We start from the raw sequence: 144179 nt of genomic DNA, 5'->3' as shown, positions 1-144179 counted from the left end.
CGGATCTTGGAGAACTTTGTGGCACAGGATAAAAGCCAGGGAGCTGCATCTCGAGGAATTTGCCACCCTCCCTATCATCCAGATGATCCTGAATGTCAATTACCCTCCCCAGCTCTGCAGGGAGTGGCCTGTCACTCAGGATGCGGCTCGTGTGTGTCGGGCATTGAGGAGGTGCTAAGAGTTTGCCACTTGGAGGAGTGAAAAGATACAATACAGTATTGTTCACATTTGGACATCAGTGGGACAATCTACTACCAGCATGCACATACACTGCACACACACACACACACACACACAAAGCCACACATACGCTGCCTACCATGAGCGGGCTGATGTATCAAATGAGTCCAGCTTCAGCTGTAACATCTACAAAAATGTTTCTTTACAACAGAGTCAATATATCTGGACAAACCCATTTTTATTTTTCCATTTTTTTAGGGACACCAGAAAAAGAAAGCAAAGTCATAGCTGGAAATGGAAAAAAGACTCAAAATACTCGAGGTTGAGACACAGAATATTACAATTTTTTATAGAATTTAATTGAAGCAAATATGAAATATTATTGATGTTGACACATAAATAAATGTAAATAAATGATAAAAAATGCCATATCAATAAAATGTTACTAGAAAATGCTTGACGTTCCTGCCAAAGCACCACATCTTTACAAACAGCATCAGATAATCATTTTTGTAAACTGCAAAACATTTGATTGTGTTTGCAGTTTAGTTGCATAGACTTATCTCTATTACTATATACATTTTTTATGGGACATGGGTGACCCATTTATACTTATGGGGACCAAGAAAGAGCAGTTTAAGTGGAGTTAAATTGTTTACAGTATGTGTTAACTTCTAATTATTAACACTCTTTGCTCCAAATCTGCAACCATGTGCCAAAACATTTGCCATGTCAACTTTATAACTTTTTTCACCGATAATTAATAACCATATAACCTTGCAAGGTCTGCACTTATTTAACTAGCTTATCTTGAATGGCAAAGGCCAGAGCTTGAAATGTCAGCCTCAGGCTAATTACTGTATCTCACCTATGTACGGTCATATAGTAAATAGATATTTATCAGTTTTAGCAAAGGGCGGCTTTCGTTATATTATCTTTCTTCTCTTAGGCCTTTCTCCACTCGATGTCAATGTACCATTACCTGATGCTTTGTCCTAACCAATCAGGTTAAATGTGTGCACAGACCTTTTGAAAGAAATTCAGTGCATATGTGCTGTATATATAACATACTATAAAATGTCATAAGCAGTTTAAAAGAATGAAAAAATTTGAATCGAAAAATCAAAAGGAATCCCCATCGAACAACAATTAATGCTCCCTCACATGACTGAGATTTATACCGCTGACATTTCCTTCCTGAGCCTATGTTAATGTGGCCTGTATTATCTCTCCCTCATGATTTTTTCAAACACTTTTTCATGATTCAAACAGCACCACACTATTGGTCATTCTTGTGAGCAGATGCTGCCCAGATCCCTCGATGTATTGCCATTTCGTCTTTATTGCCAGCCGGCTTATCCGCCACTGATGGAATTGTTAAAAAGCAGATATGAGCAGAATCGAGGAGGACCGGCCTTTGTCAGAGCATGCGTTCCCATCAGATGAGAGCATGGCGATAAGAATCTGAGCAACGCCTGCAGGTCGTGTCACTCTATGCATAACAATCTAGGACTGTGTGGCTGAAAGAAAAACACTGTGAGACAGGAGAGAAGGGTGCTGAAAAGGGGTGTTTTGCTGATAAATATGTATAAGGTATCTTGAGTCTCCTTTTTTGGCAAACCTGAATGATCAATATTGCACAGCACTCTGTTTCAAACAAAGAGACAAATCAAGGTCTTGTTTGTACTGTCAGGCACTATTTACAGGTTGATAAGGCGTCGATGTCTCTGTGTGTGGATCCCGTTTTCAGGTCAGAAAATACATATGCAAAGCTCAAAGCGGAAAATGTAGATGATGTTTAATTCCCTGTGATGACCAAGGACAATAAAAATAAAATACGATCACAGGCCTTCAAAAGGTACAAAAAAATAAAAAAATAATTTAATCCATCTGTCTTGTATTCAGTGGTGCAACCACCACTAAATCCTGGCTGAATATGCCTTTATAGACGCTCGCGTGTATCAGCCATATACTCAAAATAAGTGAATAAAGCCAAATGGTTCATATACAATTGCTACCAAACATTTTCAGGATTAGCACACATTTATAAGCATTAGATGCAAAAATTATTAAGTTTCTATCAGTAACAAAATCACAGCTTAAAATGTTTTTCTGCAATGATTCTGCATCGGCTGTCCGTGGCCCCTAAGTAGAGCGGGAGCAGGCCAGACGTCCATATCTGAATTGAATTGGAGCCAAAATTGTTTATCTCATGTGATTGACACTATTAGCACTTTTCAGTACAGCAGCCATTAGATTTTCGAGGAGTAAATGCTGAGCCCACCTGCAGAGGACAACACAAGGCCACGGTTCTTTGATAACGTGGAAATGTCTTAATCGGCTTTAAGTTTTGTTTCTAACAATGTCAACAACAAAGTATCCAAAGCTGCTGCTTTGCCTCAAGAAACTACGTGCAGTGCTCCCGGTGTTTTGTGTTGCTTATCGATGGCAACGTTACTGCCTGCACCAACTGGTTTCTGGCCATGTCTTTAACCACGCAATAATATGTTATCATTTTTTAGAGCTGATGATTAAGTTACTGGGCATTTGTTGCGTATAAAAACTTGTTGGGTTTGGTTCACCGAGCAAATGTCGCTTTTATTCTTTACTTTATTTCCTGTTTCTTCTCCACCAACTTCATACGGTGTAAAAGTTCAGCACACGCCACCACAATCGTGGGGTTGACTGCTGACTTGACAGTTGTCCACAAGACGATAATCGACAGCCTCTAAAAGGAAGGTCAACATAGAAAGGCCACCGCTGGCTGTTTGCAAAGATCCGTGTCAAAGCATATTCATGGAAAGTTGGTGCACAAGCAAAACAATGACCGCGGCCTCAGGAATAGTGTCAACCAAAAGCAATTCAAGAACTTTGTGCAGCTTCACCAGGTGGAGGAATGGGCCACAACTATTGCATTAATAGGAATAAGCCACTGAAACAGAGACATTGTCCAAAGGTTAAAATACAGAAAGAAAGAAAGAAAGAAAGATAGAAAGAACTGGACCTCGGCCCAGAAGTCCAAAGGGTTCGTTTTCAATCAAAGTAAACTGTGCATTCGTCTGGTGACAAATTTTATGGAGATATAGATTTTCCTTTTCCAGCAGCACATATCAACTGCCCACAGTACCAAAACTACCAGTAACTGGTTTGCTGACTATAATATTACTGCGCTCCATTTTTAATTGATCATAGGTAATATACTAATATCTGAGATACTGGATTTTCAATCTTCATGAACTCTAAGCCTGTAGTCATTAAAAGTAAAATGTATTATTTCACATTAGATGTAATGAATCTAGAATATAAGAGTTTTAGTGTTTTTAATTAAATAACAAAGACATAAAAAAAATAAAATAACTTTTATGATAATCTTATTATCTCAGATGCACTAATGTAGTCGGATTTATGTGTAACACACTGCCAGTGGTAATAATTTTCAGCCAGTGACAAAGTGACAATTGAATTTGCATAAGAAGCAAAGAATATCTCGTCGTTTAAGCTTCCCATATATCAATACAGATCTTTTATTCACGGAGAAACAAAGAATACTAAATAGCGCTGCCTAAAACCTCTATGGCTTTTGGATTCCACTCCACACGCCTTTTGCTGTTGCACATTTTAAAACAGCAGTAATGTTATTCTGACCTTTGGCTCGAGTCGCCTCACCATCCTCCTTCACAGGCATGCAGGGCTCCTTCTTAGAGGGGAATACAAGCTGGCATGCTGAACACCCCCCCCAAACAAAACAGGGCTTTAACGGTGCTACAGGACAAATGCATGTAATCAATGGAGACAGTTAACTGTAAAGGTCAGGAAGAGCTAATGGTAAACACTAAAGTAAAAGTTGAGATGAGCCTTGACTTTGCTTGTTGATCACCACCCAAACACTTGCCTAGTGCATTGTGCCTTGGGAGGAGTGTTGCAGCGTTACTGGTTGGTCTTTGTCTCTTCTTGTTTCGCATGGTTGGAGCATGAGTGCAGGACAGACAGAGGCAATGCTAAGAGAAAAAAAAAAAGGACAAATTGATTAGCTTTACTTAGACACGGTTCCAACAACCCTCTCAACACCACCCAAACCTTCGCTGCCCAACAACCAACGGACCTGAGTGTCCAAACACATCAGAGCTGTCTGTCTGCTGGACAAGACCGCTCTGTCTAAAAGAGAGAAGATGGATTCGAGAGGTTTGCTGCCACCATTACCAAAACTAATAAAAATAATCAGTATGATGATGATTCCCAACATAAAGACATCTATGTCAAAGAATCAACATTGTTGTTTTTTGCCTTTTACGGTGTAATTATTAGTTTACTTGGTCAGGGCCAGTGGGAGATTCAGATTTTCATAAGGGTAAAAATAACTAAATCATGAAAAATCTTTTTTTTTTTAAGTTATGATAATAAGTTGGTTATTATCTTTTTTGTTGAAAAGCAGGGATTTTTTTTTTTTTAAATCAAAGTAGCTTTAACAAAATAGAGACTTGGGTTCCCATCAGACAGAGCCTACACAATTAAAAGTCAGCGGCTTGCTGCTTCTTTTTTCTTGTTACTAGACAACCACCGAATCACTGTGCTTAACAAAACAATGCTAAGCATCTTTTAAAATTTATATAAACATTCGTCATTTGTTTAAACCTCTGCATAGAAATCTGATTCATTTGGCTACATGAGACCCCCAGAAAGAGGTGAGATTGGAGGAAGTAATATCCAGGTGCTACTGATCCAGGAGATTTGATTGGATGATTTGTTTGATGATTTGTGGTATTTGTGAGGGAATTATTGACAGTGTCAGGCCTCTAAATCCATCTGGTTGGACAATGTTGATTTCAATTGATTAGTCTGTGGAGGAACATTTTACATAGATTTTAAGTTTTGTAAATAGTTACCTTAACCTACTGTACATACTGTAGATTACTGACCAACTGAAAATTGTCAAATTTGAGTCTAGATTTTGAGTGAAGTGAACACCATTTATGTTGGATTAATCCTGTTTTGAATGAGAACCAGTTCAACTTTTCTCTGTACCCACTACATCACAAATGAAACTCACTGCATCCATATGAGCGTCATTTGGAAAGAGGCTCATATGGATGAGCCTCTTTCAAAATGGTGCTTTTTTTTGGGCTGATGGTATCGAGCCATCATGGTTTGGTTTTGTGGAGGCACAAAAACAACCTGGTTTGGTTTATTAAAAAATATTTGCCTTGAAATAATCACTACCATGACATTACAGGTCATCCCTTGTCACGGTTAGAATCACGGATTTAAAGAAGAAAAACACAACAACAACATGGACATTAAAAGTCAGTCTCTATGGAAAAAGTCTGAATTTTCTGACCCATTATCCACCCCAACTTTTTCCTCACTGAGACTTTTTCGCTCATGTCCACTACAGACACGTAACAATGTAACAAATGTAGATATGGGTCAAATTAGTTGGTTTGTACAAATGAACTACTGTATGTATCAGGAACACGTCATAGCTCACAGTAGTCACTGTGCACAACCTACTCCCTCTGAAACACACACCCAGAGTCTGGAATATTTATAATCTACAAATGAACAGCAACTTGGGATTTTCACTAACAGGCCTAAGAACTATGCCATGAGCAACACTTTGAGGGGTACTACACAGACCACATATTTCACACTCAAATAAAAAAACAGGAAATATAGAGCACTATATAGAAAATTGGGAGCACCACCTGTCGCTAGGATGCACCAGTTATTTTCAATGTGCCACTTTCTTTTGTGACCAGCTACAGTACTCATACAAGAGTCACCTATCTCCAAGTGCACTGTTACTTGTACAGTATAAAGCATTATCTTTTATGAGTCTCTGCATTTGTCTCTGCAGACTGACATAACAGAAGAGTGTCTAGTACACAATACGAGTCAACAGCACATCCTTAGATTTGATTCAGTTTACATCACACACGGAACCAAAGGGCCTAATGGCATCGAAGCATAGCACACATATTTGTTGGACACTAACACCTAACCTGTCCATGTAAACCCAAGAATGCAATGTGTCAATGAGCATTTTATCAAGCTGTTTATTCTTTCCTTTCCTTGAACAAGTGCTGTTGGGTGACTTGTAGGCAAGGAAGATGTGCCCCGGGTACATCCTATGTGCTTTTCAACATGGCAGCGCTGCACACAGGTTAATAAGATAGTCCCCCTGGCTTATCTAATGTGACGAGGAGCCTTTCTTGGCCGTGCCACAAAGCTGCTTTGAAGCATCTGTCATTGCCCTCCCCTGGATAAATGTCGTTTGGAATATCTCAGGTGGCAGATGCGCCGTTACAGCAGCAACAGCAGGAATCCAGAAAACAGCCCAAAGCCTTACACTCTTCCATTTGGGACAAGGGAGGTCGTTTATTTATTTTGCAGTCCCTCTTGTTTTTTTAAGCCATCTGCAAGGTCACACATCAGCGACGTTACCAAAAATAAGGGAATAAGGATCAATTTAAATGGTTTCTCTCTGAACTAAACATGCAGGGGCTTGTTTTCCCATTTTTCACTTCTCTCCATTTTTTTTTCAACCATTTATTGCTTTTCATTATATTGATAAAAATTGTTTTGTCTGCAAAACAGGACACTGTCACTTACCCATATGCAAAAAAAAAACTTTGCGGCACAGTTTGTGAATCACATTTCTTAAAAGCCATTTTATTCACGGGGTTATTCACATACTGTAATGTCCTTTTAAATAGAGGAAAAAATTAGTCCACTCAAAACGCAATACCAATGGTTGGCAAGCATGGAAACGCTCTGAGCCTTACACGCACTCATTGTAGTCTTTGTTACCTGACATTTGTCTGACGTGAAATAATGAAGGAAGCCTTGAAATTCTAATTTGTCTATCTATCTGATTTCCCTCAGAAAACGCCTTTTTTTCTGTCATGTATATGCCTAAACAAGTTTCTAAATAACTTTATTCAACAGCACATGTGCATAACAAGAGGCTGCTGACAGCACAAGCAGCAGACTGAAAGGCCGAATTAAAGGAGGATCATTTGCAGGGCAATGCCGCGTCATTTTTTAAAAATCTAAGTCGGCCTCAAGTCCAACTGAAAATGTAAAGACAAAGTGCCTCCTAGAAGTCTACATAAGATGATTTCCACTGTGAATTTTGGATTCAGACAGTTTGCAGTGTGTATGAGCTATATGTCTCTCTCTCTCTCCGTCTTTTTATTTCTTCCCTATGGTGTCACTCTGCCTCTGAGAGAGGCCCAGAAGGGGGCTATCTTATCCAACTACTGCCTGATAACCTGCCTCTGCACAACATGGAAGCATGGCCCAGAAAGGAATTAGCAGGAACACCAGAGGAGCGGGTATTGGTAGAAGAAGCAGTCACTTGAGACTGCAACACTAGAGATACCGACCTTTGCACGGCCTGAAATTTCCAAGTCAAAGCCTATGACTCAAGGCATTACACATGGATCCTGTACAACATTAGCAGGACTTTGAGAGCCTTCATCAAGAACTCAAAAGAGCTATGAAAAACAACCCTGCAGGCCAACCTCAAACCAATTGCACAAAGCACCATTAGGTGTAGCACTTATCAAGGAGATGCAGTGTCTGCTGCTTCTCTGCATAGGGCTGAGGCTAAACCCTCTCAACCACATCGTCATCAAGAATGGTTACAGATATCTACTATGGAATCGACCGACCATTAGCCACCTTCTCTCCACGGATGGCATCAAACTGTATGTGAGGAATGAACGAGACATCAACTCACGGATCCACGCCATTTGAATCTACAGCCAAGATATCAGACTCTCATTTAGTCTGGATAAGTGCATTTGAATGGTAACAAGAAGAGGAAGGTAGTTGGAATCATAGGATTGTAATTCTACATAGCAGATGTTGAGCGCAGTTACATCAGTTACATGTACCTTGGGCATCTGCAGACAAATGGGAACCATGAAGGGGCAACAACTGCAACATACCTACAGAGAGTAGGGCAAGTGCTGAGAAGTCAGATGAATGGAAAGATCCCGGTTCAGCTTCTCAACATCAACACCCTCCCGGTCATTTGTCATAATAATCCAAAAGTGTGGATAGAGGTCACTAACATCAAGACAAAAGACGAAGAGTTTCACCCAAATCTCAGCATCCTATGATTGTACACTAAGCAGAAGAACAGGGGCCAAGGACAGGTAGGTGTCAGAGCCGTTATCCAGGATAAAACAACAAAGATCCGTAAATACATCAGAAAGGTGGCCCCAAGTGATGACAGGCGTACGGAATACCTCAGCAGAAACCCAAGGACCAAGAAAAGGAAGAGGAGAAACCATCATGAAAGTCATTGAAGGCACAAGTGGTCCCCGCGGTAATTTAAACACAGGGGACTGTGAAGAATGGCTCCAGCAGATTCCAGGAGCAACATCTAAAATCCCTGTCCAGAACTGTCGAGTCCTAGGAACAGCTAAGATACTGTGCAGAACCCTCACACTCCCAGGACCCGGGCCTATAGAAAAAAATAACACCACCAACTGGTGCATGTGGGGAATTAATACGCAAGCAAGAAAAGATTGGAAACAATGAGATGTATGAATTTGAGCTTGTTTGAAGAGTGTTTTAATCAACTACTTTATTTCGCTTTTCACTTGTCAATTTGTAATTGCTTGTAACAAAACTGTAAAAGTTTTCCACCTAGATGTCTCACCTTAGCTGGGATCTGTTGCCTCAGTGCCACAGCTGATGCTGTGTGTGTTTATGTGTGTGTGTTTAAGTATGACAGCTGTCCCACCCTCTATTAGACACAGACAGAAACAGTCAGTGCACTCTTTGAGTGCAAACAAAATGCTGAGAATTAATCAGCTTTCATAATAAGAGTCACTTGCACTGTGAAGCTCTGCAAAAGTGAGACAGCAGGTCATTTTAACAGAAGATGCATTAATGGCATCAGGATAATAGCGGCATTAGAAGGAGTTTATATTAATGGATTATTATCGCGTTAATGTTGGCAGCACTAACAAAAACCAATAACAAAACAAAAAAAGCATATTTATCATTTACTGTATCTGCAACAATCAGGTAAAACTATAAAACTTAAAATTACCATTTACAAAACAAGTACAATTCGCTACCTTCATCAATCTTTAAATGGTAAATGATCTTAATTAGTGCTTTTCTACCTATTGGCACTTAAAGCGCTTTACACTGCTTCTTATTCACCCATTCACACACACACACACACTCATACACCAATGTGGGAGCTGCTATGCAGCTGGCCACCGGAAGCAACTAAGCTGGGGTTCATTGTCATACCCAAGGACACTTCGACATGTGAGGAGGAGTCTGGGATTGAACCAACAACTGCAAGATTGGTGGACAATAGATGCATTTAAATTGATCATGCATGTCCATCCAAGATGTTAAAACATCTTAAAGTTCATGTCCAGTAAACCAAAACTATGACTTTATCGGTGCTATTCCTCCACCTGTCATTTTCAGTGTAAATTAGATATTTAAAAATGGAAAGAAAAACAACTTTCCTTAGAAACTTCCCAGTCTTCATAAAGTAAGATGTAGCCAAGAAATGTAAGATTCCATGCACTGGAAGCCCAAAGTCCAAATCTGCCCAAGAAAAAAAGTATTTAGACAAGTGTCCTTCTTGAAAAACAGATCTCTTACTACTTCTTGGCTGCATTGTTGAATAAAATAAGTGAGAAACCAGTGTGCACAGACACTGTGTGCAGCTGACTCAGGTCACCGGGCCTTATGGGCACAGATACCAAGAAAAAAACCCTGCAAGTTTTGTAAATTGACTGGAATAAACTCTTAAGTAATACCATCGGTGAAGCTTGGAAGTGGAAGTGCAATGATTTGGGGATGTTTTGTCAATAGAAGGAGCAGGTGATCTGCATCGCGTGCAACAACTAATCGGTTTTGCTGTAACTTTGTTCTGCATTAAGACAACGACCCCAAGCAGTGTTACTGGTCGTATAGGAATTATCTAAAGGAAAGAGTTGCTCCTGGAATACTCTGTCATGGCTTGAGCGGCTCAAACGTCAGATCTGAACCCCATCGAGCTGATTCAGTTCAGGAACACTGCCCGACCAGAACAGCAGACCTTCGGGAAGTTCTGTCACGGGTTTTGGATTTGGTATTTAGGGACCCATGTAAGGAGACGGCAACAGGTTAAAGGTTAAGGGATTGTATAGCTATGGATAGCAAAACCAACGCAGTAAGAGTATCAACTTAATAAAAACAGCAAGACAAAACATTACCTTAAATGTAGAGGAGAGAGAAGATAAACTAAATTGTAACAGTGCTTTGCTGTCCAGGAGTATGCAGCATAACAAAAAAGACAAGCCGGCAGGGAACAGAGGAGAAAGCAGGATTAAAAAGGACAGGAGAGCAGGTGAAAATATTCAGGGTCTGACGACACTAAAGAGAGGAAGTAGGCTGAGGAGGCTACAAAATAAAAGCTGAAGACCGGAAGTGAAGTGAAATTTGGGCAAAATAGGGAAAAACTAAACACAGGGAACAGGATTGTGACAAGTTCTGCAGAAGACCTGGGAGGGAATCACTGACCAGTAGATTGCCACAGATTTGTCAGGCAGTTAGTAAACTGGAGATTACCTGAGTGCAGTAAAGATGTTTAAAGAAGTGTAGTATATATTCATCTGAATCTGGAAGGTCCTATTTAATGGCTAATGAGAATCCTGCTCAAACTCTGCACCATGAACAATTCTGTCAACGACATCAAAACAATATTAAGTAGCAGAAGTCAGAGGGAAAAATAATGAAGTATAGATACCTACAGTACGATGTCCTTGAAGGAATAACAGCTTCAGTGACTGTACAGACAAACTGTTCTCCACTCAAAGCTTTGTGTAAAAAATAAATAAAAATTTTTACTACTTTCTAGAGTTTGGCGAGACTTTGGTAAACCAGTGCGGGTGACTGCAAAGTAAACTGGAACAAGGTTCTGTGGCATGATGAGTCCAAAAATGAGCCAGTTTCATAGAATAATGTTGACATGGGGAACACCGTGGCAACACCGCACATTTATACATTCTTGAATAAAAAGATAATGACTAAAGAGTGATTATGGGCATTTATAAAATCTGTTAATTTACCATGTTCATGTACCTTATTGGATCTGACCACATTTGTAGACTTAAATTGAAAGCAGAAAGTCCCACAGCAACGGGAAAAACAAAAGCCCTTCATATTGTGTCTTCACTGTGTAGAATGTAATATGTACTATTTCAATAAACATCTGATGAAGGTGGGACGTCTCTATGTGTGATTTATTTAATTTAAAGGGGCCTTTCATTGAGGCAGTTGGGCAGCATCGTTTATAAAGGGATAGATTTACTTCACTGTTACATGTTGGCCACAGAAATCCAAATTCACTGCAGAACAGAAGCAGGAGTCGATGTAATTTGAAATCAGTTAAACATGAATGATATGATGCTTGTGTATGAATGTCACTGGTGTTGTTCTCATCACAGTTGCAAAGAACGCAACAACACGGTGGCACAGAAATCCCACCGCTAACTGCGGCTGCTGTCATTCGGCGGCGTAATTGCTGCGTGACACAGGGACACCAATGCACAAGTATGAATCCAGCTCTCAGAACGCCCAGAAACGCATTTAGCTGCACCACATTCGAACTGTTTCCGAAGAACAAATACTTCAATAATTAGCACCAAGCTGGTCAGTTTATTGATTTTAACATTATGACTAACGTGTGCAGCTGTGCAGAGGTGCCACTGCAGTATTAAGCAAAGAAGACAGTTGCAGTGGAGCAAGTAGGGAGCAGTCAAATGATTTCAGCTCAGTGTGAATGTAGATTGGTGTTGTTCTACTTATCCAGCAAGGATGGAAAAGCCAATTCTTTCCACTCCAATAAAGACTTGGATAATTGGAGGTTTGTATTAAGATTGACACCAGATGAAAGTTGGTTATTAACACAGGGTGAAGCGTGGCAGATTGTTTATTAGAATCCTGTCACTATTTACAACCCAAAACGGCAGTGCCTTGACATTGAGAGTTCAATTGAAAGTGAGGTATCAAATTGATATTCTGGCAGAGGCGAGTTTCAGCTGCGAACTTTGTTTCCCTGCTGCTTCTGACTAACTCCAAAAGTGCACGAAAAACAATGTGATGTCCATTTTCAGCATCAAATTGCTATTATTTACCACAACAAATGCTGCTGTGTTATACTAGATAAATGGGCTTTGGAATATGTCTATTTACATTTCAGCCTTCCTTATTTTGAAATTCTGTCACAGAGGTGGAACAGAGATGGATCGTTTGCCATCACAAAGTAAAATGAAATGTAAAATATGATATGATTACTGCAGGCCAGAAACTGCAGTAAACCAATGCATAACACAAATGCAAATTTGATTTATTTACAGTATATCTTAGCGTGTGTGACTGATATAGGAAAATATAGATAATATTTTTAGAAATGTTTCAGTCGGGTAATGAATTGAAATAAAAATATTAATATTTTTACTTTTTTTTACATCTAAAACTTTTAGTTGTTGCCGTCTTTCCGCCGTTTTCTGCATGTCACACGCCGTGGAAAAGACAGAGGGGGGTATACATGCTGTTGGGATGGTGGGAGGCAGAGAAAAGGCTATTTTTATGTGTGCATGTGCATATATACCTGTGTCTGCACTGAACACAGCCACACAGTACATTGCATTTGCTGTATGTGGTGTGAGTATTTGCATGTGAGCTGTTTCTGCTTTCAGACTTTTTCCTTTTTACATCTCAGTGCTGTCTCACCCAGCTCAGGATATTTGGCAAAGCTCAGAGCCGTCCTTGGTGTGCATGTCCATGTGTGTGTGTGTGTGTGTGTGTTGGGGAGGTTCTGGAAGGAGTCGGTGGTGGTTGTGCGTATGTGTCAGTGTGTGTGGTGCGTGTGCGTAGGTGCAGCAGCTGGTGTCTGGCTTAGTGGCTGAGAGCTGCTGCTGCTTTACCCTCCCAGTAAGTCAATGCGCAGCGATCTGCCATAGGTAAGCCAAGCCTGACTCAATCTCTTTCACTTGCTCCGCTACTGACTCCTTTTTCTCATTCTTAATCGCTTTCTCTGCCTTGCTCTCAAACAGTGACAATCATAGAACAACCTTATCTGAAGCGCTCCAGCCTTCTAAAAACACCACAACGTTGCCTGAAGAATCTGCATGGGATTTCCACCGAGCAGAATCTGCCCCTGCAGTATGAAATCACTCGATGTGTTTTGTATTTGCCCTGTTAAATCTTGCAGACTTCTGATTTCAGCCCAGCAGCTTCGCTTTCTAGTAACTGATGAGGACATGAAGCTTCGGGCTTTGGTGCAGTGGATGTACCACAAAAACTGGCTTATCTACCCTGCTGTACACAAAATGACGTCAAAAAAAAAATCTAATGTTCTGCACTGCCTTCACCCTCCAAACCCCATATTTATCTTTCTCCCTTCTTCGCTATGTACATGCTGATTCCCGCTGAACGACTGGTGAATAAAAATGGGAGCAGTGCTAAATTATGCACACTGGAGATCTACTTTCCTGTTTTCTCTCAAGATACCAGCTTGTTGTTCCATCCTTTGTTATAGACGGCGTGCGCCCATGGGATGATTTGTAGAACAAAGGATGGGATGAAGCAAACCTGTTTGTAGTTCAAAACAAGTTCTCCAAGCCTTTGAAGATGCGCTTTTCAGGCAAAAGTTGGTTTGGAAGAGGAGACGTGCATGTTGCAAGGCGGCGCAAATGCGCACACATTTTTACACATATGCGGCTGCAAAGTCACAACCAAGGCCTTTGACCTTTGATGAGCTCCAATCTGCTGTCTGGTGACATGCAAGTAAGGAAGTGCTTGAAAGGGAACAGATCGTGTGCAGCCTCAAGGTGAAGGTTATGAGAGCACGGTTTAGCAAAGATATTTGATCCATTATACATTGTTTGTGTCTACAGCTGGTACAATGAGAATAATAAATATTAAATTAGCCGTGGGACCTACATCTCCGTCTCCCAGACAAGTTCATAACATTCTCGGCAGGGTAGGGCGGGACCTCCTGTGGCTTCTTTCCAAACCTCCTCTGTTCTTTTCCCTCCTGCTCACTGACATCAGTAACCAAAAAAAAAAAAAAAAGGGCTCCAAACAACATGCAACATGTGCACCCCAGCTAGGCAATCGTTGCATTTTTCAGTTGGCCGATGAGCGAGCGGAAATGCCGGCATCAGCAGCTTGTTAAAAATGGTGAACGCTTTGTCACAAATCAGACTGCTGTTGCTCCTGTTGTCTCTCTGAATTCCACTGAGGTTTCAACAATTTCCATTTAGACTGTTGTCAGGGCTGCCGCGTGAGCTATGTGCTGAATGTTGACGGTGAATTTGAAATGACAAAAAGTATTGTTTATAGCAGGAAACCCATGCACTACATTGCATTACAATGCAAAGCAGTTTGATTATTCAGTGGGTTGCACTCTCTAAGGGGGTTTTAGGTTCTGTGATATAGTATTTGCAACTGAAAGTTCTTTCTCTTCCAGGTCGCAGGTCGTTTTTTTTTTTTAAACCTGTGAGTTCAGGGTCACCACAGCGGATCATTGTCTGCATTTCGATTTGGCACAGTTTTTAGGCCGGATGCCCTCCCCAATTTTTACCGGGTTTGGGCCGGCACTGCATGGCTGGGAAGGGGAATGGGCTGTTGGGGGTTCAGTGTCTTGCCCAGAGACTCTTCGACATATAGCCGGGGCCAGGGATCAAGCCACTGAGCCTGTGGTCCGTGGACGACTGCGTTTACCAACTGAGCTACAGCCGCCCCCCTTCCAGGCTGTATTCCACAGTATTGTTCAGCAACTGGAGCTTAGTTACATGTCGTCACAGGACAGAACCATCAAATCACTGGTTAGAAAGAGCAGCAGAAGCAGGCAACCTGCCGATGATGACAAGTCCAAAACTGAGCCCAACATTAACTTGAGATGTTTTAAAAAACAAGTGGACCTGAAGTCAGTTTGTAGCTGGTGCATGATGAAGGCCATTTGTCTCTGACACCTCGAGATGACCCATTAACACAGATTGTTAGAGAAAAATTGGACTCACGACTCTAAATCCCGAGCACTAACTTACACGGATACTAACAGTGTTATTGTTTTCCTTTTACATCATTTAATAAAATTGTATGAACATTAGTCAGATTTTAGTCATTTGGTGTTTCAGTAAATAAAAAATAAGCGAAGACATTTTAGGCTGCTTTACGTAAGTGACTTTTCCCTGCATTTTGAAGCTACAGCTGTCACAATCCTTGTTACCATGGTTACAAGTCGCAAGTAATGTAAAATCTGAGTCCACTCAGATTTTGACTAAAATGGTGTTAGTCATATTTGGCAAACATCAAGAAGACATTTTATGCGGTTGACTGCCAACATTAAAACCAAGAACTTACTCATTCCTCTTGATAGTGACATAAAACTGTCAGTAATGTTATCTTTTGCATCCACATTCACAGCACTTAAATTATCTTATGTTTTTATAAATGTCAACAGCTGCATTTATGTGGTTTGTCTCAGCTGTTTGGCCTTTTCGTCTCACTCTCTGTAAATTGTAAATTAATTTCGTTCTTCAATCTGTTGCTTCCAAGAAACTGCAATGGCAGACAGAGAATCACTAAGGGTTACTAACAGCGGTGCAGCAGGTCAAGGGGCTACATCAACTTCAGAGCAACTTGTTTTAGGTTGTATAAAAGCTACGTGCAAAGCCCCTTTTCCCTTTGAACTTGTGACAAAGCCCAGGGAATCATGTCTGGACATTGTCCGCCGTTGCTCTACACATGTAGCACACAGTGGTTGGATTTAAAGAATAACTTTGTTCATTTTCTATATTAGTCATATTTAAAAAGAAATCCCCATACAGGTGCTAAAAGCTTCTACTCACGCATAATTTATCACTCTGCAACTGGGATTTGGTTAAAAATGGCTCAGATATTACCCATGAGTAGAGGAAAAGGACTGTGGATTGTTGGAAATATGATTAACCACAGTAAGAAAATTACCCAACTTACTCTTGTTTGTGTCATGAAAAATGGGTCGTCAACTCACAGTTTGAAAATTCCACTTTCGAAAAGCAAATGTTGTATTTTTCAGGAAAACCCAATTCAACACAATAGCACACATTTATAGAAGCTGTCCAATTACAAATAATAAGATCATGAACCAGTATTATCTAAACTTGCATCACTTTCCATGTCATCTTCTGTTCACAGCTTAAAAATACGTGTTATATTATTAGATACTGCATGAGCGCGATTACAGCATGTGACTGACAAACGTGATCAAATCCAGTAAAAACGTGCATAGGTATATTACTCACATACAGTAGCAGTGTCTGACTCTTCTTACACACTGACCTCTTCTTACATGCTAACATAAATGTGCATGACCTACCTTCATAGTTCATAGTTGTTTTAAGCTACTTTTTGAACATTGGATGGGAGAGTGTGAAAAAGAGAGAGAGGTTACACCTCTGCTGTCTTTCAAACTTACTTTACTGCCTGTGGCCTTGAGGGAAAATCATCAGGTAAAGCTTTTATGCATGTATAATTGATTTTTATTCATGTTCCTGTGATTCACAGTGATGATCACCACAATTTTACTGTGCTTACTACTACAGCAATTATTATACATCATTAACGCAGTAGTTGTGCATATGCTCTGCTGTCGACCTGCATCTGTTGTTAGAGGCAGCTCCTACATATGATGGAGGATATTCGCTGTGCATTGTGCAGACTGCAGTGTTTAGGGTAGACTGCAATACGCCATGACATAGGTGTTGACTTAGCGTCTGTCACCTATAAACACCTTGTCATAGAGGCAATTTCATAGCTGAGGCCCCCAAATAACTGGTCTGGTGTTATTAGGGTCAAGCCTCACAAAACTCCCAGTGGACAGCAAGAGAGAAATTCATCTCGAAACCAAAGTGTCATGAGAACAACAGGCTGGGGAACCACACAGAAGAAGAGGTGTAAATACTGTTTAAAGAAAATCGTTCCACTCTTAAAGCTCCAATGAAGAACCTTTCAGAACAACTGAAGAGGAATCTGTCAAAGTTTCAAATGAACCAAAACACAAAGTATCAACAAAATGTGTACATACACTATGTTCGTATAAAACTTTTAACAATTCATGATTCCAATTTGAATTCCTGTTGAAATATCTGACTTCTAAGCTGCTAAAAGGAGATTGTGTTAATTCTCGAGCTACAGTACATATTGGACAGTATCAAATTTATACCCCCACCCTCCCCCCCACCTACCTACTTGCATTTAGATGAAATCACACAAAAATAAAATCATGTCTCAGGACTCCTCTGGAGCGTGCAGAGTTTGGTAGCTCGGTCCACCATCGTTGCGCTAAAAAGTTTTGCTTGGTGTCTTCTATGCGGTGCTGGGACCACCAGACGTTGTTCGTTGGCAGACAGCAGGGGACGGGAAGGACTGTAGACTTGAATGAGTGAGTTGAGGTAAGAAGGAGCTGTTGAGTTAACCACCCTGTGAGCAAGAGACAGAGCTTTGAACCTGATGCGAGCAGCTACAGGAAGCCAGTGCAGAGATCTGAAGAGTGTGGTGTGACATGGGTCCTTAAAGGCTGATTAAAAATGAGATCATCTGCAAGGGTTTGATCGTGGACACCGGTAAACCCCATTAACAAAGCGTTGCAGTAATCAAGACGAGATGTGACCAGTGCCTGTACAATGAGTTGGGTTGTATATTCCGTGATGTTGTAGAGGGCAAATCTGCTGCCCTAGAGACTGAGGAGATGTGGTCCTTAAAGCTCAGTTGGTCGTCGATGATGACCCCCAGACTTTTGGTTGAAGAACAACCTAATTATTACAAAAAGGAGCTCTGCATATGAAGATATAGGGCTCTTCTTTCACTATTTTTCTCTTTCAGTGTGAGCAGTGAACCATGGGAAAATGTCTTGGGCTAAGTTCATGTTTCGGTATCCCAGGCAAAATCCAGGAACATGGTATTCACCTGTGGTCTTCAACTATATAAGATAAGTAAAATGTAATTTCCCTGTGCAAATGTGTGTGAAATTAAATACACAAAAAGGGACAGCTTTACAGGAGCTGGATTTATCCTGACTGTATTTACTTAGTATTTTTATTGCATGTTCAGTTTACGAGAGAAATATCACAAATGAGTTTATGACATTTCATGTCTGGGTGGTTCCACATTTCTGTGTGTAGGCAGCTCAGTGGAAGATATGGGGTAAGTTGTTCTCTATTGGCAGTGATATAGCACTCAACAGGCTGACGGAGAGTGGGGATCGAAACCACAAATCCCTTAAAGTACATTTTCATATCAATGATAAGTTGTAGATAAACAAGTTGGATGCACAGCATTTAAATCTCATCATAGGTCGGGGCATGGACGTGTCAGGGGAGCTCGCGGCCCCCAGTATGCATCACATGTGGAGCCACTTACACGCCAACTTCTCCCAGGTTCCAATCCATTTTAGGAGTTAGTCACATTTCCAACTCTGCATTGGCTTGTTCTTTCTTGAGCCGTTGCCAGCTACAATCCAACTGCCTTGAACTTTAACTAGTCCGACTATTTTCATAAACACCGTTTTATACACAAGGTGACAGCACCACTCATGGCTCAAACCTTCCGGGGAAGTGTTTTTCATGTTCTTAACAATGCCTTACAGCTTTCAAAGCCAAACCGACATCTTGAGTGGAACTGGCACCCGATTTCCAGCCCTCATCCTGTGGGTGGTTTAACATGAGGAAATGTAAATCACTGGCTCCAATAAACACAAGCACTCGTAGTAAATGCTGCATAAATGGCATATGGTGCTAAGCAAGCCTTCACAAGTAAATCAAACAAGTGCCTGGAGTAATAGATAAAACCAATATACTCTGAAGAATCACATTACAAGTTTTTTTTTTTTTTTTTTCCTGCCAAAGGTTGAGAGACTGCTTTTAAGGCATGTCCGTTTGTATTTCCTAAAGCCTTTCTTGTTGGGACAAATTCTTAAAGGACAAATAAGACCAAAAAAAAAAAAAAGTCTGAATGGAATTACATTAAAGGAAAAGACGGTGCTACACAGCTCCAACAGGAAGACAGCTCAATAAGTATTTTATTGGCAGCTACAGCATGTATCTCTTCTCCGGCGAAAGTAAATTTCAAAAATTGAAATCATACATCTGCACTTCCCAGATTAATGCAGTGCAATAAGCAATGATTGTAGGCCCAATTTCCTCTGGGTACCCCGTGTAGTGCAGCGAATGTACAATTCACTTGATTGATCAGTCTGAATAAAAGGAAAAACTAATCAAACAGTGAATAATGTCAAATAACTCCCTAATGGAGTCATCAATTGAATCATTTTGTGTTCTCCCTAACATGTTCTCCTAGCACATACCTCTTCGCACGTCGCTGAGTGGAGGACCTGATGCAATACAATTGCTCGGCTTCAATCTTTCCATTGCTCAAAATACACAAGAGCTGTTGGCTTTCGAAACATCACTTTCAATTAAGTTTCTTTTAAAAAGTTACATCAGAGTCGCCATAGATGGTAACTCCCCAGCATCTCAACTGAACGCCTGTAGCCCACCCACTCAATAACAACAAACAGAGCATAGGGCTCTGACTTGGGTGCAGCGAGGACTAGTCACACTGCTACTACTCTGAGGATCCAGAGAGCACACAGAATGTACATAGAGTAACAAAATCAAAACTATATATACATGTGGTCTGCTATGCTTTAAAATCATGACTTCAAAAAAATGCAAATACAAAAACACTAATGCAATGTTTCATTTACAGCAAAGTTTAGCAAAGTAGTGAACAAGACACAGCTCTTAATTTTTAAAGTAAATCTATGTGAAAATATTATTATAATATATTCTATTGTATAATTGACAGGATACTGTCAACACATAAAAACACATAATGAACACATAAAAACTAAATTATAAAAAACAATAAAACAATACAGTTACAATTACAACAAGATGGTGTAAATGTAAACCCTTTTTTTTACAGAAAGAAACGAAATTGGATTTTCCAAAAGTATTATTATACTTCACAGATAATATGAAAAAATGGGTTCCCATCTCCAGCCGACCATCCAGCCTTTCTGTGTGGTTGAGGTAATTTTAAATAAATAAGCGACATCTGCATGTAGATCTTTTCACAGCATGGTCATGTTTTCAATAGCTAAGGGCTGTTAGGTTTACAGGTTTAAAATGTTAATTTCCGTAGATTTTCAACAATTTTAAACTGTAAAATGTACAGGTCTTTCCTGTAAATGTGTTAGTGGTTCTGTTTTTTTTTTACAGAATTATACTGAGAACCACAGAAACCAGTTATTGCCCCTAAAACCAACAGTTTTTTTTTTTACAGTGTTTGTTTTATGTTGTTTTTTTAGAAACCTGCAAGTCAAGTTGTGAAACGATGGGTTTCCTGTTTACAAGCGATTTAGGATCTACACACATCAAAGTGGGAGAAAACATGTTTCCACAATATCACTTAAACAGTTGCAGTCATTTTAATTATTCATCATATAAAGCGTGTTAGCGCCACAGGTAGAAAAAATAACCTGTGTGTATCAAAATACATCAACCGACAGCACACTTTAGACCTAAAAGCATAAAGCCTCTTGCAAACTTCACATTAGTATAAAAAGCAAATCATTGTCATGCTGTTTGCTGTGCATGAGCTCAGAGCTCTGCTGCCTCTGTCGGATTTTTATATTTGTAACATCAGAATGTATGAGGATCCTGCACATGTAACTAAGGTTTTTTTTTTATTTTCTTTTAGCTTTATTGCCATACGTGATAAACAGTTGGTTGCAAAAGTTTGCAACTCTTTATTTTGAAATGTCAAGAGTAAAACTACTGTAATCCAAAAAATATTTAAGGCACATTCAGCTGGTACGTTTGTTCTTTCAACAGAAAGGAATTAGAATTAGTTTTTAGGGGGATGCAAACTTTTACACCAATGTAATTTTTAATTATTTTACTATAACTTTTTAAAAATACATTCCGTGTCTACTTTTGTTACTTTTAATGATGATGATCATTTGTATTTGCTAAATGTATGTTATTATTATGTTAAGCATGGCTTTTAAAGTAATGGAAAGCAAACTCAAACATAAATCTCATATTATATTAATATCATACTGAATACATTTCTGATGAAGGAATGCTTGCATGAAATATTTAGTTCATGTTTTTCATTAACAATCATCATTTACTTTTTTTTGCCATTTCAAAATACAGGGATGCAAACATTTGCACTCAACTAAGATGCAAATGCAAGAGTTATTACCTGAAAATGTTCTTGCATCTATGGCCTCACCTCTTTTTTTTCAATACTATATATTAGAGAATAGATTGGAGTTTCCTTTTATGTTCTCGGTAGGTTTTGGTCAGAATACTGATTTACCAGTAACTGGCCAGATACAGGTGTATGTGTACTACTACATTTACTACACTCAGGTGATCTCCATTTAGCCAATTGAGTGACTTTTAAAACCTACTGAAAGCAAATTGATGATTTGGTTGAATAACATTAACATCAACATTTGCATTGTGAGTCACTGTTTTTGTTCGAAGTCAAAGCTGCGTATCACTTAGGTTTACAGTATAGCATATAGTCTTTTGCAATGAGCAGCATTAAGTGTGTGAAGTAACATCCAAAGTAGTTATCCAAAGCAGGCAGCTGTTTTTATTTTATGAGGAGAATAAAATCTCGACAGAGCAACAGAAACACAAAGCTCTGGACTCTGTCAAAGTTGACATCCCCAATAACTGTCTGTACACTGTGGCATCAAATGCTGTAGACAAAAACCTGCTGGAGACACAGTGAAGATGTTTGGGGGCAATCGTTCTGCCACATTTTTGGTCCAAGACAATCAATGAGCCGAACTCTTATAAACTGGAAGTTGCCCTTTGAGGCAGACCCACACTTGCAAGGCCGTTAAGCAGAATCCTCCAAATCCTCCCACAACAATAACAATAAAAACCGACCTGCTTACTTTGATCGAAGAACCACATCCGATTTTCAATAAAAGGGTATCATCAACTAATGTGCTTCTATGTGTGGGTGATAGAGAGTGGGAGAGAGACGGAGTGGGAAAGGAAAGGGGAAAATGAGAAGGAACAAAAGCAATTTGTACATCTCCACCCACAGGGCTGCCAGTCCTGTGATGTGGGGGTCAGAGTGTGACTAACCTCCTAGCTCTGGTTGGGCTACCCTTTCTGTCTCGCTGCACCTGATTCACCACATTAAACACTTCACATGTTCCTGAGGGTCCCAGCCCCACACTGTTCTTTACACTCATAACCAAAGCCTTCGGAAGATTGTTCATGCACGCGATCGGCCGTGCACAAGCAGGCATTTGTAAATGCACACACACACACACACACACGCACACAGTGCGACATAGGGCTACTACAAAATGGAGTGAGAATGAAGGTCGAGAATAATAACGATGATGCATTGAGTAAAGGTTATCCTGTCTCTAAGATGCTAATTGTTCTGTCAACAGTATTCATTTGCCAGGACTCCCAAAGGGCATGCATCCATTTTGTTTGTTCCAAGCAGATGGGTTCTCGGTCTTCCTGTGTGTGTGTGTGTGTGTGTGTGTTCATCCGTGTGTGTTACTTTATGTTGAAATGTGTCTTTATTTATGCTTATGTTGTGTGTTTGTTGTTTGCACATATCAGCATGTGTCTGTGTACCAAAGAATTCATGTTCAGATTAGGAAACTCAACCCATTGAAACACCGTAGAAAGAGCCATGCTGCTCTGAGGGTCAACAAAATAAAAGTCTTATCCATCTTGACTTGGATAAGACTTTTTCAGCAGGGGCCTGATGAGGGTTTCATGGAGGTTTGTTAGTGTCTGACATCTTCATCCAATCTAAGACCGAACAATCGTGGCCTCTAAAAGGTACCAAAGAGTTAATAGCAAGCCGAAAAATGCCATTTTAGAGAAGTTAGAAACACACAAAAGAACGACTGGATGGGTTCAAAACAGCCTTCAATGCTGCGTAATCCATTTAATTGTTACTTTACGGATTGAGACCTCATTAATCCCAAGTGTGAAATTCAGAAACTACTCAGCACAGTGGGCATTCAAATCATTTCCATTCATCAATGACGGTGTTTTACTATTGAAAATCTGTAATCACTGTAGCAGTGGGCAAGGTCATTAAATTCACTGATTATTACCAGCTGGGGGGAGGGGGTGGGGGTGGGGGGGGGTTGGAGCCTATCTCGGCCATCATAAGGCAAGAGGCGGGTTCCACCCTGGACAGGTCGCCAGTCTCTCTCAGAGACAACGGCGACAGACAAATACAGGCAGACAACCATTGACACATACAGGCAATTTAGACATGAGAAGAAACCCACGCAAGCATGTGGACAACTTGCAAACTCCACACATGATCCACAACCTTCTAGCTGTGAGATGGCAGCGCTAACCGCTCCACCACCACACTGCCTATGAACACAATAATGCATCAGCGATAACGGTTTGGTCAGTATTTTCACTAAAACCTATGTAATTTTGCTTTAGAATACAGGTCTTTTACCAGCAATAGAGTATTGTATTTGTACTCGGTGGTATTGCTACTTATTGGTGGTATGATTACTTACTTACTTAAGTGAGTACTGTACTTCCTCCGCAACTGGTTAATTGCTGATATCTCTGCAGTTTCGAAAGCAGGAGGTCTTGACTGAACCCACATCAAGGAAATAACGGTGATGTATCCGTCCAGCAAATTGTGGTTTACAAATCTTTTCTTTGGACCACGGACACAGTGTAATAAGAACTGGACACTAAGTCTAATGGTGCCCATGCGTTCCTACGAAAGCAGCTTGGTGTCCATATGCTTAAAATATCCTTATCTTTCCAGATTTCAATACTTAAAACTACCAGGACGATCCTCACACTTCTGTTTGTGGGCCCAAAAGCCTGCCTGTCCAAATGGTACTGAACCGAATTAATCGCATTTTATCATACATTTTATCAATTCCCAAAGTTTGTGACAGGCAGCAAAATTATTTACCATTTTAAAGTGGCTTCTTTTGCAGGTTTGTATGGTAAAAATGCTTTTTGGGCCCGTGTTCATCCACACGGAAACACCAAAAGTGCTCCACAGCCCTGATCATGGTGGCTTGCTCTGTGCACTCTCTCTCTTCAGTGGTTTGATGATAACTGGTCATTGACCAAACTCTTACTCTTTGCCTAACTGCAGTGGCAGAAGACACAGGAATTATTTCCCTTTTCATATTTTCCTATGATTTGGTTAAAATGTGCGTTGCACCGGGTGTGAAGTTTGGCTTTCGACAGGTGTAATGACTGTGGGGGGAAGACCGACGTTTTAATATGCAAACAGGTGTTCAATGTGTCCACATCCATTTACTGCAAACTGTAGGAGGAGAAATTAAACTTGAACTTATTTTACGTTTCTTGTTTATGATTTGACAAAAACGTCTCCAAGATGTTTTAACTCATTTCTGTTTCGCAGCAGCGGGATTTTAATTCACAGCCTTTATAAATCTGATGACAAGATTTTACCCTGAGCGTCAGCTGTAATTGCTGTAAACCCACACAGACACCAACCGGCCCCTTGAGTGGTGTATTTCTGCGTGGTTATTTAGAAATACAATGGCACAGACAAACACTGTTTTGTTTAAAATATAACTGTAATAACTCTACCTTTACCATTTTATGCCTTTGCTAGAACATACGAGTTTATCTTTGAATAAATCTCTTGGGTATTTTACTGACTACTATATCAGAAACTGATTATTGACACTTCACTTATACTCTTTGTCAGCGTTGCCCAGAAGAAAAAGGGCTCAACAGTCTATATTTTCACCATGACAGCTTTTCCTTCTGTTTCTCTCTTGTTAATCCTAAGTCAGCCATCATTGCTGTGCCTTTTTACAGCACACTTCCCAAAGATCACTTGTCAATCAAACAGTTGAATGTGATGTCTTTTTTTCTTTTTTTTTTCCTTTTAATTTGCAGTTGAGTTTCTGTGGTGCTGTGTGTTTATTTATGCTATCGCTGCTCATTTGAACCCAACGGTTTCTTGTTCCTACTATTCCAAATATATCCAAATAAATGCAATTTATTTTCTGAAAGTGTTGAATTCGATTAAAATCGCTTTCATATCAAGTGAGATGACATGGGTAAGGACAAATAAATACTGCGCCAAAGCATATGCAATGTGAAGGCTGGAGGGGAAAAAAAATAAAAAATCACTTGACAACAAAAAGGTCGACAGAGTATATACAAGTGCCGCTTGTGCTCTGCGCGTATATAAATCTCATGCATACTTAAAAGAGAACTGTTGAAATGAATGACAATAAGACATCAGGTTGAGGCTTCAAAACCGTTCAGAGGCAGCGGTGGAATAAATGGCTCTCGGTGGAAACAGTAGGTTAGTCTCATGCTTTCAGTTAAAGAGAGTGTGGCTGGTAATGAGGGGGCACACAGACACTGCCACACTTACACTGTACAATCTTAAGGTTAAATGATATGACAGTTTCTAACTAAGACTTTTTCTTTTTTTTTCTTTTTTTTTTTTTGCCTTAAAGGTCAGCGGAATATTTTATTGCCAGCCAGGCCTGGCAATGTATTGAAATGGTAATATAAATACCACTACAGGACAGCTTTAGTGAAGGAGGTCCCCTGAAAGGTCAGTCAGTCTTCCCACCACTCCCTCATATTCATACACAGAAAGCAGCACACAAACAGAAACACTCTTTGTCACTACATGCAGATGTAACACAAAGGTGCAAAAGAACACACAAACACATTAACCTGTGCTTTTTTATCCATGTAGACTTTTATTAGTTTCTTCCTTTTCATTTCTGTTACAATCTGTTAAACTTCAATGTGCTGGTTCATTTCATGGCATCATTAGAGCACAAGACAATTTCCTGCCCAGTCTGGTCATGGACATGAAATGAAAATGAAAATGGCTCTGATTGGCTGCTATAAAAGATGTAAGCTTAAGGGCAATATCGGCCGTGACTGGTGAAGACCCATTTTTCTTTTAATGCTGCAGGTAGGGGGCCCAAACGTAATCTCAAAAGCTGCATTTTATCACAGTGGGAAGGTTTTCAGTGATAGGCTGAATAAATGTAAGGTAATGCAGCCCAAGACTCAAATTACCTGGCTGAAGGTGTGTTACCTCTAATTGGTGGAGCTGCTTTATCTTACTGGTGCATTCAGTCTAAGAGTTGGAAATGAAATCAAAGAAAAAAGTTGGGCTCACTTTAACGCTGAAATCGCAGACTTAAATGTACAAAAAAGGATGTATGTAATTTATTTCCTAATGTGGAAATATCCTCCAAACGTATCTTATTTTCGGGTTCCCATGACTTAGATTTGTTTTATATGCTGTCCTTTTCTAATTGTTTTGAGTTCCTGGTAACCAATCAGAGGACGGAGTCATGTTGTCAAACTAGTATTCGCTCTTGGAAGACATTTCCATGGCTAATTTCCAGGGTAAGCAAGCTTCTAATCTCTGCAAGAGCTGACAATGCAAAGTGTAAGAAAAAGAGACGGTAGGAGCCCCACGTCTTTTAGACAACAGAAACACCAATGTCCTTTAAACAACACAATAATGTCCTTAGGGGAAAAAACAACACCAATGTCCTTTTAACAGTACAAGAGCATCTTTTAGACAATACAACACCGTCCTTTAAATAATACAACAATGTTCCCTTGGACAATAAGACACCAATGCCATTAGGACAATACAACGTCCTTTACAGAATACAACAATGTCCTTAAGACAATACAAGACAACACCAGTGTCCTTTAGACAATATAAGACAACACCAATGGTAGTTATGCAAAAACAACAACATCCTTAAGACAATACAGTGCTGCCCTTTAGGCAAAAAGACCAAAGTCTTTTAGACAGTACAACAATATACTTTAGACAGTACAACAATGTCCTTAGGACAATACAACGTCCTTACAACAACAATGATCTCTACATTATCAAACAATGTCCTTAAGATGATACAAGACAACACCAGCGTCCCACATCAGCGGCAAAAAAACTGACGTGCTTTAGACAATATAAGAAAACAGCAATGTCCTTTTGGCAAAAGCACCAGTGTCCTTTAAACAATACAACAATGTCATTTGAACAATAGTTTATATTATTTTATTTTGTATTTCACCTTTATCTTACCAGGAAATCCTATTGAGATCAGGGAGACCTGGCCAAGATAGCAGCCATACAAAATCAACAAGGACAAAATACATAAATAACCAATAAAACTGAATAACAGCTATTCAAGCACGGAGACCTCTCAAGAAAAACACTGACTTTTCTCCCTCACTGCATTCTTTATGATACCACTGAAATCCTTAATGGATACGAATGTGTTTAGTTTAAGAGTTTTTTCAACATTATTCCATGACCATGGTGCATGATAGGAAAATGATGTTTTGCCAAGGTCTGTCCAAGCCCAAGGAATATTTAAGAGCAACCTCTTAGAGGCAAACAGGTTATAACCACTAGAACCGACAGAAAGGGGGATACTAAGGTATTCTGGGAGATTACCCCGCAAAGCTTTAGAGATTAATGTATATCAGTCTACCAATATTTATTGATGTCCAGCCAACTAAATCATGGATAATGCAGTGGTGAGAGAGAGATTTTGCATTTGAAATAAAATGTTGGGAAGCACGATACACTAAATTAAGGCTCCTTAAAGCGGAGGAGGCTGGATGCATGTTTTTTCTTGCAGCGAATGTGAAACACGACATATTTCTAAAATAAAAGTCGATCTTCGTTTTAAATTTCTTAACCAAGTTGGATATATCATACAACAACATCCTTAAGACGATAAAAAAACAACATTCTTAGGCCGAAACAACACCAACATCATGTATCTATATGATTTTTTTAAAGTTTCTAAAAAACATGAAGGGAAAAGGTGTAAAAGATATACTAGAGCAAGAACTGTTATTCCTGCTTTAATTTATTCATTTTTCCCGTTATATGGTGATTGGTTTGCACTTTTCTACCTATTGGCGCTCAAAGTACTTTATTCACCCATTCACACTCACAACCACACACACACTCACACACCGATGGGGGAGCTGCTATGCAGCTGGCCAACACTCACCAGGAGCAACTAAGTTGGGCTTCAGTGTCTTGCTCAAGGACACTTTAACATGTGACCGGAGGAGCAGGGGATTGAACCAACAACTGCGAGATCGGTGGACAACCGCGCTACCTTCCTGCACCGCAGTCGCCCATAGAAATGATCTAATTTCCAGATAATAGATTTGTAAACAAAATGCATTTAAATGTTACCATAACACCTCAGATGTATATACTTTGCTTCTGCATGCTATGCAACTTCGGGTAAGTCTTAGGTGGAAACTGGATAAGTAGTAGAAAGTGACATGGTCGTTTTGTCAATAGACAGGGAATCATTAAAGTTTTACAGCCACATTTTAATCCTCTGAAAATGGAAGCATTCACCCACTCCACACAAACACACACACACACACACACACACACACACACACACACACACACACACACACACACACACACAGCACTCTCCATTCTCCATCCCTCTCTTCATCCCTCACCTCCCTCCATTTGATTTTGTCTGGGGTCAGCAAAGCTTCCTTTGCTCTCTTCCTCATGGATGCATTCCAGGCTGAGTTTTCACATATGCTAGGTGGTAGAGAAAGTTGCTGACACTAGAGTAACAATGTGGAGCCCCGTAGAGCACATCTGTGATTTCAGCCCTCACTGAGAGCATGCAGTGCAGCAGAAATTAGCCTACCCATGTACACACTGGTGGAAGGCTAGAATAAGAAATCCATTTTTCACAAATACCACCAAGTGTTTTTTTTTCCCATGATCCTTAAAGCTGCACTTATGCAAAACCGAAAGTCTAATATCACTGCACATTTAAATATATGTCTCTCTATAAGTCTCTGATGTTTGTGAAAGACTTCATTTACCTTCAGGATTGTGTTAAGTGAAGGTTAGAAATAAAACTGTCAGGGAGTCTATTGTTAGAACATAGCTGCACTTTCCGGCAGGTTGTCCGTCTCTTGTCCCTTTGGTGTCCTTCCGTTATAATGGCATCACATTAATAACTTTTCCCACCTTTATAAGGAAATAGTGTTTGCGTGATTTTTAAGTACACCAGGTCAAAGTCAGCCGATGAGCAGCTTTTCATAAGATAATTTAATAAATACAGTTGTGATAGTTATGTTAATATGGTGACTCATTTGGTTTATATCAAACTGTCTATCAGAAATTCAGCCTCTTCTCATAAAAGCAGCAACTTAAAGGTGCTCTTTGTAGCTTCTGATCACTAGTACTGCAAGAGTGCACCGTTTATGTGACTGTTGTTTAAGGAGTGACACACAAGCTGGACACACACACATTCCTGCTGTTAGTTACAATCGATTTTTGGCTGCAATTTGCCAAAGAAAGTAAAGAAGCTAAAAAAATCGCCTGTTTCTATGTACATTCCATTATTGTGAATGCAATATCACAGGAAAACCTTAAGGGATGTTTTTCACGGATGAACTGATTAGCTTTTAATGGTCAGAAGAAAATCATTAAGGTCACATTATCACCTGTGAAAAAAAACTTATAGTGAAAACTAATTTACAAATTCCCTACAAAACAATAAGTCACAAAAGGTGTAAATTCAATATTGAAATTAAATTCAGCTCTGTTTTGGTCTCCACACTTGTGATTTGCCGGTTTCTCTCTTTGCTGCAGAATTACACAGAAATTGCAGAACGTTGTTGTTAACATGTTTGTGTCTTGCACATCATCTCAGTGCTACATTACCAGGTGTAAGCGCTGCCTGTAAACTCCAGAAGTACTTGCCCTTAGGCAAGTGCATCACTATGGTGACAACACTTCACCGTTCCCTGATTATTACATTTGCGAATTTCCCAAAGTAGTAAATCCTGCCGAAAAAAAGGCCTCAAACTGTAGTGTTCACATTGTTACAATTAAATAAAAAAAAAAGATTATTATAATTATTACTATTTGCTATGCATAGCAGCAAAACATTTCATACCACACATTGATCGGATGCAATTTTGACACAAAAGATTTGTGCAGATTTAATAGCTACATGAAGACAAAATGATTGACATGCAGATGTAGAAATGTTACCAAATCATGCTGAAAGTTTGATCTTCAGCTAAACATCTTCTTACCCGTTCTTTTAAACAGCAGTTCTGTGGCCTCACATTTCTAGATCAATAAGACAAATAGGGACGGTCTGAAAACAAAGAGTGTGCCGCCCAAGAACTCCATGAACCTATTTATAACTGACGCTTTGTCCATCGAAATAATGATCCCACAGCAAGGCTGAGACATCTCCCCAGGTCGGGATCCATATCCCTGTTAAGGCCGCCACCGCTGCAGCCAAACACATGCCAGGAGCAAGAAAATAACCCCTGGCAGTGGCCTCTGTCATGTCTTACACATTATTCAAACATGCACTGTGGGCCTCGTCAATCGTTTGAGTAACCGAGAGGTTGTTTGTTAGTTTCAAACTCCCAAAAGTTGACTTCATTGAAGCAGATAGGCCTTTTAACTTTGCTGAGGGAGTAGATGTAGTGGAGTAGACACGGCGCTTTTGGTTATTGCGGAAGTAAATTCCAAATATGTAATTCATGCAGCCTAAGTAAAGTAAAAATAGGAAATACATTTTAGAGTAATGGCTCAATGCAAATGTTTCGTTTATGCACTGACTAATGTGGTTTTCGGGGAAGAAGAGGCACTTAAATATTAGTAAATTCGATAGATAGTCTCATCCACTGTGGTCCCTATGAGAAACCCAACACAGAAAATTGAATTACATAGTGTATGTTTTTGTCTTTATTTCCATAATGTGGACCTTTAATGGAATTACTTCACTAAGAGCAAGATTTTCATTTATCATTTGAAATTCAGATGGGTGCATTGTGGGGAAACTTGCTGACAAAATTGAAACACATAAAAGTGAAACACAAGGCTGTTTCACTCCATTTAATTAGAGACAGAAAGAGAAAAAGCATAAAGACTTTCAAATTGTGCTTACCAAGGAATATTAATAACCACATGTTTTTTTTTTTTTTACCACTGCTATGAAAAATTAAGACTAAATACTCAGCTTGATCTCCATTATGTCACTATCATTTATGTTAAGGCAAACACACTGTCGGACAAAGATATTGGATTTATACTGCATCAAGCTAATATACTAGCACAGCTTAATCATTAAACCCAAGGCCAAAGCTTTGAAATACTGATCATGCAAGGATAATTCAGCGTTCAGCGTCCTTTTTTTTTTTTTTTTCTATTCACCATCCTCTCTGGATGTAAACATTTTATCAGATTTAACTGGATTGAAATGTGTCTGTATGTGTCACAGACCGTACAGCCTTCCGTCAAACAGCCAGGCCTTTGCATCTGAGCTGTATTTTACCCATTACAATATACAGTTGCATGCAAAAGTTTGGGCACCCCTGGACAAAACCTGTGCTGGACACCCTATTTAAAATGAATGAGGGGGCCACCTCTTCTTATAATGCACCATCCACTATGACCTCAATAATAAACAGAGAGTAGAATTATCACCTTTCTGACTGTTTCAACTTAAAGACTGAGATTATAACTGTAAAAGTAGAATTCACGGCAGAGCTGCTGTATGAGATTGCATTTGATTGTACAGGTGTACCTAATAAAGTGACCAGTGAGTGTATTGTGGTGATTAGAATCCAACATATGTTTGACACAGTATGAAGCATACTGTATAACAGAATACTTTCTGTAAATATTATATACAATATTCATTCCATTTTTTGTATAGGATCAACAAATTCTTATTATGTTAATGGAGAAGCAGGATCTGGTTGTAATTACATTCCCTACAGAACATGTGTGGTTGTAGTTTTTTCATATCGATGCATGAACTTGCTGGATACAAGCTATGGCTCATAAAAAGATTTCATCATTGACAGCATATAAACTACATTTCTGCTAAAGTGCAGACGTTAGCCAATCATTGAGAAAATCTGCATACACCCATTGAAATATATTTGCAGTTAAGTGACATAAAACCATTGCAAGGAGCAGCAAAAACTAGAAACTATGAAAACATAACATTCGTGTATATTTCACGCGGTAATTTATGAAAGTTGTCTCCTCATCACGCCACGCAGATCTCTCGTTGTCTTCCAATGCTACCTTTCAGCTCCTCTGAGACATGGATGCTTCAGTGGACACACAGGTTACATGCTCGATGTACAGCTTGTCGGACTAAGTGTGTGTCTGTCGCACTTAGGCTTTATTTAATGAACCAACTTTGTTCCCCTCATCATGTTAAGGCTTCTTTTTTTTTTATCTTTCCACCACACTACAGTGTTTTAAGCGCTCGTAGAAAATGCTCATAAAATCAGGTGGATGGAAATAGCACGCAAACAGGGTTGACATGTCAATGTGGGGAAAAAAGAGCACCCCCTCCCACTCTTATAACGTCCTCCCGAGTCAAAATAATATCCAAAAAACTTAATTCTGCAGAAACACTGCACCAAATGATCACTCTGGGGCAATTCTAATAATAGATCCTTTACCTAAAATCATAGTAGCCGTTTAAAACACGCACACCTAAACAGATGCATTCTGCACAACACGAACCCTGATTCTGTCCTAAAAACTTGTGTGTATAAAGAGCAGCTCACTGCAGAGACAGAAACACTTTGCATACTTAGCCAATCAGTGGACGCTCACTTCAGTTCTGCTCTGTCGCCTGATGCACCAATTCATGGCACATTCTGCAGTCATCTAAGTAATCAGTTAGTACTTCCACCCTCTACACACTCCCAGAGCTGCATTTAGAGAGTGTGCCATTTAGAGCAAGGAGAGCACAATTAAAATTTAAATGTGAAGCTAAACTCTTTCTTATGTGTCACTTACCCTTGCGCAATGATCACAGTGATGAATGTTGTACTTCAGTTTCAGATCTGTATTTTCTGGTTTTTGTCTTTTTTCCCAGCTTTGGACAAATCATGAGATTCATCAGATTTCTACCAAAAAGCAATCAAACTGCAATTATCACAGCTTCATGTCATGCAATTCGTGTCAGGTCAGCGTTACACATTTGCCTTTGACTTTCTATTCAGCCCATTAGAGATGAGAATTTCTTTCAAAATGCACGGACTAAACTGTTTTGCCCACTCAGTCACAGATTCACTTCATTTTGAACCAAATAAATGTAAAATCGTGAAAAGAAGTGGATATGAGCTCCTGCTGAAACAGGAACCCACGCAAATAAAACACGTGTCTAGGTTTGGCCTTAAAATGTTGTGCAGAAAAAAGTAAACCAATAAAATGCTAAACACCAAACAAGCAACGGTTTTATGAAAATGTTGAATGTTGTTAATGACACAAAGTGAAGCCAAATACAAGAAAAAAAGTAACTCACAACATTAATTGTTTCTTCTATGTTGTGTGGCATATTTTTTATTTGCTTGTTGTTTCCATGACGATGTAGGTCTAGCGCACCAGCCACCATAAGGGTGCTATTTCAAGACATGCTGTATGGATCATATGCATCCAACATAATAATTCTTTTTATAATTCACACTTCTTAAATAGCGTTTCATCCTCTTTTTTTTTTTGTAATATACAATTTGCTCTGAACTAATGTTCATTAACCCTGGATTTGGTTTGATTTAACAGAACTTGTGGTTACTGGTCTGGAGGTCAGAAGCACATAATCAAGTTCAGTTTGATGGATTTATTTGATGGCACATTGTTATAATGCACAAACATGTCACAGTTTTCTATATAAATATAGATATGGATATAGATCTGTGTACAATATACAGGCATAGTGTACATGTGGAGCAGACATATAACTGTTCCAGAATGCAGTATATTCATTCTGAATTTGCAGAATAGCTAATGCTAAAAAACATCATATTAAGGATTTTCTAGTTTTGAATCAGCACAACCAGATGTTGAATCCTTTTACACACTCTGGGATTCACTGACTTTCTTCTAAGAAGCAACAGAACTGCAGCTTCAAGCCCAACTATTGGTGTAAGGGCAGAGCTGTATATTTCCCTTTCACTTTTTATTCAGTCCACAAGAGATGAATTTCTTTCAAAGCCGCCAAACAAAGATGTTTCCCACTCAAGCACAGATTCAACTTTTTTTTTTTTTTTTTACTGTGTAAATATGAAGTCACAACAAGTAGATAAGAGCTGAGGAAACAGAAATTCCATATGGATATAAGAATATGTAGTTTTTGTGTGTTGCAATTTGGATTTGCAGTAAATAGCTTTCGCTGAAAAAAAAAATGCTGAACATAATATCAATGCTGTCAGTTTGAATTTAAATTACAAGGATTGCAACTTTGAGGTTTATTAACATATAAGATTTAACTTAAGGAGTAATTGTAATTATTACTTTTTTGGGAGAAATTGGCCTGGTGGCTCAATGGGTAGAGCATAGGTTTGGAAAATGCTGCAGGATCGAATCCCACCCGGACCAGGTGTGGCTCCGCCCAACCATCAGGGGCCACCTTGGTGCCTGTCCCAGGCCCAGATAAAATGGGAGAGACGTGGCAGGAAGGTCATCTGGTGCAAAAACTCAATCAAAGTGTGGAATACATTCTGCTGTGGTGAACCCCTGAAAGGACAAGCTGAAATCTGAAGCAGTAATAATTTTCAGAGATTGTCACAATGATTTAAAAAAAATGTCTGAGTATATAAAATCCAATTACAAAAGCTATGGCCAATTATGGTAAAGGTGGCACCTATGACATCACATCTGGGCAAGCCTCAATTCCATTAATGCAGTCCCCCATTATTCATTTTTATCATTGTTCTTTGTGAAAAAACTATGTTCCTTCATGTTCTTTCTTCATTCCAAAACACACAACGCGAGCATTTAGAAGTTAATGCCTTTGTGTTAATAGGAAAGCAATAATCAACAATTTAGTTTTTACCCTCTGAAAAAGTAAGGGTCCACTGAAATCAAACTACAAATCGTGGCAGATCGATGAACCCACATGTTAGAAACATGTGGTTTGGCCCATAAAAGTCACAAGCTCTTCTTTAGAGTGATTATTTTAACTACCATCCGTCAAGTCAAGCCTTGACCGTGTAGACACTACAGATTACAGAATGTCTGTTGTGAAGTAGCAGAAGTTGCAAATAATTCTTTTCAAATGCCGCCTCATTCGACATGAACTGTGCCACAGCTTCACCCCTGGCCTATTGTCACAGCCCTCGGTTATGTTCGCGGCACAAAAAAATGGTCTATGCTCGGCAAGCTAATAAACTGGGAGCACCATTTGCTTTCCATTTGTTTTTATTACATGTTTTTTGCATGAATGTTTTCTGGAAAGAAATAAATAATCACCCATGTTGCAATAGTTAAACAAAGGATGTTAGTGCTGATGTAGAATGGCTATAGCTTTCAGTATATAGCTATAATCACCTAGTTTATATTATCTGCGTTTGCATTGAATGTTCTGGCAGTTTGCCCAAAACATACTGGAATAGCTCGATGCAGAGAAGATGTGATTTAGCCTTTTAGAAGATTACGGTTTTCTAGCTGAAGCTACAGAAGTAGGGATGTAGGAAGTAGGAAGTGTCACATCACTCTCATGATATTTAAGCCAAACTCTATTATTTTCCAATAAATCAGTGACGTCTTTAAAGCTCTTTAAACCTACCGTTCAATAAACCCACATAACAGTGTTTTTAACTTTCAGAAACCATGAAGGTAGAAGGGAATGAGTTAGAGAAGAACACAGTTCATCTTCCCAAAGGTGTCATACTTTAACTTGATGTTCATCACCATGCTCCTCAATTTCTCATAACCGCGTGCCAAACTGGCATCTGTTGAGTGGGAGCCCCACTTCTAGAAGTTTGTAAGGGCCCGTATGCCTTTGTTCCAGCCTTGAACTGTAAAGCTGAAAGCATGTTTTATTCAGATTTCAGACCGAGGTGAAATCGGGTTCCCTTCACTTCCATCTGCAGCTGAGAGATAGCCAGGCATTGATGCACAATCAAGGGAGGAGCGTTTCAGTGTAGTGGAAATCATTTCTCTCCTTCTCTTTCTTTCTCTGTTGCATCCTCTTTTTTTTTTTTCTCCCTGATGTTCATGTAGCTTGTCTGCCTACTTTATACCTCACACCACACACAGCTGTAGATGGTTCGAGCTCACTTAGGATACTTGGGGGAAGGGTCTGCAAGTGCAAGCTGCTCATCTTGAAATAGAAAATAATCTAGAGTGTTTATAACCTAAAAAAGACAGAAAAGAGGGGAGGGGGCAGTGAGAGAGAAGATGGAATAGAGAAGGAACTTAAAATAAGAGGGAGAAAGGTTCTGAGCATGAGGAGAAAGAGAGAGAGGAGTCCTGTTGTCCCCAGGGACATAATTAGGTCTAAGAAGGCTAATCATTGGACATAAAATACAACATTCTTTCCTGTATTAACACATAACCTCTTCCCTTCACAGCCAGAGGGGATAGAAGACCCCATAATCATTTATCCGGTGTCACATCACCAAAGAGCCTGTGCGGAGGGCTTGGACAAGGAGCTTTGAGGCAAAAATCATCTTCATCAAAAGGTGCCAAGAATGAAACACATTTCCATGGGAATGCGTCAGTGGAGCACTGTGTCTTTTCTTACTGAACTCCAGCTATTAGAGACAGTGGAAATGAGATGGGTGGAGGAGAAAGAAAGATAAAGTGTGAGATAGAAAAAAAATAAAATAAAAAATCGTGTTCTGTCTTCCTATGAATGAGTTTCTTATCTTGCTGCTGGTTCGGTTCCTGTGCTCCCCTGCTGTTTTGTGTGCGTGGTGGGTATCGGCCATTTGCCAGCTCACCGGGGTGTCTTTAGATCTGTCTTTCAGTTGCCATATTGGAAAATAAATGATCTCGGGGTGGGAACACATTTGTAATGATTAAAACATGCAGCTGCTATGAAAAATTTACACCGAATCCTTGAACTTTCGGCCTGTTTCATCAACTAGCTGTTGTTTGAGGAAACGTGTGGATTTAAATGATGCATAGATTGGAGATGAGGCGGCGACGTGCTCGAGAAAAACAGCTGCTGTTGACCTGAATAGGATGTGTTTTCAGGGTCAAAATAGCAAGGTGAGCTTGACAGACATTCAACGCAGCCAGCTTTCAGCGTCTCCGGACGGCAACACTTGGCCTGCGGTAACCTTAGCTGTCTTTCCCTTTTTCCTCACTATCATCTCCTTCTGTGCCTCGTTCTTTCCTTCTTTAAATACTTCTCTTCCTGGAGAGCTTTCACACTATCTCACCTCCCACTGACTCAGCCCCGCTGTGTCTCTCACTCTCCTTCTCGTACAATACAATATTTATCTGAGTCTGTTTGAGTTCACTCACCCTTATCATTGGGTGTGCTCCCTCTGGCTCTGAGGTGGATTAGTCGAGGACTCATTGACATCACACTGGTCATGAAATATGCATATCACGATCAAAGGTGATGGCAACAGAGGCGGCATCTCTACAAGAGCTCACAACCCAGAGTTGATGTTCTCCTTAAAGCCATAAGAGTCAGTTGATCACCTTTTGCAAAGCCGAGATGCTACAAATAAATGGCTTCAATAAAGCGTAATTTGAGTGGATGAACCTGTGTGTGAGCGAAGGAGAACTATTGAAACAGGCGGCGACAGACAATCAATTTATCTATTTCCATACGCATGCACTGAATACTTTGATTTGGGTCCTTTGATTCAATTTGAATTTAATGGTATTGATTGCTTAGAACAGAGCCCACCTGGAGGTTAGTTGCAGTCTTTTTTTTTTTTTTTTTTTTTTACCTGAGGGTTCGTACAGAGAAGCCTGCCAACGCTTTCATTCCCTACATCAAAACATCTCATGGGATGAATAATACATTTGGGGTGAAAGAATATTATGTTTAAGCCAACAACACTACAAGCCAGGGAACATCACTATATACATAAATAGTGGGAATACAGTTTGCATAATTTTGTACGTGCTCAAGTAGAAGATCTGGCAAATAAGAAACTTTTACCATTTTTTATTGATCATTTCTGTACATGTTGAGTTAAGTGGTATAAAGCTTTTATTTAATAGTTTTGTTAATCAAGTTTCCTCGTTTTGATACAGTACGTTTGAAAATAATGATTTATTAGTAATTATTACACTCACAATTATGTTTCTATAGGTCACCAATAACCTACCAATATGTGAGCCGTCAACAAGAAATTGAGTAGAGACCTTGTTTCCCATTTCAAACCTTTTAGTTAGTGTTTTTTAACCCAAACCACAAACTTTCCTAATCCTGACCCACTCACTGTTGCGCCTAAATGTAACTGAGCCAAGGTGAATGTCATTCTCCGCGTTAGGTTTAATGTGAGCAATGACAGACGAGAGGCTTGCATCTATTCCCGTGCTGCCATTTATCACCTCATGAACTGGTTATGCACAGTTTGCCGGCAGCATTTACCCACTACCAGCTAACAGTTTCAGTGAAACCATGGATCCATACGTCTTATGATAATAACAGCACGTGGAATGATATACTTCACAAACACTGTTACACAAACTAATTAACACTGCAGTTTATATTATTGCTTGGTAAAGGCCTCCTGAGCCTATGGTGGAATTTCAGACGTTTGCTTTAGTTTCCCAAGCATGTTTGTGGTTATTTTAATTGTATTTTTGCTAGTTTTTTGCCCATCCGCTGCTTAAATTAATAATTTCTCGGTAAAATCAATTACCTCTGGCAGTCCAACATCTTTGTTTCCAATCAAGTTGTTGTCCAAATCCAATTCTTTGTATTTTTAAGTGCAGCAGTGGTTTGAAGTTATCTAATATCAGCATGGTTTCATGCTGTTTAGCATGTTTCTCTTATAGATGTATTTTTTTGTGTGATAGCAACATTTTCTAACTAACACTAAACTACAGCCAAGGCAGAATAGATTGGCATTATATGTTTATGACCATAGTCCAAAAACATCTCACATGAAGGACATGATAATGATAATGATGGTGAACAACTAAACATCAAAAATATAATATTTCTTTCTTTACAGAGGCATGAATGTCTCAGCCAAATTTCATGTCAGCCAGTCAAATGTCAACCTCATGACAGCTGTAGTAGAAAGGTCACAGGATTCATCATCTGGGCACCATGAATGCCTGTAAAAAAAAAAAAAAAAAAAACTAAAAACATAAAACAACAGAGCCGTAATGAGCTTGTATGCTCAGGCTGTCTTTGTTGGTTTGTATTGTTCTGTTACCCTCGTTTAAATTCAGATGAAGTCGTATAAGTTGCTGTGCAGAAGAGGCTTTTATGATTTACTTTCTTTTGATTCGTCTAAACTATCTCACTCTGGAAGCGTTGCCCCACTTAGAAAACTGTGCCCATCTGTCACATAAGTAAGTTAAACTAAAAGCAAAAGGCAGTTGTAAATAGTTCTCAAGCAGAGATCTTTGCACAAACGACACTCCAAAGACAGCACATTATGGTTTGAAGCAGCATTATGGGTCTATGTCATGTGCCAGACCGGGGTGTCTCCACTAATTTTACAAATTGTGTCTTTTCTAACTTCAGGTAATACATGGCTTCTACAGGAGGCTTTAAACACACTTTAGAGCAGAGTGCTACACACCGTGATAATGAACTGGGGGCTAATGATTAGTTCCTATATCTCCATGCTGACCACTACTTTAGTGAATTGTTCCTGATTATCACTGAATCAGCTGCTTAATGACACATAACCAATAACTGATCATTAGGTTCCTTATTAGTTACTTTTTGTGTTTCCTCCTGTAGAGTGGGGCATCATATATGCTGTGCTGGGCATCATTACTTTACCATTACCTTACCATAGCCTTTATTTTTTGTTTGTTTGTTAGTATTTTTTTTTCCTTTTTCCTTCTCCTCATGTAGAGTGTCAAGGATACTCATTCTAATTTAAGTCTTTCTGAAATTTTCTTTAAATTAAACACCCGTTAGGATAAAAAATAAAACATTAATTAAAACATGCAAAGGCAGTCTAAGGGGGACAAGGGGTTCTTGGTGGGCCAAGAGGGCCTGGTGGCTCAGTGCTAGAGCATTGGGCTGGGATGCAGAAGCCCACAGGGTTCAAATCCGATCCCACCATGTGTGGCCTTACCCAGCCACCAAGACCCACCTTGGTGCCAGTCCTGAGCCTGGATAAAATGGGCGGATTGTAGCAGGAAGGGCATTCTGCACTCTGTCGAAAGTACAACAAGACGTAGGGTGTTTTGACCGATGTACTCAGACAAATTAATGACCCTTGCTGCCATGATGTTGCTGTAACACAACCAGCTATAGCAACTTCTAACTGATTAGAGTGAAACAAAGATAATCGGAACACAGCCTCGTGCAACTGCTCATGAGATTGGCTCCATAGTCCAGCTGGCTGAAATTTCTTCGATCCCATGAGCTGCAGTAAAGACGCCGGTCAGTCAGTTTGCTAAAGCCAAGACAAGCAGTGCACTGCATGAAAAGATAGGGACAGTTATGGTGCAATTCTGCTGGCTTTGTTATTCACCAGCAGAGGTGCTAATTAATGCTAATTGCAAGAGGGGGTCAATTATATACTCCCCGGTGCATGATTAGGACCACCATGTTAGCGGCCAATGAATCAAAACGACCTGTCCTCTGCTCTACTAAAACCGGAACACAAAAACACATTGGTGTTGAATCAAAGGGTGTAAACCCGGGATTTATTTATTTTTTTTTTTCCTTTGCAGAAAATGACAAAAACATCTCTCCTGGGTGACGGAGTTGTAACACAAACCCAGCAATTGAACAATTGCTTGGATTTGTGCACAGATGTTTAACTTTTAAAACTTACTTCGCAGCCCATACTCTTGTGGTTTAGAACAATAAGTTTACACCCACTAACAATGCTAAGACAATGAAGTTCCTCTTGGCCCACACCTACCTGATTTCCACCTGTTCTGCAGCTGAAGATATTGGAAAAAGCAAAGATTAAACATGAGGTTACATTGTCTTAGAAATATCTAATTCTAGTGTATCTGGTCTACTTAGTCCTGTATGTTACTAAAACAGTGACATGAGTGTCATCCACATATAAGGTGAACAGGAGTATGGATGAGCTTAACCTCCAGTGTTTGCTGAATTACAAAGTAAAAAAGAAAAAGGTTAAGCCTCTAAATTTCAAGGCAACAAACTTCAGCAATATTTTGAGTTAGGCATCAACTTTGAATGTTTACTTTTATTATTATATGCACAGTTGCAGTAACATTGTCTCACACAATTTGTAATTGGGAAACTTTGTTTCTGTGAACTTACACAAAGTAAATACAACTTTTATGATAAGACATAATGGGTTTGCTGTAAAACCAGAACAAGTCCAAGATCTTTATAGCTGTAAATAACCCCTTATGTGTTTTTTGACCTTTAGATTTTTATCAGAAACTAGACCTCCTGGCTCCTCTTTGACATGTAAAAACACACTGAATAACTTCCGTCTTCTATTCTACCAGTTTGGAGAAAAAGGAGAAAAGAAGAAGAAGAAGAAAAAGAATGTCAAAAGTTGATGAAATGCATGCTGGAAAATGCATTTAAATAAAGCTTTTTTTCGAAAAAGAAATATTTTTACGAACAATCCATTTAGTAAAATTAACTCGTGATTTTAGGTTCAGAACATGATACGTTTATTTCAGATTTTATCTAATGACAATGAATTAATGAACTGTGGATATACATGTTAATAAAATGACCAATGTGTAATTTTTCTTGTTATCAAACAAAAATGTAACAACTCAAATCAGGACTCATGCACTTTTATTGAAGATGATTATAGTTCGGTGTTTAAAATTGTTACAGTTTTGTTAACAGTTTACTGTAATTACTGACAAAAAAAATAAAAATACAAGTCGTATTTTTGTGCAGTGCCGCTTTGCCCATGTTGTTCTTCATGTCAACCAAACTTTGAAAACTGCTAACACAATGGATTAGACCAGCAGTTCGGGCCATATGGTGCCACCGTGGTTTGGCGGCTCAGTGACCAATGGTGAAAACACAAGATTGGTTGGTCCATTAGTGGGATTTTTCTCCCAACGCACAGCATTTAATGTCCTTCTTTGTCTACACCGGAAACAAACTTTGAGACAGGCTGCCTTTAATCTTTGCTGATTTTCATTATCCTTTGTTGAGACAAGTCCACTTATTCCACTACATATAGCTGCACCTGATCCCGCTGTTTACTTTGATTTTCTTTTGTAGTGATGTTGTGGAACATTTCCAGCAGCAACCTTAGAAGATCAAAGTGGACTAAATTAGACATGTAAACACTGTTTGATGGAACTTAATTAAAAAAAGTTGTGGTTTAAGGTTATCCTGCCTGAATAAGTTCAGTTGTAATGAGCGAATAAATTCATATCAGGAAGAAACTGGTTTATTTGTTAATTCTTATGGGGCTTTGTTCTTGAGGATAAACATAAGAAAACTATTTGTCTAAAAGAAATTGCAGGGGTGTTATTTAATATTTTCAATACAGTATGTATTTGTAGAGACAAATAAACAAGTTTTAGCTTATACAACGTCTCTTGAGCGTATTGGTTATAATTGTCATTGGATATTAACAGGTGAGCAAACATTTAGATGCTTCAACTGTGTTCTTGAAAAATGATCTAACTTTTAAGAGGACTAAAGTATATTGATCATGTTAATCTTCATTTTTCTTCCTATAAGCTTTAATTAATACTCTCGTGAGTGTACATGTTCCACACGTGAGCTTGTGCATTTTTCCAACTTTCCTGTATTTTTCAGAATTGTACTCTTTTAAGGGAATGTAACATTTACTGACCAACAGATTTTAGGGAAAGTTTGTGATTTTTGTAAAAATATTGAACACATTGTGCCTCAGGTTAGTGTAAACGTCTTTGTATTATGCCAGACGACGCTCTTTCCCTAACAGGACTACCATAATTTCAGTTTATTAATGTTGTAATCATGAAAAGTTTATACTGTATGATACTAGGTTGGTGTCACCTAACATTCGGCTGATATGATCAGAGCAACATTTTAGTAACTTGCCAACAACGTTCATTAACAGCATGTTGATAATGGGATCTGTGCTACATTATCTTTCCTCCCTCAGCACATTTGCTGTTGTAAATTAGTAATTTATAAATATAATTTTGGGGAGGCAGAGTTGCTCTGACACACAAACAGGATCACCCAACAGTAAACAAGGAGGTTGGCAAATTATAATGAGTAAATTCTTACCGGATCAGAGTTATTGAGGTATTGATTTATTTTGATTAAAAAAGATTTCGGTTTCAGTGCTTTCAGCAACAAATATACATTTACACACACAGAAATATGAAGATAAATAGAGAATATGCCAAAACTGCATTATTAGCAAATTGCCTACAAGTTCTTACCTGTAGACAGCCATTGTGTTAATAACTGTTCTGACAACAAAAATCACCTCTGTTGGTTTTCTGCTTGCATATGGATAAATTAATCTGTGTTTAATGAAATTACAACAAACCTGGAGTCAGGCTAAAATTTAGCACAGGGGGGACCGGTTGGTTTTCTCGACCTTAAGGCAAAAATATAATTAATCTGCTGTTTGTAGCCTGCAATAGAAAAAGGGGAAAGGACTGAGTTAGTAGGGGTCAACTGCTCATTTTTGCTCTAGGGCCCCTAAAAGGGGGTTAATCTAACCATAAAAACAGTAGATTAGTAAATATGGAAAACTGAGAATTTATTTATTTTTTTTAAATTGGTGATATCCATATCTCGAAATCCAGAGCAAAATTTGGTTTCCCTAATTTGTATGCACCAAAGTTTGTTTGTAATTGAGGGCATCTCTGCCAGGCAATAGTAATTACAGTTTCTACACCAAGTGAGCCGGAGCCACGGGCCTGCCTTATAAAATCTGGCACATATCAGCAGGGAACAACAAGCACAAGGTTGTCACCCGAGGGACACTTCCATTACGTGACAAAAGTGAGAAGATAATTTGATTTACTGTTTAGTTAGGCAACCTCTGTCAGACCTGCAGCCATACACAGCAGTGGGGAGCATGAAGATTGACTACAAATGAGTCTGCTGACCTGCCGGGGTCGCACATTCCAGAAAACAATTTGTGCTATCATTTAGCAGCAGATATCAGTCAGTAAAACGTGTTCCATGGCCGATTTTTGACTAATGGATCATGGGCATAAAGACAGCAGCCTCCAGGTTTGCCAGCACTTCCAATTCTAGAGGGCAAAAGCATCTAAAAACCAGCTTGGAAAGTTTGGGAAAGGTACCGCAGGTGTACGGAGTGTTGCAATGTGGAATTGGTAGTTAAGACTTTTATGATATTTCGGATTTCTGACATCAAATGTATGTAATGTTTGTGACAAGCGTCCATATTATTTTAATTCCAAAAACCTTCTCACTGTCTTTAGTCTGCCTGCCTCAAGCTCTCTATATATAGGTACGGTGAATTGTGTGATTCTGTGCCTTTGAGTTCACTGAGCCACAGTCTGTAATTGATATGATCAAGAGCTTTTGTTATTTATGAGAAACCTCAATATCAGATAAAGCTGAACAAAAGCCTAATCTTTCAACAAGATTAACAAAGAGGAGACTATGTAAGAAAAAAAAAAGAGAAAGGGATTTTTTTTTTTTTTTTTTTTTTTTTAAAGGCAAGAAATGGGAAATTGCATTATTTCTAATCTCATTTGCTCATAAAAATAAAATAAATATCAGAAGCGGATAAGTATTACTGTAACACAACATCACAATTTACATCCCAAACTAATTAATATAATGAAGTCCTGTCTCCTGCAAAACTTTTATCTCCCTGGGTACAAACTGTGGGGATAACAGAGGAGGATTAATGCACAGTTAGTTTTTCCCTTTGATAGCACGTAGATAATTATAGATTAGGTTGTATCTATCTAATTAGACTATATCATATAAGAATGTTAAGGATTATATACTTGTCTAAGATGGTGACATACTAAGTGATAATTACAGTGCTTGCTGATTTGATCATTCAGTGCCTTTGATCGATTGCGACTATATTTTAAAGCACCCGTACGTTCCAATCACTGTGTGTGACAGAGCCACGCCACACTCGGTCCAGAAAGTTATTTCAACAGCACTGTCGGCTATATTTTTCCAAAAGTTGTCGCAGCTTCATAATGCCAAACTGATAAAAAAAAAACACATCCTTGAGACAGTATATTTTCTGAACAAGCAGAACGACAAACTTTTAGGGGATGAAAGGTTGCCTTCAACATCCGAAACATTTTCAAGCCAAGGGAAAACTGCTAGAAGGAAGAAAAAAAGAATGATAAGCATTTGACTTTTTTTTTTCTCCTTCCCTTCCTATCTTGCTGCTGTTTTTTTTTGGGGGGGGGGGGGGGGGGGGGGGGGGGGGCAGGTTGAGTCCAAAGCTGTAATAATAGAATGTTGAGTCGAGTGGGTTAAAAGTCCGTTTTTTTTTTTTTGCTTTTCACAGCATCGGGAAAGACAGCGAAACAGCATAGAAGGTGCGGAGGGCCAGAATACGCTAGGTGACTAAGTGCTACGGGGCTGGTTTTGATGACACATCAGCCTGCCACAAGCAGTTTTAGACATTCAGCAAAGCTTCCTGCACTTAGATTCTGTTGTTAGATATCATGTGATTTCCCAGGCTTTCCAGGAGCTCTTTTACGATGAATACTAGAATTTGATTTGGAGTGTGTCCACTTGTCAGTCAAACCTTTTACTTGTGTTGTGAGAAGAAACAGGCCATCGAACAACAACAGAGACCTAGATTACCCTGCAGTAGGACTGTACTCAAATACATAAAGTAAATAATTAAAGAGGCAGAAGCAAAAGTAGTTTTTGACATCATCAGGTTGATCTTCGTAAACCTTAGAAAGCTCCCTACAGCATCCGCTTGCATAAGCTGATGTAGAGGATACTCACTCTCGAGTAAAATGAACGGAGTGTCCCTTTTAATATCGTTAATATTTTATCTGCAACTTGTTATTGTCAGTTACATCTCATAAGAAAGCCACATCAAATTCCGCAATATTTATAAAAATATATTTCACAAAGTAGGAAACAATACAGGGTATCTTAGATTACAGTACAGGGAGTAAATAATTGAACATACACATTTATAAGCATTAAAGCACAGTAGAAAATATGATCTGCATGTAGGACTATTCAATATATATTGTTTAGTCTACCGAGAACTGCCATAATACTGTATCAGTAGAAACTGAGTATGCACGCTGCTGTAGTGCCATTGAAATTCTCATTATGTGCGAGAGCTAACGTGCAGAGACAAAACCTACCACCTCATTGAAAGCTAATGACGTTAGCAGTAACTCTATGTACAGTACAAGTCTTTTTTATTGATATCATACAGTGTAAGCACAATATGCACATGGTCTGGATCGTCATTATTCTTGGGACTAATGTGATCTGTGTTTCCTAAATGAGATTCGATGCTTCGGGGAGAGTCAATAGGAGTATTGTGCTCGGACGGTCACTGACTGTACCTCGGAATATATTATGAGATATATTTTACACGGAATTAGCATGTGTCAGCAAGGTCCCATTCCTACAGTCCCAATTATTAAGACCATCAGGGTTGTTAGTGGAACTAAGAGCTCTCGTTCACCTGCCTACTTCTAAATCTATGTCGTCGGCTGCGATAAATTCGTGATGTGGTTTGGCTGCCATGAAATAGTGTCTCACGTGGTTGAAAAAACAGCTTTATGTGAAAGAATCTAAACACACTCACTTTAAATTGTCAGCACGGAAAAAAAAACGTGATATAAGAACAGATATACAAAAACTCAGAGTAATGCGGAATTAACACGTCTCTTGTCAAAAAACAGTAGATTACAATTGTATTTAATGTTGCTTCTGTAAAAAGAAGGCCTCGAAGTTTCTACATTTCTCTTTTTTGTCTTCACTTCAGTCTTTTATAGGCTAGTAACACAGTAGCGTGTAAATACAAAGAGTCGTATAAAGCAAGCCTTTCTGGGCTTTTATAAATGTGGCCACCAGATGATATATCAAATGATAACAAATTCACCTTAAAGCCAATACTGGTTTGTCTTTTTGCGTTTTTCAAATCGTACATACATTCATCGTTGTAATGTAGACCATATATTGCTTTTTCATTGTCAATCTGTTTCACATCACCGATCAGCTGGGTGGCTCAGGGAGACGGGAAACAAAAGTCCCTCGACAGCTTCTGTAAGTCCAGCCTGCTGTCCATGGTGCATGGAGTATGGTGTCTGTTCAAGCTTCAGAGAACCAAGCAATATCAGTTATTTCCTTTCATTGGGTAACTACCAGCAATCCCAGGGTTTTTTTTCCGCTACTGGCAGTCACAGCAAATAACTAACACCCAAAATACTGCTAGACACTCCACAACGGAATCTAAGTTACACTCCACAAGAATCATAGATCTCCTAATAAAGACATTGTTTGGCTCAACAATAACAATGCGCTTGACGTAGTGGATGACTTCTATACTTCACTCTAAGAAGAATACAAAAAGGTGGCATCCCTTGTTATTAACAGTTTTTTGTTTTTTTTCCTTTTAAACACCTGTTTCTAAAAGCCAGCAAACCCCCTAGCATTTAATACACAAGTATGTGAACAGAAAAAAAAAAAAAAGAAAATCTGAAAGGTCTTTTTTTCTAACACACCAAAGGTCAGGTCTCACGGTCGGTCTCGCCCACAGAGTAGAGCTCCCCAAGTCTTCTGAAGCGTGGGCCCCACTCTCTGAGATAGTCATAGTTCTGGTCCGAGTCTGATGATGCTGTCTCCAGTGAGCTAAGGGAGCCGGCGATGGATCCCCGGCCCTCGTAGCCATAGATCTGGATGGAGTCATACGGAGGCGCTGTGGGATCATTGTCTGCCTCATGGAGCCGTACATTGATGAATTCGTCGACATCCACACCATTGGGGCCGGAGTGCTGGCCCGCCCGGGGCATGAACTGCAAGTCAGGCTTGATGTCTTTACGTGGTAAGTAACCGTTGATGCCATCTGGGTTCTGCAGCGTGGCAATGTCGAATGCCTCCGTGTCCTCCTCGCCGCCTCCTTCATCATCGTAACGGATAATGTTCTCCCTCACATCCTCATCATCCTTAATAATCAGAGGCTCGTTCTTGTGTCTCCTCAGTGTCACAAATAGGACTACTATTACTGTCAGAAAAAAGATAGGAAAAGATGGAAGACAAAAAGAAGAAGTCTAGGTCAAGCTTTGACAAGTGCACAAGTTCAAATGAAATTAATCACAACGGTCAGACTAGGGTCAGGGTGTTAAGAATGCAAGAAAAGAAACACCTCACCTAAAAGCAGTATAATGCAGGCCAGGATGGCAATGAGAGCTCCCATGCTAAGACCAATCGGTAAGACGTAGGCCTCCACATTGCAAGACTGGACGATGCCGTCCTTGCTGCACCCACAGACTCGGATGGTCAAAGTGTTGGTGCTGCTCATCGGTGGATTCCCATTGTCCGTCACGATGATTGGCAGGAAATACATCTCCTGTTTCTGTCGTCGGAAGGTATCATGCTTGGCTAGAACACTGATTGAATTGTCTGTCAGGGGGAAGTAAAGCCAGAGATGAATTTTTTGCAAAGATGTGTGAAAAACCCATTATTATTCATGGCGGCGACAGACTGAAGTTCTATTATTAAATTGTGTGAAGATCAGTGCAGCATGAGGGTAAACTAATTTCACATCAATCGTCACTAAGCTTTTAAGTATTCTCACATTCCAGTGCTGCAGATGGATTTCAGCCACCTTCCCTTTCTGTCGACAGTCCAATTTGGGAATTCTGAAGGAAGTTTGCTCTCCCCCTTTGAAAGCTGACGAAATGAAGGGACCACGGCAGGCGACAGCGACTAAGAAGATGGCACATGTCGACCCAGAGAGGTGCCAGCTGCTCTTTGATGACACTTCTGTGAAGCTGTCTGCTCATTAGCTAGCTCTCCTTACCCTGCTCACATTATCAAACACTTGCATTCCCATAAGAACCTACTCCTGGTGATCTTATGGAAAAACGTACAAGATTTAGTCTAACCTTTGCCACTGCAACTTGAGTGTACGCTACAGAGAAGAAACAGGGGAGCAGATCTGGTGATATACGCTATAGAGAGACAGGGGCCACGTTGAAACATCCACGTTGACAGAGCAAACTTAATCAAAAGATGGAATGCTTCATGACAGAATTATTTGCTTTGCACAATCTGTAATTGATGTGAACATATGCCCAGATTGATTTTCTTATGAGCGCTGCCACAAAATGGTGCGCTCTGCTTTGTGTACGCCGATATGTCCTATTTCATTTGGATCACTCGGCAGCGCGTAGTAAGCATGCAAGTATCTACTGTACTTTAATAAACCTTGAGGTCTCGTTGTCATATACAGGTCAGGTTTTTTTTTTTAACAGTGTCTCGGAAACTATTGATGGTAAAAATAGAAGTGAACATTTCCTGCCCATCAGGCCACCCACAGAAACAAGACGGTGACTCAAAGAGAAAGACAGCTGTGCACATAACCTTCAAACAGACTGAGCTCACTGTTGTTACAGTACTACTTAAAAAAAAAAAAAAAAAAGCTTGCATACTGTAAAAGGGCATAATAACAGTGTTTAATCTAGCAACTGATGGATTCAGATGAAACCATGGTGTACAATGAAATATTAATTAGTGCCATAACAAAAGCAGCAGCTCATCTGAATTGAAGTTTTGCTATAAATAACTTAATATGTAGGAGGCTCCGAATGACAGTAGTGACAGCAGAAGTGACACTAACAATGTAAAAACTTTCTGAACTTCTGAAGTCTCAAAAGATTATGTGAACAACTACAGTGCATGGGCAACACAATAATGAATACCACAGCCGCAGGACTTAACTGCTTTATATTAACATGCAGTAAAACCAAAGGGATAGAATGGGAAAAATAAATAAATAAATAAAGTTTTTAGGTTCTGTTTCATCTAGACAGAACTTCTCACTGTTATTAAGGTGAGAGTATCACACTGCATGTTAGTGTGCAGTGTGGTGCAAATAAAAGATGTAAATGATGCTGTAGACCGACAATTTCATAAGTTGTACCATCTGAGAAACTGGTTAAAACAGATGGACTGGATTAGTTTTGAGTCCTGATAGAAGCATTTGTTATAAATTTGTAAAATACCTTCAGAATTTCCACGAGTCCTTTCATGACTGTCCAGATTTAGGTGACTATGAATCGATTTTCGAAAACATGAAGTATGGTAATACATACAAAGCTGGGAGCAGTTTACAGTATATATATATATACATATATATATATATATATATAATATAATATATGTGTGTGTGATGTGTGTGAGGAGCACTGGCACCAAAAATTTGGTCCCATAGAGACACCTAAATATCTTAGATAGATAATATTTGAGAAGGTGATTTAATTAGTCCAATATGATTTGGAACGTCTAGAGGAGCAACTTTATGAGAACAATCCAGTTCTCATAATATATCCACAGTTTCCCATAGTTGACATATATGCGATTGGATAATGCTAAAACAGCATCACATGAGTATATAAAGTGTGTGACTAAGTCCTACCAGTTAAGTTTTAGCTCCGTAAAGCAGTTTCTTTCAAACGTTTGCTAATATTGTCCCCCCAAAAGGTGTTGCACCAGACCCGTATAAGGGTACAGCTGCAAAATCCGTAGCCATATTGACCTGAGTAAGGGTCCATTTTATTGCTAATGAGTTCAGCTTTGTATTGTGGAATGGGATGTTCTGCTGTGTTATAACCCTGCCTCCTAAACACACATTGTCAAAGTTCTTGATATTTTGCACACAGCTGGTCAGAACCCAGAACCACCCCCCCACCCCCCCGCTGTGGGCAACCCCTTACCTCTTCACTATGCAATCCCTACAATTAGAGTCATCATTGCAAACAAAAGCAGCACACAGAGCCATACAGGAGCCTGACGCTCTTCACTGAAGTGTCTCCCACAGCTGCCGATTCAGATAGAAATAGTCACTGAAGTGCTCGGGGATGTTGTGCGATGGGCTTCGTTTTTCTGTTTGGAATTAGCAGTACAATAGATAAGAGGCTGCTGCTGTATATGATACATACGGCTGAATCCCAACGCACATTTCCTTTGGATTCCTGTAACTGAGGGTTTGGTACTAATGCAGAGATGTGCTTATACTGGGGAAATGTCCACAGGGAGGATTTTATCTGTTACATCATCTTAAGAAACTATTAAATCTCCTCTTAACAAAAAGGCAGGGTTCAGGAACAAGCATCTTTTATGTAGTGCGACACTGATCCACAGTTAAGGCTGAGTATTTAGCAGTGAGTGTGTACTTGTTGTTTTCAACATTCATGCATTTTCAAGTTTTTAAGCATGAGTTTTCCACACATGCGTTGCAAAAATATATATATTTACCCCATTTAATTGGGGTTCAGTGTGTCGGCAAAAGCACAAGTCTACCTAGTCATGGCTGTGTTCTATTGCCTGTAATTATTACTCTGACATTTCATCTCTTCTTGCAGGCTAATGTACCTGTAAATGGTTTTATTTTTGTCAAAAGATGGCTAGTCCATTTGATGACCTGGTTTTTATGAAGTCTCTCTTCCATCGGAAAGAGGTTGCAGTAAGTTAGCCTGCAGCCTCCGTGTCGAAACAGAAGGCTGGAGCCATATGAAGAATTTTTGCCCCGAGCTCAAAACATTACACAACGTCATCATGAACACAGCCTGTTCAGAGCCGGTTATGGAAAGGAATGCAGGGGAAGAGGGAACTGAATAAAGACGGGAAAACAGCAAATAAACCAATCAGAGTATTTAGCAAATACATTTCGTGCCATCTGCCGCACTGCAACGGCTCCTAGGAAGTCACTCCACATTGAGCTGCAAGACTAGCCGGAAAAGCCATTCCATTACCATTCATTTAGTTTCCCTCAAAACGCACTGGGGAGTAAAAAAGAAGCTGGTGTCCAAACACATTTCACATCTGCTAATTGTGAGCTACAGTGATCCACCAGATTTCATCTCCAGTTTGGCTAACATGCCGTGGGATAGAGAACAGACCGGAAAGCCATTGAAGGAATTTACAGAAACTTCAGTCATTTTGCCACAAAACAAAAACAAATTGTTCCCACTTGTGATTTCTTTAATCTCTTACCTTGGTTGTTTTTAATGGTAAAGTTGGGGTTGTTGAGCATCTCCGGCACTAGGCGATAGTCAAAGTAGTGGCCCTGGATTGGGTCGTCTTTGTCCACGGCGCTGACAGTCTGGATCACCTGTGTCGAAAAACAGAGAGACAAGAAGATATACAGAGGATGGCTCAAAGCCATTAGCGGAGGCAGCCTATTCATTACTTTGTTTTTGCCAGCGCAGGCTGCCTCAGTGTAATACTGGCTGGATCACACCTGATGAAATATATGCCCTATTCATTCCCGGAGCTTGAGATTATTATCAATGAGGTCCTGTCTATTCTGGCACACTTTCAGGCTCCTAGCACTATCTGTTAATCTGTCATCATAGGTCTTATCGTGCTGTGTGTCTTTATGATTGATTGGAAATTAGAATTCGGGCCCTGCAGGACAGTTTCTCTTTCTTCAGTTCACTTTTTTTTTTTTTTTTTTTTTTTACTTCTGCTTTCAATAAAGCTCCCTATTGTATGTACGCAGGTCCCCTGAATGAGGTCGACTGATGAGAAGTAGAATGCTAAGTACTTGTCCAGGGTTTTTGGCTGGGGGAAGCATTGTGCCATCTGGAAGAGGACATGAAAGAAAGTCTTGAATTATGATGCAGGGCTGTGGCAGGGGGAAAAAAAGGACCGTACTCCCACCTCTGTAGTTTCCCACTGAAATAAATAGGCTATAATTCACTGTGGCCAATCATTACAGGGGAGGGAAAAAGAAAGTGATACAGAAAGTGAGGAAGAAAGTGATAGATCACTGGTTTGATGAATGAGTCACTTCATTCCTTACCTGTCCAGGTTTTCCATTTTCACACAGAAAGGCCTCATATTCGGTGGCAAATTGAGGGGCGTTGTCATTAATGTCCATTACTCTGATGGCCACAATTGCCCTCGATACCTGACTGTGGTTTTCTTAAAATAGGCAAAATCAAAAAAAAAAAAAATGGGCAGAGAAAAGACAGAAGAAAAGACAATGAGGAAAAATAACTAGGAGAAAAAAAATCAAGGTTACAAATGAAAATCCCAGGTAAGTGCTGTAACCTAGTTTTAATTTCCTTTTATTTTCCATCTTTATTTTCCCCCCTCGTTTCCTGAGCTGATGGGAGGACAGCTGATAAGTCACATCATTCTACGTTTTAGGTGGTATCAGTGATGCAAAACAGGATTCTAGGCAACAGAAAGAAGAAAGAAAAAAAAAACATTCAAAGTGGTTTTGAAAATCCCCTGTACACTATAATGTTTAAAACATGAGGGTTAAAACATGCATATTAATGAGTCATTGGTAACTGAAGTCTAAAAAGACAATAAAAGGCAGTTTAATTAGATTAGATTTTGATTGGAATTATTCATCACTGGTAATTGACAGTCCCTTTTGAGTGGCCATGTGAATGGTTGTATTTATTAATAAGTGGTGCAAATGCCAACTTTCAAAGCAATTATCTATTAACGTGGCCCCAAGTGGGCTGTGTCAGTGGCTAATAGCAAATGAGGACTCTTAAGGATAGAGTTTTCCTTTTTTATTATTTTTGAAAAATCCTATTAATCTGGAAAAAGTGAAATCTTTCATGTTCAAGTGATGCTAATAGTAACTACTGTGGTTACGTGTTAAACTTGCTTTTATTTTGCAAGATATTCTCGAGCGAACTCATTTTAAGAGTCAACATTAACACTGATTATTCTATGTAACCTAACACTAAATAATGTTCATACCAAAGCAGTGATCCCCCCAAAAAAGAACATTTGGGTTAAGAATTTTTGCTTTTACCTTTAAAGAGTAGAAAAGGAAATACCTTTCCTTTATTCGTCTTTGTGTCAATAACACCTAAAGAAAATGTGAGCGAGCTTGAAATTTAAATCCTCCAGTGGTCCAGGACACGAGTTGAAAAACAGGTAAACACTGAGGAGAGTGTAAATTGACAGTCTGATAGACAGTGATAGATGGATTAGGGCATATGGAGAGAGGGAGACAGAGCCTCGCCCCCCACCCACCCCCACCAGTCCCCTCCCTAGAAAGTGACTTTCCCCCAGCAGCAAACAGGGAATAGAATCTGATTAGTCAGATGTCAACTGGTGCGAGGCAGCAGAACGAGCCTCCGTTTGGGTGGCAAATGGCATCCGGATAGAACTGGGAACACATCTATTCCTCTTCACGCCAGAGAAGACACACCGGCTTCCCCTCCCCATCCGTGAAGAATAGCAAAACTGCCATATTTATTTTGGCAAATTCCTATTAGGTGTTCTCAGAGATGCCACTATCTCGAGCCACAGTTACTTTGCCAGAAGGCATGAAAACTCGCTTTAAATGTATGGGTGCAAGACATGACAAGGCAACCAGCTTATCAAATGAGACACATTCAATTCCTCCAACGGGGCTGCTATAATGGTGGGATTTATCTGTACTTCACGGCCAAAACATTATGACAGTGTTTGGGCTTTCATTTATTCTGACAATTAATGTGTGTTTCCTTTGATTAAGGAGAGAAAGGGACAGATAGGGGGATGAGACAGAGAGAGAGAGAGAGAGAGAGAGGGGGGGGGGGGTGATAGAGCGAAAGAGGACAGGAAAAAAAAAAAAGTTACAAGCAGTGTAAATTTCTATTCCAATAGCTTTAAGGGGTACATTAAGCTTTATCACAACATACAGCCCCCCTGAAACAATCTGTATGCAAATAAAGACTTACATATGGTTTGAGCTGTTTGTAGCTCTGCCGGCAAGATTTTCTACGTAGTCAGTGAGTTTTGCGGTTCGCAGATGTTCTTTAATCTGTAATGGATGCTGGCGTTGGAGCAATCCACTCTGAAGCATGTCTTTAAAACTGTTTATTTGATACGTCTTAATGTTCTTGCACTTCCACAAATTGACTACTGAGCTGTTTAATTCAATCAAAACTCAGCAAATTAACGTATTTAATGCCTCTGTGGATTCGAATGCTAATTGTTTGTGCCATACTCTCAGAGCGCTCAAAAGAGCCGGTTTACAAAGTGCCATCCTGTGGAACAGAGGATTGTGTGCAGCAGGTCAGCGATTCCTTTGACAACCTATGAAGTCGCTCAGGAGAAGACAATATTGTACGTGTCTCCTCTGTCGTTTCCTATATGAATGTCTAATGCCATGTTGACTTCGCTAAGAGGACATTGCGATTCATGAGGAGTGATGTGCACAGCAGTAAAGCCTGGCTTTCGGTAGACGTTACTTACTGACTTCTGTGGCGGTAACTGTGATGTTGTGCCACATGTCCATTTCTCGGTCCAGCGGTTTAGCCAGCGTGATCTTCCCATCATCCAGGTTGATGTTGAACTGCCTCTCCAGGTCCGTGTGCCGATCGATGACGTACCTACAAGAGTCATTGAAAATTTGACGTGAAACCCTTTAGTGATGCCATCGGTGAAGCTTCTAATGCTGTCATTGTGAAAAACAGAACTTTATCCATCGAGAGGGACCTGTGGATTCATGCACATTAAGCTAGTAGCAAGTCAATAATTATCATCTAAGGAATAATTAAAGCTAATAAGATCCTCAAAGCCCTCCCCCTTGATCATGGTGGGTGCCTCTGCCCTGCAAAAAAGACCATTAGTACATGTTATGTCAGGGTAAGAGATGGGGTGTTGTTAACCATGTTTGGGATCTGTCAACACTCAATGGCTCCCAAAGGCTTTTGCATTAATGAGTTAGGACAGCATTGTGTCACATACAAGCTCAAACAACCCAGGAGGGGGTTGTGAGAGGATAATAGATGTAATGAAGTTGAACCAGTGACCGGCCTGTTATGTTTGACCTTGTATGGTCTTAGCAAAAACTGATTTGTTTTCTTTTTAAACCAGTAGCCACATAGAGGTTATCATCACTGAAACCGCACACTTTTAAATTGATCTCCCTGACAGTTAAAAGGGAAAAACTTTCCTTTTTCTGATTTCTCTGTGACCCTGCTGGCGACACACTGACATTTGGAGATCGGTACAAGTCTTAAAAATACAGTGGCAAGACATAAAACTATGCAAAAAAAAAAAAAAAAGAAAATAAAAAAAATCCAACAGCGGGTATGAAATTGGAATGCACATAAAAGAGAATTTTCCGATGCCACTTGAAGCTGTGAAATCGCTCTTTCATGTTGCAAAGCGCGCCGCGCCAATTCTTGGGACGAGCCCACACAAAACTGACTAAAAAAGAATCTGTCATTATGGGTCATCTTTGGTTTCACACGTTTCATTTGCCATTATGTGTGACTGTCATAAACATCCTACTCACCCAAAACACAAGGCCTCAGTGATTCACATGAGCTAATTACACGTATTTCCATACCTCCAGGACAAAGTGTCCCTGTTCCTTTCTCTCACTGTCTCACTCTCACATCCTCCCTCACAATCTCTCCCCCCTCTTACTCACTAACAGAAAGTATTTTTTTCTTCTTCTCTCCTATCCAGCTGGGTCTCAAGCTATTCCTAATCCAATCCCCCCCTATCCAATTTTTTTTCAGACCCCCTTCCCCAGACAAACATCCCTCAGCCACCAGGCGCCCTGCTCACCCTGTCTCCCTTCCTTCCTAACCCTGGGTCTCGTACCATCTCGTAGTGGAACCACTCATCCCTATCAGTGCAGACCTGTTGGCAGGAACCCTGCAGTATTTGTTTAAGAGAGAGAGAGAGTGAGGAGAAAGGGAGGAAGGAAGGAAGGAAGGGATATGGAGAGATAGAGAGAAATACAGAAAGAAAAATCTGAAGACAAAGTCACAACAACAACAGTTTATATGAAGGAGAATGCTGCTTATACAAGAATGGTAGGAAATGAAATAAATAAACCACTGGCCCAGATTCCAATTGTTGGGGAGATGTACCGAGCCGTGACATTTCCATTTTTGAGATGAAATGGTGTAAAATCCTCTAGACACCAGGCTGGGAGAGGTCCATAAGGAGCCCATCCCCCTCCCCCAACCAATATCCCCCACCACCACCCTTCCCTTCTTCTCTTTCTCTCTTGCCCTGCAGACGCAAAGCACTTTCAAGACAGGCAGACAGCAGTAAACCACCTGGGAGCAGGCTCTCTCCTGCAGACTGAGTGGATCGTAGTCAGACTCTGACAGCCTCACGTGGAAGCGGGGAGACAGACCCTGAAATGTTCTGCCACCTGTCACTCAAACTGACAACGTGATGTGAAAAGAATTAAAAGCAAATAATAATAAGAAAAGATATCCAACGTTATCCGTGCGCAGTTTTTTTTTTTTTCTGAGTGTGAGAATGTGTGCAAATTTGTCTATGTGTGTCTCTCTGTGCATGTATTGTCACGTTTCCTCATTGCGCTTTTTTTTTAAAACAACACTGGACTTGACCTGAGTCTAACAGCTAAACTTCACATAGAGGCTCTATGTCATATGAAAACACACACACACACACATACACAAAACAAAATCAGAAATACACTGGTGACAGAAGCTGAACTGTGCATAAAGAGGATAAGTTGTAATCAGTCAGATCGTGATTCCATTTTCAATTCATTTACTATTTGATGGTGCATAAATGCAGTGGCTCCACACTGCATTCCTCACACATCACCTGTCAATCAAACAATATGACCAGGACATTGTCTCTGTTTGAGTTTCTGCCTGGTGGCTGTCCTTTGTCTCTTGTGATAACTACCCATGGATAATTTTCTACCGTTAAGATGGATCAGATACTGGGCAAGAGGGATTATTATTATAACTTAGACAAAACTGATGGCTTTAGAATTATTTTACAAACTGAAATAAAATATTTTAGAAACTAAACAGCAACTAAGAAACTAAGAAAAAGTAATGGATGCTACAAAAAAGAGGTACTTTTTTTTTTTTCCTGTAAATTTAAGATACTTCCACATTAGCTGTGGACTGTTTAGTGTAGATGTTAGTTCTGCTAGAAGCTGGATTGTGCTCCAGGATCTAAACTCAGGCCTTATAAAGTTAGGTCAGGATGTCAGGGAGAAAACATGGGTAAAAACACCTGTGTGAGACTATTTCAAATCAATGGTGAAAACGATCACCCACAAAGAAAATGTATAGTCAGACTGTGTCAAACATGGTACAAGTGTCTGGGACATAAAAATCCAAGGGAAACCCAACAAATCTTAAAGTTACGTTTTCAAAGTAGTAATTTAAGGGAAAACACGTTGTTGATGGGAAAAGATGCAGAGGGAAAGAGCAGTGAGGAACAAGTCCAGCAGCAGTAGACAAGATGAGTGCAGTCAGTTTCGTAAAACCTGTTCACTGATACTGCTGGGATACAGTATGTCAACCAGGTTATGTGACACACAAGCTTTCAAAGAATTTAATGCTTCGCTTTTTCTGAAATTTAAAACCCCCCAAAAAAGTCATATTGATAAGGGCTATATTTTTTAATTCTTATTGCCTTGATCAGTAGATTATTTTTCAAACCCCACGGATCCTTGAAACTTTCATAATTTTCATTAAAGCTACAATACGCAACTTAAGCTACTGATAGCATGAGAGCCCAAATCCATCAACACTGCTCCACCAGCCCCCCCCCCCTCTCCCTGCTTCACTATGCTCTTCTGCATTCTGCTACACTGCCTCAAGCTATGCACAGCTCTTGAGGTATTAGCCAGTTTCAAGTTGCAAGAATTCTGCAAAAATTAAAATAAATAAAATAGGAAAATAAATAAAAAGCCAAAATCTTTGAACAATTAGTCTGTTATATCACAATACCTCAATTGGCAAAAAAACATTATCACTCATACAAGAGACATCTGGACTACAAAAGAGATTGTTTTATTAGTATGGATTATGAATTACTATTATGAATTTTTATTTCACTGAAATGTTATATCTGTAACACTTTCTGACAGCCTAGAAATGTCACATTTTTCTTTGTGATGTCATCAAAATGTGAACTCTTTGGACCAATCAGGAGTGCATGGGGGGGGGGGGGGACTAATTACCAATAAAATAAAAGTGTCTGTGGTTCTGTTGGAATAATAACAGCTGGATGTAGTCTCATAATAACATGTACAGTTTTGCTATACTTGGCACTAGGCGGCTGCAAGGTCTACTGGCTCAGCCACTATGGAAACATTCCCAGTGCACATGTGTGTTTATTCTATTTCACACCCATGTATGTGTGACAAGGGCTGCTGGGGGCATCCTAGTTACAATTTGAATGTGTGTGAAAGTGTGTGCCTGTACAAGTTAAAAAAAAAAAAGAAGGGTGAAAAGATCAAGAACAAATACTTTTTCATTCACTGAGAACAAAATGCCTATGTGACATTCTGGCTTGTTATTAGGTCAGTAATTCCACTGGGAGGATCACAGATGTAGAACTAATTTTTGTTGTCCCACTGAATGCTGATCGCTGTGTTTTAACACTACACCTTATTGCAGTTGGATACTACGTCCTCTTGCCATGGGGGTGAATTTCCTTAAAGGTCCAAAAGTAAATATAAATAGCTAAATATATATTTTTTTAAAAGTCAAAAAGGCACTGTAGAATAAAAAAGTCTGTGCCTTCCTGATGATAAAATCTAATTTCTTTCAGAGCCATCTCCTTTACATGTCGGCTTGTATATGCAGCATGTCAGATGTCAGCGTTGCTAAAACAAAAGAAAGCCTGCGGGTAGAAAGAATCTTTACAGACTGTATTACACTCCTGCAATTTTGTTCAATAAAACAAAGAGGAAGTAAAAAAAAAAAAAAACTTAAACTGAACTTTATTAAAATGCATAAAGAAGAAGATTTTTGGCACTGCTTTGTCACCGTATCCATATTTTGGAATAAAGTATATTCACAGCTAAGGCATTCCATGAAATCTTGCAGTTCGTGTCAAACAGCTATAGTGACTGCCAGATGTCACATTGCTTTTTATGTGTGATCAGTCAGGTAGAAAATGACAGAGCACAGGCCCCAGAGAGAAGCAATACTGACGGAGTATTTCATGGAGTGCACCTGAAACGTTGGTTGGGTGCATTAAGTACAGCTGAGGGCTTGTTTGTCTCCTGAGTGCAGAGGACATAACAGCCCACCAGAGCACTCGCCCCGATTGGTTTAGACTGGTTTGGTCTGGTCTGGTTGGCAGGGGTGGGGGAGGTATGTGGGGCGGAGGGTTGGGGGGTAGATGAGAAGGAGAGCAATTCCAATCAGACAGGTCGACTTTAGAGTTGGTTCAGATGGTGGTCAGTAAAATGTTCACACTACTGCTGCTATTACAGCTGCCACTTTGATACTATACCCTGACTCCAGCTTCACTAAACTGCAGCTTTTCTTTCAGCGGGTCCCTTTCTAATAATTGGAACATTAAAACTACAGGGTTAAACTTTTTCAACTTCTTTCTTTCTCTATACAAATATGCTTCAAAACGTATCTTAGTGTCAGGAGTTGCTGTCAACTCAGTACAGAACTGGCAACAACACAGAGACATTTGAATTCTAAAAGTATCTGAGTGAGTCCTACCTTTCTAGGCAATCACAGAAATTCTGAAATCTTTTTTTTTTTTTGTGCTTTGTTAACAAGTTTTAATCTCATTCATTGTAAATTCATGGCTACTTGAAGCACTGTTCTGCATGTAACTGGATTACAGTATCATGCTCCTCATAGCTCCTTTGCATATTGTTACTTAAAGTTTTAGTGTCGTTTATGTCTAAGCCAAGTGTAAAGACCTACACAGTGCATGGGACATATTCAGTATCTTCTTTCCTCAAGATTTCCTTTCTTAGTTTCCTTGTTCGGTTTTCTGGACAAAGGGGGGGCTCACAGGTTTTTTTCTGGGTACTCTGGTTTCCTCCCATACTACAAAGAAAGCAGTTTTAGGTAATTTGGTGACAAAACTCAATAATGCACATATTTCTACTATTTTATGCACTGCAGAGTTCTTACAGTCAAGTAAAAAGCATTGTTGAGGCCACAGCCTCCTGTCAGCCAGCATAAAGAATGTGAAGTTGAAGTCACATCGTCTCTGCCTTTCTTTTGATAAGCTGGAGTCTGCACGGAGCTGCTGGAAAACCTTTTCGTGTATTTATTGCCGTTCGTTTTTTCCACATATTATTATTTGCTGTTGTGATTTAATTTCTCGGGTCGGGTCGCTTTTTTTCGGTCTAATCTCCTCACCTGTCCATCAGTTTTGAATGATTTAAACGACAGATTCGCTGGTAAACCACTGTAGCAGGCACAGTTATGTGGACTGCATAGATCGCAAGATGGCACCCACTTCCCCCCCAACAGTTTACGCTGTTCATGTTCAATTTATTTGAAAGATCTTTCAAATTGTAATGATTGGCCTTTAGGGAGGGTAAGGTATAAACCCTTCATGCTATTAGTTTGTTTCATCTCATCCCCCTAAAAACACCTGACATCTGTGATGGATCGTGGTCATCTTGAGGATTAGTGTGGGAGTGAGGAGGTAAAAATGTACATTGGGACTGAGGTGAAGTTATCTGTTGTGATAAAATTGTGTGTGTAGTGATTTTTGCTCAGTGATCAGTGCATTTACAGGAGTTGGCAGATGATTAATGCAGCATTCTGTTAACCACTTTTCTACCTCTACTTAAAATAAGATGAAAAGATTTTTGGTGAAAAAAAATTATCTCTCCACCTCTTGAGGCTGTTTTCTCCGCCGTCTCTACTCTCTGACTGCATCTTTTTTGGCCTGACCGTCACACAAAGCTCTTGAGCAACAATCCATTCTGAAAATAACAACTTTCCAACAAAATTATATGTGTACTAAAAAGAAAAAGAAAAGGGTGATTAAGAGCATAACAAACACGGTGAGCATACAAGCAACTGACCTTAGGACAAATACAAATGAAAGAATGAGAGAAAAAGACTGCAAAAAGGTAAATTACCTGGCACATTGCGACGGCAGCCTGTGACTCAGTTTGAACTGTGTCATGCTCAAAATTTTTTAACAATGCCAAGACAGGATGTTGAGATCTAGACAGTTTCATCGCTGCAAATGTGTGAAGAGATCATGTCAGCAGGGTGCTGCCATCTGCACGCACACTCATTCATTATTTAGCCACTTTTTCCTTTAATAACGCTGCACTGAAGAAAGTGAATAAAAAGAAAGCCGGCAAACATAACTAGCTAATAATACTGCACATAATTCATAATTCTTCAATTTAACGACGCACCCGATTTTTACGCACTTAGTGTGTGAAGCTGGTTTATTTAATGCTATCTCTCCACCAGGCTCTAAAAGCACACACTGGCATTGAATGACACAGGAAGACAATGACACAATATAAGGACAGAGAGGCAAAATATGTCATTTAGATGAAATATTCTTCTCTTTTTTTTCTTACCAGGGGAGGGACACCATGAAACCTCAGGGTTCAATTTCTCCTGGCAATCTCATCACTAAACATGAGGATGCCACCATAAAAAGTAAAAAAAAAAAAGTAGAAAAGTAGAATGAACTGTTCTATAGCCTGAGCCAATCTGTGAAACCCAGCCTGGTCTCTGCTCGCCATGCAATTACACGCAACCTGTTGAGTGTTGTCCCGGGATTGCAGTCAGCAAGTCGCTGGAGAATTAATGAAATGCCAAAATGGAGGGAGAGAAATTGCCTGTATAACCTATCCTCAAGGTGCCCTTGTGGTATTTCCAAGAATAAGTCACACACACGAGGAGAATATAGCAAGGCCGATCGCACATTGAAGGAGAAAGTTGTGCCGCCTTTAACTCATAATTTACTTTTTTTTTTTTTTGTACATTTGTGGAAATGAGCGCAACTATTGAGTTGACTTCTCATTGCCAAAGACACTACCAGTCTCCAAAGGTCACAGGCTTGAAAAAATTTAATTGCATGCCTCACTGTCAGCCATTTTATTAAAACAACTCATTATAGCCTGAAAAGACTAATTTGTTAACCTATTCTCCCCATCAATTCCTGAAGTCCCACTGAAGAGCCTTTTCTTTTCAAAGCTTTGGCCAGCAAATAGCAAATGGTTAAGCAGTAAAGTTTGAGTTCTTTTTAGACGGTCTGTTAATTGCGCTCATTCTCATACCTGACAAGACTCCCACTGGAGTCCGGGTCCCTGGCGGTGACTGTCCCTATAACCGTGTTGATGGGCGCATTCTCATTGACTTCCAGTAAATACATGGGTTTGGAGAAAACCGGAGGCTCGTCCGCGTCTTCCACCACAATCTTCACCGTAGCCGTGTCTTTGAAGGGCCCCCCGCTGCTGGGCTCATAGCGGATGTTGGTGGCCTCGACTTTTAGGGTGTAGGCTCTCTTGCTCTCGTAGTCTAAAGGCTACAGTGGGGGACAAAGGGAGAAGAGAGAAGTGGTTACAAACTGCTTCACTCACTGGCAGAGGTGTTTCACCAATATGGTTCACACATGCAAAATTCAGAGCTTCAAAGAATTTTCTGATCATCTTGAATCTTACCAAAAAAAAGCAACTATCACAGTATAAGAGTAGTAAAATATATTCTGTGGCTGTGGTGAAAGCACAGCCACCTTTAACAAATATTCCAATCAGTTATTTTTCTTTATTCAGGCACAATGAGGCAGGTCAAAAATTATACTGACTTCATTTGTGAGCGGAGTGAGTATCCATACTGTAAATACCAACAATTTTCTCCATTTTCTATATTACAAATAAGCTATAAAAGCAAACACACGGAGGGGGCAGGGCTTTATGGGTAAATGTGAGAAAATCTATGGTGTCCGTCTCTTTCAGCAAACTGTTTGATCATCACTTTGCTTTCAATCAATCAGCCAACATAATTGTAATTTCGAACAGTCTGAACACATTTTCCAGCCTGTATTGGCATGAAAGAGCACAGATTTCCCTGTTAATACTCTCAGAGGCAGCAGATTATTAGAGCTTTCATACTGTGATCATAACCAGCTCACATAAAAATAGGTGCTTATTTAGGACCATCAACAAAAGGTATAATTTTCCAACTGGAAATAAAAACACTTTCTGCAGGACGTGTCGTTGTGTGACTGACATATCTGTTTAATCCGTTTTCAGTTGTAACACTTTCTCCTTTACAGATGGCTTATCATTAATATTTAAAAATAAGAGTAGATTCACATTTTTACTCTCTTGGCATCTCCGAGGACACCCCAGACTGTCACAATTTCATTCAGAATCACCTCTGGTCACTCTCATACTACTAAAATAATGGGATCAAGTCACTTCCACGCTCTATAACCAGGATTTATAGGGAAATCAAAACTGGGCCTTGCCGCTTGAGGGGATGTGAGCTGGCTTGTGAAGAGAGAGGGGGACTAAGTGGATGGAGATGAACAAAAAGAGAAATGTATTCGGTTAGACAAAGAGGAAGAGAGCGAGCAGAATTGTCCCCTGAGGTCAGACATGGCCGACGCTGAGAGCTCTTGAGGTAGAGCGGGCATCCTGGTGGAGGGGGTGTCCCAGAGTCGGACTGTGAGACAGCAGCAGCAGCAGCAGCCACCGCGGGGACGGGGGAAGGCGACTTGGAGCTCTGACTTCCACACTCCTACACTCCTGGCAACAGGATACTAGTAGACAGACCGAAGCCCCTGAAGCCTCTCCAAGCCCCACTCCTCTATGGTCGGAGATGTTATTTGGAACACTTTCATTATTAACCTCCCCCTCTTCTCCTGCTACTTGTCCTTACTCCTGACACCCAACACCCTCCTCCGTTTCTTCCTTCTCTCTCTCTGATCCTACCTTCTGTGCTGAGAAAGCACAGAGTATGTCTAGACCTTGAGCCAATGGATTACACTTTAATTCAGAGGGTAGTGGAGAGTAAGAGAGTGTATGAAGTTGTGGCTGGGTGGGCAAAATGATTATATGGAAATGGAGAAAGGGGGATGACTCCGACTTTTATTTGAAGTCATTTACTGGTCCGATTGGTTTAACTGGTTGGAATCCAGCTGAGGTAAAAAAGAACATTATATATAAGTCATATATAAACTGTTTTCTTTTAGTAAATAGTTTTAAACTTCATTCTGGCACTTTATCTTTAAAATAATGGGTCCAATAACATTGGAAAGTTCAAATTCTAGCCAGTAAATTGGCTCACTGATATTAACCATAAGCCTTCCGTTGTTGAAACAAACTAAAGGTGTGTTTCCACTCATGAGCTCCTCGTACCCAAGATATAAAGTCCAGGAACCTCTCCCAAGGATAAAAGAGGCTTTGACAAAATTTTAAATTTGTATTTCTGCAGCAAATGGTAATGGTCACTCGTTTTCTTTTCTCAGTTGTATACACTTTATGGTCCATGCTCATGACATCACTTGGCACATGTCTCATGTTAAACTAACAAAAGAAATCAAACCCCATGTAGGGACAGGGCTTTAAAAATAATGGTTGTGTGGAAAACTGCTCTGTTTTTGAGAAATAAGTGAAGTTCAGCTCGGCAGATGCCTGTACAATAGTTCCTGGACTTTTAGAAAGTAATACCTTCTGACCAGGGACTTTTTGGGCTGTAGAACTGTGTCCTAAATTTAGGTTTGGGTTCCTCTGGTGGAAATGCAGGTAGGAGAATCATGTTCCACTAAAAGGGTTCCTATTCTCTAACACAGGCTCCTGTAGTGGAAATGAACCTGAAGTGATCTGTTGTGGAACGAAGCCTTTTTTTACATAAAGCGCTTTAAGTGCCAATAGATAGGAAAGCGCTATATAATTGCAGACCATTTACCATTTACCATTTACCCCACATTAAATTAATCTAGGAAAATAAACTCACATTGGTTTGCTCCCCCCTTTAAATAAAATATTTCAGTATTATCTCCACTTGACAGCATGTAGAAACAGCTGATTCTATTCTTTTCTAGTGTCCTAACAGAGACGAAAAGGTAGAGAGGGACTCTTACTGTGGGCTCCCATATTTAATTAGACCAAATCCACTTGAATGCTTTAAGGAAAGCGGCGTAAACAGCTTCTTTCATTGGCCTAGTTAAGGTTGATTATAATAATTTTCAATATCAATTACAAAATCAAATAAAGCATCTATCCAAGCTGCTTTTTAAAATGCTGCATAATATCACAACAACTGAACCAGTTTTATTTTGACCCCTTGAAAGTATTTATTCAATATGCACACAGCGCAAACCTCGAGTCACTTTGATTTTTGTTAGATGGTATTAATCAGTAGTTTGCCTTTGTACAACTACTATGGATTATTAAGAGATTCACGATTGAAAAAGTAAAACGGCACAGACATTTTAGAGCCACGCTTGCGAATCCAGTTTACATTTGCCAATCGGGTTTTACATTTTATGTTGTGAGTGGACTGACAGTGGTCTTGTCTCTCCAGTGTAACACCCACTCGCCACCATGTCCCACCTCATAATCCTGCTGTGTCATTCTTCAGTCTCGCTCATGCGTTAGCATCGAATCAGTATGTACACACAGGGCTTTTAGAGACTTCAAAGATCAGCGTTGGCTGCAGGGGTGAAAGCTCAGCATCCCACTAACATCCCTCGACAGGCCTGGGGGCTGGCAGATAAAAAGCTTAAAACTCAAACAGCAAAGAATCTCTCTCCTGGTTTGTGCCTCGCTAGCCTGACTTAGATCAATATGTGTTAACCTTGCCGCAAAGGATCTTTAATAATTTGAATTTTGCGTTAGATGGCAGTTTATAGACCCATACAGTTGTTGACAGGGACAGGCTGCATTAGAGGACGAGTTACACTGAGTCTTTTCTTCTGTCACCCTGGCTGGAGGATAACATTGGTAAAGATAAAGAACAAAAGAGCAAAAGTATAAGATGTTTTCTTTAGTGGCAGTGAATTGTAGTCCCAGCAGATCGTCTTGGCTCTTAAATATTCCGCCTCCCACACAGTTCATTGTTCACCCTTTTGACAAAGTCACACCACATGTCCTTGGGGTAATGCCATTGTACATCACAACAAGATGCATTTGAGTGATGTATAGCTGTTCTCACCAGACACAGAACCATCCATGACTCAAGACTTCCATCCATCAATCATTTGCAGCATTCAATATATGCAAACGTGCTCCACCAAAACGGGCTCCAAAGGCTTTAAATATAGAAATGCATGTGCCTGTCACGAATTAGGGTATTAGCTTTTTGAGGACCCAAGTAAGGAGACAGCAAGAGAAGGTTTTAAAAATAAGTGGGTTTATTTTGGGGAACTGGGTGTGAACACTACTGAAAATCAGTCCACAAGGAAGAGTGGACAACACAAGCAGAGAACAGAGAAACAGGAGTCCAAAGGGCAAAAAAAAAGGGCAAAGGTGAAAGCATTTAGAATAAACAAGGTGCGTAAAGAAACCAAAGAGACCACAAACAGGAAGTGGCAAAGAGGGACAACAAAATCAAAGCAGAGGGCAGGAAGTAAAGCTGGGGAAACTAGAACCAACTAAACTCTGGCAACAGGATTGTGACACCTCCTCTGTATTGTTGATGTGTTTAAAGCTACAATATGCAACTTAAATTTGCAATAGCAGAAGTTTCAATTAATCCTCTGATCTGTCATTTCCTGCTACGCTATACTGCTACAACCTGCTATGCTTTGCCCGTTGTCTCATGTAGTCATTGTTAAAAAATTACAATAAAAGAGAAACTTTCCTAAACATACATATCTAGAAGAAATAACTAAAACACCCCGAGTGGTTAGAAGGGCAAGTTTTAACTGATAACTTTTGGAAGTGAGTATCTCTTCACTGCTGTCAATGTTGTTCAGTTAGTCCAGGTCAGAGGACGCTTCAATATTCCACAGATTTCTTTGAGATACTGATGTGACTATACTTGACTTTATGACACGGTGTTTCTTAAAAAACGATTTCACAATGTAAATTTTCCAATTTCGACATTTAGCAAGATACTAGAATGACTGCTTCAAATGTTTTCAATCAATGCTGAACCCTCTACGCCTTTTTCTAGAGAAACTATTTGCACTGCTTGTGTTCACCATTTCTTAAAATGCAATGCAGTGTGTAAAACTGTGTAAAAATAAATATTCTACAATACATAGTTTATATAATCCACACATTGTTTATCGCCATACTTTTAAAATTCTATGATCAATAGAGTACTATTAATTCCAAACCTACATGGCATAATGTCATTATGTCTTAATGGGTTTGCCTCGAGAAAATAACCCCTTTTCCTCAGGACTATACATCTGGCAATAGCTTGATGAGCATTGGCTTTTACTTTCTGAACAGCTACTGCCAATGTGCCCCTTAGCAGGGCAATTAACCAGCAACAGCTAAGATGAAGTTGCTTTGTGGCCAAAAGGTGAAAAGCCGCAGCTCTAACATGTGGATGCATTCACATTTCAAAGAACAAAATTCAACTTTAGGTCCAGTCCATATGCTCTTGTGATGGTAAAGTGGGTGTCAGCGAAACTGAATTAAAAGAAAGTTAGAATGAGAGCTGGACCAATTTAGAATATGTAAGAATACGCCGTGAGCTAAGACAGCTACAGTCAAATGGCCAAGGAGGTAATTCGAAACTAGGAGCATATAAAAAATCACTTAAGTTATTTCTCTACTAAAGTCTCTAAAGTACACACAGACACACACACACACACACACCAGCCAGAAAACGTATATTTTATTTTTTAGCAAACTCTGTTAGAAAGTGATATTTGAATTTATTGTTGTAACATTGTAACATTTCCTTCCATAGACTTTGTTGATGAAAAAAAAAACAAAAAACTATATATATACAGAAAAGCAAGTGCACCTCTAGGGTGCAGACCGTGGCGTTTTAATATTTAACGTCTGCTTTTGAGTGAAGCCTTTCTAAAAAGCTAAGGCACAGCCTATCACGATATGCGGTAAAGGAGAAGCAGAGTGCTTTGGCGTTAGCGCATTGTTTGGAATTAAAATCCATGACTTGTCATACAATAAATAAAGCTAGCGCATGTAGCCTCTTTTAAATATTTGTGGTAAAAATACGTTACAAAGCGCTTCCTATTGTGCGGAGGTGCTCTCGATGCCTCCCGTGAATTCAGGCTCGCTGAACAGCACTTTGGAGCACAGCAGAGGCATGTTTTTAACTGAAGCTTGCCATTATAACCAATTCAGAAGCAATCAACCACTGGTGTAGCAGTTTCCCGATGTCTTACCTTTTTCAGTCGTAGAATCCCTTCTTGTGTCTGCGTATCTGTAATAATCTCAAATATGCTTTGGTCGTCGCCCTCGATGATGCTGTACATAGACTTGGCGTTCTCGCCGATGTCTCTATCGTTTGCCTTCACCTTGCCACCCATTTTCCCTGTCGGTAGATCTTCAGGGATTACAAATTCATACAAACCTGGAGAGAAAGAGACACAGTTCTTTGGTTTCTATGAACGTTTATCAGATGAAACAAAATTATGGGAGTATATTACAGCAGTGCATCATCACTAGACATTACAGCCGTAAGAGGAGTTTGTTTCTGAGGAGCCCGTTCGATGTAATTTACAAACTAACATTTATTTTTCCGAATTGAAACCAATAAGAGAAATACTCATTTAGAGCAGCAGTAATTTCTTCTTGTGATTAGATTTGAGGAATGTTTAAGGCTGTGGAGTTACTTACTTTTGGAAAACTTTGGCGGATTGTCATTGATGTCTGTTAGTGTGATGGTGACTGTCGTAGTTCCAGACAGGCCCCCCATGTGACCTCCCATGTCCTTAGCTTGAATGACCACCAGGTACTCCTCTCTCATCTCCCGATCCATCCCATGGAGAGCAATTTTTATGGTGGCTGGAGGTGGAAACAGTTCATAACACATTAGTGCAATTACAATCATGACTGATATACTGGGCATCCTGTTAATGATGCTTATGCGAGATTGCACGGACAAGCACAGGATAAAGCAAGGCATACAGTAACCTTCACGTCCACTTTACTCTCTGCTATGATGTGAATTATTTTCGACTTTAAAAAACAAGGACTGCGTACCAAGTGAGAATTCCCTGCAGGTTTATTCTCTCAAAAAGCACAGTCTTTGTGTTAGAATAGCAAGGTGGTCATGACTGAGCTAGTCCCAGCACGAGGAATCAGCTGTGTTTGTTTTTGAATGTGTTGTTCCGCTGTCTGCAGTCATTTGTATTCTGATTGAGTGTGAATTATGCTGACTGTCTTGTATAATCTTGAATATTGTATGCAGAATGGACCTTATTGACTCTGCCACAGCGCTGAATATAAAAAGGGCTCAGCACCGGCACATACGGATAATCCACTCAGGAAACAGAGGCCCGCAGGATCATCAAATGAATATAAAACCCCTCATAAAAGCCAGGCTTTGGCATGACACCCTGCCTTGGTCCTGAGCTGCCTCAGTCAATGAGAATATGCTCAGCTATGATGAAAAACATAGGAGGGGTTAGGGTGTTGCCTGGGCCAGCACTTTCTATTCTTGAGATAGATTTTCCTTAGAGATGTAACACAATTTCGGGGGTCAGTTTTGATTTGGAGGTCACATGGAACACATATGACCTAAACAACAAGCGAAATATAATAATGGACTGATCTCATCATCAAGACATTTTTAGAAGATGAAGAATAGAAGAAGAATAATTATTGTTCCGATAATTTAATATTTCGAATGCGACAAGCCTTTTTCCCATTGAGTTTCTCAGGTCAAGCATCACATATTGGTATTATTATTCCCTTGGCTCTTTAAATTATTACTGTCTGCTCAATAAGAATGGCAATTTTGGTCAAGTAACTTTTTGACAAATAAAAAAATCAGAGATTGACATTTGTGACCAAAAGATCAGCACAACTCAGTCCATGCTCTCACAGATAACGTGTAATAAGTTTGATCTTAACTGTGAAGCTCATTGGCTGAATCTGTTAAAAAACACATTTTTATATATAGTATATATTTTTACATAATATATAGATTATATTTGAACAAGTATAACCATGTTTATGCTCTAAACAGAACTAATTCTCCATGTAACAAGTGTTCTGCAAGTGTTTCAACATGCCATCAGCTCAGAATCATGTTTTTCAATCAACTGACATAAATATGGAGAAGTCAGTTAGAATCTAGGTCATCAAACAATCAGGGTTTTTTTTTTTTTTCACTGTTATGCAGGTCTCCAGCCCCCCAAACAAAACATTGATATGCTTAATTACAAGATGCTCAATATGCATAAACAAGTTCTTTCATAGTGACACACATAAAAAGATGTTAGTACCACTGACGACGCATTGTGAATATATAGCACATACTGTAAGTGATCCAATAAGATCTTTTACTAAGAAACGCATAAAAGTAATAGCGCCTTTTGCTACCCAATGTGAAGGCCAATGCTTTGTCAATTTCACATGCAGCAACAGCACAGAGCCTTATAAAAAGGGTTATAGAAAAAGATACATTCTTTAAGCACTCTTAAGGAGAGAAAGGAGGAATGGAACATTAAAAGCCTTTAAATAGTCAGAAAAGATTTCTAGGCGTTAAGGGGAGGCGAAACACAGCCATTATTACTACGACACACGTGTACTTGAAGGTGTACACTCAGTGTGGGCCATCAGTTGGATGTGAGTCCAGTAGAAAATCAATAAGGTTGTGTAAAAAAAAAAAAAACGAAAGATAATAGAACTTGAAGAGTAAAATTACACTGCAGATGTCTGTATTTTTGAGAATGATCTATAAATATATAGCACACTGAGAGAGTCAGGAGGGACTGAAGGAAAGTGTGTAAGTGTGGTGGGGGTCTAAATATCCTCCATCTCTTCCTGTGAGTTATCGTCTATGACCACATCTAGTAGCAATCATCAACCGACGAAGTTGTTTCTGATAGCTACTGTACGTAGAAGTGCAAATTAAATTGTCCACCCTTCTTCATCGTCCGAGTGGTGCCAAGCATTACCAAATTCAAGCTACTAAGTTGACGCGTAGAGGCAAAGTCCTCACTGTCGAACCAGTGTTTCCTTCTGTCCATTCTGGGCCACTGTAAAAACATGGCGGTGTGATACGGTAGCCTCCGTGAAAGGGGAACCGCTCCTGAAGACTTCCCACTGATAAGAAACTAATTCTAAAGTCAGTACTTTATTCCGTTTCTGCTGATAAATCTTAGACAGTGCATCTCGAACTGCTTATAGTAATCAAATTGTGTGCATGAGTCAGATTCATATCCCACAGTACATAGTGTAATATGAAACGAGTCTAAGTAGTAATATTGAATTATTTTTGAGTGAGCTGTGACTGACAACAAGGTGGATCCCCTCTCAGTGATGCCACCAATATGTAAATATTGCATATGTAAACACTACACAAAGAGTAGGATAAATAAGTCACTCGTACCGTCTTTCCCATGCACACACATAACCATACTTCAGTCATCCTGCTAGAAGCAACACTCTCATCTTTGTTGATCATCGTTAATTATTCAAATTAATTCCTAATCTCTGAAAAGGGAGGATAGACAAACCCTCATTTCCATAGATATTTGCCTCAACTTTTTTTTTTTCTTTTTTCTTTTCACCGACCATTAACCAAGTGATGAATTGGGGCACGATGATTATTTATTTATTGAATGCTTTTCATTTGCAATGTGGCGTCGTAAGTGTCAAATGCATTCTAATGGTTGTTTTCCCCTTACCTTTTATTTTTCATTAACATTCATTAAAACATCTGGCTCACTTGAATGCGCCATCTGCATGTGCTCCACAGTCACACAAAAGCATGAATGCTAATCCTTGAATTGTCCACGTTCGGCGCCTTCTTCTCAAGCCGAATTCCGGCTTGCAGATGCTTCGAGATCGTGGCGCCTATATAGCAGCAAGGACGAGCCCCAGAATTCTATGTGTTGGTCCTAATTATGTACATAAATTTTCCGACTCCATGTCTTCCAGCTTGTTTATTGTGTGATGTTTTCCAAATTGTGAGCAGTCGATTTCCATCTCATTTCTTATTAATGTAATTTCACCATTATTTAATCATATTGCTTACAGACACACGCTAAAAAGTCAGCTGAAAAAGCAATTAAAGATCCAATCTAGAATCTGTTTTGAGATAACTTTATGCATGATGACGCCGCTGAAAAGTCTGCCTTGTGAAAGGAAGAACTAATTAGTATTATTATTATTATTATTTCGAATTCATAACCCAATGATGTTTCACAGCGGTATATCAGTACTGCCCAATTTAACATTTAGGACAACCCATCAGCTGATGAAAACAGCGCAAAGCTCAAATCATATGAGTCTTATAATTTTGTGCTTTTAATAATGACTTTCATGCAGCCCATTGTTGAATCACTTATAATCAGATGACCTAGTTCAACCACGGCGAATAAAAAAACTATTCTATTCGAGAAAACATTGTATTTGTCTCGATGTATTTCACTGATAGAGGCGTAATTTGTCCTCGGCCGCCTACGTGTGCAGCGCAGCACTTCCTGTTCTGAAAGGCGACACGTGTACCAACACCCTCCTCACTGATTAACCACAAGGTCCAAGGTGATTTTATTATGCAGATTCTTATCACTTGCGAGTAATAATGTGTGTCTACATAATGCTTTTCCATTGGAATTGTCATTAAATGTAGCCTGACAAAGATCTTTGTGAGATCAAATGTTGCTTTATTACATTTATTGGGAGCCACTGACGCTGCCTGTGGATCTTATTTCGGTTTCACTGAGAATATGAGTTGCGTGTTTTTTTTTTTTTTTTTTAATAACCAAATGGTTACATTATTACGCCTCAATTTAGTTCTGGTGCCCGCAGGAATCCACATTTTTGCCCCAGCGTACTGTTTATGTTTTGAAGTGAGTGTGCAGCTGTAGAGGGAAAGGGGTGGAGAGGGGAGCGAGCCTGGGAGCCTGCGTTAACAGCAGCCTCACGCAGCGATAATCTACAAGCGTTTCGAAAAACAGATGGGCTACGTTACCTGCAGTCTTGTTGTTGTTACCAGTTTTGCAGCCATAACCAACACTGTCAGCTCACTAATGTTGTCCCTCACGGGCTCGCTGAAAGAGGCCGAGCTTACATAATAGCGTGCATACATGGCGGTTAACAGCGCTCATTAACATAGCTGCTGTGTTCTTCTGATAAGTGTTTTTTGCTTTATTAGAAATCCCTGTTTTGCCCCTTTCAGAAACCGTACATTTTAAGCCTAATACACAGCATCAGAGGGGAGATTACCTCAGGTGGTCCAGCAGGTGGGGGAAGCTGTTGCATCTCCACCTGCTGAAATCTGTGTAACCTGTAGCACCTGTAGGCAGTCTACATGCACATAAAAAGCCACCCTCTCACTTACTGCTGTTACTGCGGCTTGTCTTTTTCATTTATTTATCCATCCGTCTTGGCAACACAGGGCCCAGACAGCATTAGAAGGAATGTAAAGTAATGGAAGTCTAAACTGTGAATATATTAGTGGCGTAATATTGAGTTATAATGAATATGTTAGTTAAATCTCCACTTTCAGATGTTTTAAGTAGGATGACCCTCCAGCCTAAATGCCAGGTTAGGAGTTTGTGTTGATGCTCTGCAGAACGTATCCATGTATATTCATGTAATCAGGAGGTGGATGATTTTACCAGGTAGGACAGAGTTTGCAGTTAAAAACCTAAATCTATATTCCTTCCATTGGTCCAGGCAATAAGACCTAAAAACATTTTATAAGGACCAACTTGTTGGAACTCTTTGGTCTTGACAGTTATTCCCCACAGAATGTTGTCAGCGTTCAGTGAATTTCGTCAATATTTGCATTGCTGCTGTTGTATTCTCCACTTCAGCATGATTTGCAGTGGTCCCGGCTTTCACTCGAGTGATTGTCAAAACAAATAATTGGGTTAATTGGGACAAAACTTTGGCACCAATAATCCTTTGTATAATACTCAACTCAGATCAGGCAGGACCTTATGAGTTTATCCCTGGCCGCCAATAAAGACCTTTGCAAAGTAAACCTAGTGTTGAACGTACTTAGGGACTCAGACGAACAGCGATAGCGCACTACCTGACCTGCAGTGACTTTGTAAGCTCATTTATACTGAATAAGCTCATACAGGTAATGAAGAGAGGAACGCTAAAATGTTCTGGCCTGATGTTACTGGCCATGTCTACAAGAAAAAGACGACTGAAATAACCCTGTCTTGCTGTAAAACCCATTTCTTTCCTTTTTGTCCTATTATGGGCGTGGTGTTCATTCATCACTTTTTGTAATAAATTATGTTCACCATTGGTTAGAAACAGACAAAGGATTTGCACGCTGTATTAATAGCTCCCATTAAATTTAATGAAGCAACGTTTCGATCTCACAGAGATCTTTGTCAGGCTTTGTCGGGCAAACAATGAATAACAGCACAAAGAGCTCCGTTGGGTAGCCTGCCCCGAGGTGACTCCCTTTCGTGTCTCCTTTTTCTTTAAAGTCATAGAGATTACGCTGCGTGCGGAGCATTGGTTGAAGTTACTCTTGAACCAATATGGGATGTTGTCTTCACATTTTAAAAAAAGATAGGGACAAAGGACGATAAAGGAACACAACTCACGGAACGTCTGTGCACAAAGACGACACATAAAACAAAGAGTTCTAAAACAGCAACAAGTAAAGAGAGGTGTTCACCTGAGTTGGGGTCTACGGAGAAATACGGCTGTCCCTCCAGTATACTGTAGACCAGTTTAGCACTGTTCCCATACACCGGATCGTCAGCATCAGTTGCCGTAACCCGGGTAACTGGGGTACCTGTGCAGACACAACGAGTGACAGAAGTTATGAAGTGTAACATTTAGCATGAGCTACATTTAGAAATGCCAGCAAGCCTTCTAATGCTGAGAGTAGTTGTCCCAATGTAGGGGCTCGTTGGTTAAAAAAGGTGCACCTGAATCAGGAATGCATGATATATTTGCACGTTATCAGTATGGTTAGTGTTTTACAAAAGATTCTTAGTGATACCCACTCTACAAATAAGAAATCTGAACTAGTTCATTTCAATTTAAAGCTACAAGATGCACTGTACACTCCTTGCTTCCCAGCCCTCTCCCTCTGCTATGCTCTTCTACCATCTGCATTTCACATTTCAATAAAAAAGAGTGCTGCAAATCCTGCTAATGAACTCTGCATGGCTGCCAAAGCTGTTCTGTGAGTCTGTGTCACTGGAGGTTTTGAATTGACCTGTTGTCGTTAAGATGTTTTGGAGCAAATTTCTGAAATGCAAACATTTTTAACCGTTATATACTATAACTTTACTTTGTAAACACAGTAACTAACAATAAACCTCAGAAAAAAATTTCAGACCCGTAATGGAAAAACAAACCATCTCACTTTTTGACCTCTGTCTACCCCTAAATAAACCACCAATTAATATTTCAGTCTTTTTGAACCAGCATGTAATCTGGTAATGCACCCCTCCATGCCCTTAATTCCTCTTCCAATCTTCTGTGTATAGTTCTGGCATCAAAGTGTCAATTACTCGTGGCAAATGTGACAAGAGTTCAAATGAAATATGCTATAATGGGTGTCTGGCCTAACTGAGCAAACCCGTCATGTCAGTGTTGATTAGTTGCTTTGCCTCTTGTAAGCTTGATATGTAAGCTAGTGTGCGAAGCAACATGACAGTGATGGATGTGTCACAAACTTAATGTAACACAGCAGGAAAAGTAACCATATCTACTAATGGCTAAGTTAGACTTTTATATGATTTCCACAGATATTGGTCTGCAAGATCTCCAGCCTGAATTTACGGCAAACTGCAATTTGTGTCACCTGAAAGCATTACTAAAAGATATTAATGTTTTTCTTTTAGCTTAATCACTTAAAGCAAACTCCAAGCATTAATACACAAAGAAAACACTTTCCCCTTCTCCAGTTTGCCCAATTAAAAGTTTGCCAATGTTAATATGGCTGTAGGGGCATGTATTCTTAAAATGCTAATAAGATATCACCAGCTCTTTAACACTAGTGCAATTAGCCATTTTGTTCACACTAACAATACTCAATGTAGCAGAAATTAGGTTCTTTATTAAAGCAGCTCTATGAGGTTTGCAGAAAATGTGTGCAAGGGCCTTCATCAATACACCAACTCTGCCAAACGCTCAAGGCAAATCAGAAAGAGATTAGTGACAATTCAGAAAAAGTGCACTGAAAAACTGAATATAAAGAGACTATTAACGCAATTAAACTCATCCATTTTAATTCACAGTGACCTAGCTCCTCATCAGTCTCAGCATGAGGAAGTGCGTATGTGTGTGTGTGTGTGTGTGTGTGTGTGTGTGAGAGAGAGAGAGAGGGAGAAAGACAGAAGGAGAGAAAAGTAGCTGACATGCTGACAGCGAGCAACACGCTGTGGCAGGAAGCTACAGATGGTATGGTAATTGTTTCTGTGGAAGATGTTTGGAGGTGTTCTGACAACAAAGAGAGATGTCCCCTCGCCACATCATACTGTACAGGTCCTGCCACCGGTACCGTACCGGTACGTCTGTCCACTGCAGACAAACAAAGACATTTAGTAAAAAAAGTTACCCAAGTGAGTTGTGGCTCTGACTTTTGTAATTCAAAGATCCAGACCTTTAATTAAAATGTGAACATAAAAGAACCACAGTGCTGGATGGGACGAAAACACTGTTACTGTAAAGTTTTGAGCCCACAGATCACAGATCTGTATTCTGTTGGCAATTTGGCTATTGCTGCTTCTAAGCACTCAAACAACAGCCAAAGTCACCTGCTTACCAGGGTTTTTCAAAATTTGTCATATTTTTTAAAATCCCCAAAAGCAACAATGACTCACACACGATGTCCATCAGTGTGAAACCTGAATTAGCTTAATCATCTGTTGTGATTCCACATGTTTCTTCATTCCAAAACCTGGTCAAAATTGTTTTTTAAAAATATTATCTTAAAAGGTCTGAAACGCCATTGTTCGAATTGGCTTTGGCGAATCAAGGCACTTGGGACAAGACCTCTCAAAAACTTCTCAACCAAGCACCAAACATGTCATCTAGTGGAGCACTGTGTCTGGCTGATTCGTTTTTAAGCATTTTTTGGAAAAATCAAGAGGTCTGATTCAGGTCGCAGACTGACAGACACTAAACATGAATGGAGCTAAATCATCGTTGCTGCTAAATTAGACAGAGAACAAAATTATGCTTTAAGATGCATTTAACCTACAGGAACTTTTAAATTCCAGAAGTCTACATTTCAATCCACAAGGTAACGCACATCTCAACACAGTACAACAACTGCAAACCAGAAAGTGTCCGCGTGGCACAGTTTTTGAACATATTTCCCTCTTTACGCTGTACATGTGCCAAACAATGATTAATAGTCACCGCCTGTGTCTGCGGTCTTGTAACAGCAAAACAAAGTAAAAGCCACCTTTGCACTCCAAATGGAGTAGCAGTTTTACCGTTGCAACCCAATTATTTCACAGTGAGGGAGCCTCAAGTGGTCCTCAGAGACAGAGGTGTTCTAGTAATTCATAGTCTAATGATGACCCATGCTGTTGGGTTGCCAAAGCTTACCTTGTACATTTCATATCGCTTGTTACACCCCATGCCTTTTGCAGTGTTTAGAACACGGCAGATCAATGCCGCCGTTCTGCTTGCTGCGATAGCATGTGCTAAAGCTTGATGTCGGCTCCTGATAGACTTGGAATTTTCTCCACCCAAGTCCAAAGAACTGTCACTCGTGTTGCTTATTCTCGCTTCACATGAATTAAACACTGAGCTACTCAGTTTGCATTTCACAGCGTCGCACTCGCAATGTCATTTACGTTCAGGAGCTTTGAACCTACGTCGTATATAATAACACCTCAGTATGCATTTATTCACACTTCATCTGAACAACTTGGCGAAATTACCCGCACGCATGCTAAATAAAATAAGTAAATAAAATATCAAATAAATGGGTTTACAGAAAGTAAGGAAACATAATTATAGGAATTATATCCCACAGATGTGTGCAGTAATCCAAATTGGTTCGCCCGAGCAGTGATGTTGGGAAGCAAATTATATCCTGTGTGCCATAGATGTTTGCCAATTGTCAAATGAATAAAATGAAAGACAGCTAAGGAAATTGCACCTCCCTTTTTTCAGAGATACAGAGCCTTATCTGCCTTAAAGTTAAATTACTACCACTACAGAGTTAGAAGCCAGACATCTACACATTCCTTATTATGAAAAGTATAGTTGTACTTCTGAAAGGTGTCTTGACAGGCTTTGTAAATTCAGTTACACTATGGATTGAAGTGGGGCAAGTAAAGGGGTTGTAAAAAAAATCTTCATAAAAACAGTGGAACTGCTGAAGCATGAAATAGCTCCCTCTTTCTTTCCCTCCCACAGGGGTAAAATGCTCCTAACCACCTCTGATAAAAAAAAAATGAGGGATTAGGAAAGCCAGTGTTTTGGTCCTGTTTCAAATCAGTGCAGATTAGCTTGTCCTTCCTCTTGATAATGTGCAGAAATTTCAGGGACGCTGCAGAAATGGATGCAGCTGTAGGCCAGGCAACGGGCAGAGAAACTCAATTGTAGGAGGGAATATTGTCTCTGGCTTTTATTTGAAGCCCGTAGCATTGTGGTGATTACAATAATAGCAACACATCACCTAAAAACTTCCTGGTATGAAAAGGCTCAGCGGTTGCTAAAGACAAATGATGTGTATCGAGGTGTGCAAAAAAAAACCTACAATGCAAAATGTTCATGTAAAATGCATAAAAAGTCCTCTGGACTCTACTACTTTGGCCTTTTTTTTACTTCAAAAGTGCTGTTTACACACCACCCTCAGTCAAACCTGTTCAAAATGTAGATGACACTGAAAGACTGCACCTCCTACATCGTTCACTGCATGTGAGGCCTTTACTTCAACTTTACATTCGTTTTTTTTGGGTTGAACGGCCTGTGGTTTCTGAAGGGACCCCACAATAAAGACACAGGGCTAAGCCTTCTGTTTTATCAACTGACAGAAATAATAGGCCACACACTTCCTATATTGTACACTGGCTGAGTGATAGTAAATCAATAGGAATCCTCCTTGAACCAGAGAGGGGATAAATTGAAGGGATGCAGCCCAATGTGACACGCAACGACTGCGGAAGGACATTGCAGCTTATTTCTGTTAACACATTATCCCGGCAACACAGCTTCATCTGTGTGCCGCCCGCTTATTTCCTTAGAAATATTGCAAGGATAACGAAACAGTGCAAGGTCATAAAGATGTGAATTTGAGCCATCACGGGATGCTTATTTGCAGACACTCACGAAACACTGCAGGGTGGCAGGAAAAGGAAATGAATTTGAAAATTAAACACTGAACTTTTTCTACAAACTGAGATTTTTCACAGATATATTTTAGGTCTTCCCAGCAGTATCTTCTTCACCATTAAAATACCAACATTTCAGTTAAGATACAGACAAACCTTGATGTATTGCTGGAGTTAGCCCAGCTATCTGCCATCACAAATACGGCTGCTTTTGCTTTACGCAGGACTTCGATGCAGGCTGGCGTGCACAACCTCCTCGGCTTGAGTTGGGTAGTTTGGGGGTCAGTGTCTTGGGGGTTCAGGGGGAGTCGGGCCACGAGCTACCGACCCTACAGTTGTTGTTGTTGTGAAATATAAGCTTTTATTTGTAATTGTGATGAGGTGCACGTAAACACCCCTCCGCTATTTAGCATCTTGATACTTTAGTTGGTAAAACATCAAACTACAGAATAAAAATGATTCTGTAAAGATGCAGTTTAAAGTGCAAAACCACTGCATTGCACAAAAATCCAAAGTCTTCATTGTAATGAACCTATGCACAAAGGTTCTATTTTCCAGTTAATCTAGTGGGAACATGAGCTGCTTTTACCCCCTATTGCCCAGAATTCAGCCTCGGCGTGCTTAGTATAACTCAGCAAACCACACCACAGGGAAGCACTCTCAGCTCAAGTACCATCATACCTATAATCACTCAAAAGAATGTGTCATTACAGTTCATTTACTGTTGCTGGAATTCTAGATTCGCCTCCACATCCCTACGTCCGCTGAACACAGCGACCGTGTAACATCTCAGCTCTGCTCGGCTTGGACCAGCTTAGAAGCGTGAAGGGTAGAAGACGGGGCATTCATATGTATGCAGGCACTGAGCCATAGAGAAGGGATACCACTGAGGCATGGGGAGAGCTGTGGGCTGCATGAGGCATGGGGCTAACAGTGCCCTGCTGTGAGCCCTAGCAGGGTAAAACAATACTGTTTATGTCTGACTGGCTTTACACTGCAGGGGTTGAAAGAGGGAAAGAGAAACACACTGATAAACAGAGAGGGGCAAAGGGGCAGTAGTGTGCAGAACAGCACAGGATTCTGGGTGGTTTATTGTTACAATAAGACATGACAATACAAGTTTGCTTTGCCCAAAATGGATCTAAGCTCAGACACAAACAGGGACAGGGACCAAGATGGTCAACCTCAGCCAGAAGTTGTCAACATGTTTTGGAGGATAGTGACCTGAGATGTCAGGTCCAGGCTTTTGCCTGTGACCATTTCTAAAGACGCGGATGGCCTACACTATGTGCTGTCCCTAAACGCATCACCAGTGCTTCTGCTGAGAGGCTGGTGCTCAGCCCACCATTCGTGGTGATCACACTTTAGGCGGTGCCACTTCTAGGAAATTTCCTGGGCTTTAATGAGGTTCAGGTAATATGCAGGGGACCGATGGAACTTTTAAGACAGACAAAAAGAAAAAAAAAAACAGCCTGTTAGCTCTTATCCCTCCAAGATCTATAGTTCAAGCTGAGCAACAATCCATTTTCACAAAACACTGATTCTTTTACACAATTCAATTTTTTAACCTATTTGTCCATAAAAGGTCACGTCATGGTGTTGCCATGGCCATTACACAAACAAATATCTTGACACCAAAAAAAAAAAGCACAGGATCTTTGGGATCCTGCTCGACTTGTGCATGCACTTATGATGCACCCTACCTGTGTCAAATCTGACGATAATGCTGTGGCATTATTGAAATTGTTCTCATTTCTTTGGTGCTAAATGTGTCTATTTCACACCATTTGATGATGCTATGTTGGCTCTCTACTCAAAATTTTAAAATCTCCTTTAAGCATGTTTCCTATAACAAATGCTGAGCTTTTCACTAATTTTTAATGAACTGTGGTAAATTGGACTTTGTATTCGAAAAATCTTCACAGCTGATTACGTTTTTCCGTCTTGCTGTAAGCGGCAGTTGGATTACTACAAGCAAAAATAGACTTCATGACTGTGGATTGACGTGATTAGATGTGAAAATGCCCTTTATTATTCACAAAATTGTGAACTTAATGCATCCATTGGCCAATTAGACAATTATCTAATGAAGCCATTTGAAAAATGATGTTAACTGCATGCTTACAGTAGCTGCTCCCATGCCATTTAGTATTAGACATGGGTCAGTCTCTCTATTGGTCTGTAAACATTTTTTCTTGTCTCATAACAATCACTTTACTTATAATAGCACATTACAAACTAATGTAATGAACCCATGCACAGTGAAAATGTAATAATGCATCCCATGGCAATAGACTGTTTAAATGAGTCCAGGCCTCACTTAGCCACTGCGAACCCCCCACCACCCTGCTTTTCTAGGTCAGAAAGATGGCGTGCCAAACCCTTTCTCTAAGATGGCTGGTCTGTATGGCTGGACTGTCCCCTGATAGTGCCATTGCGGTGACAGGAAAGTGATTATGTATTGATCATGATCACATAGACACTGGTGTAGCTCTTGTCGCCTGTCTGTGTGAAAAGAGGATAATAGCTCATGATCAGGCTGGGAAACTGACAGCACCATCTCTCCAGGCAGTGCTGCCAGCACTATTTTTGGACACGACCACCTATTTGATTAAAATGCATGTGCACGTATTGGGAGTAACGTAAGAATTAAGAGGCGATTAGCACTGTGAGGCAGAGTATTGTCAAAAACAAAGTGGAGTGCTGTGATGTAGCGTAGCAGGCCAAAGCTCTTGATAACACAGAAACGGTTGTAACAAGGTGGAGAAAACAAGCGTGTCGAGGCATCCTTTCATCCATCCATCCATCCATCCATCCATCCCCATCCATTTATTCTCTCAGAGGAGAAGATGACATAGTTGGAGCACCGCCAGTTGATTTTCCTACAGTAGTCAAAGCCAGTTTTAGATTCCTTGGCTGCAGATGGGCATTTATGGCAACACTGCAGATGGGCATTAAGGAAAACCCTTAAACAAATAAGCCCGCTCATAAACAACTGGCATGTGTGAACCTTTTGTCATTCGCCAATGCAGTCTCAAACCGCACACCTCTTCATTTGTCACCATTTCTACCAAACACTCATATGATCTACAACCCTGGCTGTGACTGAAACTAGTGGCCCTTCTCCACCATAATATTTTATATTTATAACAGAAAAATCTTTCAAATTACAGAGAGGAGCAGTAAATAATATGAGGCAGGAAAAAACATGGTTTACCTCAGCCTATAGATCTTCATAACAGGACTAATGCACGCTCATGCTGAACTGCACGTTTCAGCAGGGATACAGAATGCAGCTTAAAAAAGAGGGCATATGGATAGCAACACCTTATGGAGGCTGCATAAATCGGACCATATGTATTTATATAAACAGCCTATATACACTGATCAGCCATAACATTATGACCACTGACAGGGGAAGCAAAAAACATTGATTATCTCATTAAAGTGGCACCTAGAAAGTGGAGGTGGGGGGTAAATTAGGCACCAAGTGAACAGTTCGTTCTTGAAGTTGATATGTTGGAGACAGGAAAAACAGATTTGCCTGATATTGACAGGGGACAAATTATGATGGCTAGATGACAGAGCAAGTCCAAAACTGCAGCTTTGTGGGATGTTCTCAATCTGCAGTGGCCAAGACCTACTGAAAATGGTCAGAGGAAAGAAAAACAAGTAAGCCAGTGACAAGGTCATGAGCAAATAATCTTTACTGATGCAAGGCTGCTCTGTGTCTAGTAGAAGAGCTACTGTCTGGACACAATGCTTTGGAGTTTGTTGAGTATGTGATTGCATAGACCAGTCAGAGTGCCCATGTTGACCCGTGTCCATATCCAAAAGTGCCAACAGTACCATAGGCATGTGGGCATCATGAATGGACCAATGGAAGAAGGTGGCGTATTTGAGCGCGGATAAAACGTTCACGATGATACAGCGATGGACTGTGGTTGTCGGATCCATGGAGATCCTTGCAACCTAAACGCCTAAAAGAATCTGCTACTGGTGTCTCTGTGGCAGATACCAAAGAACAGCTTTAGAGGTCTTGCGGGGGTTCAGTCCCCAGTGTTGCAAGAGGGGGACCTACTCAATATTAGGGGCCTGGTCATAATTTTACGGCTAATTGGTGTATACAGTAGTTTCAAAATTAGACTTGGGCAAATACAAGATGGGCTTTGAACAGAAAAAAATAGTCGAATATGAGATATGGTTGTCAGCATCCAAGAAATTATTCTCCTGAGAGATGATGGATAAGGAACGCTGCACTTTTGAAAAGTAAGGGGAGCGTCACACTTAAGCACTTACACTGTCATTGTTGTAGTACAATTACTGGTCTTTTATAATACAGAGAGAGAGGCATCACAGAGAAACAGGGGGCAGTGTGTGTGTGTGTGTGTGTTTGTGTGCTTGTCTATGCGCTGGTGTGTACAATACGTGTCTGTTTGTGTACATGACATCCCCTTTTTCCAGGAGCCGGATACTGGGTCCGCTGCCTTGACAAGCCATTTGCAGGAGCGGCAGGAACAAAATAATTAAGAGGGTCCTTTGTTCCCCACTGATGGCTGTGACATATGCCGCCATTTTAAAGGGTTGTGTCATTGATTCACTTTAATTAGTTCATAGGAAATGTGTGCAACATGCAGATAGAGTTCAGGACTGGAAGTTGAGGACGGAAAATTGGGCACTTCACATGTTTAATTGCTCCCAAGGCATTTACAATGGGAAGGTAATAACAAAGAATAAGGGAAAGTATATTGTCTAATGAACAGCTTTATCATAGGTAAATGAAGTAAATGTTGCCTAATTTGAGAACTCTGCCACAGGGGCAAGGTTGTTTAATGTAAAATATGCTTCCTCAAAAAAAAAAAAAAAAAAAAAAAAAGAGATTCAGCATTGTACAAACTGTGGTTGTGGTGGGAAGTGAACTTGTGGTTCATATTCTGACACACTACATCAGCACTATAGCTGGACACCAAAGATCAAAGTTATATCTTAATACCAGAAATGAATTAGCTACTGCATTGTACACTGTTGCCAAAATAGTCTTAACAAGGCACGTAGACCAACATTATTTCAGCTTAACTTCTGTGAGGTGACTGTGGCTCAGGAAGTAGAGCAACATAAATAAAAGGACTGTCATACCAAGAACTGAGAAGAAACTCACCATACAGTGCAATGGATGACATTCTATGGCGTGATACATAATGTTAATATCATTAGAGCAGCATGTGTTTTCTTAAGCCAGAATACTTGTGGCTTTTCCATAATAGTGCTGATGATTAATCTTCAAGGCCAAGAGACCCAATTTTCTATCACCAAAACTTAATCAGAAAGATTTTTGGGATTGTTAAAAAGGAGCCACATTAAAGGAGCCAGCGGTACCATAAAAGTGAGTCAAATATGACTTTATGAAACATACGATTTTGAGATATTTTTTACTGTGTAAACTATACCATTACAGATGCCTGGTTAAGTCTTTATTATAAACCTTTTTGAACATTATAAACCATTAACATTAGCTGATAGCTTGTTTCCCTTAGTTCTCCGGTTAGAAAGACTTGAATCTCAAAGTTTGGAGATGACAGAAGGTAAAACTTGAATTTGAAGGGCTAAGTGAATTAATAATTGTGTAAGGTGGCATCTTGTTAATCAGTATTACACTATATTAGCGTAACTACTAAGTGCTTTACTGTATTTATTGTACCATGTAGAAACATTCAGTGCAAACCTTCCATGTCTTTAAATTGTTTTAGTAAAACTTCACTTCTAATGTCAGTTTAATTCTGTGTGTGAGAAGTCTGACTTGACCAAAGGTTTTGTCCCTGAATAAATTTTTATTTTATTTTATTTTATTTTCCTTTGTCCTTTTGACAGAGGATCATTGTCCGCATGTTGATTTGGCAGTTGTTGTTTTTTTACACTGGATGCCCTTGACGGAACCATCCCCAATTTCTACCGGGCTTGGACCGGCACTGCATAGTTAAGGATGGGAAGGGGCTGTTAGGGGTTCAGAGTCTAAGTGAATGCATGTTGCTAAATTCTTAATTTCAAGAAGATGTTCATTTAAAAGAAATACCCCCCCCCCCCCCCAAAAAAAAGGATGTGATAGCATTTTATATTAAATATGTGCATTACGTTCCACGTGTCACAGCTATCTTTTCTAGCTATGTAGCTACTGTATCTGTGACAGAGGTCTTTTCTGTATATTTCTTCTATTATGTAAAACTTAATATTTCAGGTCCATTTGAGTCAGATGACTGTTGGTGGGTTGTTTGCCTACATTAACGGTCCACCCACACGGTCCTAAATAAGCACATTAGCTGAATTTCTCAACTTAAGGTTTTTATACTCACTTTTAAAACTTTTGTTTACATCAACATCCTAACTGCTGCTCATTTAATGATGCATGTTTCGTGTTATGGAAAAATAAAACATCCATATTGATGTAAAATCACTAATACAAAGTTGAGATATAAAATAGTCGCAGACTATGGCTCAGCTTAAACCAACTGGAGTTCATTACATTTTAAAATAAAACTAACACATTATTATTATGCATTATAAAATAACTAAACACAGTAATGAGCTTCAGTCCCTTCCAGTTTCTCAGTAATACAAAAAGTAAGTTTGCTTTAGGTTCCAGGATGAACAGTGTCTTATTTTTATACTCTATGGGTAGCAGCAGCCGCACTGAGAGTGATGTTGCATTTAAAACAAAGGACAGAGTTGGAAGGAAGTGTTTGCCATCCCTCCCCCAGCAACAACTCCCCCAGGCTGCTGCAGTGCAAGAGGATGTTCTCAGTCAATTATATATTTTCTATTCTCACAGCCTGCAGAGGTAAAAAAGACCTCAGGCCTCTCAGTGAGAGTGGTAGCATCCAGTATGTAGCCCGTAACTCCAGCAATTGGCCCATCTAAAAGCAACGTTCGACAGAGGTCCCAGCCCACCCACGCAGCTGTATTAAAACATCGAACTTCACCAAATCCAGCCACACTGCCGAGTTTTGCCAAGTGAGCACCTTCTAAGTGACATACTCTGTCATCTCACCGCCGCGCCGGAGTGAAAAGAGTTAAAACGTTTTTCCCAGAGGAATGTTGAAACGTACTACGTCTACGTGACTGGTGACTTAATGTCTCCGTCAGCCGGTGAGAGCGGAGCTATGCTGTGGTCTGACAAGCAATCCATCACAGAGAACACACAGACAGAGAGCTGCACGCCGCCACATAAAGTGCCCGCACGACAGACACGCTAAAACACACACCTGCCGCGCGCGCCTACTGATGCATGCCGACACGCACATGCAGGTGTATCAGGGATGGAGACAGACACACTTTCAGACACTTGTTAACATGCTGACAGTCATAAAACGCAGGAGGATGGACAGATGCACAAACACACTTGAAGTAATGAGCAAACATCTAACACACCCCTAATCTCTCAAAGTAAGTGGCCAACAGAAAGTAGGGGGGGGGGGGGGGGAAAAAAAGAGGGGAAAAAATGAGAGAAGGAGAGAGTGACAGAAATGCTGGAATGTGGATTTACAGTCCTAGTAATCCCAAGGTTTGTTTACACTCCCAGAAGTGAAGTGAAATTTTAAAGGGCTATCTCTGTAGCGTGCTGGAGAGCAGATTCACCCAATTACACAGCAGCCCCCAGTGTGACATAGTAAACCTGCTGCAGAATTGACTGTTTGTGTGTGTATGTGTGTGTTTGGACACCAGACTGTGACTGTGGTAAAACCACAAAACTGACTAAATCCATACTGCAGCGTTGAGAGCAATGCCGCTGCAGCCAGAGCAGAAGGAGGCTGTCTGATGCCACAAATCAAGCAGCAGTACAAGGAGGGTAGAAAACACAGTAACCAGACCGGAATTTGGTATCAGCCCGCAGAAATAATAATACAAAAAAAAAGTTAGCATTTGAGGTAATGTGTGAACAAGAAATAAGAGAAAAGGGTGAAAGAATAACTAAATTACAAGCAGGGCCATAAATGTGGATGACAAAATAAGAGCTATAAAAGCACGGCAGACGTGTTCTTTTCCCTTTTTCACCCTTTTTTTTTTTTACTCCCCCGTCAATGTATCAGACAGCTGAGGCGTGGCAGCAATTGTGTGAACCAGGCATAGGGTTTTAGTTAATGGGGACAAACATCAAGAGCAGGGCCTCGCTCTCCTCTATTGGAGATTTGATCTTCTCGTCTTAGCAGCTCTTTTTTTTTTTTTTTTTTTTTTTTCAAATGACCTTGCTGTACAATTTTTTTATGCCTTTCCCCTTTATTCTCTGTCACTGATTGGATGGCTCTTTCTAGTCTCAAATCTCTGCCACCTTGATGAATGTGTTCCAACCCCATTTATGTTGCATTGACCAATCCCCCTCCACCAGCGGTTACAGCATGCCACATGAATCTTGGCTGTAGCCACTTGAAGGTCTACACACACACACACACACACATACTATGACCACATAAAATACCACATAGCTAATAGAGATATTTGCAAAGCCCCGTGTTCTCTTTTTATGCCATTTTTACTTTTGCTTTGTTTCTCTTGCAGTTAAATTAAGTCCGCGCCGTCTTTTGTGGGAATAAATGTAAGTTTAAAGAGTGTTATTATGTCTTTCAATGGCATGCAATCACTGCTTTTAATTTTAGGTACTGAGTGCTGGGTGCCCGCAGGGTCCAAATAACTATGGTTGGTACCTCAGACAATTAATAATGCAGACATAGGGGACTGGGAGCACAGGGGATGCTGTTCTTGCTGCTCAACACTGTAAAAATCACCTGAAGCATGACAAGAATGCAACGCCTCCAACACACACACACGCAACCATGTTGACTTTTGGCTGCAGTGCTGCAAAGCAAAAAACACTAAATAAAAAAAACAAAAAAAAAAGGAGCAAGTGCAAGTGAGAATACCAAACAATACATGATACAGGGAGAAGGAGATGCAAAGGGGATGAATGCAGAGCAGAAGAAAGTGCAGCGAAAACGTCCCTACAACACAACATTGAATATCCACAACCCTCTTCTTGAATAATTAATAGGTGAAACGGGGCTGTGGACTGAAGAATGTGTGTGAGAAAGCATCCTGGCATCTCAGCAGATATGAGTAACCATTTGCCCGCTATAGCGATGATGCAGAGAGGACCTCCCACTCACCAGCGTGACTTGAAACAGTCCCTTGTCACTTGTGGCCGATTTGTGACAAAGACACACACACACACACACTACGTCTACCAACCATTGAAATCGAACTTTTTATGTGTCATAGTTAAAGATTGCAAAATATATCTCAACCATCCACACACATCCACCGGGTCACATTGGTGGCAGGTTTAGCAAGGTAGGCCATACCTCCCCTTTCCTAGCCATGTTCCCCAGCTCCTTCTTTTGGCAGGGGTCAGCATACTGCGGCTCCTGAGCGACATGCAGCCCACCTGTGATGTCAACAAAAGAGCGACTGCAGAGCCTGAAGATGTCGCCTCCACAAATTTGGTGTATCTATAAAAATAGTCTAAATGTTTAGGAGTCAGCATCAAGCGATTGCAGTGGCTGGTACCTCTGGATCGGCAGCAGGGGTTAACCTGTGCAAGAGTCCATCACAGCAGTGCCCCCTCCTCCTACCCACAATTCTGACTTGTTACTGTATTTTTGAACAATGTTGCTTTCCACATTTCTTTCCACATGCCGAAATGTATGTAACCATTAAACAGCTGCAGGATAAACGTGTCCCCACAGTACGGCCACATTGAGAGGGGCGTCACACATTCAGAGATAGAACCTTTAAAGCTGTTGTTGTATTTTCAGCCAAAGGTCAAATTTTTGTACTGGCACAGTACAATGTCTCCATTATTGCTGATGCTGCACCATGCTGCCTGTCAGTCTTTGGTGCTATTTTACCCCCACTCATGGTAAACACTTCAAGATACTCCCACACTTGGTGCAAAGACCTCAACCTAAAGGAAGCAATCTACTGGTTTCCAGCGGAGAAACCTGCGGCTTTAAACCTGGAGGTGCTGACTCATCAGTAATGACATCATCAAGAGCTTCATCGGTGAAGCTCTGCTATTATAGTTGTTTGCACAAAATGAATAAACACCAATAACAGAAGTTCTAACGTTGTAAAATTGTAAACAAGAACAGAGAGTACAGTTCTGCAGTGCCGCAGAAAGAATCCACAGCGACTGATCCCAGCTCCGTGTGTCATCTGTAGAACACAAGGCCAATAGGCAATTAGTGAGTAGTGAGTAGTGCATGAATGAGTGAGTCAGAGTCAGAGGTTCTTCGTGCCAGCAGGCAAGGAAGGCAACTGCTTGGGGCCCCAGACCAGTAGGGGGTCCGGAAGGCTGTCAAAAGTTAAACTATACACAGCGCTGACTGTGTGCAAAGTTTGCAACGACACTACCAGTTTTAGACCTCCCTGAGAGGACCCCGACTGTAACTGTGTAACCCAACAGGTCCCCTTAAATTTGAACACGTGTACTCTCTAAATCACTGTAAGTTATTGTGTGGCGTATTGTGTGTATTTTGTTGTATTTTCCAAATCTTATGGTTTTATGATGCATACATTTTTGCCTAGGGCCCCAACAGACTGTAGACCACATCGCCACTGGTCAGAATATTTCTGTTTCACAAACTGCTTTCGCTCTTACATCATGACAAAGATTCAAGACACTGTGTGGGCTGGCCAGCCTTTAGCCAGGGGTGGCCCCTCTTTTTACCCTCTAGAACCACCCCTGTTTTTGTTAGGAAACACAAGCTGGTTGCAACAATGTTCTTTACAAATTATATTTATGGTTGGAGTTTGGGTTATATGCACACATTATTTTGAGGAAAATGGATTGCTGACATTTGTGCTTTTAAAAAAATAAAAAATAAAGTATAAAAAGTGTACAAATTGTATTCATAATGCAAATGGCAAAAATTGTTACAAATAATATAAAATCCATTAGGGGGAGTAAAGAAATCCCATTATGTCTTTGTCACAACGGCTCTTCAGACATCAGAAGGGCTCTGAATAAAGCCGGAATATAAGCTGTAACTTGCTTTTTGACAGCACATTAAAAAATACAGACTACTCAACTAAGGTTTCAAAGCAAAATTGAATAGAACCCCTTAAACATAAAGGAGGACTCCACCAATTCCACATTTTGAAGTAAATCTTTAAAACCTGGGACTACATTCTTAATGCAACTGTGATGTGGTGCGACCTGGACAACATGCATCAGTGACGAACCCAGATTCCACTGGGCTTTTTGGGTCCTAGTTCATTAGACACCTTTACTTGGGGGACCCAGCCAGTGTGGATCAGTCCCCGGGTTGTGTCCAAGTAGTGCACTACGCCACGGATTGCCCCTCCTCATCCACAGCTGTCTCAACACTTTTTCGGCAGCTTTGATGATGTTCTTAGAGCCTTGTCTTTCCTGCACTCCTCAGAATCCAGGAAGACTGGGTGCTTGGTGTAGAGACTGCCCTGCATAGCCCCTGCAACCCACCTCAATGGGCTTCCAGTAGGCCCTCCCCCCAGTGCATTCTCTAGTACATCCCTCTACCAGTTCAAGATATTTGGCCTTTTTATGCTCATTGTCCTCCTCTATCGGGTCAGATATTAGGACCACATTTGATCTGAGACTGGTCCTTGTAGTTTGTTCTGGAAATTTCCATTTCATCCCTTGATCCACCTTCAGCTACCAGTCACAAGCTGAGACCAGCAGCCCAGATGAGGCACTAGGCTAATGAAAATATATATATTTTGAGGCTCTGGAACAAAAGTGTTTTAAAGAAAAGGCATTTGCCAGTCCAACATGTACTACTGTATGTTACAGAGAACTACATTACGTTTTAGAATCCAGTCGATGCTTTATGTGAAATGAAATTAGGTTTAAATGTAAATGGTCTTAGACCAGTTAACACTGTTAACCAAGGCGTTTCCACTCCGTTTGTACCCAACAGAAAACCAATGCTGATGGTTAGTGTTACAGCTGCAACTTTTTCTTGTAACCAGTCAATTGAAGGATAGATCCACGATACTTACATCTGTCTTAAAGTAATAATCAGGTGGTTAAAACACTGAAAGCGGTTTAAGTTGTTTACTGTGATCATTGCTCCTCTCTACACAGCCTTTTAAGGAATCTCCCCAAGAGAGGATGGAAGTGTGGAAGTGATGGGACCAAAATCCACAGTCCTTAATTTGTGCAAAACTGTACTAAAGAGTTTATCTAAGGATAAATTAGTAACATTAAATTGATTTCTTCTAAAGCTGCAGCCTTTCTTATACAAAATCCCCCACTATTCTTCTATTGAAACTCAACAGGGAAAAACTGTCCAGGGAAACACAAAGAGGAAGTTTTGTAATAAACAGACTTCAGGTTTGGAACATATCCACTTGATTTAATAAACCCAGACTGCCGATGTCTTATATTATAGGCTAAGAAAAACAATTTGAATATGTTTTTACAGAAATGTGAGTCTTGGCTCCGATGACTTTCACCAAAAGGGCTCCATTGCCAGCATGAACAACACCAAATGTGGGAGGAAACCCACACAAGCACAGGGAGAACATACAGACTCCATACAGAAAGGCCACGGCCAACCAGGGTACGAAGCTTCAACCTTCTCCCCGCGGAGGTGGCAGGGCTAACCACTACACCACCATGCTTGCCCTTGAACCAGTTTCTTTATGTTCAACAAAAGATCCGAAAAACCGTACCAAATTTTAATGCTTGAAACATATATAAAACAATTATTATTTGATTTATTGCTGCTTCATTAACCATTTTCACCTTTACTTTGCAGTAATACTCCCTTCTAGAAGTTCACCCTATACCCAGAGACAGCGTGAGCCCATCCGCCCACCAGTGGACATTATAGGACATTGCAGTGTCTCTTCAGATGACACACTGAACTTAGATCATTTCCTCACCTCCCCTCCACTAATGCTACTTTCAGATTGATTGACTGACATTGATACCATCACCAATAGTGTGTTACAGCCAAAAATATCTCTACACATGCGTTGCAATGCTGCAAAACCTTTTATTTCAAACAACTAGTCTGGAAATTTACCTAGGACATGACAACTTATGCAATTTTGACATATAAAGCAGTATAAAGTGACAAATCTAACACTGCAGCCTTACAAATGTGTTTTTTTTTATCCGTTTAGCCAAATACATTTTATTTTTAACATTTCCCTCCCTCATGTCCTATTATACCTCTGTTGACCCTGTTGCATGAAATCTATTTAATGGCATCCACTCGGCGCAGCAACACAGAGGGTGGCATTAGTGACAGCCTCAGCTATTTGCATCCTTCGCGTCATCATTGTAAAAACAGGCACATAACAGCAAGCACACACAGTCTAACGCACACACACATTGCGTGATTTACATTCCCTTTCATGAACTTTGTTATTTACCTTCTTTCTTTTCATTTTCTCTTCTTTTTCTACTTCGAAAAAAAAAAGAAAAAAAAAAGGGGGGGGGGGGGGGGTTAGTTTGTTTGAGAAACGACACTGTGGTTAAGGAGAAGGCTGCTTTTTGTCCTTACTTTCATTGAGCTTTTTGCTATTCATCGGGGCAAGGCAGCCAGGCCAGCAAGGGAAGCAATCTTATGCAGATCACATTGAAGGGCTTCATTACCTAGAAGCCAGCTACTTTTTGTTCTCCCTCAAGGGAAGAGCGAGAGAGAGCACAAGCTTAGCAAAAGAGAGAGCGATGGTGTGCAAAGTGGGGAGGGAGGAGAACAGAGTGGGAGAAAAAAAAAAGTGTGTGTGCATGAAAGAGAGAGAGAGAGAGAGAGAGAGAGAGTTAAAAAGCCGGTGTGTTTCTGTGGGGATACACAGGGGAGCAGGGACAAATTACAGCTCAACAACAGCATCTTTACTAGTGGCTTTGTGCTCACGGAGAGACTGTATGTATTTTAGGACACGTGTGCACGCACGGATTTGTCAGATTCACTCGTGCGCATGAGTTACATATGCGTTCGCAGTATGTGCATGTGTGTCTGCCCATGTTATCTTGAAAAAACAGCCACTAAATGGGTTATTATACAACAACATCAAGGCCAATGTCTAATGATGTTACATACATAATTCAGCGGCCTATTGGATAATAAATAACATTTGATAAATTAGTAAGATGCATTTATATATGCAATATTGACTTGCTGTGTGTGTTTTTTTTTTTTAAAGTAGGAGAACATCTGACTTGTTCTTTTTTTTTTCCTCCCCTCTACAGTATATAGGCTTTGTAACGGCTAAGTGTGAAACCAAAAGACAGTGAATTAGCAGTCACTCTCTATTAGCTGCTGGTGTATAGCTCCAGGCGAGAGCCGGGAAAAAAAAGAAATGAATGCACTGGAAGAAAAGCGAGTCCCTGGGTTATTGACAAGTGACAGGAACCACGTCCGCAAACAGAGGTGAATAAAAAAACAAGCGTGCAAATACACCTCCTTCCACGGGAACATGCACACACACACACATGGATACACAAGTGCAGATGCTGTCGCCAAATGAGGTGAGATAGATAGGAGTAGCAGGTTATTTACAGAGAAACTCCAGCATGTCAGTTAAATCCTTTCTGCCTCGGAGGCCTGTCCTATCCCCATTTAGCACGGCCACAGAAAGGGCAGGCTGGCACGCACGCTGCCTGGCAGTTAGACAGGCCTGAGAGAGTCAAAGCCTTGGCCAGGTTCACTGCTTTGACCCCTTCTCACCCCAGCTCAGCCTGCGAGCCACCCACCACCATTCTCCACAGCACTGGTTGTGCCGCGTCCCTGCCCAGCCCGGGAGCCCACTCGTCAGATGTGCCCCGTCCCAGCTCTGGCCCCAGCTGCACACTATGTTAAAGGGCCAAGAGCCCCCTGCCACTCAGTCCATCTGCCAAGCTGCAGACCAGAGTTTGGGATCAGAGAAGAGAGAGGCACAAACACCAGACACCCTCGCTCTTAGCACTCTGCTCAAAGCTCAACAGAGAAATGCCGGATAAAAGATGTACTATAAATGTGCTCCTTTCACTTATGTGGGTTGCTGTGACCCTGAAAGACTGCTAGAATTTATATAAGTTAAACTGCATTTAATGCATTCAGACGCTGAGTCCCTTTTCCTTTCCAAGGAAAAGTATATATGTTCAAGATTTACTGCAAAATCAGCAAAGTGCAATACATAATATTTTTAGGTTTATCAAGGAAGGGTATTTTTATAGAACATCTGGCCCAAGTGGAGCATGAAATGCTCTCAAAATAGCTCAGCTTTCCCTGTATAGATCTAAAAGATGGTGAAAAAGAAAGTGAAGAGCAGGGCTGAATCTATGGCTCATAGATAGATAGACACTGACACATGCTTTAATGAAACATGCATTTGTATTTAACAATGTTATCCATCATCCAGGATCCTGTATCACTTATACAACAGCCCGAGTATTAAATCATCTGCGATCACAGCAAGCTTTCTGCTGTATGTGAGGAGCAAGAGACAATCGGCTCTGATAAAGGTCTGCATCTTGCTCATTTCCATATGGCTCCTCTTGATCAAGTCTGCTCATTTATCGTCCAAATCCGAGATGACAAGCCTTTACTTATTTTCCCAGCTGCCGGTGATGATGAGAGCGTAATCAGAAACATCATTAAGGCCCTACGTAGACGGCTGTGTCTGTTAGTCCTGTTACCCACACCCATAATAACTCTGAAAATGCAAATCAACTCCAGGTAATCTATTAATGTCACTTCAATTTTACGTCTGCACTCCAATTTAGCAGATCTTGACACGTTTGGCAAGGATCTGCGATTCCATACAGGTATTCATTTTGCTCGGGTCTCCCGGAGCACGGCCCGCGCGAAGAGGAGACGGGCCATCTGTCTATGCATGCGTTTATTAATCGCCCCGATAATGAAGCGCACTCGCACCCCCAAAACTCCTGGGGCATCTCTCACGCGAGTTCCATCCACCAAAACAACTTTCAGCAAGTTTGTTTCACAGTGGAGCAATTATTGTCATTTGTGCCCCCCCACCCCCCCTCATGTTACCGTCCTGTGGGGAGGAGGGTCTATCGACCTTCTTCTAATTACCTGAAGCGTCACTTCAAGAAGCCTTTGTAATTTCCAACTACATCACAACCCCCTTGTTAGCTGCAGAAGGGTACCAGAGCCCCATAATTCCAGCATATGGTCGACAGACATACGAGGGGGGAATTTGTCAGCTTGTACTGGCCTTAAAGTCAAAGACCCCCATTAACAGGAAAAGAGGATCTACTAATCCTGTGAGATCTGCACAGTCCATGCAAATGAATTACACTTCTAATCATGACCAGGCTTGCACAAATCATCAACAATCTCAGTTTTACTTGAAGTGACAGTAAAGCAGAATTTTTTAAAATGAGAAAACAGATAATCTGAGGTAGATTATATAAGACACCTATTAGATAAAATGGATTAATACTAATTGGTAACCTTCAGTTCAAAGACAGATTACATTGTCCTTTACTGGCCTGAAGATTTAGAGGAAATTAAACAACCCTTGGATTTGTAAAACATGCAAAACAAAGTTAATTAGAACTATTGTATGTGGTTAAAGCTTCACTAATTGTTTTCTCTTTATATTGAAATTATATTAAATGCATTTTGAAAGAAAATGTGGTTGCTGCTCTAATTATGATTATTTTGCATGAAAAGGAGATGTCAAAGCTACAAAATGCAAGTTCTGGAAATCAAGTTAGCTCTAGCACGACTTCACCCCTCCCTCTTCCTGCTCCGTTATTTCAGCTGTCCCATCTAATGCAGGATTCAGTTACTTACTAGCCCGTTTGTCGGTCACAGTGTCGTTTACCTGAAGTGTGCACATTTTGATTGACAGCTGGGAGCTCCCATTTCTGGTTCATGCTCTCTTCTCTGATTGGTTAAAAGGCCGAGTCTGGCTCAACACTTTAGACGAGTATATCTCTGCACTGCTGCCAGTGCTGTTTAATAAGTGTGGATCAAAGAAGACTTTATGTTGTCATGTTATCGAGCATATTTCAAATAAAAATATAAAGCAATTATTGTTAATAATTACAATTCAAATAATTGTCAATGCCGAACATACTTTTTGGGTATAATGTTAAATATTGTGCACTTACTCAAAGGGCTTTACACTGCTTCTCATTCACCCATTCACAAACCGATGGGGGAGCTGCTATGCAGCTGGCCAACACACCAGGAGCAACTAAGTTGGGGTTAAGCGTCTTGCTCAAGGAGCAACGTGTGACCGGAGGAGCCGGGGATTGAACCGACAACCCTGCTCCTGGTTGGCCAACCGCTCTACCCCTTGTCACCCCAGTCTCTCCAATCCTTGCTTTGGTTGTGTTCCATACTTGTTATTTGTTCTTTCAGCCCATACATGACTTGATACAGTCTGAGTATTAAAAGAGTAGTTTTTTTTATCATGCAGTATTATGTTTTCATGGTTACAATACTGAAGGCTGAGCTTTTTAACATGCATTTTACATATTAGACACAACAAATAGGATGTTGTGGGGTTAGGCACAAAAACCAGCCTGACATCCTTTCTGTGTGGAATTTGTCACTTTTCAATTATGTCATCTGCTGCCACTCTTGATCCTCCATCAGAGAGTCAAGAGCTTTCCAAATGATTACATGCAGCAATGATAATGAGCCTACTGGCCTACTAGTAGATAATATCATGAACACCTTAATAATGGGCTAATCGGGTAAAATATTTCAGTTTCTGTGGTTAAGGTTGGGGCTAAGGTTGTGTTTGGCTGCTGAGCCATTTAGCTCGAGACACAATAGCTTTGTTTAACTACAGCATAAACCTTAACCAACATGCCTCTGTTGCCTAAATCTACAAACAGTCTCATGATATACATTCCAATCTATTCTAATCTACCATTTGTTCCATTACAGCATTTTCTATTTGCTTGTGTTTGCTATGTTTGAACACATTTCCTAATGGTGTGTATGTGCCTGCCTGGGTTATTAAAACAGAGCTATAAGGAAATGGAATTAACATTTGTCGGGTTGTCAGAAACATGACTCAGATTGATCGTCCCACTTTATATGAATGTGTAAATATAGGCGTAACATGCCACTATTTGCCATAATGACTTCATATATGGTGTGAGATACTTCGACTCTGAGCTTAAACATGACAAGATTTAAAAAAAAAAAATCCAATGAAGCTTTCAGAACACATGCTAAATATCTTGGATACATATTTTTTCCCTTCTACCGCATCACATAGTAACACCCGTGCAACCAAAGGAGTCTCCACTGCAAGATGACTTGTCTTGGCATCTTCGACGCATAAGAACAAATCATAATCTGACTAAGTGTCGCTCCTGCAGCACAGACATCACATTTGCGCTCTGCTTTGTCTTATTGTTGCACTGTACATTGAAAGTGGATCCACTGTACAATTAAACCAGTGGTCGCCTGCATTGTCTATTCAGGAAAATGAAAGTCAGAGAAAAGTCACAGAAAGCCACACATCTTATCCAAGTGGCCCTTTTAAAGGAAGAACAAAAGGTCTTTCTCCTTCATATCCCATTAACCTCTGTGCACCTCCGCACACAGGAAACATGGCAACCTTTGTGGCCCATGTCACATATCTCATCCGGCTGTGGGAATCACTTCCTATGGGGGATGGTGACATTCAATGAGGGGGGAGGGGGGTTCATCTAGCCATAGTCCTTGACGGATAAAAGGTGGGTGTTGATATTTGTCGCTGGCCTCGCTGATAACGTATGGATACACTCTTGATAAGCGAGGAGCTGGTAAGACACTGATGAGGGCTGGAGTGAAACTGACAACAGCCTTGTTTAGTGGATAACATCATCAGAAGAACCAGCCTGTTATGGTGCGGATTAGATTTCTGATTATTTGACGCAGGTGGGCTCGCGCTACGCAAGAACACATCAGCACACTCAGCACTCAGTCTGAACTCAATGCCAGACGTAATGCCGCGTCTCATTGCACGTGCCGTAATTACTTTTTAATGCTTTCCAGTTTCTCGTTGCTGAGCAGATTTTGCCTTGGCAACATCGGTTTATTTTTTTCTGCTTCTTTTCCTGCGGACTTTATTAGTTACCCACTGCTCAGCACACTTGCAGTAATCCACCGCATCCGACATAAATTCTAATTTCAGCATGATAAAGATGAAACGCCACCGTAAAGAAACCAGTGATTTATGAATATGAAGCGAGAGAGATGAATGACTTAGTATTTGTTTGTCCGGGGCGTCTGATTCTTCCCGTAATGCCGCAGCACATGAAAACTTAACAAGAGGAAAACTAGTTGCTAAAAGAAAAGCCTTTCAAGCAAACAACTGAGCGTTCGTGAATGTTTAATTAATCACTAGTGACAAAAGGGAACAACAATCAACAAAGAGACGCCGATTTCTATTTCTTATGCATTATTCCTACTGGCAAATCACAGAGTGCTGTCAACTACCACTTTACTCTCTACCCCTTCACTGCGCCTGTCCCTGCACTGCACTGACAAAACCCTTAGAGAGCTACAGTACATTTCAACTGAGATCCAAAACAATGCAGCAGCAGGGATCAAGTAACAGAGTTCAGACAATAAGAGTTCACTGTTTTTTTTTTCTTTCTGTGTTTACATGGATTCTTTGGCAGCGTGTTTTGTCCCTTTTTGCTCCTGCCACAACAACAGCAGCAGCAGCAGCAGCAGCAGCAGCAACTAATAGGAATCTGTTACAGTAATCATGAGAAGCTGAAGCCAAATCACTGTTAGCTCAAAGAACTGACAAAAAGGATGTGCCCCTACAGATGGGATTCACCAAACAGATTCCATTACATACTCCAACACCATCTGCCCTAGCATGTTATGTCAGCTTCGTGACAGGTAACAAGAGGAAGCTCGATGAGGAAACATAATAACAAGCGCGTAGCGACCAACAACAGACCTCAGCACCCTTGCTGAGCTCCTTCAGTGTCAATATGGCATAAAGACACACTCTGATCTCTTTCTTGCTATGGATAGAACCATTTTCTACAACACTCTGGGGTCAGTCGTGAAGCTTCCCTGAAGAAAAAAAAAAAAAAAAACATTGTGCTGATCCACTCACAGGCTCCTGCTTATCTTAGATAAGTTATACATTTGAATTATGTGATCATCACACTGTAGTCATTTAAATGCATGGCTGGAATAAGAATGTGAATATATGAATATATTTGCACACCGTGAAATGAAAAGTGTTTGCGATGGTCTGTGTACCACTTGGTGGGGGCTTGAAGAATGGTAGTTTGTGGACGTTGGTATCAGTCAGCGTTGTCGAGCTAAGTGGCATGTGTGTGCACTGCTAACAGTCTGCGTGTATAGATGCAAACCATTCATGTGCGGTAGTTTGACTTCTTTCGCTTCTTAAGCGATTGTAGTGAAATGATGCTTGTATCTTGAAATAAAAACTGCCCATGCACAGACTTCCAAAGGTCAAATGCACAATTCTAAAAGCCTTTGGTGCAAAATGAGTGGGTCCACAGTGGCTTGTGCTTTGCCTTTTCCACAGTTCTTGTTGGAGTATTAAATATTATGGTCTAAGCTTTCTAATCTGTCCATAAATATTTGATTTTGCCAATCACTATCTTACAGCATATCAAATAACTGACTGCACATAAGAAAATGTAAAAGAAAGCAATAAAGATTCTACATGTTTCCAAGTGGTCCACATCATGAGACAATATGGCCTTTGACTCATACAGAGTGGAAAATAGCGTTTCCTTCTTGTGCTTGCCACTTGGGCGAGAATATTTTAATTTAACAACATAAAAAATATTTGGCTCATGTTTTGCATAGTATTGGTTGGACTTCGTTGTGAGTGCACTGTTTTGTAGAGAATGCTGCATTGGCATTTGGTGGTGTTGCCAAGTGTGTGATGACATTGACACCACACTGGGCTATAGGTGAAGTTCTATTGATTTGATTCATCTTTCTTTTCTGTATTTTCATTTGCAGAGATACACATAGCAGGCAAGCATGTAAATAGGCCCACTCATTTCCGCTTGTTCTTATTCACTCATTATTTTTATGCAATAGCCCATTAGAGATCTGCCGTCTCGGAAATCTCACACACTGATTAGGCTGCTGTGTGCGGCCGAGACCAGAAATGAAGTCTGTTGTCTATTGTGACTCACCAACAGGGGACATTTCTGGAACAGAGGCTCGGTACGGGCCTTCAATGAACATCGGTGGATTGTCATTTATGTCCTGGACTTTGATGATGAACTCAGACGGCGGCTCCAAGGGCTCATCCGTGTCGGCATTAATGACCTGGGCCGTGAGCGTGTACTCAGCCTTCTCTTCGCGGTCCAGCCTCTTCATGGCGTGGATGTCTCCTGTTAGCTCATTGATGGCGAAGATGGTGCCTGCCCCCTCACCTGCTAGGACGTACTTGATGTTCTTGCTGCCCACATCCAAGTCTGTGTGTAGCTGCAATCAAATGGAAAAGAAAAAAAAATTAATAAACACAGTTAAAAGGTGCAAAAAGAGTGCACAGTTTGATCCCAGTGTGCAAATGGCGATTTAATGAATGCAACTTGATATGCTCAGCAGATTCTTAAAATTCTTGCCATGTAAATGCAGATAAGTGCACAATATGACTGTGATGTTCTGTTTTTGCTGCTGAGCTTTGTGTAGCACTGATACTAAATGTGGCTCAACAAAGCCTACACTTTGCTAAATGAGATCCACTGGGGACAATAACTTTATAAGTAGCACAGAAAATGGACCTTAGTCTATATTAGTTCTCGTTATATATTGCAAATGCATCATACAAACACACGTTGTGGGGGGATATTGCTCCCAACAGTCTGAAATTCACCGGACGAAGAAGCTAGAATTGCTGTGACTGTGAATTCCATAACATGGCGAGAAAAGACTATCAGAATCCATAAAAAATTAAAGAGGAAATTCTGTGCATGGTGATTCATGCTCACAAATAACTGCCCCAAAGTTATTGGACGATACTGCATGTTCCTCATTATTTTTGTAATTACAGTTTCATTAGTTCACTAAAGCTGAATTACGTGCTGGGGTGAGTGGTCGGCTCCCACTCATTGCGTCGGCTGAGTATAACTAATGAGTCTGACAATGCTACATAGGGCCCTTAAAACATCTGCGGCCAGAAGAACCGGCAAAAGCCTTCTGCCTGTTTCTAGTTAAAGAGGTAAATTGCTAGGACAGGAGATACAGCGGTGCGGAAAGAAAAAAGGTCAGAGAAACAGAGAAACGCTGGTGTTTTGACATGGGGTGGGGGGTCGGGGGGGGGGGAGCTAAAAACTTTTATTCACATACTGTAAACAAAGAGAGCACTTCTTGTTCTGTAAGTCACCTTTTATATAAGCCTCTTGATCCCCAAGGTGAGCGAGATTCCCAGGGGAAGTGAGTGGCACAGGGTTGAGCATTTACAAATCCAACAATGCTCAGTGCAGCTGTGACACGGCAGAAAACTCTCTTATTTTCAGTTTCAGTGTTCGCAAACACACACACACACACACACTAAACATGGGCACGCTGGCACGCATCAAAACCATCTGCATTCAGCAACTTTAATTTGATTTCCTGACACAGTATTTCAGCAGCGATTCCCACGGGAGAACGGTTAGGGTGCAGAATAGCAACGTACAAATATGTCGTTGAAAATCCTGACCTCTAACACCCCCCCCCCCCCCCCCCCCCCCCCACTCCCTCCCTCCCTCCCCCCCACAATGTTTTTATAAGTTGGCTTTTATGCATATGCTGTCTCCGAGGTGTTGTTTGCAGACACTGACAAAGCACATTCACTTAAATTGTCACACCTTGCACTTTTGTTTTCCTAATTGTGCCATCATTTCACATGAATGATGTAGCTCATTAACACAAATGCCTCGCAACATCCTGCACACTGAGAAACTCCGTAAATGAGCTCAAATTAATGATGGGCTGTCATTGTTGTGTTTTTTTTTTTTTTTTTTTATCCCTATGTGTGATTTCTCGCGTGTAATTCTATACGACCGTACACACGTCTGTGTTTCCCTCACTGACTATTTGAGTTTTTGGTTTGTGCCATACATCACTCACATTTGCACCTGTCGCTAATATTGCCAGCTGAGATCTGCCATATAAAAATGTATGGACTTCAGGGAAAAAAATAGAAATGTCTAAATATATCCAGTGGTAAAGGTCAGAATAAATTTGAGTATTTTGAGCACTGGGACTCACTCCTGCTCTTGGAAACACATACCAATGAAATATTCTGACCACATGGTTTCCTCATCCCCAGGTTTTGGCCAAGTTCCCTTTTTTTCACAAATGCTTACATGCCATCATTCAAAACTGAATGTATTGTATTTATTGTATTAATGTGGTTCAATCAGCACCATTGGTTTCATTCATCCACTAATAATGAATCAATAGATTTATTTGTGTAGCTTGTTTTGTACAGGTCAGTGCAATTCAATAATGCTCACTAGTGACTAACAACATAATAACAGAACAAATGTGAGCAGTAAAACTATAAGTAAGTGTAATCCATACCCAATTAGAAATAAGGAAGGTGGAAAAATAGATTTTAAAAATGGAAAGAAAACAAACAAAAGAACTTAAAGCAATGTGAAAAATCAACATTTAGGCCTGAGTTTTACTGCAGAGTTCAAAGTGTGGTTATGTTTAAACAAAAAGGCACATTGGTTATGGTTTTGAACGAATGTTAATAAACACATTGTGTATGAAGTTATTGGTAATTTTCTTTTCCTCTAATAATCCAGACAACAATTTGCAAGGTCGGATTCTTCTTCGTTGTCTGTGAACATTTTCTTGACATGGTCAATACATTAACACAGTGTCAGTGTCAATGCATGTTGTCACCTGCCATTTATATTAAGTGTTCACACATCTTAATGATGATAAAAGAAAATATAATGGGGTTCTAATTATATTCGCCACACAAATTTTCATTTGTGTTTGTTCAGAAACATAATTTCAATAGACAATTGCAGATATGGCTTATAGAGCTGTAAAGTATATCTATCAACACATTTTAAGAGTGAAGCAACAATGCAGACTAAATGTGCTGTTGAATGTGAACTGACGCGACTGCTCGACCATTGAAAAATCCGCAAATTGATTGGTGATTTCCACTTATAATCCACACGTAATGGCCGGGGGACTTTCAGTGCAGTGCTTTGTAAAACTAGAGAATCAAAGATGAGGGTCACGTACGAACCACAAGCACTGAGCGCACGTCCACTGAGGATTAGCAACGGATCGCCTGGTCACGGACAGGCTGTCTGTTTTCGAATGCTGCACCTATGCAAAGATAGGGTGTTGAGAATAAAATCTGTGAAATTGTAGCATTTAAGTGCAAAGAAAACAAAGCCAACAGGACGACAGTGCAGAACAGGCCTCCTCAGTGCACCTTGGTTTTTTCTTAAAGGGTATTGATTTGTCTTGTTCTGGACAGTTGTAAAATGGCACAGTTGACAATTTCATTATGTTGCTACATTGTGTGGCTGTCTGTGCAGAGTAGACAATCTGCATTCCAGCTGAAAACTGAAAAAAAAAATCATGGGCTTGGGAATAAATCTTCTACTTTACAAAATGGAAAAAATGGCACTCCATGTGCTTTCAGTTGAACAAGGTGAAAAAGCCAAGCATTCAGCCATCACTTTGCCACTTTTTCTTCCACATTCCTTGAAAGTTGAGGCGAGATGGCTTTAACCAGCTGCATTTCTTACCACTGATGTCTCCCTCTGAATGCCCTGGTCGCCCACTTCTTAGACAGCCTTCACAGTGGAGTGCACAAATGGTCATCACAGAGTACAATTACCGAAGAGGGGTAAGAAAATAAAGTCTGTCGCGCGTCCCTGTCATTAACTGAGTTGCCTGGGCAACTAAAACAGCACCAACAATCACTGACATTGACTTTGGCATTCTGGAAAAAGGCGGATAGTGGATAACAACATGCTGTAGTCGTGATGATGATGTGCTATAACACACAGATACAAAATTCCCAACAGAGATTGATTTTTTTGATTTGACTAGTAACACTATCAATACAGTACTCCATCTTCCCTGCTTGCAAGGGAGTAGAAAAACCTTTGGACAACTAATACTGCTACACGCCTGGCAGTATTCATATATAGGTTAATGCCACTTGCAAACAGCAGTAAACAATGACTTTACTGAATGAATCATAAAGAAGTAATAATGCCATCGGTGAGTGCAGCGTGTGCACACAGGCTGGGAAACTTATTACGACTCTTCGCCCTATTCGCTCTTCTCTTCCTGCTGAAAAAGACAGACGTCCATATATTTTGAAGCTGCCGTTCAGAACGATGAAGGGAGCCTTCCTTGCCTGACTGAAGAAATTATCCTGTGCCAGTGCTTTGCTGCGCTTTCTGCTTCGCGCCAGTGCTCGGTGCACAGACCTATGCACACACACACACATACATACCTCCATTTGCTAACCACAACTCCCAATCAGGAGCTGCATGGGACTGCTTATCCTGTCAGCGGAGGAGGAAATATGTCAGTCCCTGCTGAAGATGAGCTTTTACAGCAATCACTTGAACAATCACTGTGTCCTAATGAGGAAGATTCTAGAGATTCCACTTCCACCCCCACTAACCACCCGCCACCCCGCCCTGCCATTGTGTGGAGCTTGGGTTTCACATTTTTAAATGTAGCTCCACAGAGGGAACTAATGATTTTGCTCCCTGTCAGGGCAAATGGTAGATAGGACATGTGCTCCTCCTATTCATGTACCAGTAGGAGTGGAGAAGGAGAGGGAGGGGATGCTGTCACTGTGATGTAGCTCATCAACTACTGTCTGCAGTAGGAGACCATACACAGTGCGGCGCACTGTCTTCTGCGCATTCTGCCTCTGTTAGTCCTTGGTGAGGGTCAGAGATGAGTCTTTATTTAAATTCAGTCAGATATGCATGCACACTTTTATCAGTGGTTGAAGAAGAACTACTTCACAGGAGTCAAACAAAAACTGCACGTGCCTCGTTCCAAATTTGACCTAAGTACAGAAGTGTTCTCTGCAAAATACACATAAGCTATTAAAAATACCCACTCTGCAGAAAAATGGCCACTTTGACTGATAGGTTTTTATATATGACAATATTAGATCCTTGGTTCTGATGCAACTTTGTGTAAGCAGCAGGGTGTTGCTGTAGCTGATTCTGTTGACTGCTCCATATACAGTTCAGTTAATAATTCAGTCCTACTGTACATTCCGGGGCCTCTACGTACATTTTTTTTGTGAAATATATCATCCTTTTACTTCTTTAAGCATCCAAATGTTGTACAAATGAAGTAATCTAAGATATTTGTAGAGGTGAAAAAACTAACCCCTAATACACGACAAGAGGGCCCAGCTATACTGCTTATGTGTAGAGGACACTTGTCTCTCTTTTTGCACTTCAGTAACCACGTAGCATTAAGTCGTATGCAGAGCACATCCTGGCCTTTCAAACCAAATCTCATTTGTACAGTGGTGGGGGAACTGTGACTTTTCAACCCCCTTTTATGGGAGCAAGAGGGGGAATTGATTCGGAATGTGATTGTGGAGGTGTTTCTAATGATAAAAATAATTATGTTTCAGATTATTAAATGCACTGAACTTTACCATGAATGAAACTTTTTTTATTCACCGTCCTTTGTGGTGTACTGTAAATAAAAGTGCGTCTGTTTAATACACTAGGTTAAAATGACACTTTTTCTTGATTTTACAGGGATTGCAAAAAGCATTCTTGCAGACACATGTGAATATGCAGTTATCTGGAGTAGTTTGACATATTGTCATTTTTTTTTTTAAATTTCTGCTTATTTGCTGATTGATATTGTTCTACGTTAACTCACCAGTGGGACACTGGTAGCTGTGGTAAGTTTCGCAGGGATGATACTTGAGGCTCAGTTCCTCGGGGTCACGAGCTGAAATGTCCTCAAACAAAACACAGGACTGCAGGTCCCTCCAGATGAGTGGGCCAGTGCCTGTAATTTTATTGTGTTAAGTGTGTGCACTGGCGAAAGAAAAGCTTTGCCAAGCACTTTTTTCTTGCTCTCAGTTGGAAAGTATAATGCAAGTGCAGTTCTTTAACTTTATTTGTTGCTCTTGGCCAAGGTTCACTGGGTTATTGGTATGGATTTGTCTTTCTGCTTCTCATGCTGTGGCGATGGGCAATGGCCAAAAACAGGGCAATTTGTAAAGCTATACACTATCTAACTTTAGCTAACGCTAGCCCGACACCAAATATGGTTGAAATTCTCTGATTGGTTAAAAAAAAGTGAGCCTCACTCAACAGTTTGAGGATATTGACGCAAAGCTGACAGACTAGAGGCTTAGGATGCATTCAGTCGGTCGAGGCAGATGGTCGTCCACCCTGAGCCTGGTTCTGCTGGAGGTTTCGTCCATTAAAGGGAGTTTTTCCTCTCCACTGTTGCCTAGGGCTTGTTCAAGGGGGATTTGTTGGGTTGTCTCTATACATCTTTATAATCTTGACTTTATTCTGTAAAGTGCCCAGAGATGACTTTGTTGTGAATTGGCGCTATATAAATAAAGTTGAATTGAATTTTGGCGCACATTTCTACCATTATTATTATTATTATTATTATTAATAATATTCAATGACTAACTGTAGCTTCAAGTAGCCGCTAACTAGCTTTGAGATAAATGTAGCAGAATCAAATGTACAACATTTCCTTCTGGACATTTTCTTTTTGCCACTGAGGTTTACAGTATAATACAGTTCATGATGTAACATTCACTGACACTGAGTGTAAAAATGATGTAAACTGGTCAGACACACAGAACAGCATGACACTGTGCTGTACAATGCATTTCTGGGCTCTAAATATCATGTTTATTGTCATCCTGATGTGGTGAAGATGACAGGTTTGTTTAACCAAGGATGCACAATCATACCCTGCAATGGTACTAGGGGGAAATGTCATGTTCCCCATTAAGTATGCAATAGATTGCATGTTGTTGTGTAAAATGTATGGGGCACCCTAAGGCCATGCAGTGTGTGCTGTATAGTTTACACAGCACCTTTTGTACGAGCCAGATGTTGACCTTTTTCCTACTTCAGCTCAGTCGGTTATTATGGCCCAGTTCTTCTCATCTCGTCAAAGTGACCCAGTCTCACATGAAAAATCGAAAGAATTCATTGAAGATGGCTTCATATTGCAATCAGGGATCAACATGAGGCTAATTCATTGCCAAAACTGGTAAAATTAGAGCCACCATTTTTTTTTTTTTTCCATCTGTACACCTTAGGCTACAGTTGCCTTAGGGCAACTGTAGCCTAAATAGTGACTCCAGAAAGATTCTGCTCAAACATGTCTGGAAATTAATTGTAACTTCCTCTTCATTTGTTGGAATTCAACTCTGTTAATTACACCTACATGAATAATCTGTAATTCTAAATATTGCAATAACATTTTGAATGTAAGGAGCAGATGGTGCTATGCATGATATATGATACACTTAGCTATTCTTGGGAACATTTTCCCTCCAGTCTGTCTCGTGGCACGTAGCGTTTTATCAAATTGGACAGAAAAGTTCCCTTCTGGTGTGAACCACAACAGACTTTAGTGGAGAAAAGCATATAATGAACATCCGCTGTGCTGGAATGTTAGAAATGAAATGTACCATTCAGAAATATTAAAGGTCCTCAATATTTCATAACCAAAGAAGAGGCAAAATTCAAAGGTGTTTCGGTGAGTATACAGTTCGGATTCATGTGAACAAATATAGATTTTCCTAGCAGCTCACTTAGAATTAAACTCTTTATTTTCTTTTGCTTTGCCACAAAGGAATTGAATCCATGGCCGTTATTGAGCATCCGCTGCAATAGAGCAATAATCAATATTTCTCATCCAAGAGGTCAAACACAGTGTTTGTGGATGCAAAAAGGGGCCACGAGTGGCTTGCATATTTTCCTGTTAATGTAATATGATTGAAGAAGCTCTTCCTTTAAAGAGACAATGGAGAAGAGATAGTGTCATGACCCGCCGACAAGCAAAGGTGACGGCTTGTAATTGAAGCCATCTCCACTCAGAAAAGTACAGTAATTACAATCAACACAGAACCTCCCAGTGTTACACCTTCTCCACACTGCTTTTATTTTCTTCTTTTATTGGACAGTGAACTGAATCCCCTGCAAGCTTCCATTCTGTTTTATTTTCCCCTTGGACAATCATGAATTAACTAGACAAAAAAAAAAAAAAAAAGACCCAGAGAGACAATTTGTGCAGGATTTGTGTGCAATCTGCACTGAGGTCAATCAGGGCTAATGTACTACGTGTCCATCCTTGCACTTTGAGCAATGGCACAACGTGTTGCATTCACTGCCATGTTATTGCTTCTGGAGAATGACTCAAAGCAGATACCTTCAGTACAAGAGGCAAACACAATTAGATTTAGCCACCCATGAAAAGCCTTTTGTTTGTGAGTGTGGACGCATTTTAATCATGGAAGGGTGTGTCTGTCACTGTGATAGAGGGAGAGAGAAAAAGAAAGTGAAATGCATTCAGGCTGTTGAACACTGGCTCACACTTCAAGAATGACCTATTGTATGCAAGCAATGTTCAGTATAGATTTTATCCCCTGCTCATTACACTCTGTTGTTAGAACAAGAGTGCATTAGACAATCAGCCTGTTCATTGGTGTGTGCCCGATGCAGCCCTCAACGCCACAACACACAGGTAAATTAAACAAATACACAACTTCTGCTATGATGCATTTCTCTGATTCATGGCAGCTCCACATATGTCCTCTGAAGAGCTGTTTGCGGGTACAATTAAGCTTTTGCAAGAGAAAGCTGTAATTTGTGCAAAGCAAACAAATATTAGAAAAAAAGAAAAAAAAAAGAGAGAGAGAAATGTTCAAAACAATAAAGAGACACCAGTGAAAAAGTGTAAATGAGCTCAGCTACAGGGGCTGTGGTGCACATGCTGCGTGTTAAATAGAGGGAGATTTTTTAGCATTAACCTCAACTACTGTCATTACCCTACCTGTGGGCCTCAAACTCATCAGTATACACAGCATGCTGAAGGTGGGTGAGAGCGGAGGGGTGCAAAACAAAACAAGCTTAATGAAGGACCACAACAGTTTTCTCTTTCTTCTGTACGGCTGACCTAATCAAATCAAGGAATGAGATTGATTTCATGAGGTGCAGATGGATCCCGTAGCAAGTCTAATTCAATGTGCCGGCTCTCCACTATGATGTGTGTTTTCTCGGTCCAGATGGTGCTGCTCGGGTCTGTAATTCATATTTCAACATTTTACTCCCCTCCCTCCCTCCCTCCCTCCCTCCCTCCCTCCCTCCCTCCTCCCGCCCTCTTTCTTTCACTCTCTCGCAGACTTCATACTTTACCCACTGACTAAATGAGTGTTGATGTGGATCACAAACTCATCTGTCAAACATGGATCCTACGATCTTGTTAAATGTCACAAACACCACATGCTGACTGGTGAGCTTGATGGTGGAGGTGTCGGAGCTCATGTTTGGAAAAGCAGACGAAGAGAATCCTAAGAAACTGTGTTAAAAGTACTGTGATACGGATGGGAAATGTAGTTATTAATTGCACTTTTGCCATATGACTACATCTATGTGAGTCTCGTTTTCAGGGTTTTATTTATGTGCACACTGATGGTGCAAAGTAAAACATGTATGTCATGGTAGAAATATGAACCTTTAGACATTTAAAGATGTTTCAACATTTTTATGATTACTATCACAGTTTTAAGTAGATGAGGCTCTACCATTTCACACACACACACACACACACACACACACACACACACACACACACACACACACACTCACAAACTATTCTCGTGGCCTTAACAATAGCTAGGAAAACTAACCATCTTAACTGAAAATATGTTAATAGCTTCAGATACTATCTGATTTTATGTTATTGGAAAGCAATCATCCACAGGAATCATGAGTGGGCCTCATTCATCAAGCTCCAGAAACTTACCAGTGTTTGATAGTGTTTGATACTTCTTCATTTGAGGCCATGCGGTATTTGCATGTGCAAAATGTAAATAAGAAACCTGTAAAAAACGAATTATACGGACGGCATCTGTCTTTCAATATGTGATAGAGCTGATGAGGTTTAGCTCCATTCCACTCTAGCCACAAACGTATATGCACATCAACACTCATAGTCTTTGCCATAATACCCCATGTCATACTTGTTGGTTTGTTTTGTCTTTTTCTCAGACTCTTTGAACAGAGTTGACAGTGCAGAGATATTCGCTTGAGAATGTTTCTGAGCAACGTTTGATGAGTAAATTTACAGCAATTCCATGACGACCTACAACTATTAAGTATCTGAAGCACTGTGCAGTGAGCAGAAGGGTAAGAAAGTGTAGCAGATCAAAAGTGCATAGATGGACATTGTGGCTCTAAGTACCTAAAAAAAATATATAAAAGCAACAGATACACTTTGTACATTTTGAAATATGTATGTACCATATAATGTACCGTACAAAAAGGTGATTGCAACATCCACTGTGAGTCTGTGATTAAATATATGTGTGTGTGTGTGTGTATATATATATATATATATACACACACACACACACACACACACACACACATCACACATATATATTTCGTCTATAGAAACATGCACAAATTTCTATAATTGGAAGTCATGCTGAGCCAGGGCCTTTTTTTGGGCTTATTCCTTGGGAAAAAATGCAGATGTGCTCCACAGCGCCTGTTCAAGCTGTCAAAGTCATTGTTCTCAACCTGAGAAACCTTGCAAATTATCCAGTTTCAATGCCAGCTGCCACTGCTGGAAAGGCCTACATTTCTGCTGCTGAAATTTCCTGCAGGTATACAATAAGTTTTTTTTATATAGGGAGCTTGAATAATGGGCTCTGACAGCTCTGGCTAAGCACTTTTGTTTGTCTTATAGCAAGTCTCTACAGTAGCTGCTTCATTAATACAGCACTGCAGGCTATAGCATTATTATATTAATTATTAATGTTCAATAAATGCAGGCGATCACTCAGGTCAGATGGGTGTAACTTGGAATGCAAAATCAGGAGACCGCGATAGACGTTTCTTGAGCAAGTTATGGAGTGATACCATCTGCTGCAAATATAAAAAGGCCCGTATGTGTAAAACATCTAAAAATAGTATTATTAATGGCATTATTTTCACTTCATATATCTCTTTTTTTTGTGTATGTCAGTGTCCAGACATAAAGAGAGACCCCCAAAGGTTTCGCATGTACTTTGTCCACATTCGAAGGCAGCACATCTCTCGATGGGATAGAGAGTTCAGAAGGCAGGTATTGGAAAGTGGTATTTGCTCAGTCCTGAGAACAAAAGGTGGTATAAATGAGGGCTTCATTGCCTATATTAATAATCATCTGTGCCTTCTCCTTTGAGAGGCCTGTGATATCGAGTATCATTAGACATGCAAATAACAGCTCCATTTTCCCGTCCCTGGGATTAGGAAGGAAAGAGAGAAAAATGAAGGAGAGGCATGGCTGTGGCAGAAACAATTAAGCCATCCTCTTCGCGGAAGCACTTGGCAGCCAGCTTCAGACTGGTAAGAGGGGAGTGAGGGAGGGGGGGGGGTACAGGAGGGGTCCTTTGGCTAGGCAGCGACGTCAACACGCTTGTCTGAGTGAATGTGCAATTGCGCAGAGCATCGCTTTAAGATGTCAGATCACCTTGGAGTGGACGGCAGCTACAAGCACAAGCACTCCGTCTGTGAGTCATGATGCCATTATACGTGTTTCATACTATGTCTGGAACACAGACCCGCAGACGGAGGGAGAGAGTCGAGGGGGGGGACAACAAAGGAACTAGCAGCAGAGAAAAAGTAGACAACAGAGAGGACACCCTGTTAACCCTGTTGTCTTACACAGAGGACAGAGATGTTCCTTTTATTCTTTCCCTAAGCCAACACAGGTGTCCACCACCAGGTGTGTTACCACATTCCTTTTAGTCCTTCAGCCTTCCTCATAAATATTAGAACAGAATCCAAAACCTGTCTTGCTTATGAAATTATATCCTTTGGCTAAACAGGACGACTTCTTGTTGCAGGACTCCGTTACCAAAAACCAGGAAGCAGCAAAAGAACTGAATATGAAAGCTCCCCTGGAAGAATTCACTTGAGATGAGTTACAACTAAATATTTTCATACACTAAAGTAAAAGTCATTTACGCTTCACTCCGAGGCTCGGAGAAGGGGGAGTGGTCATGGGAATTGGCTCTTGTATCCCATTTCCCTGATTCCCTTGTTACCGTCATTTCATTTCCAAGTTATCTTTACAGTATCTTTCCACTTCTTGTGATCATATAACAAAGCTACCAGAGCTGGGGAAAAAAAAAAATCAATCTTTGTCTGTTAAAAGGTTACTTGAAGAAAAGTAAGAAAACAGGTTAGGCCTAGGGGGTATTGGTGCTGTAAGATCCAGCGGCTGAATTAAAGGGACTTTTTTAAGACCAGTGAAACACAGAAAAAAAAAACAACACTATATATATATATCTATATATATAAATATTAAGCACACCAAATCTCAATAAGAGACTGGGGATGAAAGCACACAGCCCACTGAGTTCAGTCAATCACCTGGGAGACAAAGAAAAGACGGCAAGTCAGAAAGTACGAAAGTAAAAAAGTGACTCCCTGAAATGCTCACGTCTCCTCGCATTTCTCTCTCTTTCGCTCCCTTTCCCTCTTTATCACTCTCTTCCTCCTCTCCCGCTCGCGCTCTGTGTCTTTTTCTGGAATAGCCCGTCGGTAATGTCAACAGAGATTTCACGGCACAGTGCCGGTGCATCAGCCGGGCTCACATTTCCCCTACCTGTGATTTACATCAGAGAAGAGGCTCATGGGGGGGGATTTTCCATGCCAACGATGGAGAGGAGAGTGGTGACGCTGATAGTGGGTGAGTACTGTGGGTGGGGGCTGATGGGAGATGGAGCCAGTACCCTGGGGCTTGTCGCAGTAAGGCACTCTAACAATGGTGGCGTTGACCACCCGGCCGAGAGATGCTTTTACTGGCAAAGAGTAAGCTGCATGACTGTGCTCAGACCCTGCTCCTTAAATGTCAGCATCCTCCTGAAACAGCGCACAGGTCAGACCGAGGTATTTATCTGCATAGTTTGGAACGAGAGTATTTGCTAATATGCCTTTTATTTTTGAAGGCTTCTTAAGAGACACTTTATAAAATACAAATCACTTTCAGTGGTGTTGATAGTGAATAGTGAAATAGTGTTGGTTACGTGTGTCTAGGCTGTAGAAATCTATCTCTATATTCTACAAAAAGAAAGTTTTGTTTGTGATGAACACGGCAATTTATTATTACAAACAATTGCATCTCTGCGAAGAAAAAACAGATCTTTAGGAACAATTTCCAGAACACAGTTGTCAACTCAAAGTTTTGTTCCTGTGCAGCTCAACTTCGACTGTGATTATGTTTTTTATGGGGAACGTAATCAGTGGCTGATTATGTTACATGGTGGGGGTACAAATTGCACAACCATGGTACCACAGACCTGAATTTGACTCCAGAGTCCTGTGTGCGGTTAAGTTTAGGTAAAAAAAAACACATTTGAGTAAAGTTAGATAAAGATTGTTGGGTCTCTTAATAAATGTGTGGAGAGTGTGAAGTGACCACAAGCCGCACACAGTTTCTCTTTATCCTTAACCCACAGCTGTGAGTCGCACTGCTACCTCGAATAAAATGGAAATGGAAAAGAAGTGTGTTATTTGGGAACATTTTAATTACCTTACTTTTACATATAACTAAAAATAAAAATATAGATAATAATAAAATGGACATTGTGGCTCAACAACAGATATATTTTGTACATTTTAAAATATGTATGTACCATATGATGTACCATACAAAAAAGAGATTGCAACATCCACTGTGAGTCTGTGATTAAATATACATGTATATGTGTGTTTTTTTCAAAGACAAAGTCGCCATAACCCTGTTTACAGTTTGGTAGAAACTCTTTCCACTAGAAAACAAAGGATCCAGGGCTTTTGTTTCTGTGCAGAAATGTTACTTGATAGCTTATATGGAATACGAAGATCAATTAATTATGAAAAACATAAAGTTTCTTTTAAAAAAAAGAGGTGATATAAGCTTTTTTTTCTGATGTCCATGTGGCCGGAACCCAATTTCACAACAGTATTTATTATTTACTGTAACTGAAACCAAAAATCTCCGTGCTGAAAAACATGTGTGGCTGTTTTCCCCATTTTTAGTCACAGAAAGAGGGACACAATTAAATGAAATGTGTTGCGTTGGTTGTCATGTCCGGAGCTAACGAGACGGGACGCGGCTTTGGTATGACATGCCATTTGTCTCCCATAATAAGACATGAAAGCTTGCAGACATTTGAAGGAAGTCAGCATCGCAAAACGACTCCTTCCTGGAAAGACACACAGTGAAGCTTGCCAGGAAGGCACTCAGTATGTGTGTCTCAGTGTGTGTGGCTGGTGTGTCTGTGTGTGTGTCCTCGCTCGCTAAAATGTGCGGAAAACATAGGCTTTGGTGTGTGTATGCGTTTGTGCCAGTGCTTGCCTGTTTGTGTGTGTCCCCGTACAAATGCACCCTCCCCTTGTACAGCTGACTGGTAGATGGATGCTGGCTGTCACACCTGCATGACTTTGTTCCTGCCAGATGCGGTGGGGTCACAGGGAAAGCGCCCAAACACTCATCAATCTCAACTATTGTCCAACATTCTTTCGGCTCAGCCAACAGCTTCCAATATCCATTTAGTTGCTCCAGATGCTGGCAAAAAAAAATGCTTACACACACACACACGCACACAGGAGTCTGGTGGCGGAACCTATTGACCTGAATTGTCAGTACGGGTGAATGCAAACCACAAACAACGTCATGGGATTAATAACAAACATGTGGCAAATACAGGTTTAACTTTGCATTCCCTCGGTGAGGTCTACATTGTCATTAGGCTGGTAGTAAAAGAAATCGAATTTGGTGAGTTCCCAGAGGTTGCTGTCGAGTGTGATGCTGCGAGCGACTGCCAGAATCCTCCCTCTGACCTCGGGTCCTAATAACATCAAAGCCAAATAGAGGATAGCTCTGGAGTCACACAAACAAGGCAAATATACTCTAGCTGTGCTAAAAGTTTGGCAGCATATCCAAAAGTGAAATAGTGTGCATCATTTTGTCAAGAACACACCATTTTGCCTTTGTGAAACATACCAAACTCAATTACATTTGAAATACGCTCCTGGCCTGAGACAAGCGCCACGCAGAGAAGCCAGAAAAGTAATTTCCATCATTCTGGCTCGTGCAGAGTTTTGCAGTTCCCTTGACAGGAAACAGCACTTGAGTAGCCAATCCGCCAATGGGAGGGAGGGAAACAGAGATAGAAAGTATAAATCTGACAAATACATTTTTATCCTTCTTGAGGTTTTTATTTATTAATTTATTTATTTTTTTGTCTTTCTTCAAAAATAAATGATTTGGAAGAGTGTTCAGGACTTTAAATATTTATTAGAAAATATGTAGTAGCTTGAATACAGACACTGAGGAAACACCACTGAGCAGAGACAAGCTACAGCAAAGTCCTTAAGCTTGAGAAATCAATTAAGTCGTGTTTGTTTGCTGATCAGTCACGATTGCCTTGGTCATACTCTTGTACTCCAAAAAGAGCTTTTTATGCTGCAGCACATTTTGTTTTTCTTTGTCTGACATATTGTAGTCACACAGGGAGCTAAAATGCTCTGCAAACAGTAATGGTGTGAAAATACAGTGCTCACCAGCTCCGTCTTCCGCCCTCAGCAGCCGTTGTCATAGTCTCTTTTCTACATTTTCACCCCTCAGCTCTTTCTTTCTTTCCCCCACATTTTTTTTTTATTTTTTTTTTTAAATTCTCCCTCACTTCCTCTGGGCCTCCTGAGGGTTGTGAAATAATGTACACAAACAAAACAAGCGAACGGGAGAAGCACTCATCTTGTTTATGCGAGAAAAAAAAAAAAAAGGGAGGGAGAAATTACAGAAAAAAAAAAAAAAAAACTAAAGGAGGAAGGAATCATCCCAGCATGCGGCTCCATTCGTGCACCCACTTTAATTGTGAAGAAATCACAAAGTTAGGAGAATTCCCCAGAGCATGCAGATGCACTTTGATGCTGTCACTCACACGGTGTGTGCAGCTTGTCTGCGCACTGGAGGCACATGACCACACGTGGCAGCCAGGAGTTGTTACTCCGGCTCCCCCCTCAGTCTCTCTTTGTCTTCCTCCTTCTCCCGACTTGGCCCCCCACTGTGAGAGACTTACAACTGAAGGTAGCAACATTAATGAACGTGTGGCTGTGTTGGAGTAATGGGGAGGAGGGGGGGGGGGGGCAACCACGAACACGTGTAATGAAATGAAATACTGTAAGTATTCTCCAGGCTGAAGGAATTATTTGTACTTCTTCCACCAGCTAAAATCATCCACCAGTGATCAGAATAGGAAACACTTGACCATGATTGAAAGGTGTCAGCAGTGCATCACAGCTTGCAGGTTAGTGATGGGCTTATGAATCGAAACATCGATAATATCGATACCAACAGTGGTATAGATATTGATGGATACCAGTGCAATGAGATCGATACTTTTGATTCAGTTTCATCAAAGACGGGGCTGTATCTGTGTAAGCGCCGCAGAGTTTGAGTCCCGCTCTTGTCACAGCGACACCAGGCAAACCAGCAAGCAAGCAGGCTCAGCCAGCCAAGGCGGCCAGCAGCACACAGAGACGGAGCGGAAGAATGGACGAGAGGAGAGGAAATGCCATTTTATTTTTAGACTGAAAATAAAACAACGGAAAGCTGTATGATTTGTAAAAAAAAAAAAAAAAGAAAAAAAACTGTAGGATACAGTGGTAACGCAACACATTTCTACAACAATCGAAAACACTGAGCTACAGAAACGGAAGGAGGAGGAGACAACCCCACCACACACACACACACACACACACACACACACAAATTCTGTCCAGGGTTTTGCCTAATCAATAATTTAAAGGAAAAATAAAAGAAAACTCTTAAAGGTCATGACAACTAATTCAGATTAAGCAATTTGTCCACCTTAGTTATTAAAAAGTACTAGTGCAGGTAGTTACCTATCCAGTCATGTTGAGGAGTGGGCACCCAGCAACAACTTGATGATCTTTTCATGTTGTTGGCACATATTTCGCTGATGATAGTCAGGAAACCTGATCTTCAGCTACCACTTCCTGTTTTGCCTTTTAGTCCGACCAAAGTCCTCCAAAAGTCACCTCTTTATCAACATTGTTGCTGCTCCAATATATAATTCTAATTATTGTTTTGTTTTTTTTGGTGGTGGTGATAAAAATCAAAAGACTGAACAAACAATAATCATCCTCAAACTGGGTCTCCTTGTTTGCCAAGTAGGTGAAAATGCATTCTACGACCCCAACTCTATACCCCTGGGTACGATGCAGGGTGGCCTTCAAGGAATAGTTGTTGTCTTGTTGCCGATCCCTTCTCCACAGCTTGCTTACAGTATGGGCAATGTGTAGTATTATGACTCCTTGGCAAGCAGAAATCCAATTTACTGAATTACATTCAGCTAATGTGAAAAATTCAGCTAAGGTGAAAAAGTTAAGACAAAATTGAACGGGATGAAATAAATAAGTGAATAAGTAGAAAAGGGTTTGTGCATTTTGGTGGTCAAACGGTTGGAAAGCGAAAGTGAGTGTGAAGTGGAAAATACAGCGTCCATGTGCGACAGACAGACAGGGAACCACAGACAGAGTGACACTTACAGCGAGGATGACACTTCCACTCTGCCGCCCACTCCTCTGCACGACCACACTTCCTCTCTGCCTTGCTGAGTCCTGGGGACATCTTCCATGCACGCTGGGTGTCACAACAGACGGATGACTAGCTTTAGCAGCACCATGCCATTTCCCCTCCTCACACTAAACTGTCACACACCCCTCCTCCACACTTTCCCAGCCTGCTGGGCCTTACTGAATCTTGGCCAGGGCAGGCATTCACACACACACACACATGCACACACACCTACATACACACACAGAGACAACAAGAAGGGGACACACGTATCATACATGCATGCTCCTACAAGTACAAACATCCATGCCTCTCACTTTCTTCCTGTGATTTGCACTCAGTGGGGAACTGCATGGCCAGTCACAATCATCACACCAGTTGTCTTCAGCAGCCTCTTCTCCCAAGCAAAGAGAGTAACTTTGCTCGGCACAAACACAAGATTTTAACTCGTGGCCCTTATGGCTCACAAAACACCATAACGTCGAGCGGCTCTGGCCAAACACCCCCTTAAAAAGTGCACGGTCTTGATCTCACGTGACACTTTACACCAGTTTCTGACATCTAAAAGATAAGCGATGGCGGAATATGTGCAACAACTACAAAAACAACAAAAAACACACACACACACACACACACACGCACGTCCCTGAGCCGTGTGCCCGACCACCTTCCACTAGCAGTGATAATTATTAGGACAGTTGCAACCGCTGCCAGGAAAATGATCATAAGCAGCCTAATGCTGCTTTCTCTGCATTCCAAGAGAATAAACCAAAGCAGAAATGACAAAAAATGAATCAGGCACCAAACAAGCGCTCCCCCCACCCCTCCCAAGACAGTGGGGGGAGGGGCACATTTTTTTCTAAAAAAAAAAAAAGGAGGAAACTATAGAACGAGATAAAAGTGTCAGATTTTGCGAAATCAAATCAAAAAACGAAAACTTTTCCATTTGTTTGTTATGTTCACATTTGTTGAGAGGGGCAGCAGCCTGTCAGAGTCTCGAGCAGCTCTCACATGAAAAGCCTGCGACAAAACACACAAAGCACTAGAAAGAGAGGTTCTACCAGCACTGCAGAGGCCCATTTATTCGTATCAATACTTATGCATTAGACTTCATTTGCAAAACCGCATTAACGCCTCTGGTAAAAACCTCCCCCTCTTCCTCCATCTCCTCTTTAAATCTCTCATAAATCTCAGAGCATCCCCCTCTTCTACAGCGTCATTGCAGAGAGCCACACTTTTCAATTTCTGGAGTGAGAAAAGGACAGGGGGTAAAAAGCCTCTTCCAGTATTACATCTTTTCTACTTTATTACCAGTCTTCAGGGAAAATGGGGGCAGCTTTGCAGCCTGGCTATCTGTTTACATTTTCTTTACAAGACTATATTGGAATTATAATTGTGTTCTATGGCGGCTTCTTTTGGTGCCTTGCTCTGTTTAAAGGTCCTGTGGACCTGGAGAGATGAAGAAAAATGGACCCCTTTTGAGGGATTCGATTACTGAGGAAGAAAATGCAGCTGCACACCGCTCCCCCCCCCCCCCCAAACTCTTTTTTTTTTTTCTTTCCCCCTTCTGTGTTTTCCTCCAGGTGCCAATCTCTTGGGATGCTGGATATTAGAGGAGGAATGGCGCTGACACAAACAGCATCAATGCACTGGGAAATTATTTTCCTTCTGCAATTAGGGTGGAGAAAGACAAAAGGACGCAGGACAGGAGATAGATCATTCAAAATGAGATAATTAAAGAGAAGTCTAGTGTTTCTGCATCTGACCAATGATCGTGCTGGACTGACATTAATTGCTTTATTGACATGGGTGACTCATGTTTGCCAGAGGTCAGAGTGTTGATGCGCTGTGTTTGTGGCTGCTTTGATGTTGCCGAAGACTTGAAAACTGGACTTAAAATACATGAAAAAATAAATGCATTTATACACTTTTTGAATCCAGTCTTTGATTTATAATTCAACAGAGGGAATCTTCTGTTGAAAAACACTAAGCATGGCTGTACTGTGAACAATGTTAACAAACCCGCTGCGTATTTAAAAGTGACTTATCTCTATTTCACATTTCACTTTGCATCCAGTCGCTGCCATCGATGGATCTGTTTCTGCACGTTTATCACTTTTAGACATTTGTTTTGTTTTCACACTATTTTCCAACTCTTCTGTTTCACCACGATAAGAACAGAAAAAAAAAGAAAAAAAAAGAAAAGAAAAGCTTTATCACTAGTCAAGACACAATGTGACATGCAGGTTACACAAACAGCTTAAATATTCCATCACAATATGGATAATTACTGATATTTCTGCAGCTCAACTACATTGCGGGACGCAGTGGAGTGAAACAGTGAATTTGTATCCTTAATAATGTTTGGAATTAATTAAAATGCAAAGCAATGAGCCCAGAGTGCAACCACAGGTGGTGGTGAAGAGAGCCCAGTGAGAGCAGGCGGGATCAGCGCTGGCCTCCATAACTCATGTCCATATAACGGATGATTTTTAATTTTATTATTGTTATTCATATTATTATTTATTTTTTTTGCCACCACTTCAATGAAATGAGTTTGCCATTTTATACAACAATTTCCTGTGTAATATCATTCTGTCAATAAGTAATTACTTGCTTGGCAAATTGCTGTGCAAAATGTTCATCGGAGGGGAGAAGATCCATATCAATTGTTCATTTGCATAATGCAAATGAATCCATGGAGAGGAAAAAAAACAACTTTGCTGCCATCGCTGACAGTTGGAAACCAGCACTGCTGCTAGAAAAAGCGTAAGTGCCTGTAGTACAGAGCAGCACAAAGGTCTGTACTAAAAAGGAGAGTGAACTACGTCCACTGGCTGATGGAGCAATTTTTTTGTTGTTGTTGTTGTTTTTTTTTGTTTTTTTTTTCAACTGGTGGGGATGAAAAAAAAAAAAAATGCTACTTTTATTTCACAAGTGGTGTGGAAGTTTGTGAGCCGTTGTCCATTCGTTGCAGCTCAGGCGTTAGCAGAGGATAAGCTCCCTGCCGCTCCATTAGGCTTTTTCCTGATAAAGTAACACCATTTTAGCCCCCCGTTTACTTAATATGCAGGATCCAGCCCCGACTATTTGCTTCTAATCAACTGATAAGACGAAAGGCCTTTTCCACAGCCCCTGGAGGATGAAAACCAAACTCCTAATGGTCATTAGTAGCAATTATGTTCCGTAACCGGCACACCCCTCTCCACTTTTGCTGCGCTGGCTGCTTAGGCGCACATGTATCCAATGTGGACACAGGGGACACCGGATGCAGCTCACAGCATTTTATGCTACACTTTCATATGCTGTGGCCTGACCACAGCTGCTATCTGATGATGGATAAGTTTGGTTTCCTGTTCGATTGCCTGCTGCGATTGTGATAAGTTGCTATTTGTGCTCAGAAGTGCACAGTAGTGACAGTGCGTCTGTGAGTTTGTTGTATTGAAAGCCTGGTTACAGTGCATCAATTGCTGTATGACTCAAAACACCGCACTATTCTCCTTCACTCTGAAAGCATCATTAAGCCAGCACTCTGACTTTACTGTAATTGCAGCATTGTCAAAGGCATCTTGAGGACACTGCATGAAACTCCAGTGTAAGTCCACCCCGGCAAGCGGCAGCACCTCCCAATTAGCCAACTCAGCTCCTTTGCTACAGAATTCAGGAGACTTGTGATTTTTATGCAAAACCACCAAGATCAAACGGCCTCCACCCTAATCCCCGGAGTTGAACCTTGGGAGTGTGATTTTTATCGACAAACGCCAAGCTGGTGCAGAGCTCGATCCCATTACATATTCACAGAGACCTTTTTGACATGCATTTTCCCTCCGCACCGGTGATGCAACAAACGCTGGAATCCTGCTCCCATTTTTGCATTGTAAATGTTAACACGCATATTGTGTGCAGGAAATCCTGCTTGAGAAAACCTGATGTGAATCCTCCCTTGATCCGGTGTCGTATTTGTTGAAGTAATACTGCACACTCAGGTACCCGCTGGTTAAATCCCTCCATCCTATTTTCATTTGTGTGTCGGACAGGATATGATCCATTTATGAATCCCTGGAGAGCATTTCTAAGAAGTTCTCGTCGATGAATAACTGGATAAGAAGTGGTGATACTGTGGTTATTATGACTATTGTTGAGCTAAACTGACATATAAATAGAAGCAACATCACACACTCAATCCATTGTCTTTATGTCTGTGAATAGCAGCATGAGGACGGTTAGTGTACTTTAGAATTCAGCTGTGCAAACAGGACAACATAGCCTCATACACAGGAAAGCACACACAGCACTCAGCGGTGACGAGGAAGGCCATCGTCAGAAAACTAATAAAGAGGCAGTATGTTGCTGTGGTGCCGTAATTACACATCCCAGGCTATCAGCGAGGTATTTATTAGAAAAAAAAACAAAAAAAAAACACCAGGCATCAACAAAGAAGTAAAAGGTCAAGACAGATATGCCATTAGCATTTTGACTGCACACACCATGTGCTCACACAAACACTGACAGAAATGCATGTGTGTATCCACAGACATACCAAGAAGATAATGTCATGTTTTCTTATCTGGCAACTCAAAGAGACACACAGACCATACGTGTTTGTGTTTGCATGTGCATCTGTGTTAATGTGCACGTGTGTTACTATGTGCAGAGACAGACGCTTATTAAAATGCCTCATCTTGGAAAGTGGTGATTGTAAACAATATAACCCTAAAATTATACTGTGAGGCTCAAATTGATATATTCTTTGGTAAGTTATTAACGATTTCTATCGATTTATTTTTAGTTCTCTTTATTGTGTTCATTACAAGTTAGAAAAAGAAAATCTTTTTTTTTTTCAAACTAATTTTCTATATGGGTCTACAAAGTTCGGTGTGCAAAGAACCTTTCAGTGTTTGGAATGTGAAGCCCTGAGACCTCACAGCACGGCAAAGACTTTAATTTGACAACACAGGGGCTGCTCTGTGACTAAAAAGTAAGAAATAAAGCAAAGTTCCATGAAATTGTGCCAAATATGACTTTATGACACCTCAAATTAATGAAGGGGCATTAATGCTAATTAAGCCGAGTCTTTTCTTCGATTTTTGTTTGAACTTGTAAAATGCCAATGTCGCGCAAACTTCCTTATTTTTGCAGTTTCTAAACCTTTCAGCAATCTATCTACCATGTTCCTAACTGGGTTTGTTGTTGTTCGTCTTATCATTTGTGAACTTCAGCAACATAAACTAATGACAGAGATTACATTTAAGGCAGAGGCTTTGGCAATGATTTCTTGAGCTTGTGTAAGCACCGGAAATGAAAAATAAATAGGAGGCAGACAAACAAAACACGTGGGTCAATGCGAAACAATGAGAAGTCTCTTACAGATAGACTTGTGCCAATCAGCCACCTGTACCATAACCTGCGAGCATCCAAAGGGGGGCAGGGAGCTTAAGAAGCAGAGTGAGAAGGAGAATGAGAGCACCAACCAAGTTTTTGCTTTGCGTTATTCAGCTCAGGCCATCACTGAGCACAGGATCCATAAATGTTGAGAGAAGAGTAGTGAATGTTCTACACGTGTGGAAGAGCAGAAATTTTCTATTTTTTTTTTCTTTAAATAAAGCTGTTAATCTTTACAATAAATGCATCATTATATGTGGTACTGATGAATCAGTGGCTGTTAGATAAGCTGCAAGATGATCATTGACAATCTCAGCCACATCTAAACAACAAGACAGTAAGTGCACAGAACAACGCAACAATGCATCTAATTATCTATAAACAATACACAGCATATGTCCCGATTAATCATGACGGTATTGACTGTAGACAAAATCAGGTGCCCTCAAAATGGAAAATACTCCAATCAGCCACGACATTACCAGTGGGGGTATCAATAATGTCATGGAGGACCAGGGTCAGCAGACTGTAGCTACACAGCCCAGTACGCATTAAAATGTGATACACTTTGTGCACAGCTGCTACACGTACACAAAGTCAATATTCAAGTAAAAGTGCAAATATTTAACGAACATTGCAAATATTCTCCACTACAAGCATCACTTTAAATCTTTTACTCAACTAAGAGTAATAAGCAGATTATCGACATTTTACTTGAAGTACAAAGTAAAAGTACTCGACTATGAAAATAACGTATTATTTATTTAATACTGATTATTGTAATATACGGTAAAAGATGTACAGTAATTCTTAAAAATAAAGGGTCCAACATCAAGAAATACATCAACAGTTGTTAGTTCATAATATATGTATAAAAAAACATTATATTTTTATATTAAAACTAACAGATGATTTTAATGTTGTGGCTGTATGTGCCTGGGTTCATACCTTTAAATACCTGAGACAACATTAGATTTAAATCATACTTTATGATTTTTATTCTTTAATCAATTGTCAGACCTATTTAATTTCTTTTTCTTCATGCAAAGTTACCGTGAAAATGCAATTAATATGCTTAAGTGTTCCATATTTGTCTTTACTTATCACTGCACCTATTATAGTGGCCTTTTTATTATACCAAGCATTGGAGCTGAAAAGTGAGTTCTCAGAATCCGAGGATTTTTATCTGCCAAAAAAAAAAAATAAAAAATCCTCTTCTAAAAAGTCCCATTTAAAAACGTGATAGGATTTTGATATTACATATTTACAGTGACTTTAGGCTGCCTGGTATTTTGACAAACAGAAGAGATCTTCTCTGTATATTAGTTCTCTTATCTAAGATGGGAAAATTTGAAAGCCTAATACCTCAAAAGCAGTCAGAATGCAGATAGAACCTTTTAATTCTAAGGTTACAAATGGGAGGGCTGCACAGATTTCGATATAGGAAAACGAGCCATCGTGTGGCCGCTTCTATCCAGATGGAGGCTACAGCGGTTTAAGGTTCGGCCCCATGTTGTTTATCCCAATGACAAACTATTTGAAAACCTACGGGGCCATTAAAGTATTGCTGCCTCATCCCAGCTGCACCACGTCTTCATCAGCTAACAGCAGCAATGTGGCTTCGTGACGCAGATAAAGCATAGAAGGTAACATCAAAAGGGCACTGTGCCATTTGGCAGAGTGTTTCTCTTCTCAGAGGCGAGGAGAGTCATCTCATGAGACTCAGATGGGGTTTCCCTCCAAGACACAGCTCTTGGTTTTTGTGAAATCTAAAGCATCTTTGCACGTCTTGGTTTCACTGCTCAGTACTTGAAAAGAATTTCATGAAAGACTAATATTATTGACAGTGATGTATTTTGGATTTTTAGTTGAATGCATTATTCAAAGTGCATTCTTAATTGCACAAGTGGATATGAAAACCAGCTTTCATTGTATTTTAACTGTTATTCAGCACAGTTGTTGTTGTTTTTTTTAATGTACTGCCAAAACGAATAATAACATAAAAAAACGAAGGAAGTACAGTGCAGTTGTAAGGACGTTGCACTCTATGGTGCAGACACACTGATTTGGTGAAGTGGAAACTCCAAATTGCCTATAGGTGTGAATGTGAGTGTGAATGGGTTGTTTGGATGCGTGTTAGCCATGTGATAGATTGGCAGCATGTCAGGGTGAATCCGGTGTTTTGCCCAGTACATACTGGGACGGTCTCCAAGCCCACCCCCCCCATGATTCTGAATATGCAGTAACAGTTAATGGATGGCTGATATTTACTGCATGACGCACTTATGTCCCTTATGCACCTACATAGAATTATTGGAATAAATGTAAGAAATCAGCACAAATCCTTATTTGTGTTGTTGGTTGGAGAGTAAAAGCAAAAACGTGCTCTCTCTTCCCTTTAAGGGAATGTTTTTGTTTCCGTCGGTGTTGGCCCAGCTTTAATTTAAAATTATCTGTATTGGCCATAAAAAGCCATGTAGACACATACAGTATCTCTTCTATTTCTACAGCCTCACAGACAGTGTGGCGTGGTATTATTAGCTCTAACTCCATTCTGTAATTTGAACGCTCCATTACTCCATCAGCTGGTGGTGTACTAAGTGCTGAGGTTACAGGACTATTGTTACTCTGAGTTTTGACAGTCATTTGCCGTCACCAGAAACATACCAAAAGAAACAGCCAATGGTAGTAAGATCCCACTTCTTTGCAAAATGTTTTAAACACAACACTGTGCAGATGCTGCCAGTAACTCAGAGGGTGCTTATTTACAATGATCAGAAACTAGGCTAAGCAAGGAGGTTTCTACTTTCAGAGAAGAGGCCAGGAAGCCCAGCTTACTAATGTCTGGGGGGTATTTCTGGCTTTTATTTGATAGTTTTAAGTGAAGACTAGAAGGGAAACATGGGGCAAGAGGTGTATAACATGCAGCAAAGGTCCCCCGGCTGTTTTTTTTTCTTCCTGGTTTCTGTGGTAAGATGATATGTGCTGTAACAACTGACGTTTTTAACAATGAAATGGATGAATGAATGAGCTAAAATCAAATTCTGGATCAGCAGATGTCACAGCGTGTTAACCATAATTCACCGTTGGTCATTTTAGAAGAGTTGATGACAAAAACGAAAATATAGGAAAACACAAGCCTTTGTCTTTAGGGTTAAAACTTATAAAACGTGCTCTAGTCGAGACCACCTGACCGAGACCAAGACCTAGGCAGGGCAAGACCAAGACTCCATGACCAGACCAATTAAATCTATATCCATCCACATCATTAATGTAGTTTTAATGTTTGGATGTTTTCATTGACTTTCGTAAAGGTTATCTGCAAATTCCACTTATTTGTGCAGCATTTGCTTCGTGTCTGATCTTCTTGGTCTCGGCTTGGTCTCGATATACACTAAGGCCTTGGGCACAGTTAAGTGGTCTTGACTACAACACTTCTTATAAAAAGAAGTGTGCCTGTTGAGGAATCCACAAATTAATACAAAAATGTTTTTATTCTGTTTGAAAAAAAAAAAACAGAGAGGAAAATGGTAAAATGGCCACAGTGCTCTTATTCAACAAAACAAAATGGTTTCAGTTCCGCGAAACAACACACCTTTTTCATGGTTGCAGTTTAATCATATGCTGAAACTACTCTTCAAGGTTTAATCTTGTATGACCTCATCATCAAATCTTAAGCAATCAACCTACACAACATTCAAACACAATGATAACTTAACTAAATGTTCGCACTCCTCCAACATTACAGCAGTCCGGGCTTTCATGAAGCTCATCTGTGATGATGTTACACTAATTGGATGTTCTATTATTCATAAAAGCAGAAGTTTTTCTTGGAACTCTGCATTTCATTAAAACACAATAGAGACTACTGGGTGTTAGCGAAGATTTGTTAATATTTCATCAGATAGACCACTGGTGCGTGTCCAGTCCACAAGCAGAACAACAAGCAGTTGCAGCTCGGATGAAGGCAATTAGCCAGACTTCGATAACAGACGGCCTCTAGCCCCTAAAAGCTTTTCACATGTTTCTGGCATCCTCCATTCAGTGTCCCTCAACACCTCATTTCGTTGCCATTGAGAGAAGAGAGAGCGGCTGAGAGAGGCGACGTAACATGCCGTGTCGCTCATTGTGCACGTGGTACCAACAGACAACACACACACACACACACACACACACACACACACACACACACACACACAGGATTCTTTGGGAACAATTTCAACATCCTGCACGCTCGGCCCTGATTCCCATTAAGCATTCATGATTCATCTTGATTTTATATTATAATGTTTTGAATTTTTCATGTGTCTATCCCCCCCCCCCCCCCCCCCCACCCCCAACCCCCCTCTCCACCCCCTTGTCTGATCTGACAGAAAAAAAAGAAGAATTAATCAAACATTGGAGGAAGGAAGAAAAGAAAAAAAATATGTGTTACTCTCACACACAAAGAAGTGTGTGCTTCCATCATCACCACCTGCTTGTAACATCCAGGGTATTTTCGTTCTTGAAGTCAGTTCATTTATAAGACTCAGGCTTGATGTATCATGTGTACCTTGGAGACACTAGCACAAGGAAGAGGAATTATTAGATGGATACAGGTGTCTTCACAGGTAGTGGGTAAGTAAAGGTGGAGAATAAAGTATGGGGTTTTGTGTGGGTGCTGCCCTTTTACGTCCACACCCCCTCCTCTTTTGGTTATTATTTCTGCTATCTTTTTGTTCTTTCGGCAGAAGGGATCATTAAACCGAAATAATTCATTTGTGAGAAAGGTCAAAGCCACAGTCTGTTGGCACCCAGATACCAGAGTTAGGAGTGGTTTCATTGAGAGAGAGAGAAAAGGGAGCAAAAGACGGAGCCATTGATTCGTTTTGTGTGTGTGTGTGTGTGTGTGTGTGTGTGTGGTGTTGTCAACTCGGTGATTGAGGCAAGCAGGGCTCTGCCTTCTGCTCAGCAGTGATGATAATCATCTTCTTTAATACCAGTTATAGGTGAACACACCAATCTTCAAGTAAATGTCACATCCACTGTTTACTCAGGCCACTTTGTTGTTATTGTGTTGTATGAAGCGGGTGAGGAAGCTAAGCAGGTGCTCGGGAGGCAGAGTCAGGAGGCGGAGAAAGAGGGTTGTCATCTTTTAAGTGCCAGAAATAGGCACTCATCCCCCCCCCCCCACCAGCCTTGCTCCAAAACTCCCTCCCCATTGTCTCTCCCTCTCCAGCCCACGTGCGCTCCCAGCAAACCGTGAAGCCAAATGCACATCCAGTTGCACAATAACTACATCCATTCTTAACAAGATTACTCAGCAGTCCCAGTTTGGCTGATGGGACGCGTATGGGAGCAGAGGCGCATGGATAAGCCGCCTGCAGCATTTCACATACGCTGGGCTCTATCCATAGGAGAGGAGCTGCCTGGAGAGTTGAGCCAAGCATCGAGCCCACAAGAACAGGAGCAGGAATACTTTGCTGCTACTGCTGCTGCATATGCCCACAACTCCAATGTTAGAGGCAAGGGCCAATTAACAGGTTTCAGATAATCATAATCTTTTGATTTGAATAATCAGATTTGAATAATTGCAACCTCATTCACTGCTACTGATCCTTGGCCAGTGTTTTGACTGGAAAACGCAGTCCAGCAAGTGTGCAGAATGTCCAACATCAGGCTCTTTAATGTTGCTTTAATTTAGTCATCTATCACTGCCTGTTTAAAATATGATTATACACAGGCTGCTGTTTTGTTGGAAAAATCAGCAATCATTTAAATGTCAGCGCAACACAAAGGCCAAGACATTTAAGTCTGTTAAATTGCAGGAAGGCATCTCTTGATGCTTCCAAAAAGCTACAATTCAAACAAAGCCAAGTTTCCCTATTTTGAAAAGCAACCAGACTCATTTGGCCATCTTGCACGAGCCGAGCATCTGAGGTGAACTGCTTTAATTCCTGTAAATTAGTTAGAGCAAAGTTCAAGGCAGAGAGCCAGACGATTTAGCCTTCATAAGTGTTCCACCTCTGTACGACCGGCCCCGGCCAAAGCCCAGTGCGAATGAGAGAGGCAGAGTAGAAATGAGAGCAGAGAGGAAGGAAAGCAGCACGGTTGGCGAGGGGAGGGGGCTTCCCCTGGATTTACACTGGAAGAGTTTCACACCATTGACTGAGAAACGCTGACATGGGAGAGGGCTAATTGTGGCGACGCAGTCCAAGGTGAAACCATAAAGGGGCCATTTGCTTTGAATTAGCACTGATGTAGAAGCTCAGGAAAACTGGCCCCTGTGTGAGCTACTCGCTGTACAACATGGATTTAATCACGCTGAGCCACAGATGTGAGTGATAGCAACGAGCTTGTTATTTTGCTCAGGGACTCTGAAGCCGAGCGAATGGATGTGCTTTCCTGTTAAATTATTATTGCAGCTGATGCATGTACACAGGAGAGCTTCCGGGGATCGAGGCTCGTCATGTGCCTCCTCGCGATACGCTGAGCCGAAACATGATTTCAGCTCCCTTATGAAAATACACAGGGAGAAAATACAGTATTTGATTTAGTGCAACAGTCACCAGGTAAACCACGCAAGAGGAAAGACGGGACACTGTGAGCTGTGTACGCTCCGTGTTTAGACGCGTGGGTGTGTTTAGAAGAGACATAAAGTCGGGGAACAAAGTGAGTGATATTTCAAAAATGACACATCTGCCACTGGTGAAGTGGGTGAGTACACTCATGTAGTATTATTGTCTATTCCAAGATCACTGACAGGCTGGTTTCAAAAATATAAAAAAAATAAAAAAAATAAAAAAAATAAAAAAGCTAAATTACTTGGCAATAACATACAAGATACAACCAAAGCCAATGCTGGGAAAGTAATGATGCCAGTGAAGATGAGATCACCTGTAAATGTGAAATACCACAGACGTCAGGCTGCAATTTCTGTTCTAAACACATCTTGAGCAGTTTAGAGAGAAATCTTTCAGAAATATGATTCGCGCTGACACCCCAGCAAATGTTTGCAAAGATACACCGGCTATAAAGCTCCATGGACACTGTGTATTTACTGTTGCACACAGCCCTCATGTCTAAATATACTCCATCCAAGCCTGTGTCCGCTTGTCTCATTGCGGTCCATAACACTCCCGAATGGACTACTGTATGACACATACACATGCGCAGCTTGTTAATGGGAACCAGGACGACAACACAAAGCCATAGACAACCTGTCAAGCTCTTCGAGGGCAGCACTAATGTGATCCCACAGCTCTATCAGAGCCACCGCTGGGGCCTGTGTTTTATGAGATACCGAAAGGGACAGACAGAGGAAGAGGCAGGAAAGGAAGAGGGAGACTGTGACCATGGCCCATTGATATAATGCCCCCGCCGACGTTAGTAATATGCAGTGCAGGTGAGACTCGGAGGGCGGGGGGGTGGGGGTGACAGAGCACAGACGAAGTGGAGGACAGAGAGACAGAGGAGACGCTGCTAGACTACAGCTCAATATAGATCTTTATGGCACTGCCTGGAGAGAGAGTCCAAAGCTGTGCCTCCTGGAGTTGTGGTGGGTGTGAGAAATCAAATGGAATGAAATGAAGTTCAGTAAACACCGACGGGCTTTCCTGGATCCCTGGATTTGGTGACAGCTTTTTGATTGAAACTATATGGCAGTAGTATAAGGCAGCACAACCTGTGTACAGTATAATTTGGGCCACATGCCAAAATGTATAATATCCGAGCCAATGCTTGTAATTTATGCATCATAATGGCTATCAATCACTGGCAATAATTCGGCTAATACTCTTGTTAACTCCTGGTCCTCATCCATCAATCAAAAGGTGGAGCCAGATATCTGCTCAATTGTTGGAGCAGGAGTAAATGCAGATTGAGAGAGGGGTGGTGGGGGTGGGGGTGGTGGTGGTGGGGGGGAAATCAGAGGCCACATCAATGCCACTCACTCAAGAAAGGGCACTGAGCCTTCATCCGTCGTAAACCAGCAAACACCAGGGCATCTGGCGGTGCCACGAGTCTCAGGCTGCTCCGAAAGCTGCATTCAGGTCTCAATCTCGCTTTAGCTTTGCCTCGCTGCCTCGCCAAAGCCAAGCACTCGGAGAAATTTTAACAATGTCATCGTACCACACCCCGTCGGCCCTGGAGGCAAGCTTACTTGGGCTCAAGAGCCACTCTGTCCATAATCGCCCCATTGCAGAGAGTTTGAGAGAAACAGAGAGGAAGAGAGAGAGAGATAGAAAAAGAAGGGCTGAGGTGGATGTTGGGGGTGGGGGGGGTGGGGTGGGGGAGACAGAGACAGAGCGAGAGAGAGGCAATCCAGCCTAACAGAAGTAGCTTGCATCAGTATTTATAGACTGATGTCCCACATCTTCTACTAGCAGGACAAAGTGCAGAATGCAACAAGAGCAGCGAAAAAAGGTCTGAATTGAATTCGGAGAACCATCTCAGATAAAGATGGTACTGTAGGTCAAGATTGAGCTGCTAAACACACAAAAAAGTAACTCGACAACTTTAGCCTGCCTCACACTGAGCAATGAAATTTCTCCTCTGTCCGACTGTTCGGTAACTAAATAAACACATAGTAGGGACACCTGCCTTGTCCAATTGAATTGAGCCGTTGCAGACAAGTCAGTACTTGGACTGGCTGTTCAATATCACTTATGTTTAAGAAAATTAGCCCGGCTTCTAGACAAAAACACCCTGCTGACGTGTGTTACACCACCAGTGCTTGTTGTTGCTGGGGATCCTGTCAGCCAGCTTGTTTGTGTGTTGCTTCCCCCCCTTGCAAACACAAACCTATTTGTTGTTGTTGTTGTTGCTCTTGTTGTTGTTATGGACATATTCATTTTCTTTACAGAATTGACAATCAAAGATTTCATTCTGTCCGGATTTGTCCTTGCACTCTTGCACTTCGGCCCCGACATTGATGAATATTAATGGTTGATTATCAATTCTGTTTGTGGGGACCACATCTTCACTACAATTCCCGCAGACTGGAATCCATCATTATTAATCCTCACAAACACACATGCACGCACACACACATATGCTAAATGATGACTGGGAAGTAAAAAAGAGTGGAGAAAAGTTGCGTCTGAGGCTGTGAGATATTCCGGCTCCAACCGCCATCAATCTGCCTCACACTACAAAGAAAACACATTCCGCTTTCTCTTTAGTGCAAACACAGCAATTTGTTCACTGTTTGTCTTTTGTTCTAAGGCGATGCTTTGCCTTTAATAGCCCGATGTAAATGAGTTTCTTCTTTGTATGTTTGAATAATTGAAATAGCTTTGATTGAAGAGGCAAACTGTCGGAAAAACAGGGCTGACACTGCAGAAGTTCTAGATAGGCCTCATGCCAAACTGAAGAATGGCAGCAACTCTACAAACTACACAACTCTTGTTTTATTTGAAAACCAAGGCAACACTTTTCCATTATGCTTGTGCAACGGTGAATCAAAAGCCGCATTTCCTAAAATTACCCTCTGCTTGTCTTCCAATAGTCTACATAAGAGTCTGCTCTCGCTCAAGTGGCATCTCCACTCGGCGTCAACAATGAGCATCCCTTACTTCAGTCGGTGGGAACGATACGTTCAAGCCTATCTACCTTCACACTCCATTTGCCTATTTCTGTTCTTAATGACAGGTTATTTCTGAACCATCCCTGGCTCATGATGAGTAATCCTAAAATCCGTTCCAACACCGTGTTCGTTTTAAGCTACAGCCGAGCAACAAGCTTTCACAGCTGTCTCCCCTGCTTCACTTTAACAAGTACTGCATGTCTGCCTCCGAGACGCCTACGGGACTGACGGGGGCTGACGAACGCGCCGCTCAGTGAATCACAATGTCAAGAAACGATGCGCCGAGGAAGAACAGCGAAAGGGAAGGGTGCTGTCACGCCTTGTGGCCGTCCTTCTCACTCTTCTACACCCCCCCCCCTACCCCCAGCCACTTTCCTGCATTTATGCTAATAGTCTGTGCTGAGAGAGAACACCAAGAATGACACGCCATTAAAAATCGATGGCACAATCTCTCTCTGTCCCTCTCACAAACACTATCTCTCACTCTCAATCCCAATATTGCTGTAGTCGAGGGGGAGTCCGGTCACAGACAAAGATTGGGGATGCAAGTATAATTAAACCTCAGAGTGCACCCGCAATAATAGAAAGAAAGAAAAAAAAAATGATGGGATGGAAAGAGTCTAATCTTGGCCTGGACTTCCTTGATAATCAGCCCACAACCACAGACACAGGCGGCCTCACACACAGTGGATGAAATTGTGCAAAACACACACAGAGCTGCGTGACCCATTTGAATCACACCTCCCACCAAATTGTTTCCTTTTTTTTTTTTTAATTAAGCATGACAAACACATCGAAAGGGGGAAGCCAGAGAGACCAAGAGGGGGAGAGATTTATATTCTTAAACCAACACGGTGCCATCGTGCTTTAACTTATCGTAGCTCTGCCAGGCATTCTCATGAGCACTTAACCTTGCAGTGAAAGCAAACCACCATCATCGGCTCGCAAAAGGCAAGTCGCGCTCTTCCTAGCGCACAGCTGACCTCCCCGCCCCACTCTGGCCCATGCCCAGTCTGTCAACAACAAGATGCTTATGCATAAGACTGATCTATTGTACAGTCAAGAGTGTTGCAAAACATTTACTGAGGCACAGAGAGGGAGCGTTGTGCAAGAACTGGAACTCGAGTTCATGCTAAGAATCCTCTGCTGACACTTTGCCGTTAACATGTTGATCATTCTTTTTACTGGGAAATGTTTTTGTCCCATTTTAGCTTTTGTTTTAAAAAAACCTTTTAGGGTTAAGCATCTCTGAGAAAACAAGGTGATCCGTTAGATGTGCGCTGCTCAATTTAACCTTTGAATTCCATGCTCACATTTGGTCACTGTAGCCCTGGTGAGTGTTTGTTAGTTTCAGCCTTCTGATGAGCAGCCATTGTCAAATCCAGCAGAGGCTGCCTTAATTGACTCGCCTGAAAAATTAATGCATCACTTAACAGCATTTTTGTGTTCGTATGGTATTTAGAAAACACAGGTGCAAATCTCACATGGTGGCGAATATTTAATTGATGCAGCCACATGACAATATGGCGCTGAAAAATAAAAGAGACAGGGGAGGAAAAACTATTTACTTGGGCCCCAAGTGACTTATTTTTGCTGTGAAACAAAAATTCAAACAGCTTTTTTTTTTTGCTTGAGCACTGTCAGGTGCCACTTGTGAGGGGTTGAAAAACATATTTCAATGTATCACTATAGCAGTATGTCATAAACAAGAAAGGCCTAACCACCAATTATCAAATATTAGGCACTGTTTGCGAAAGCTATTATGAACAAGATCAAATATTATGCTTGATGGCCTGCGGATTGGGTGGGTGACATTCTGTGGGAGGGAGGTGAGGGTGGCTGCCAGGCTGATGCTCCCCAGGTGAGTCCCAGCAATGAGCTGTGAACAAGCTGCTTTGGCCGGGCTGGCCAGCAGCCTTCCCCCTCCCCTGAAACCTGCCTGACACTTCCACACAGGCCAGGGAGCAGGTGGCCCTTAGCCGCAGGATTAGCCCGCAGTTCTGTTCATTACAGAGCTGCAATGGAAAAAAGTAACCGGAACTAAAATAGACCTCTCGTATCCCTGTCCTGCACTGATTCATAAATCATGGCTTTACGGGAGGAAATATCAAAAAGGGGGCCTTTTGCTAATAATTAAAGTTAGTGACGAAAAAAGGTGAGACTCATGCATTTGTGTTATGTGTGTAAGAGAATAATTGGTAACAAAAAACATAACTATGTGTGCGACTGATGCACAGTGTGTTGGATTTCAAGGACATCCAACACAGCAGAAATTGTTGCAACCATTGTTTGATAGGAGTTTAATTATTTCCAAAAGCATTTTGTGATTCCCCCCATCCCCATCCCCCCATCATCGCCTCCTTCCCTATTGTCCCCATATCTCTGTTTCCCCCCTTGACAACCCATACCCTCCCAGTGCCCATGGGGGACACAAAAAAAAAAAACGAATAGAGCATTCACATGGCCGAATTAATGTTTCCACACGATAAGCGAGCTTAATATAATGCTGACAATCACAACACTCACCCTGCCAACTAGAATTGGATCGGGTCCAGAAAATTCCTCCAGCACAAACATTTGATTCCAAACCCATCCTCTCTTGGCGCGGCTCAGTAATCTTTGTCCTTCGCCAAGACTGCTCGCTACTGCTGCAGACCCACCAGTTTGTGTACTTTTGGACTGGCCTATGATAGGAGTCATGGACACGCAGGGAACACAAGTAATCCACACCAGTAGCAAGGACATCCACAGATCCATGAGCATCTCCTCGGACCGCGTTGGCATCCTGTCGTTGTGTGTTTTGCTTGTTTGCCTTACGAGACTCCTCTCTCTTGTATCCCCCCCCCCCACTCCTCCTCTCTTCTGATCAACAGCTCCTTCTTAGATAACAAGAAAAGGTTACTTGTGTCCTCTTTGAACAGCGGAGCTTGCATTCATGGTGTGATAAAGGTCACTTGCATGGCTTGGCATGCCTCCATAGCAGTTGGTGAGGGGGTGAGGCTCGCAGCACAGCATCCATTTGGCGTTATTCCGAGGGGTAGACCTAGAAGGGAGCAATCACAGTTTGTTAGTTGTCTTTTAGTCTTGTGAGGAGCTGTCAGGAGGTGGGGGGAAGAAGAGGAGGGGTGGGAAAAAGAAAGGAGAGTCAAGTTAACATTTGAGCAAACCAGATAAGAGAGAGAGGGAAATGTGATTATAAGGCAAGTAAAAAGCTTTAAGAAAGGGATTTTAAAAACAAGGAAGAAAATGTCATTTCAGAAAATGAAGTGAAGATGTCATTTCATCCTTACAAATGATCTATCTGCTGCAGCAGTGACCCTTTATTCCAATCTTGTTTTCATATTATCCCGCTGCAATTGAACAAACAAAGGGGTACGTCTGTACTCGGAGGCTATCCAGCCCTCAACATCAGATTGCCTTGCTTTAATCTGTTGTTCTGGGGATTATCCTGGAAAGATTGTCAGCAATTACACGTCCTTTATGATGAATGTCTTGACAGAACGTTTTGTGTGCGGAACATCCTTGTCTGCCTCAGTCAAGTTCATAAGACATCAGTGCATGCATGGAGCAGCTTTAGATAGCAAGGCTGCTTGCAGGTGAGCCCTCAATGTCAACAGCAGCGCTGCAGCCCACTGATATCATAGAGATCCAGATTGGATCAATGTGAAGCTATTTGGAGACATGTTGATTTACCGAATAAAGCATGTAATTTACACTGTAAACAGCTGTTTTCTGATAAGGATTGACGTGTACTTTTTTTTTAAATCATGAAAAGACTGTAATCAAACACAAATGACAAAAGTGGACAGAAAGGATGCAGCACACTTCACCTATACAACTTCACTATAGTTGTTGGTCACCAGAATGCAGAGGGGTTAAAAAAGGAGAAAAAAAGCCCAGACACCATAGCTTGGCTGCGAGTTGTCCTCAGCTAAGACTGATGCAGGTGGACACACTGAATGCCTCGCTTTCAGCACAGTGTCAGCGTCAGTTCGGGTAACTTTTATCACGCATAGTGTGGAGTAATACATGGCTCCACCAGTGCAATTTCAAGGACAATAAGCTGTAACGTATTCCACCTGAAGCAAGTGTGGGGAGATTCGAGTTACTGTGACATTCTCCAAAAACCAGTCACCGACCTGCAGACTAAAAAAGAAACCTGTTAAAATACAACATCGTGGCTTAATTTCAATTTTGCTATTAGAAAATGTATTCAACTGGGATTTTCTTCCTCTCTTTCACTGGTTTATCAAGTCGCTATGGTGCGTGATTAGAGCAAGCGGTTTAAGCACCGCGGGGATAGGGACAGCTCCCCGCCACAAAGCAGCCGGTCCAGACGGCTCAGCCGAAAACCAAGCGCCCGGCAGCGGAGGAGCTGGAGCTGTCCAAGGTAGGAAATCCACACACACACACAGACACACACACACAGGAGCGATTCATCCTTGGGTTTCTAATCACTCGGTAAGAAATCAAACCACGGATTAACCCCAAAAGTTTGACTGTGTTCTTTTGCGTTTTCCACCTCAGTCATACTCTGCAACAGATACCGGGCTCACCCAAAATGTACCATCTTGTCTGAAGTTTTTACCCTTTGGAGGAGACAATCTCTCCAAGCAGTCCACCTGCGTGCGTCAGATGTGGCACTAGTGCGCATAAGCGCGGCCGCTGACAGAAAATAAACCGGGCAATAGCTATACGTGCAACTTATATCGCGGCAGAGCCAAGTGAAAAGGGAATAACGAAGCGAACCTAAGTTGCAGACCTTTCTGTAGACTTGCTCTGTCTCCCCGTGTCCTCTCGCTCCCGCAAACGTTCAGGGGAAAAAAATACTGTAGCCCCGCGATGGAGAAAATGGGCAAAGAAGTCCTATGAATCCACATTTACATAAACGCAAATGTGGCAAAACACTGATACCGGTTATGTTTGTATCTCATGTCAGCAGGTTATACTTACTAGTGAGACTTGCATCCTCCTCCGGTGCTGCATCATTTCGCCGTGCTCTCCTTCAAAATACGCAAAAAAAAAAAAAAAAAGTCCAATCCAGTTTCATTCGAGGCAGCGGGGAAATGAGCGAAAAGCGGGTAGACGAGAAGCTACAAAATCCCTTCCTGCAGTTTTTTTTTTCTTTTTTTTAAGGCGGTCTGACAGTGTTGGGGCTGTAGTTGAGAGCTCCGACAGGCTCGCTGGGCGACTGGAAAAGTGAGGAAGAGATGGAGGAGAGATGCACGGTGGCGAAGAGAGCCTCCCCTCCACGGCGCTCATTGGGTTGATGAGGAGCCGGGTCAACAGGCGCGCAAATGAAAGCATGCCGCTCTGCTCAGGCACGGACGCGCAGAGGTTATCCTCTCACATTGCCCGCTATGGCCGCGGACACTACATAGGTGTGCACAGGTAAAATCATTTAATTGGTTATTTTCCCCCCCCCCCTACAGTCTAACTCCTCTCTTTGCCGAGGCATGAGTTGGCCGTCACTTCTCTTCTCTCGGTTATTAGTGAAACAAAATCGGCCATGTGATCAGTGAAACGAAGCCGAGGCTGCTCGTTTACACTGTCATTTGATCGGGTTAAGCAATGAACAGATGGGCACACACACACACACTAACACAGACACACACATGCACTGTGCTCCTGTTGGCACAATGGAAAGTAGAGAACTGTTAAGTCTCCAAGCCCTTACTCTGACTCTTCTGTGCATTCGTTTAAGCGTGTTTTTGACACATAGAGGGAATAAAATAAATGTAAAGCTCACACTATTAAAAGACAAGGAGCAGGGGAAGTGTTCCGCAGGTCTTATTAAGACGGTTAGTGAAAAGGTCATGCTCATCATGGCAAAGCCTCGCTGGATGTGTTTGCGTGTGAGTGTGGAAATGTGTATGTGTGTGTGTGTGAGTGACAGCAGAGAGGCCCCGCTGCTGTCCATGGAGAGAGCCCTCTAGTGTTTGTGCGGCTGCTTGGCACCAGCAACACGGGCCTTCAGGGGAGAGGCCTTTTGTAAGAGCAGCAGGAGAGGATGGTCTGAAACACAAGGGGTTGGTCTCAGCCGGACAATCTCCTTATAACACGTGCACATTCATTTCCAGTGATATCAAGTCTTGCCCGAAGTCTGAAAGAGTTTGAGAGCACAGCAACCTCTTATTGTGTTGAATTGGCACAACAGAGCTGCCCCTCTGAGGATGGGCCTCGCAGAGGCCTTTTGACCCATGTGCCAGAGATTCCAATTAGCAAAGACATCAAGTCTACCATTATTTATTTCTGTACCGTTTAATTTTCCTCCCGCTCATGCTTTGATGTTGCAGCTGTGATTCAGATGGGAGTTCTCCAATCATCTTCTTTAAAAGCTGCTGCTGCATAATACATTAGGCTGTAAATGTTGAGCTATGTTTTTCTTACTCGATATGAATAATGATTTCATTGATGGACAAGCACACTGCTAATGTTTGGAAAAAGTTTAATGCATTATTTAAAAAAAAATAAGGACTGCTCAGTGGCTAGTGTGCGTAAATGTGTTTTTTTTTTTTTTCTCTTTCTGTCACTCTGAACCCTGTTGCAGCTGTTGGCATGCTGTAATTATTTTTAACATGCAGTCTAATCTACTTCCCTCTCCATTACTCAAATGTTCTGCCTATCACAGTTAAAAGCTTTACATTTTAAAGCCCTTTAAAGTTATGTGTGGTACATTCGCAGGAACCTATTAGCAGCAATGGGATATAGTATTCAAAGTGCCTTTTCTTTAGCTTTGAGTTTACACAGTCCCCATGTTTCTCCATTGGTCCAGATTGGACAAACAGAGTGAACCGGACGGCTTGGTCCGGTGTGAGTTTGACAAATTAATGAGCCGAATGACTTGTTAAGATATTATAGAAGCAGAAATATATAACAGAAATATGGTTTTTACATTACAAAGTAGCAAAAGCATCATGAATGAGGCTTGTAAGTTGTTATATATTTTTTTGCATTCTATGGCACTGGTCCATCTTTGCTTATTGTCAAAATTATTAGTTTTAAGAATAATTACGTTTAGTTTAGCTTATATTTGTTTATATAAAAACGCTGTTTAGCCGAGAGCCAAAGAGAACAAAACAACTGAACATGAGATAACAAGACCAAGGTTACAGAATATTTAAGATTATTAATGAAGGGAGTAGAAAAATAAGTTATTAATATTAAAATTTATCATAGACGATGCTAATGAACTACAATTTCTAATGCAAGAAATATTCAAGGTGATACATACAACCTTAGAGAGCTACAATAAATATATATAAATATAAATATACTATAACATTTTTATACAGGATATTTGTCGATCATTGATCATAACAGCTGCTCCGCCATTACACAGTCAACCTGCACTGTCTCACCTCAAACCAGGTGATTTTCCGTCAGTGTCTTCTATGCAAAGACACTGATTAAATCCCAGGCAGGATTTATCTTGGCTCTCAGATGTTATTCTCCACCTGTACCCAAACCAAGTAAGTTGTTGTGTACGCTTCCTCGAAGCTAATGAGGTTTACTCAATAGTTCTGTTGCAGCTGAACATCCTGCTTGTTCTTAAAAAAGTTTATGTGTCACACTAACTTTATGGATCTGTCACAAACTCTACATCTGCATCTTAGAAATAGAAACACAAAACGTTCCAGTGTACCATGTATTTACACTCTGTTAGTAATGTTAATGTTAATCATTTATTTACTGTCGGTGCTTCTTCACTTTAAAGTACATTATTCAGAAATTACAAAATGTATTATTTGTTGCACAGTCTTTGACATCAGGTAAATCCAAACCTCGCTAATCCTTCAACATCTCCTTCTGTGAGCAGAGTTTTGTACAAATGAGAAGGTTCCAGCTTTAAATTTGTGATTAATTCCACTGACATGGCCCCTGCCAGTGATCAAAATATCAGATGGCTTTGAAAAAGGCAAAGTAAGTGAAGGGGAAATGGTCTTTAGAACCCAAGCATCCTCAATCGATCATTAGTTACTGCTTTGTCAGTGGTATTAATCACAGAGCTGTTGCAGTGTGTGCCACAGACCTCCACATCTGAAACTGCACAATAAGTCACCACCACAGGGATTGTTGCTATATGAAGATTTTGTCTCTTGATTTAGATTTTCTCACATGCTATTTTAATCACCGACGTACCACCTAAAGCACAAGATTACACACACTTATAGATTTTCACACCGGACTATTCTCAGTGCAACCACACAAGCCTGTTGTAGCAAGTGTAAACGGCCTCAAAGGTACATTTGTGCAACAGAAACTCTTTCCACCAGCACCGCTCCCACACTCTAATTGGGGCAAGTTTCACACTCAACACAGATCACTCATCTTGATGAACACTCTAACACCAAACAGCCCGTTGGGGTTCTCAACACTGGAGAATATCAGTCAGACGGAGCTCGGTCGCGGAGCCCAGGTCGGGTTCGGCTGCTGGTTGTTGGTTTATGCCATTATTATCATCCATCTATTATCTGTAAGTGTTTATTCTGTGTGGGCTGGGGCCTCTCCCAGCCGTCATGGGGCGAGAGGCAGGGTACACCCTGGACAGGTTCCCAGTCTATCTCCAGGGCACAGAGAGACATATACAGACAGACAACCATTCACACTCACATTCACACTTAAGGGCATTTTTTGTTTTTTTTTAGATTCACCAATCTGACCTAACATGCATGTCTATGGACTGTGGGAGGGAGCCTACCCTGGAGGCACCACGCATGCACAGGAAGAACAAGCCGCGACCTTCTGGCTGTGAGGCGGCAGCACTAACCACTCCACCACCGTACTTTGTTTTGTTTTTGCACTCAATACTTGATGCACCTGTACTTCACTGCCTTTGCTACTGCATGTATTACCTTCGTCAGACTGAACAGTAAGCAGAAACTCACACACACACTGGATATAGACCACCTGTAGGCACACAATCACCGCATGCTCTTATATCTCCCTTTTTCCTTTGTAAGTGTCATGTACTTATTTTCTTCAGTGCTGTGAAAGTAAAAAAAAATAAATAAAATGAAATAAACAGCTTCCAGCCTGAGGCTGAGATAACAAGCTACTTTAAGGTTTTAGCTTGATGCTCTTTCTTTGGTTTGCCGTACTTCATTGTTGAATATTGCAAGTAAAGCCCCAAAACTGTGTGACCACCATCCTCACCTTGACAGATACAGTTGGCTCATGACTGGCAAGGCTCATCCAAACTGGTGCAACATACAAATCACTAACTGAGCCTCCATCTATCATCCAGTTTGTTTGTTCATTTTTTACATTCAAAAGTGTGCTGTGACCCCCTACTCTTCTAACAGCTCAAAAAAAAAAGGATTCACTGGTTTAGATTCTCGTGTTTTACAAATTGTAATGTGTTATATTTCTGTTCTCAGCCAATGCAGGAGTTGGGGTTAAGGGCTGTGTTCAAGAGCACCACTGGGGTGTTAAGGAGGAGCATTCAAGGACTGCTTTGCACTTGTTCCTCATAGGTTCAAACTCACTTCCCTAACCTTTAGGCAACCAGTAAAAGCACATTTTTAGTTTGAAATTAGGTCGCACAACAATTAACTTTCAAAAGTTTCATCGGCCCAATGTCACATCATCTTATTACTCATATTCCTCCCATTCTTCGTTACACTGGCGTCCTGTCGCATTTAATGGAATTTTTTTCCAAATTATTTAGAAGCACCTTTGTCAGCCCCATATTACAGCTTCTCTATAGTTCCCTAACCCTATCCCAGCTATCATTGGTTGAAAGGTGTTGTCCACTGTGGACAGGTCACACATAAAGACTGATAACCAACCGTGCAATTAAGAGTCACCAATTAACCTAACATACAAACTTAACGCAGAACTGGCAAGTGGTTTTGAAACGGGTGCTAACTCATTCGTGACCACTTGACTGTAGAAGCACTACTTAAATTAGGGTTATACCAAG

General features: G+C 40.8%; 1 protein-coding gene across 6 annotated transcripts; it reads right to left on the bottom strand.

The window, feature by feature from the left end:
• Positions 1-45617: 45617 nt before the first annotated feature.
• On the bottom strand, positions 45618-139444 carry cdh8 (cadherin 8). 6 transcript variants are annotated; one of them, XM_067495000.1, is made up of 12 exons: positions 139208-139444; positions 136781-137297; positions 101637-101931; positions 75868-75987; positions 69885-70052; positions 69431-69618; positions 63393-63640; positions 55610-55746; positions 53202-53323; positions 52391-52508; positions 48545-48796; positions 45618-48398 (listed from the first exon to the last, which is right to left on the bottom strand). In XM_067495000.1, exons 2-12 carry the CDS (start codon positions 137036-137038, stop codon positions 47905-47907), a joined length of 2400 nt encoding a protein of 799 aa, XP_067351101.1. In that variant the 5' UTR covers positions 137039-137297; positions 139208-139444; the 3' UTR covers positions 45618-47904. The 6 variants fall into 6 exon arrangements, with proteins under 6 accessions (XP_067351101.1, XP_067351102.1, XP_067351103.1 ...); XM_067495001.1 differs by having other exon boundaries at positions 45618-48392; positions 139208-139443; XM_067495002.1 differs by lacking the exon at positions 136781-137297.
• Positions 139445-144179: the final 4735 nt, after the last annotated feature.

The sequence above is a fragment of the Channa argus genome, chromosome 2, assembly GCF_033026475.1.
Source record: "Channa argus isolate prfri chromosome 2, Channa argus male v1.0, whole genome shotgun sequence".
NCBI classification, from domain to species: domain Eukaryota; kingdom Metazoa; phylum Chordata; class Actinopteri; order Anabantiformes; family Channidae; genus Channa; species Channa argus.
This window is presented reverse-complemented; position numbering and strand designations above follow the sequence as displayed.

Excerpts from the sequence above, each read along its gene's own strand:
- cdh8 (XM_067495000.1), bottom strand. The coding sequence starts at position 137,038 with ATGCCAACGCGGTCCGAGGAGATGCTCATGGATCTGTGGATGTCCTTG. Across the intron at positions 101,932-136,780 it reads ATCCAATTCTAGTTGGCAGG|CTACACACAGACTTGGATGT; the intron begins GTGAGTGTTGTG and ends ATTTGATTGCAG. Across the intron at positions 52,509-53,201 it reads AAAATGGAAAACCTGGACAG|GTGATCCAGACTGTCAGCGC; the intron begins GTAAGGAATGAA and ends TTTTCGACACAG.